At 35.3% G+C, this 127,901-nt stretch overlaps 9 protein-coding genes across 9 annotated transcripts; 6 read left to right on the top strand and 3 right to left on the bottom strand.

Moving 5' to 3' along the window:
* Positions 1-28,126: 28,126 nt before the first annotated feature.
* On the top strand, positions 28,127-32,117 carry LOC132636596 (probable polyol transporter 4). The gene is made up of 3 exons (XM_060353538.1): positions 28,127-28,538; positions 29,967-30,656; positions 31,086-32,117. Exons 1-3 carry the CDS (start codon positions 28,343-28,345, stop codon positions 31,742-31,744), a joined length of 1,545 nt encoding a protein of 514 aa, XP_060209521.1. The 5' UTR covers positions 28,127-28,342; the 3' UTR covers positions 31,745-32,117.
* Positions 32,118-33,459: 1,342 nt separating this feature from the next.
* On the top strand, positions 33,460-34,754 carry LOC132638639 (ethylene-responsive transcription factor ERF053-like). The gene has a single exon (XM_060355451.1). The coding sequence runs from the start codon at positions 33,546-33,548 to the stop codon at positions 34,653-34,655; it is 1,110 nt and encodes a 369-aa protein (XP_060211434.1). The 5' UTR covers positions 33,460-33,545; the 3' UTR covers positions 34,656-34,754.
* Positions 34,755-38,332: 3,578 nt separating this feature from the next.
* On the bottom strand, positions 38,333-40,975 carry LOC132638638 (uncharacterized). The gene is made up of 6 exons (XM_060355450.1): positions 40,717-40,975; positions 40,485-40,617; positions 40,118-40,221; positions 39,795-39,966; positions 39,552-39,683; positions 38,333-39,245 (listed from the first exon to the last, which is right to left on the bottom strand). The coding sequence occupies exons 1-6, from the start codon at positions 40,755-40,757 to the stop codon at positions 38,589-38,591; spliced, it is 1,239 nt and encodes a 412-aa protein (XP_060211433.1). The 5' UTR covers positions 40,758-40,975; the 3' UTR covers positions 38,333-38,588.
* Positions 40,976-52,035: 11,060 nt separating this feature from the next.
* On the top strand, positions 52,036-53,674 carry LOC132638637 (protein EPIDERMAL PATTERNING FACTOR 1-like). The gene is made up of 2 exons (XM_060355449.1): positions 52,036-52,245; positions 53,241-53,674. Exons 1-2 carry the CDS (start codon positions 52,152-52,154, stop codon positions 53,492-53,494), a joined length of 348 nt encoding a protein of 115 aa, XP_060211432.1. The 5' UTR covers positions 52,036-52,151; the 3' UTR covers positions 53,495-53,674.
* A 6,959-nt stretch (positions 53,675-60,633) lies between these two features.
* Positions 60,634-62,356, top strand: LOC132637837 (uncharacterized). The gene is made up of 2 exons (XM_060354867.1): positions 60,634-60,676; positions 62,010-62,356. Exons 1-2 carry the CDS (start codon positions 60,634-60,636, stop codon positions 62,354-62,356), a joined length of 390 nt encoding a protein of 129 aa, XP_060210850.1.
* Positions 62,357-73,599: 11,243 nt separating this feature from the next.
* Positions 73,600-74,001, top strand: LOC132637836 (secreted RxLR effector protein 161-like). Its single transcript, XM_060354866.1, has one exon. It carries the CDS (start codon positions 73,600-73,602, stop codon positions 73,999-74,001), a length of 402 nt encoding a protein of 133 aa, XP_060210849.1.
* Positions 74,002-77,642: 3,641 nt separating this feature from the next.
* On the bottom strand, positions 77,643-84,809 carry LOC132637835 (uncharacterized). Its single transcript, XM_060354865.1, has 2 exons — positions 84,104-84,809; positions 77,643-77,743 (listed from the first exon to the last, which is right to left on the bottom strand). Exons 1-2 carry the CDS (start codon positions 84,807-84,809, stop codon positions 77,643-77,645), a joined length of 807 nt encoding a protein of 268 aa, XP_060210848.1.
* Positions 84,810-95,454: 10,645 nt separating this feature from the next.
* Positions 95,455-99,705, top strand: LOC132638636 ((R,S)-reticuline 7-O-methyltransferase-like). The gene is made up of 3 exons (XM_060355448.1): positions 95,455-95,796; positions 97,730-98,224; positions 99,056-99,705. Exons 1-3 carry the CDS (start codon positions 95,533-95,535, stop codon positions 99,353-99,355), a joined length of 1,059 nt encoding a protein of 352 aa, XP_060211431.1. The 5' UTR covers positions 95,455-95,532; the 3' UTR covers positions 99,356-99,705.
* An 8,739-nt stretch (positions 99,706-108,444) lies between these two features.
* LOC132636595 (uncharacterized) lies at positions 108,445-111,924 on the bottom strand. Its single transcript, XM_060353537.1, has 6 exons — positions 111,104-111,924; positions 110,796-111,016; positions 110,198-110,402; positions 109,524-109,609; positions 109,175-109,266; positions 108,445-109,069 (listed from the first exon to the last, which is right to left on the bottom strand). The coding sequence occupies exons 1-6, from the start codon at positions 111,170-111,172 to the stop codon at positions 108,828-108,830; spliced, it is 915 nt and encodes a 304-aa protein (XP_060209520.1). The 5' UTR covers positions 111,173-111,924; the 3' UTR covers positions 108,445-108,827.
* Between the last annotated feature and the right edge of the window lie 15,977 nt (positions 111,925-127,901).

Raw genomic sequence — 127,901 nt, 5'->3', positions numbered from 1 at the left:
GGTAGGAGGGTGTTCGAAGAGAAAGCCGAGGAGCGATCTCGGATATGCCAAGGCCTAAGAACCGAGCTCTAGGAGGCGGTTATCGCCAACGACGCCCTTAAGGTCGAGCTGGATGCAGCCACTGGTAGGATAAGTGTCCTTGAGGAGGACCGGGCCGATCTGGAAGCGAAACTGGCCAAGGCTGAGGCCGACTTGGAGGAAACATGGAGAAGTGTTGAGGCGGCCGAGGCTCACACTGCTATTGTTGCCGAGTATGAGAAGTGGAAGTCTCGGCAGATCACCCTCGAGCAAGCCGAGCATGGTCTCTCTGAACTTCCGGCCCTGATACTCGAGGCCAAGAGGATGGAGGAAGAAGCTAATCGTGCCCCTGGGTCCGAGTCAGACGACTCCGAGCACACATCCACCTCTAGTCATGCCGGATAGCATAGGGCTTGTGCCTTGCTTTCTGTTTTTTGTTTTTTGCCTTTGTAGGACTTTGTTTTTTCTTTTGATGTAAGAGACATCCGTTGTATAAATGAAAAGTGCATCTTTCTTGCTTCTTCGTTTGAATGTTTGTTTACTGCTTTTGCTATAGTTGTTGGTCCGTTCTAGGACAAGTCGACTCGTAGTCGTTAATTCATCGTGCCCGTAGGTCTTATCCGATATTTTGGGGCCGGTGGCTTATCAAATTTTGGCTTGGATCATTGTGATCTCATTGCCTTTGTCGAATTTCGACCAAGGTACCCGGCGTAGGGTATGCGAATGAGGCAGTATCGAGATACGATGGTTATCAACTGGGTATATTTAACAGAAGGCTGTTATCCCAACTTTTGATAACTTTGTGTTTGCAAAATGTTTGTACATATGAGAATTTTAATTCTTTCTTCCTTAGCCGTAGTAAATGAAAAATGGGACACGATTCATTATGATCGTTTGGTCCTTACATCGGAGGCGGCCTTAGTTTTGCCGTAGCAAATGTTGAATGGGACACGATTCATTATGATCGTTTGGTCCTTACATCGGAGGCTATGGCCAGTGGCCGGGCCTTAGTTTTGCCGTAGCAAATGTTGAATGGGACACGATTCATTATGATCGTTTGGTCCTTACATCGGAGGCTATGGCCGGTGGCCGGTGGCCGGGCCTTAGTTTTGCCGTGGCAAATGTTGAGCTTCTCCGTCTGTTTCAATCGGTGTCATCTTCGGTGTGGCATAGTACTCCCCTAGCACTTATCCGATCTCCGAGGTCGGGTGAGTGCTATTACGTCACCAATCGGAGGATGCGACACCGGATATCTGGGTACTTGCCCTTCATATCCGTTGAGTAACACGCTGTACTCGTTGCCTCATTAAAAACCTTGTCGGAAAACCCATTTTGGGACAAAACCGTACTAAGGAAAAGAGTGCAACACGTGTTTTCAGGTCTAGATTCTAATTTTGTCCCGCTCTTGCCGTCCTGCAAAAGAGAAAAGTTAATAAGAGAATGCGGGGAGACCATACCTTAGCAGCAGTATCTCTTTAGATGGGCCACGTTCCAGTTATTACACAGACGCTGCCCGTCCATGGACTCCAATTGGTACGATCCTTTGCCCGTTATACTGGTTACCTTGTACGGACCTTCCCAGTTCGGACCCAGCTTTCCCTCGTTAGGGTTCTTGGTGTGCAAGGTAACTTTTCGCAGCACTAAATCCCCGACCTAAAAAATGCCGAAAGTTGGCTCTTCGATTGTAGTATCTTTCCATCCTCTGTTTTTGGGCCGCTATGCGGACCGACGCGCTTTCGCGTAGATCATCTGTGAGGTCGAGCTTCACGGCCATGGCCTCCTCGTTTGACTCCTCGGTGGTATACCTGAAACGGAGGGTCGGCTCGCCGACTTCTACGGGGATAAGGGTTTTGGCTCCGTAAACCAATGAGAACGGGGTTTCCCCCGTGCTCGATTTGGACGTGGTCCTGGAAGCCCGTAACACCTCCGGTAATATCTCCCTCTAATGGTGTTTCGATGCTTCATGTCTCTTCCTCAGATTTTGGATTATCGTTTTGTTCGTGGATTCTGCCTGTCCGTTTGCACATGGGTGATACGGGGTTGACACGATTTTCTTGATCTTCAATCCTTCGAGGAAATCGTTGACCTTGCCGCCCACGAACTGAGGACCATTATCACAAGTTATCTCGGAGGGGATGCCGAAGCGGCAGATGATGTGATCCCATATGAAGTCGATGACTTCCTTTTCTCGTATCTTTTCGAAGGCCTGTGCTTCAACCCACTTAGAAAAATAGTCAGTCATAAACAAAATGAAATGGGCCTTACCTGGTGCCCAAGGCAACGGGCCCACAATATCCATTCCCCACTTCATGAAAGGCCAAGGCGAGATCACCGAATGTAGCAACTCCCCAGGCTGATGAATCATCGGAGCATGCTTCTGACACCCGTCACATTTTCGGACTAAACTTTTCGCGTCCTTGTCTATCCGGTTCCAGTAATAACCGGCCCTAATAATTTTTCGAACCAGGGCTTCTGCACCTGAGTGATTGCCACAGGTTCCCTCGTGTACCTCTCTCATTACGTATTCCGTTTCACCGGGGCCCAAGCACTTAGCCAGGGGGCCGAGGAAAGAGCGTCGATACAGTTGGTCGTCCACCAAGCTAAAACGGGCAGCCTTGGTTCGTAGTGATCGTGACTCTTTCGGGTTATTTGGGAGTTTACCGTCGCGCAAGTAGTCTATGTACTTATTGCGCCAATCCCAGGTTAAGCCCATTGTGTATATTTCGGCGTGCCCGGTTTCTATGGCCGTGTTTGATAAGTGCACCGTTGCCCCGAGGTTGATTTTTTCCCCCTCGACCGAGGATCCCAGATTTGCTAATGCGTCAGCTTCGTTGTTCTGCTCCCTCGGTATGTGCTGTATGGTCCATTCCTTAAATTGATGAAGTACCACTTGGGTTTTTTCGAGGTACCTCTGCATCCGCTCGTCCTTTACCTCGAACACGCCGTTCACCTGGTTCGCGACCAAAAGCGAGTCGCACTTTGCCTCGATTATTTCGGCTCCCATGCTTCGAGCCAATTCCAAACCTGCAATTATAGCCTCATACTCGGCTTCATTGTTAGTCAATCTAGCAGTTCTAATGGACTGTCAAATGACATCCCTGGCCGGGGTCCTAAGGACAATCCCTAGTCCGGAACCTCTAAGGTTCGAGGCCCCGTCAGTGTGTAGAGACCAAATACCCGTGGTCTTTCCCGAGGTCAACAAAAGTTCCTTTTCGACCTCGGGGACCATGGTCGGGGTAAAGTCTACCACAAAATCGGCCAAGATTTGGGATTTGATGGCCGTTCGAGGTTTATACTCGATATCGTAACCGCTAATTTCTACAGCCCATTTTGTTAATCTACCTGACAACTCAGATTTATGCATGATGTTTTTCAAAGAGTACGTGGTTACTACACGTATGGGGTGGCATTGAAAATAAGGTTTGAGCTTTCTGGAAGCGCTTACCAGTGCTAATGCCAACTTTTCCAAATGGGGATAACGGGTCTCTGCATCCCCCAAAGTTCTACTTACATAATAGATAGGGAATTGTGTACCTGTTTCTTCTCGGACCAAAACGCCGCTTACCGCCATTTCGGAGACTACTAGGTAGAGGAAAAGTGGCTCACCGATCCTCGGTGTGTGCAGCAACGGGGGGCTAGACAAATACCTCGCACTCCGGTGTCCAAACGAAGTCGTTCTTCTTTCTGAGCAAAGATAAGAACTGGTGACTCTTGTCTGAGGATCTCGATATGAACCGACTCAGCGCCGCTATCCTCCCGGTGAGCTTCTGTACCCCCTTTATGTTGTTCACGACCTCGATATCCTCGATGGCCTTGATCTTGTCCGGGTTGATCTCAATTCCCCGGTTTGACACCATGAAACCCAGAAATTTACTGGACCTTACCCCGAAAGCACATTTTTCCGGGTTGAGCTTCATGTTGTATCTGCGGAGAACATCGAAGGTTTCCTGCAAATGCTTTAAATGGTCCTCTGTTTCCAGGGACTTAACAACCATATCGTCAACATAAACTTCCATAGTTTTCCCTATTTGTTCTTCGAACATTCCATTAAATAGGCATTGGTAGGTTGCTCCGGCATTTTTTTAATCCGAAAGGCATGACGTTATAACAGTAAGTCCCATAGCGGGTGATGAAGGACGTTTTCTCTTGATCCTCCGGGTGCATCCGGATTTGGTTATACCCGGAGTAAGAATTGAGAAAACTTAACATTTCATGTTCGGCCGTCGCATCGATCATCCTGTCGATGTGGGGCAATGGAAATGAATCCTTCGGGCATGCCTTGTTTAAATCCTTATAATTGACACACATTCGAAATTTATTACCTTTTTTGGGCACCACCACCCCGTTAGCAAGCCAATCCGGATATTTCACCTCCCGGATGGAACCTATATTTAAAAGCTTTGTTACCTCATCTTTCACGAAGGCGTGTTTCGGCTCCGCCATGGGCCTTCTTTTTTGCTTTACCGGGGGAAATTTCCCGTCCAAGCTGAGTTTGTGTGACGCTATTTCCGGTGATATACCTGTCATATCTATATGCGACCATGCAAAGCAATCGGCGTTAGCTCGAAGAAACTCAATTAATTTACGCCTGAGCTCCGGGGTGAGCCCCGTGCCCAGGTATACCTTTCTGTCTGGTAAGAATTCGAACAAGATGATCTGCTCCAGCTCCTCTACGGTTGATCTGGTTGCATCCGCGTCATCCGGCATGACAAAGGATCTAGGTATCCCCAAGTTATCTTCTTCACGCACCGGATCTGACCCGGTATACTTTAGTTTCTATTAGGGGACCTCCCCTCCGGTTACACCCTTCTTTTCCTGAGCCGGCTCCTTGGGCTGGGGCGCCGCCTCCTCTACTGCGAACATTTCCTTTGCTGCGGGCTGCTCACCTCGGATGCTCTTCACCCCCTCTGGGTGGGGAATTGCAGCAACTGATGCAGTGTTGAAGGAACTGCCCTCATGCTATGTATCCAAGGTCTGCCCAATAACGCATTATACTTCATGTCGCCTTCGATCACATAGAACACCGTTTGCTGAATGGTTCCATCCGCGTTCACAGGCAACGAGATCTCTCCCTTCGTAGTTTCGCTAGCCATATTGAACCCACTGAGTACCCGAGCCACCGATACGATCCGATCCAGCAGCCCTAGCTGTTCGACCACTCTCCATCGGATGATGTTGGCCGAGCTACCTGGGTCAACCAAAATACGTTTAACCTTAGTTTTAAAGATGAGTATAGAAATTACCAGCGCATCATTGTGCGGTTGAATGATGCCTTCCGCATCTTCGTCATCGAAGGAAATAGAGCCCCGGGTTGAATGGTCTCGGATGCGTTTTTCGCGAACAATAGAGACCTTGGTCCGTTTCATTATCGGCCGCCGGGGGGCGTCGATACCCCCAACTATCATGTTGATTATAAGCTGGTGCTCAACCGGTTCGACCCTTCGATGAGCTTCCCTTTCCTTGTAGTGACTTTTGGCTCGCTCGCTCAATAGATCTCGGAGATGGCCGTTTTTCAACAATCGGGCTACCTCTTCTCTCAACTGGCGGCAATCCTCAGTTTTGTGACCATGGGTTCCGTGATATTCACACACCACGTTCGGATCCCGTTGTCCCGGATCTGACCTTAGTGGTTTCGGCCATCGTACATCCGGGACGCGGCCGATGGCCGAGACAAGGCCCGAGGTATTGACGTTGAAGTTGTACTCCGAAATCTTCGGTGCACCCTTATTGCTTGCGGAACTTCCGGCATCGCTCCTGAACGAGAGTCCCCGGCTGTTTGACGGGCACTCGACCCGCTTGCTGCCTCGGCCTGAGAAATGGCTCGGGCTTTCCCTTGACCTTTCTGACCTGAAATTTGATCTCTCCGAGTGGGCGTATGGCCGAAACCTTTCTTTTGATGATTCGTACTTCGTTTCAAAACCTTTCTTCGATTTCTCGAAACTTCTATTCACTTTTAACTTTACCGAAGAAAGCTCGAACTGATCATCCTCCACCCGAATCTTCGACTCATACCTATTGTGGACATCGGCCCATGTCACGGCCTCGTATTCCAGCAAATTTTCTTTCAATTTGGCTGAGGCAACTGAACTTAGCATGTTGATCCCCTTTATGAAAGCTTGCGCGACCCATTCTTCTGGCATCGGGTGGAGTTCCATCCGTTCCCTCTAGAACCGGGTGACGAACTCTCGTAGTAGCTCATCGTCCCTTTGAGTTATTTGGAAGATATCGGCCTTACGGGCCTGCACCTTTATGGCACCGGCATGTGCCTTTACGAAGGCATCGGCGAGCATTTCGAAAGAAGTGATCGAGTGCTCGGGTAGGTGGTCATACCACGTCAACGCTCCCTTCGACAAAGTTTCCCCAAATTTCTTTAGCAACACCGACTCGATCTCATCTTCCTCCATATCATTGCCCTTTATGGCACAAGTATATGAGGTCACGTGCTCGTGCGGGTCCGTGGTGTTATCATACTTCTGTATATCGGGCATTTTGAACCTCTTCGGGATCAGTTTCGGGGCCGCACTCGGTGGAAAGGGCCTTTGGATGTATCTTTTCGAATTCGGCCCCTTCAGTAAGGTGGAGTCCCCGGTATCTGGTCCACCCGAGAATTGTATGTCTCGACCCTCTTTTCGGTCGAATCTACCCGTTTTGCCAAAGTTTCGAGCATCTTTAGGACCTCAGTGGAGGAGCCGGCTCCGGAGCCGTCGCTCTCAACCACTCGCGCTTCATTTCTTCCAGTTTCGGCAGTACCCTTTGCCTTTCCCGGCCCCGCTTCATCCTTTCCGCTCTGCAGCTGAGCGATTACCATTCCTTGCTCGGCGATTGCCGCTCTCTGTTCCTGCAACATTTCAAAAATTAAACGTAATTTAACACCATCGTTTAGTGCGTCCGGTTCTCTCCGGCTCCGATCCCGGGACAATGTGGCGGAATTGTGAGTATTTAGAGGATCAGTGGCCGGTAGGGTGGCATTCTCTTGATCCACGGTATTCTGCCGGTTGATCCCCTCCCTTGAATCGACGGGGTTCGGGTCAGCGGGATTTGGCAATGCCCGTAGTCCGCTTCCTTCATTTTTCGCCACAAGCTCGGCGTTATTGACATGACCGGATTGTTCGACGTCAGCCATTTGGTCCGTTTCCGCAGAGATGAATATTGTAGAAATCAAGGCCAAAGACCACTATTATCCTAGCCCCACGGTGGGCGCCAAACTGTTTATCCCGGATTCAGATAATCAATTAAATTTGTAAGTGGGTATAGGATATGTGCTTGGATCTTGATGTGTGTTTGATAGAGAAAATATATATTTGAGAGCTCTTTAGTGAAACGGCTATTGATGATAATTTGCTATGAATGTAAACGTTTATGAACAATGTGAAACACTAGATGGAAGAAACACAATAATAATAGCGACAGGCGGCCTTGGCCGAATCAAATATTGAGAGAGAGATTGTATATATGAATTCTTCTACTATAAATGTTCTTGGAAAGTAAAAGGAGCCAACCCCCTCAAAGGAGGAGGATATGCCCTATTTCTAGTGTCACCTCCATGGGTCTCATACAATGGGAAATAATAAAATAATAATAACAAGGACAGCTCTGCACGGATTTGGTGGGATTAGACTGACGGCGCCGTCTGACACACGCATGGTAGGTAGTTGACTATGGCAGGACGCTACTGGCGCGTGGCCCGCATGCAACGGCCACACGGACCAACGACTACTCGGACAAACGACCATGAATGCTCGGGTCATCGGGCTTGGATGCTCGGGTCACCGGGCTTGGATGCTCGGGTCACCGGGCTTGGCCATTTCGACAATGTCGAAGGCAGACCTGTCGGTGCCCTTGCCCAGCACCGGCCCAAGCATTACCCCGGTCAAGGGCGAATAGTATCCCACACATTCTCATTCCTTCATCTGGTTCCCCGTTCCACCGTTTCGTCTCATATCTGATTTCTACCGTATACAATATATATATATATAGACTAGTGAATTAGCTAGCGCTTCGCGCGGTTATGAGAAATAAAGTATTTTTGTTAACTTTTATTTTAACAAATCAATCTTGACTAACCAAACGTCTCTCCGTATTTCTTTCATGAACTATAACAACTGACAAAAGACCTTTTATAACGGGTAAAATATCATTGATGGTGAAAATTTTTACACTTTCATTTTTCAATATATATATGTTAAAATATAATCTTTAAACACCACAATGAAAGGAAAAACTTCAAATATAGGACCTCTATCTTCATTTCAAGAAAACACCCTCCAAACCCATTACTATCAGAAACAAAGGTAACACAGGATATATATTCGCCTTTAACAGAAAACCAATGCAAGTATTTATCCATACAAAGAGAAAAATTGGTGGAGTAATATACGTATTATACTATTTAAGAAATGAAAATACCTATAAAAAGCTACCCATAAAATAAAAATTTAACATATATATATATAGTACATAGGCCCTTATAGAGTCCGCATGGTTCACAATAGAGGACCATCCACAGTGGTGTGCAACCCAAGAATCTGGTGCTCCCCAGAGACTTTCCGAATATCGGAATAATACCAGGTGATAAAGTGGAGGCCTCCGCTCAACTTTAATTATATTTTAACTGGGACCAACTTTTCTTGGCAACTCTTTTGGTAACAAAAAATCTCCTGAACTATAAGATAAAGGGAAAAGTAAGATACCGACTTCTTTCCCAATCACGCAAATTCAATTTGATACTACAGATAATCACAATTGATGCAATTCATTGCGAACCATGTGTTTTATATGATTTCAAGCAGATATCATTCAAATTATGTTAAAGGAAAGAATCTTTTGGCTATATTATCAAAATTCAGGGAAAAATTGCTCAAGAAATCAGTACTACCTTTTGGGTTCTCCAATTAAGGTTTCACAACATGACACATGAAATCCTACATTGCCAATACAAAGCATAAAAGTACAGGCTCTAAAATCAGTTAGGAAAAAGGAACTAAACTACTCGAGTCATATTCAATTTTTTACCGCCAAAAGTCTTTGAACTTCCAAAAGAAGTTGCAAGTACTGATGTCAATGAGGTTGCTCCAGTATATAAAAGCTCTTGTTCCAAACCCTTGTTGCACATAAGGATCAATTTCGGATGTAACACCAAATAAATTAAATGCTGCTAAATGATAGCCCCTGAAGCTGTCAAAAGAGCATGAGAGAACAATCAATCACTATATTAGTTATGTAACCAAAGAAGTTGTTATACAAAAATTATAATCAACCAGGATGGGAAAAAGTCAAAGCATAAAACTACAAGAAGAATCATGATTTATAGATAGAGTTGCTTGGACTATCTTTGCATTTTGTTGGATGAATATTGATCAAATCCATCTGTCACGATCCAATTTGGCTAAGTCGTGTGGCCACTTACCTCTCCCACATTGGTAAGCGAACCCTCAACCCAACGGAAATAAAGGCATAAATAAATAAATAAATCATGCGGAAGAGAATAATTACGTAAGTCTTACAATAATATATAATAGAAATAGTGCGGAATAAGGAAATACCCCAGGGTCTGGTCTAAGCCATACAAGAGCATCTAAGTAAAATTATACAAGTCTAGAATATAATAATACATCAATATGTCTATGTCTCAGAGTAGGAAAGTAAGACATAATGATAAGAGGAGTCTTCAAGGCAGCGAACATCTCGTGCTCACCCTGTAAACTCGAAGCGGTCTTGATAGCGATTATCAGCCACGGGAGATAGAAGAAGACCCAACCTGGAACTCTGCATTCATAAAAGAAGGGAGCAAGTGCAGGTCAGTACAAAACCACAGTACTGGTAAGTATCATCAACCGACTAAGTATAACTAACATAATTCAGACAATAAAGCAAGATAGGCAGATAAATCAACAAGTATAAGTCAAATATAATCGTAACCAAGTACACGTCATCGCCTAAGTAGAGCATCTAAACCCAAATGTACCCAACTCTCAATATGTTCAATCTGAAACCAACATCACAAGTAAAACACCAAACCATCTCAATATAATCCATAATGCAATGCAATGCAATAATGTATGAATGCAAATGCAATGTCATGCAATGCTGTGTACATATGTACTCCGGACAGAATATCTCCATGTCACGGTAGCACAACCCAAGGTGACTCTTGAAGTCAAAATGCCACTCGTCCTGGATCTTTGCCCAACAGACAGACGAGACCCGAATCTTTTCCCACGGGGGTTCTCACAGCCACCACCTTGGGGAACCCGCGGAGTCCATGCACTCACTCAATCCACGATTCCGGGACTAATATCGGATATCGGACTCTCACATCACTCTTATTTAAAAACCAAGCCCAACTCATCATAGTGTTTCATCCAGTACCAACATTGTATCAACAGTATATCATGAAGGATGAGAATGCATGCAATGTGGCTAAAGGGTGTATCAACAGAATCCTTTTCAAGAAAGGATGATGATATGATCCTAAAGGGCATAACTAGCGCTAATGGCTCAAGGGCATGGAAGAGGATGTTGGAGATACTTGTGGATCCACATAAGAGAGCATACGACACTTAGGAGATAGCTTGGCATGTGGATGAGGAGGTTACTACTCATAGTGGCTAGGAGCACAAAGCGGATAGAAGTGCAAATTATGGCTAAAGGGTGCAAAAGTTGGCTAGGAATCCAATTCAAGGTTAAGATTGCATTTTAAGGTCATAAGTGCAAGCATTGGACAATTGGAGCATTGAAGACCCATGCGCAAAGCGGCTAGAAGTGCAAATTATGGCTAAAGGGTGCAAAGCTTGGCTAGGAATCCAATTCAAGGCTAAGATTGCATTTTAAGGTCATAATTGCAAGCATTGGACAATTAGAGTATTGAAGACCCATGTTGGGGTTATTTTCGCAAAGAGCCACTTTAGAGCCTTTGTTGTAATGTCAAGACTATAAATAGGACACTTAGTCTTCATTTGCTCCTAGCTTGCATATTGAAACTCAAATTGAGAGAAATTTAGTATAGTTTGTTTGGTTATTGTTCAAGTGTGATTTCCAAGTTGTGAATTGAATTGCTTATCCATTGAATTCATCTAGATTGCTCATTTGTGGATTCAAATTGAGTCTTCTTCTTTGAAATCAAATACTTAGGTTCTTTGGTTGAAATCTAATTAGGAGGGTTTATGTTTCATATACCTAAGTTTGCCTATAGATTTCATTGCCAACTGGGTCTAGTATCTATCCTTCTATCTTCTCATCCCTAATTTCCCATATCCTTTTTATTTCCTTTTGTTTTTTGTTTAATTATTAGAGTTTCCCTAGGTTGATTGTTATCATTTGGTATCAGAGCATAGGCTAAGAGATTGTTCCTACAATTTCTAATCCTAGGCTCAAAATCTGAAAATCCTAAAAAAAAAAATATATTTCGAAAATTCCAAAAAAATTCAAAAATTGTTTTTGTGGTTTGATGTTGTTGTTTTTGGAGTTATAATTGAGCTCATTGAGATAGAAAACATCTAAATCTGAAGTTTGAAGTTGTTTTGGTGGGTTTTGAAGTTTTCACCATTGAAGCTTCATCAAAGCTTGAAGAACTCAAAGTGGGTTTAGTTGATTTTAGTAAAACTGAGCTTCGATTGATATTGGGCTTTGTTGTCTAGTTGGAAAAGAGCTTAGATCTGAAAATTGGGACAAAAATGAGTTTATTTGGACTACATTGGGTTTTTGGGTGTTCTTCAATGTTCATCCTTGTTCTTAGTGAAGAAGAAGATAAAAGAAGAGTTTAATCCAAGTTAGCCAAGTCAAAGTTGTGAAAAGTTGTTATTCTACCCCAAAAGGGTAAATACAAGGTTGAGTCCTAAGAGGTCAGCAAAATTCAGAAAATCTAGCATAAATCCCAAGGCACACGAGGTACAAGAATTTCACTGAAGCATAACGAGTTCACTGTTTTTGGAAGACATCACTAAATACGGCCCGCATTTCATTATACGGACCGTATAACAGCTCGTGAATTGGATCGTATAAAAGTAGGATTCAAGTTGAGCTTACTGTCTCGAGGAAAAATCCTATAATACGGTCCGTATTCTATAATACGAACCGTATAACGTTGGCCGTATAAATTGAGGTGTAGATCGAGCTTACTGTTGGAGAAATACATCCTTAAATACAGTTCGTATTTCACAACACGGTCCGTATAAGAGGGTTATATAAAGTGGGTTCCAAGTCGAGTGTTCTGCCTCTAGAATTGATCCTTAAATACGATTAAGTATACGAAACGTATCTTGCAATACGGTCCATAATTTTCAAGGGTAACAGTCGTATAACTTGGAAGCCCAGTCGTATTTCACAAATACGGACTGTATATCCAAAAACGGACCGTATTTGGTGAAGTTCCAGTCGTATTTTCTAAGGTGCATATCTTGATTGAAGCTTCGATTCCTTTCACTTTCACCTCATTTCTTTAATTTCTCAAGCCTCAAATCTGTTCTTAATTCATTTCAATTCCAAAAAATTTCTTGGGATTGCTTGTTGGTTTGTATCCCTAATCTTTTGGTAGGGAGCGAAAAAAAAGTATAGAAATTTAAAATTTTTAGTTGTTTCAAATTGATACCTTAGATCAATTGGGGCTTCACGGCCGTGTTTTCAAGTTATCACCTACCTGGGCTCGAAATTTTATTTATTTCCCTATTTTAACATTCCATTTTCTTGTGTCTCTCAACTAGTAGCCATTTAGTAGTTGTTCCTACTTGTGTTTACTAGTTCTTGTGTCCGAATTTCTTTAGTGCTAATTTCTTTCAAGCTTTTCTTCATTTTATTTCATTGAAACTTTATTGGCTCTCGTCCGTTTTTCTTTGAGTCACCCGTCATTCATCTAAACAACCACAAAGGATAAGCAACGTGTGTATTTGATTGGACGAGCGATTTATCAACAACTTCGAAAGAGCACCGAGTGTGGTAAGGTTGAGAATTCAATACGAGTGACGTGAGGCTTTTATTATTAACGTTGTTTGCTAGTTTTGCAGGTCATAATGTCTAATCAAGGAGATCGTACTCATGAGGGGGAAGAGCCATCATACTTGGTGAGTTCGATGAACATGATCATTAGTCAATTGGCGGCATTGACTTCGAATGTGGGAGGATTGACGGAGCGGATAGATAGTTTGGAGGCAAAGGTGGTGCAAGTTGAGTCCTCAAGTAGAGTGGGCACTCCCCATTTTCAAGTTGAAGGGGATTTGGGCAAGAACACGGAAAATACTCCAACTCTTACACCCAGGCAAGTACAAGCCTTGTGCTTCCCACCTACCACTTCCTCACCTAACCCAAAAGCTCCACAACAACAACCACCTATTACCCAAAACACTAATTGACAGGCCTATCCCTAACTATACCGAATATCCCAAAGTGAACCCGCACCCCAAAGAACCTCACAAAATGTTCCACATGTTCCCCAACAACCACCCCAAGACCAATTCCAAACCTAATTCCAAAACCCTCTTTATGATGCGGAAGCAGAGGAAGTTGCCCAAGAAAGGTGGTGGGATGAACCAAGGCAAGGAGGAAGGCATGGGGAGATGAACAACCGAGGTAGAGGAAGGCAAGGAAGTTTTGCAAGGTTCCAAGGTTATGAAAACCGTGGGAGATAGCAAGGAAATAAAGCACGTGGGGACAATGATCAAAACTTGAATACCATCAAGATAACACTTCCTATGTTCAAAGGAAGTAGTGACCCGGAAGAGTTCCTCGAGTGGAAGTTGAAAAGTGAGAGGATATTCCTCACCGACAATGTGTCGGAGGCTTTGAAGGCAAGGTATGCCCTCACCCAATTTGAGGGATATGCATCAATTTGGTGGGAATCCAAGAAGCGAGATAGAGCTCAACGCTAAATTTTCGACATTCCTACTTGGGATGAGTTCATTGAGCTCATGGAAGCGACGTATCTACCTCCTACATACTAGCAAGAGGTGCTCAAAAAGGTATATATGTTGAAGCAAGGCTCCAAGAGTGTTGAGGGGTGCTTTGATGAATTCGAAAACTTAAGGATGAAATACAAGATTGAGGGGGACTTGAATTACACTCTCATAAGATTTGTAGCCAACTTAAATCGGGATATTTCCAAACCCATGAGGCTCCAAACTTATAATAGCTTAGAGGAAGCCTTCCATGATGCTTCCAAGGTTGAAACAGATTTGAAAGATGAAAAGTCTTACAAAGCCAAGAGCACTCCATCTTTAACTTAGAACCAAGGGAAAGAGAAATGGAAGACGTCCACTTGGGAGAAGCCTAAGATCACTACTTCCACTTCTCAAGCTAAGTTTGACTATAAAGCTAGAGGAGATGACCAAGCCAAATGAGGTAACAATGCTAAACCTAACATCCCTTGTCCATCTACTATTCAATGTTTCAAATGCCAAGGTAGAAGACATATTTCAAGTGAATTTCCCAATAGAAGAGCAATATGGTTTTATGAGATGGGTACCAAACCGATGAGGAAGATAAGGGCGAGGTTACTGTTGATAATGAGGGAGAAAAGAGTGAGAATGAGAGTGACGCCAAAAGTGATATTGAGGAAAAGATGGAGGAAATATTGACTTTTGCTATTGTAGTTAGAAGAGCCATGGGGGCACTATCTAGAGAGGAGATTAACCAAAGGGAGAATTTGTTTCGTGCTAGGTGCAAGATAGTGGACAAGGTGTTTTTATTGATCATTGATGGTGGGAGTTGTACCAATGCCGTAAGCCAATTTTTGGTTGAGACCATGAAATTCCCTACAAGAAAAAACCCTAACGCTACAAGCTCCAATGGTTCAATGAATGTGGTGAAATGAGGGTAACCAAGCAAGTCGTTCCGTTATCAAATTTAGCATTGGTAGGTATCAAGATGAACTCTTATGTGATGTGGTGCCAATGCAAGCATGTCACCTCTTGCTTGGTACCTCTTGCTTGGTAGGCCTTGGTAGTTTGAAAGGGATGCTCAACATAGTGGAAGATCCAACAAGTACTCATTTGTGTTGGATGTCAAGAAATTCACCCTTGCTCCTTTGACTCCCTATGAGGTTAGTGAAGGCTATAGAATTATTAAGGAACTCCGTGAAAGGGTTCAAAAAGGGGACACAGAGGTTAGTGAAAAGGAGACCTTGGTTGCTCAAGGAGAACAAGGTTCAACTCAAGAGAAAGGGAAAAGGTGTATGGTTGCCAAACCAAACTTTTGTTTGAAGGGCATGATAGGTGGAAAGGTTATATGTGGTAATGTGAGGGAGTTTTCACCAACTCATACTAGCCCTTCTAACCATTCTATTTCTTCTAGTTGTCTTGTTTCCTTTGTAGGTACTCATGAAGATGGTTATCCCAAGGAAACAATGCCCGAAGATCACCAAGTCCCTTTGGAAAGTGAAGTACTTAAAACCTCCTCCGAAGAGGAAAGTCAATGCAAGGAACTTGACCAAGGTAACAAAGGACATGTGCTTGAACTCCAAGGTAACAAAGCTATTCCTTATACTCTAACGAACGTAGAGGAATATTTTGTGCTTAATTGTCAATTGAGTGAGGATAGAGTTTTGTATTGTTTGAAGAACTTTGAATCTTTACTAATTAATGATGATGTCCTTGTTGAGAGTGCCTTCACACTAGTTGATCCTTATGATGACCCAATTGATTCTTCTTACAAGACCGATTTGCGTCCACCTAGTGTGGGCACTTATGTTGCTATTGATCCTTTGGAGAGTGGGTTTGCTCGCTTTCATTTCCAACGTTTAGTTACAAATTCTCTCTTTAAGGATAATGTTTGGCTTGATAGTCACATGATTGTTTATCATAGAGTGAATGACCATATGACTTACATTGTGGAAATTTTGGTTATTTTTGGAAACCCATTATGGGTTGATGATCCTTTCCTTATTGATAGAATCCTATTCTTGAGGAGATGTAATGCGTTTTTGGGAAAGGGTTGTCTTGAAGGGAAGGGTTACACTTGTCTACAATTTTACCCATGTCTTGTGTGATGCCTATACTTACCATTTCTTTAAATGTGATGCTTTTCCTGTGCTACTACCACTTGCATTGATGCTGAATTTACATAATGGATTTGTGCAAAGTGATTTGAGGCATGTCTATATCTATGACCCCGGTGTTTTATGCTATTTTCACGCTTTGACAATGAGAACACTTTTGGGTAGGATTAGTACAATGAATGGGACTTTAGGTTTGGATAATATTGCCTTAGATCTTGCACTTAGTCCTAAGAAGGGCCATCCTTGTTTCGTGTCTACTAGATTTCTTGTCTCTTATCTTAGGTCCATGGGTATCTTAGTTCTCCCATTGCTTCATGATGTTTGCTTATGATGGTTATTGATGTGTGGTTGTGCTATAATTTTGTCCATCCTTGGAGTGAAAGTATACTTATGGCTTTATGTGCTAACCCTCATGCCATGAGGACTATGTTTTCGTCTATCTTCCCTTGGTTTTTGCAATGTTCAGATTCGAGGATGAATTCTTTTCAAGAAAGGAGGATGATATGATCCTAAAGGGCATAATTAGCGCTAATGGCTCAAGGGCACGGAAGAGGACATTGGAGACACTTGTGGATCCATATAAGAGAGCATATGGCACTTGGGAGATAGCTTGGCACGTGGATGAGGAGGTTACTACTCAAAGTGGCTAGGAGCGCAAAGCAGCTAGAAGTGCAAATTATGGCTAAAGGGTGCAAAGCTTGGCTAGGAATCCAATTCAAGGCTAAGATTTCATTTTTAGGTCATAAGTGCAAGCATTGAACAATTGGAGCATTGAAGACCCATGCACAAAGCGGCTAGAAGTGCAAATTATGGCTAAAGGGTGCAAAGCTTGGCTAAGAATCCAATTCAAGGCTAAGATTGCATTTTAAGGTCATAATTGCAAGCATTGGACAATTGGAGTATTGAAGACCCATGTTGGGGTTATTTTCGCAAAGAGCCACTTTAGGGCCTTTGTTGTAATGTCAAGACTATAAATAGGACACTTAGTCTTCATTTGCTCCTTAGCTTGCATATTGATGATAAACTCAAATTGAGAGAATTTTAGTATAGTTTGTTTGGTTATTGTTCAAGTGTGATTTCCAAGTTGTGAATTGAATTCCTTATCCATTGAATTCATCTAGATTGCTCATTTGTGGATTCAAATTGAGTCTTCTTCTTTGAATTCAAATTACTTAGGTTCTTTGATTGAAATCTAATTAGGAGGGTTTAGGTTTCATATACCTAAGTTTGCTTATAGATTTCATTACCAATTGGGTCTAGTATCTATCCTTCTATCTTCTCATCCCCAATTTCCCGTATCTCTTTTATTTCCTTTTGTTTTTTGTTTAATTCTTAGAGTTTTCCTAGGTTGATTGTTATCAGATCGGGTACCCAACTCCTTATGAAAAGCCCTCCAGAATCGGGAAGTGAAGATAGTACCCCGATCAGATACGATAGAAATAGGAACCCGTGCAATCTCATAATATCTCGAAGATACAACTTGGCTAACTTATCCGCGGTATAGGAAACCTGAACTGGATCAAAGTGAGCGGGCTTAGTTAACCGATCAACTATCACCAAAATAGAATCAAACTTGCCCAGGGTCTTCGGAAGACCCACAACAAAATCCATGGTAATCCTCTCCCACTTCAATTGGGGAATGGGCATCCTCTGAAATACACTGCTCGGTCGCTGGTGCTCATGCTTTACCTGCCGATAATTCCCACACTTAGCCACGAAATCAACTATATCTATCTTCATCCGACGCCACCAATAGTGCAGTCTCAAATCATGGTACATCTTAGTCGCCCCCGGATGAATGGAATAGCGAGAGCTATGAGCCTCAGACAAAATCAACTGAATCAAATCACCAACACGAGGAACGCATATGCCTCCCCTAATTCTCAACATGCCCTCAGAATCAATCACAGCCTCCTTGGCCTCACCCTTCAAAACTCTATCTCGAATCTTGCTCAACTGAGCATCTTTAAACTTATGAGTCCTGATCTGACCCAACAAAAACGACCTCGCCTCTACACAAGCAAAAATTCTACCTGGGGCTGAAATATCAAGGCGAAAGAAACTGTTGGCCAGAGTCTGAACCTCTATGGCCAATGGACGCTCGGAAATAATCAAACAAGCTAAACTCCCCATACCCACTGCCTTGCGACTCAAGGCATCAGCCACCACATTGGATTTTTCGAGATGATAAAGAATAGAGATGTCAAAGTCCTTCAGGAGCTCCATCCATCGGCGCTGCTTGGAATTAAGATCTCTCTGGGTAAACACATGCTGAAGATTAGGGTGATCGGTAAAAACCTAACAATGAACACCGTACAAATAGTGCCTCCAAATCTTCAAAGCACACAGCCAACAACTCCAAATTATGGGTAGGGTAATTATTCTCTTTAATCTTCAACTGACGGGAGACATAAGCTATCACTCTACCCTCCTGCATCAACACAACACCCAAACCCACCCGAGAGAAATCACAATAGACTGCGAAATCCTTACCTTCCACAGGTAATGCTAAGATCGGGGCTGAAGTCAAAAGAAGCTTGAGTTTTTGAAAGCTCTCCTCACAATCATATGACCACTGGAAGGGAATATCCTTTTGAGTCAATATGGTCAAAGATGAAGCAATAGCAGCAAAACCCTTCATAAAGCGATGGTAATAGCTGGACAAACCCACAAAACTACGAATCTCAGTGACCGTAGTGGGCCTCGCCTAACCCCTCACAGCCTCAATCTTCTGTGGGTCAACCATAATCCTATCCGTAGACACAACATGGCCCAAGAATGCCACAGACTCCAACCAAAACTCACACTTAGAAAATTTAGCAAATGAGCTATGATTTTTCAACAACCCAAGAACAGTATGAAGATGGCTCTCATGCTCCTCTCTACTCTTGGAATACACCAAGATATCATTACTAAACACAATCACAAAGGAACCAAGGAATGGCCTAAAGATGCTATTGATCAAAGTCATAAATGATGTCGGGGCATTGGTAAGCCCAAAAGACATTACTAGAAACTCATAGTGTCCATATCTCGTCTGAAAGGGTGTCTTCGGAATATCCTCCGCCCTAATCTTCAACTGGTGGTAGCCTGAACGAAAATCAATCTTCAAAAATACTGAAGTACCCTGAAGCTGGTCAAATAGATCATCAATACGAGGCATAGGACACTTGTTCCGAATGGTAACCTTGTTCAGCTGGCGATAATCAATGCACATCCTCATGCTCCCATATTTCTTCTTCATAAAAAACATAGGAGCACCCCAAGGGGAGACACTCGGTCTAATGAACCCCTTGCTCAATAAATCCTGTAATTGCTCCTTAAGCTCTCTCAACTCAGCAGGTGTCATCCGATATAGAGGAATAGAAATAGGGCGAGTGCTCGGATCCAAGTCAATACAGAAATCAATGTCACGATCGGGTGACATACCCGACAGCTCAGAAGGGAATACGTCCGCGAACTCGCTTATAATAGGAATAGATTCAAGGGGTGAAGATGCAACAGTCGTGACTCGCACATGAGCCAAATAGGCTAAATACCCCTTATTGACTAACTTCTTCGCCTGAAGGAAGGAAATGATCTTCTTCGGCGCGGGACTATGGGTACCCCTCCACTCAAGCCTAGGAAAGCTCGGCATGGCCAAGGTGACTGTCTTAGCGTGACAGTCCAATATCGCGTGATAAGGAGAAAGCCAGGACATCCCCAATATAACATCAAAGTCCACCATATCGAGAATCATCAAATCTACCCAAGTGTCATACCCCATAAAAGTAACCAAACAGGACCGGTAAACTCGATCAACAATCACAAAATCTCCAACCGAAGTAGACACACTAACAGGTATATCTATGCTATCACAAGGAAAGTCCCAACTAATGGCATGATATGCAGACACATACGAATAAGTGGATCCAGGATCAACTAACATAGATGCTGCTCCATGACGGACAGAAATGGTACCTGCAATAACAGCATCTGAGGCCTCTGCCTCGGGCCTACCCAAAAATAAGTAACAATGGGCCCTACCACGTCCAGTCTGAGATCCCCCTCCGCACTCTGGGATCCACCTCTAGCTGCCTGGGATCCACCTCTGGAACCTTGTAAACCACCGCGGCCAGTCTGAGCACCGCCTCTCTGAGAAGCACCACCTCGACCACCAGACGATGTCAGAGTCTTCTGTGGCTGATAATCCCGTCTGGGTCGGGAACACCTCCTAGCAATATGTCCAACCTCTCCACATGAAAAGCAGATCAGAGGGGACGAAAGCTGATAAACTAAAGCCGAGGACCCGGATGAAACAACCTGTCTACTGGTCTAGAAAACGAACTCTCAGGAGCTCTCTGTCTAGGTGGCTCACTGGAGGTAGCCTGTAAAGCTGAGTGCACAGGGCGGCCGGAATATGGCTAATACGGCCTAGAAGACTGACCGGCGCCCCTTAAACTAGAACCATCATAACTCTCAGTCTGACGCGGTCTCTTGTCACCACCACCTCTAAATGCACGGGCGTTAGCGGCCTCAACCAAAGAAGCATGCTTGACGATGGACTGGAAGGAAGCCTCCATGTCCTCCATCTGAAGGCAAGGAATCTGAAGAAGACCGACCAACCCACTAACAAAATGCCTAATCCTGTCAGGCACAGTAGGAATCAAAGGGGTGGAATAACGAGCCAGATACAGATAATGAGTCACACATGTAGCACCCCCTTTGAGAGGATGCCACTTAATAAAGCTAATCAAACTTACTGATGTGCCGTGAATTTCGACACATTTAATGTCTTTTTCACTAGAAGTTTTACTTATTTTTAAGTGTTTTTACATCGGTTCTTATGTTATTTTGATGTTTTGTAGGGTTGGTTGACTAAGGAACAAAAATGATGAGAATTGCTGAAAAATGGATAACTTGGAGTAAAGGACGGTCCGTAACTCGAGTTACGGACTGTAACGTGATCTGTAACCTGAGAGGAAGATTCAGATACATGCTGGCTCAAAAGGACGGTCCGTAACCAATGTTACGGGCCGTAACGTGTACCGTAATTTGAAGGGAAATTCCAGTAAGAGGCGTAAGTATTGTCAAATGTTACGACCAGAAGGACGGTCCGTAACGCAAGTTATGAGGCGTAACGTCATGACGTAACGCATTGTCCACTGAAGACTGAAGCCATGATCCGCTGGAAGATACGGACCACAACCTGTGTTACGGTCCATTGAAAGAAGCCGTAACGGTTGACCTAATAGCAAGCTGACAAAGGACGAAACCAAAGGACGGACCGTAACCCGTGTTATGGTCCGTAACGATGCTGCGAAGGGTGTTTTTGTCCAGAACTTTGGCGCGATTTTTGGTCCTATAAATACTTAAGTTTAGGTTTTTTTAGCAAATATTAAGCAACTTGAGAGCATTAACTCTTAGCCTTTGATATTTGTGAAGTTGTTGGGGCATTTAAGATATCAACTTCACTCTCATTCCACATTGTATTACTATTGTAAGTATATTATTTTATCTTTTAAGCTTTCTCTGTTGAACAAAATGATGAGTAGCTAATTTTAGTTCTAAGGTTGTGGACCCCATGATGGGTATTATGTGAATGAGTTTCTACTATTGATATATGCATAATGGTTGTTGGTATTTATTCAATCTTTGTGTTTTAGTGTTGGGTAATGATTGCAAGCATTAGCCTAAGCCATTATACTAACTTTTCTTGGAAAAGAGAGTTAGCATTGGTAAGCTTGAATAACAATGACTCGGGGCATTAACCCTCGTTTAATAGACTAACTCAGGAATAAGAACAAGTCTAATTGGCATTATTGGTCGCTCTTCGATTTCAACTCTTTCGTATTTGGAAAAATCATAAAGAGGAAATACATCCTAACTGTTGGGAAACATTAGGAAGTCCTTAAGAGATCGAGTGCATACCCTTAAAACAACCATTAGAAGTATATCACATTGAAACCTGAAGCATAATATCTAATCAAAGCTGGGAACACAACCTTAGTCTCTCTCTCTCGCTTTAATTACAATTCAAGTCAAAGTATTCATTTACATTACACAACAAATATTTCAAACTATTCGGAATAGGATTAAAGCCTTTAAAGACTAGTATCGCATACAATTAGTACCCTTTTCTCTCCATATTCCCTGTGGGATTCGACCCCAACCTTGTTTGGGTTACTATATTTGACAACGTCCGCTTTGCGCCACTAATAAGTGTAATTTGAGAGTATCACTTAATAAGTTAAAAATAGTTTCAAATAGATAAAGAGTTCAAGTATACCAAAAAGTTTGTAAGAAACTAATTTAAAACATGGTATTTATAACTCATTAGCGGAAGGCCCATATGAATAAAGTTCAAAATACAACATCTCAACATAGTAGAATCTCATAAAAAACCCCTTACAATGTAGATATTCAATTAGGACAAAAATGGAAAGCACCTATTTTGAGTTAAATCAACACTTTAGAATTCATCAAACACGTTGTAGAGAAATATTTTTTATGCTACAACATCCAAGGCTCATACCAAGCATGAAATTCAATTCTCAATCTCAATTACAAACTAGTTAAGTTTTCCAAGTTCAACATAAGTACTAAATTTAAAATATTACAAGACTTGGGCATGAACACTCCCAAAATAGTCAAGTCATTCAGAAAAAGTCAAGTTACAAAATATTAGCATCATGACCCAAATTTCATTCAAAAGTGCATATCTAAGTGTATCACATGGATCACGTACAAGTCCCCAAAAGTATTCAAAATGAACATGCTCATGCAAATGTGATCTTCATCTAAGCTTCCAAATAGTCTACTTCAAATGGCCATCCTTAAGTCTCCCTCGGAACATCACCTACGATAGTAACAAACTATCGCTAAGCATAAAGTTTAGTGGCATATAAACTTAACTAACATTGCATATCAAAAAATATGCTATGTAAGGGGTACAAAAATAAATTCTCGAAATGAGCATATCAAAATCATCATCAAGTACTTAATGAAGGTACAATTGTTTCAAGAGAATCAAATATCAAATAATAAAATAGTTTAATATATCAATATTCAAAATCCTAAATGTCAAGAAGCTTTCCAAAGCCAATTCAAAAAGGTTCACCGATTAGTTAATTGAATAGTGAGCTATGTATCAAATATGAGTGCAAGAAGTAAATTCAAGACATAAGCTTATCCGATTTATCATCAAGTACTTAATCAATGTACGACATTCAAGAGAACCACCAAACCATAAGATAGTTCAAGATACTAATATTTCAAATACCAAGTGTCAAGAAAGCTTTCGAAGCTAATTCATGAAACATCATTCAATTAGTTAATTTAATAGTGAGCTACGTATCAAAAATGAGTCCAAGAACTAAATTCAAGGAATAGACTTATCAAAGCAAGCTATATACGATATTCAAGAGAATCAAATATCAACCTAAGAAGTAGTTCCAAATAACAATATTCATATCTCTAGTGTCAGGAAAGCTTCCCAAGATAATTCGAGAAAGTCATTCAGTTAGTTAATTTCGCCTAACACATACGTCATGCCATCACATCAAGCATAATCAAATAACAAAAAGGACCGAAGCCCAAATCAAGAAGGGTCGTCACCTAATAACCAAGAGAATCAAGAGCCATGTTGAAAGTGGCTTTCCACTCATACTCGAAAATGGACAAAAGTTCATCATCAAGACGACATGTAAATCCAAAGTCAAGATGGGCAAGATCCGAAATCAAGAAGGATCGTCACCCAATAACCAAGAGAATCAAGAGCCATGTTGAAAGTGGCTTTCCACTCATACTTGAAAATGGACAAAGTCCATCGTCAAGATGAAATGTAAATCCAAAGTCAAGATGGACAAGATCCGAACAATACCATGAGGTACGTCATTATAAGTGACAAGGTCACTATCACAAGAAAGACAATGTCCCGACAAGAATGCAAAAATGCTCAAGCAATCCTTAGGTGTGGGCGAATTAATTCGACTTACAGAAATACTTCACATAACACCAATGTGTTTTTAACATACTTATAACTCAATTACAAAATTTTACCCTCAATGATAGTGTTATCATATTTAAGTGTCTCAAGATATTCTTTCTCAACCAACAAAGCAAGTAAACTATCAAAGTAGCAACAAAATCAATATGACAACAATTTAAAGTAGATATTATTTCAGCAAGATTCAATCTTCTCACAATATCTCAAACAAAATAAATTGAAAGAAAAGTTCAAGTTTAGGTGCAAACCTTGGAGCTTTAGTGCCTCTAAAGCTCAAACAAACATCAAGAAGTTATAAATCCCCAAAACAACGATCAAATAAATATGTCAACTTTCCTAGCCAATTTCTCTTAGCTTGTATAAGAGTATATATATATACCTCAAAAGTGTGGAGCAGCTTGTGGCTCAACCAAAACAACTCTTGTTGGTGATTTAGTGGGAGAATTTGATGAGAGAGAGGAGTTTTGGGATTTCCTTTTTCTCAGGAAATGGAAATAAAAGGAGGTGGAGAAAGATATTTCACATAGGTGATATATATCACCTTGGATAAGTGTGAAACAAAATGGTGGCTGCCCAAACTTTGACTTCTTTGGATAAATATGACAAAGTGGCTGCCCAAAATACTAAATATCTATTCCATTTCTTAATTTACTTTAGATAATAATAGTAGGAGTAGTTTACATAACTATACCATAACACTTTAAACAAGTTTCAAATATCATCAAATTCACGTTTAGGAAGTGCGAAGTAAAATATACCCTTACTATCAAGATATGGTCAATCGAAAACTCAAGTATTAGTTTAAAAATTTTGGGGTGTTACAACATAGGTCTCCACAGTCATACTCCTCTGCTGTAGATGTAGAAAATCCTTCCTACGCGCCTCTCTCAACGACCGGGGCACATACTTCTCAAGGAAGGCCCAGTAGAACTGAGTCCAAGTCGGGGGAGGGGAACCCTTAGGTCTGCAAGCCACAAAACACCTCCACCAAGTCTTCGCGTCGCCGCGAAACTAGTAGGACACATAGTCAACTCCATGGGTCTCCACGATCCGCATCCCATGTAGCAGCTCATGCATATCCAGAATAAACTCATAAGCGTCCTCAGAAGAAGTACCCGAAAACCTCATAGCTACACATTACTGTAGCTACGTAATATAATTAGCAAAAGTATAACTATGCCTGGAAAAAAAAAACCCCAAAGTGTAGTTATTTGTGTAAGTTCCCTTACATTGAATGACTTGAACGCGGTCTTATCACTTGCCGTTGAATCAGGTACCGATAGGCACACAAAAAAAAATCATCTAATTTATCAAGATTTCGTAGAACTAATACTATAATTGTTATCATACAGTCAAACCTCTCTATAATAGCATCGTTGGGTTCGAAATATTTTTGACTATCATAGAGAATGACTGTTATACACCTATAACAGTATTGCCATTTAAATAATATTTAGCTGTTATAGGCAAAAAAGATGCACAAAATTTAATTTTTCATTTTAAATTGCCAAATTCTAAGCTTAATCACACTAGAAATTTTTTTTAATGATGAAAATATATTTATTCATATGATATTATTTGCCATAGATAGTGTATTAAAGGATCAAATATTTGGTCAAATCTCTACACTTATCATTGGTAATCATAAATATTCTATTTTTATAAAGATGTTTAATTATTATATTACAAAAAAAGAAGATAGATATTATATAAGGGGTAATTTAACAAAAAGCGTACTGTTATAAAGTTGGTTGTTGTTGTTGTTGTTATAGGTAAAATGTTGTTATAGAGAAGTAAAATATAACATAAAAAATCGGTTCCGAAAAAACTTGGCTATTATATAAAGATGCTGGTATATGCGGATGCTGTTATAGAGAGGTCTGACCGTATTATTTAACTTTATTTTACTTTATCACTAACTTATTTGCTACATGCTAAACCATTTGTGACTTCACGTATTTCTTATGGACGGGTAAAACCTGATATCTCATGCTAAAGCAACTTCCGTGCATATTTACTTTGTCTTTGCATTGAATTTTTTCTAACAAATATATTATGGAGCTTGATATACATGAATAGATTTATTAGTAATTACTATTATTTAAATCTTAAAAAGTCAATCATCTCTTTATGACGTTTGATAAGTACTAGTACTAGATAATAGATATATGTACTTACCATTTTATACCATTAGGTTCATTTAGCCGGTTATAACAGGTTAATCTTTTATTTTGCAAATTTAAATTTGCTATGAATTATCTGTTCAACTTAATTTGATTGTGTTAAAAATCTGCACACTAACCGTGCACAGAACTTTGACTCTATTTTATTATATATATGTGTGTAACTTGTTGAAACCACTTATTAGCTGGTTAATTGGTTTAATAGTGTGACTAAGATCAACAAAATCTTAAGGCAGTATAAGCTTGGCACATGACCCTATCTCAAGTAAAGTGGCAAGCTTTTAATTTCCTCTTTTATGATGGGTGTAATCAAGTGAAATCCATAATTATAGGATTTTGTTTTTTCTCAAGTTCTCCTAAAAGTGAGGACAGACATGTCCAAGCTCAACAATGATATAAACCATGGTGCGTTCCACTATTTTCCTTTCCAAGTATGAACACAAGTTTTCGAATTTAAATTTCTTGTCCTTAGGAAGACGACAAATTAATCAACTGATTAAGAAGGTGATTTTATAAATAAACTGTCATGTATTTGAATATAAGTATTGAAGATGATAATAAGCCGACAATGTATTTTGATAAAAGAACTGTTGATGAAAAAAAAAATCATTCTATGGAACAGGACCAACATTTGAAACACAATGAAAATGGAGTAAGGGGTTATGTTTTGGTAAAGGGTTTATTTCGTTACGTTAGATATAAAGTGTTTAAAAGCTATTTTGGTTAAAAAAAACTTAAAATAAGCCAATCTAAACAGGGTCATAGTGTCAGAACTAATAGTCTGTTTGGTCAAGCTTCTAAAATTAGCTCATTTTGAAAAGTGCTTATAAAAAAAATACTTTTGGCGAAAAATAGTTTGTGTGTTGGTCAATTAATTTAAAAAAGCACTTTTGAGCAGCAATTTGTGTTTGGCCAAACTTTTAAAAAGTGTTTCTAAGTGTATTTTTTTCAAGAGTGCTTTTGGGCGGAAGCATTTTTTTTTAGCTTCTGAAAAACTGTTTTTGCTACTCTCCATAAGCACTTATTTTCTCCTAAAAGCTTGGCCAAACACTTCACTTTTTTTTTTTTTAATAAAAACACTTATTGAAAAAAATAAGTACTTTTGAAGAAAAATAAGCTTAGCCAAACAAGCAATAATTCGCTTAATTGTGCATATTTACATTTTTTTAAATCCCTTATTAGGATTCCTCTCCTAATATAGACAAAATAATAAATACTCCCTCCGTCCCAATTTACGTAACACTTTTTTCTTTTTTGTCAGTCACCTTTCTATATTTAGTAACAATTCAACTTTAAATTTATTTTTTTACCCTTAATAAAATGATTTCTAGTCATCCAAATTTATATGATTTGTTTTAGATCACAAGTTTAAAAAATATTCTTTTATTTCTTAAATTTTGTGCCCAATCAAAATAAAAATTTTGGTACAACCAAAATGTGCTTATAAGTTGTAAATCATAAGTCATGAGTTTTGATTAGTTTTGACTTACTGTTTAACAAACGCGTAAACAATGCTAAAAGTGATTATAAATTTACCCAACAGCTCTCTAAATAGACACAACTAGACCAGAAGAAGAATGTTAAAATAGGAAAGGAGCACGTGGGGAAATGGGAAAGAAAAAGAAAGGAAAGACCAAATTTTTTAGATTAAAATACATATATAAAAGGAAAAGTACATCTTAAATATTCATTAAACTGTAATTACAAAATTTTATTGCTTTGCTAATAAATGAATAATTAACTGAAATAGTGGTTTTACACCAAACAATGAAAACATTTGACACAACGATATTACCTTAGAAGAAACTCCCATTGATTAAGCGACTAAAATTGATATACAAACATAAAATGTACTGAAAAAAACAACGTTAAGAGTTTTTAGTAGACTGCAAATTTGTCAAGTACATACAGCTGTACCTCTGAAAGCTCCACATTCTTTAATTTAAAAAGTCAGAGTTCAAGGCCGTGTGATGTACTTATATGACTCAAAAAGACTGAATAAAATTGCCCCACTTGTTTAGTTTCCTTATATTTTAATTCTTTCTCATTGTCTTCCAGATCTTGATGTTGTAACTGAAAACCAATACCCAAAAATCCATTCTTGCTGTTAAAGTACTTTGAAAGTTTCAGTTTTTTCAGTTAAAGATTGGATTGTTGGATCAAATTAGGTAGATGGGTATGGCAGGTGTCCAAGAAAATGGACATGGTGAGATGGTTTTGTCTGATTTTCCACTGGGAAGCAAGAACAAGTATAAGAGGATGGATTCTGAATATGCTGAAGATGATGATCCTTCACAGAAGAGTACTAGAAAATATGTTTTTGGTTGTGCTGTTTTTGCTTCTCTCAACAATGTTCTCCTTGGCTATGGTAAATCTTGTATAATTTGACATGTCTGCATTTTATCCATAAATTGAGAATCAAAGTATTAGTATTTCTTATTAAGCAAGTATGTGATTGAAACTTGATGTTAGCTTTTCTAATTCCTAACCGTTGACTTTATTCAAGATTTATGTACATTACTCTACCTTGTGTTTTGAGTTGTGACTTTTGCTGGACTAGTTTGTACTAATTTTGAGGAGGACTGTTACAGTCAAACCTCTCTGTAACAGCGTCGTTTGTTCCTATAGTTTTTTAGCTGCTATAGAGAAATGTTGTCATAGAAAACATATAATATAACATAACAAGAAAGATCAATTCCGCAGAAAACATTGATGTTACAGTGAAATGTTGTTATAGAGAGTCTGGCTGTATTTTTCTAGAGTAGTGGTGATAATTGAAGCAGCAAACTAGCAAGTGTGAATGCTTGTCTCTGGAAAAAATGTATGTGATTCAAGTTTGAAGCCTAAAATCCTTTGGCAGGGAATTGATAATTTTTTTATAACAACATAGTTCCAATCTTGGAGTTCTAGGGATGATATTTTATTGATCTGAAATATCTGATTACATATTTGGAATGGATTATAGCTTGGGCGGAACCAGAAACTTATTTAAAGGAATTCCAAAATTTCTAGAATGTCACAGTTGTAATTTGAACATATGACGTAAAGCAATTTTGAACACCCTTTTACTATACTTGAATTTTTCTCCATGTCAAGGGGATTCAACAGCTCACATATAACCAAAAAAAGATCATTTTTCCTCTATTCGCACAATGTAATTTCCCCATGAAGAGGGTTCAGTTGAACCCCCTTGACACTACTTAGTTCCACCACCTAATTAATATCCTTACACCGAAAACTGTAATAGCAAGGAAGAGACTCCCTCCTTTACCATGCAAAAGAATGATCTTCTAGAAGCAAGAAAAAGAGAATTTCCTCAATAAATAAATGAATCATTAGAAACTCTTAGACTAGGGAATGAAGTCCTATCATGACTAAATAAAATCCACAGCTTTCTAGGCGGATCAACTTCCCTGGATACATGAATATCCTATACACTTTGTGAAGCAACGTTGAGCAGTTCATCAGCAACAACATAATCTTCTCTAGAACAATGCAGCAAGGAGAAGAACATGTGAATGGAGCTTCTATTACATAATAATGTATTCTTTACTTTTTTTGCATTTAATCCAGAAAAATGTTTACCTAATAGTCCAGTTTCTGCAAGTTCGAGTTCGTTATTAGTGGAAAGAGTAACCTACTTTATCTAGTGGGATACAAAATAAAGAGTGAAAATGCTAATCTCCCTAACAAATTGCGCGTAGTACTTAGGGATATGCGTTATAATGCTTTTTGAACATGAACTACCTACTTTAACTTTGGCTTGATTTCAATGCCTTATGTTCTTGATTTGCAGATGTAGGTGTCATGAGTGGAGCAATCTTATTCATTCAAGAAGATCTGAAAATAACAGAAGTTCAACAAGAAGTTCTTGTTGGTGTTTTGAGCATAGTTTCACTTTTAGGTAGCTTAGCTGGTGGAAGAACATCAGATGCAATTGGTAGAAAGTGGACGATGGGGTTAGCTGCTGTTATATTTCAAATAGGTGCCGCTGTAATGACTTTTGCTCCTTCCTTCGAAATATTAATGGTTGGAAGGATTTTAGCTGGAGTTGGCATAGGCTTTGGTGTCATGATTGCACCCGTCTATATAGCTGAGATATCGCCAACAATTTCTAGAGGCTCGCTCACATCATTTCCCGAGATTTTCATAAATCTAGGAATTTTACTCGGTTATGTATCTAATTATGCATTCTCCGGTCTTTCAGCACATATAAGCTGGCGGATAATGCTTGCTGTTGGAATTCTTCCTTCAGTCTTTATTGGAGTTGCTCTCTTCATCATCCCCGAGTCACCAAGGTGGCTGGTCTTGCAGAACCGAGTAGAAGACGCAAGATCGGTTCTAATGAAAACAAATGAAAATGAGTCGGAAGTTGAGGAGAGACTAGCCGAGATACAACTCGCTGCTGGAACATCAAACACAGAGAAACCCGTGTGGCGTGAATTGTTGAGCCCCTCTCCTGCCCTACGCAGGATGCTGATCACAGGTAGGGGGTGTCAAATGGGCGGGTTGGGCTGAATTTGGGCGGGTCAAAATGGCCTGAGTTAATAAAAACTACTTGGGCTGAAATGGGCTAAAAATGCTGGTCATAACCCAACCTGCCCGATTCTTACTAAGTTTTAATTTCTTTATTTGTTCTTTTATGTTTTTGTATTACCTAATAAAACTATTATTTTTTCGTTATTATGGCTATGTATAACATATCAAAAAGAAAATGTCTTTCTGAAAATATGTTGACAAGATTTTTTTTTTTAAAACTATTTTGACAAGATTTCTCATGAGTCAATTTGGGATATATCATCACAAGTTTTTGATGGGTTGAAATGAGTTGAGCTAATAAATGGGCGGGTCAATGACTAGCCCAAACTTGAGCGGGTTATGTTTTCATGGCTAATTCTGTCACCCCTAATCACAGGTATTGGAATTCAATGTTTCCAACAGATCACTGGAATTGATGCCACTGTTTACTACAGTCCAGCAATTTTCAAAGCAGCTGGTATTGAGGATGAATCAAAACTTCTGGCTGCTACGGTTGCTGTGGGAGTCAGCAAAACAGCATTTATACTAATAGCAATCATTCTCATCGACAAAGTCGGGAGAAAGCCGTTGCTCTATGTGAGCACGATCGGTATGACTACATGTTTGTTTGGCATGGGGATCACTCTCATTTTAATGAAAGAAGGATCAATTAGCATTGCGCTAGCCATACTATTTGTTTGTGGGAACGTAGCATTCTTCTCAGTGGGGATCGGTCCAGTCTGTTGGGTTTTAACGTCCGAAATCTTTCCCTTAAGGGTTCGTGCTCAAGCATCAGGACTGGGGGCAGTAGGTAATAGAATGTGCAGTGGGTTGATTGCGATGTCTTTTCTCTCAGTTTCGCGTGCAATTACTGTTGGTGGAACCTTCCTAATCTTCTCAGTAATCTCTGTATTATCAATTGCATTTGTCTATAAATATGTTCCAGAAACAAAAGGCAAATCGTTGGAGCAGATCGAGTTGTTATTTCAGGATGAATATGGATTTCGAGGAGGTGAAGTACAACTTGGAGATGTTGAACATCTAGTGCAGAAGTGAAACAAAAGTCCTTGTTGATGACATGTTAAATACACTGATTGACTCATTATTCATTTAGTGAAGTTTTGGAGAGGCTATTTGATATGGCCATATGCAAATGCCACTACAATTTTCTCCTTTGGGGCATTGGGGAGAAGCGGGGATCGCAGGATACATCTTACTTATAACGAGACAGACATAAAAATTGATGCCTGAGATAGGATATGTAATTCTTATTTATCAAAAGAATCACATGTAGCAGACACATGTTGAACATATTTCAGAGTATCTATTGTTTTATTGATTAAATGAAATGAGGGTTACTTCTTTGGCTGCAAACTTCACAGAACTTTGTATGCAAATGATTTATGTTAACTACAGCATCATTCTGTTCTTTGATTTTCTTGGAGCCAAATATTTGGATTTGCAAAGCTCTATATACACTGGTAGGGAGAAAGTCTGTGTCCATCCTACCCTCCCCGTACCCCACTTGTGGGATTACACCGGGTATGTTGTTGTTGCAAAGCTCTATACACATTCCTCAACCAATGACATAGGAAACAAGAAGATAAACAATAAAATCAGTTCAGAAACTTCGATTAGCTCAATCTATTAATAATCATGATCAATAAGTCATGACCATGCAAGTCGGAAATTCATTTTATGGTTTGAAACAAGCTTCTTGACCAATACTTACAGTCCTACAGGCCTTTTGGTCACATAAAACAAGTTTATTATGTGCATGTGTTTTCTGATAATCAGGTACTAGCACATTGTGAAGAATCCAGTTTTTCACGAGCACACCAAAGTACACATCAATATTACTTGTTAATTTGTCCGAGACAAAGTTGGGGATTGTTTGGTTGACTTGCAACATATGACTTAGTGCTTCTTAACTAGCTGATATTACGACAAAGCTTCTCTCTATTGTGCAACATCATTTCTTAGTTGGCAAGTTGGATATTGCATCCTTCCCATTTGACAAGAGGTGTTGGAGTTAAGATGAAGGCTGAATAGTCAGGACTGGACGATTCATTTGGACGGCTAATGGCAAATTCCACTTTTTTGACCCCTAATTAAGTTTTATCTAGTGTTTCAAACTTAGATTGTTTGACTTAGCTTTTTTTTTTTTTTTTCCCAAATGTGCTTATTTTAAAAAAGTGAGGTGTTTGGCCAAGTTTTTGGGAGAAAATAAGTGCTTCTGAAAAGTTGCAGAAACAGTTTTTCAGAAGCTAAAAAAAAATAGTTTTTGCGCAAAAGCACTTTTTAAAAGCTTAGCTAAATACTAATTGCTGATCAAATGTGTTTTTTTAATTAATTGGCCGAACAGAAACTGTTTTTCGCCAAAAGTATTTTTTTGTAAAACACTTTTTGAAATAAGCTGATTTTATAAGCTTGATCAAATAAATTATTATTCAAAGTTTAACCCCTTTTTAATGCGTAAATAAAATTCCAAAGCCCGCGGGCTGGATTGGGCTGGGCCAAGCTGATCATATTGCCAACTCTAAGTGAAAGCAATGTGAAATGGACTCTAAAAATATCTCACTCCAAGGATTTGGGATGGGTTACTTGAGTATATAATAAGCTTTTCTTTGCTCTGTTTTCTTCAGGTGTGGCTAATGAAACTCAGAATCTAACTTCAGTTTTTTCAACCAAATTATCAGTTGTGTGTCAATTCTTTCTTTTAATTATTCTTTTTAGCTTTTCCATGTCATCTAATCTTACTTCCTTCATCAAATGGTTCAGTAATCCATCTCAAATTCTCCCAACAATTGGCTCATTCACTTAATTTTAATGAGACCTTTTGCAGTTAGAAGTGACCATGGCTGCATCCAAGCATAGTAGCAAATCAAAGAATCCCATAGAAGAAGAAATACACTGGCAAATTGATAAAGACAAGAACTTTGAAAGGCAACAATGGTGGCCAGTTTCTCAAGAAACTTCCATGTCTAACAGGCCTTTCAAGATGATAAAAAGTCCTGAAAGCCAACAACACTCTTTTCAATCCTCTGTTTCATATAGTACTCCCACATACTCTGTTTTTCCATCCTCTGTTTCATATAATACTCCCACATACTCTGTTGTTCCATTTTCTCCTCCATCTTTATCGTCGTCTTCGTCTAGCGTTGTGTTTCCTTTAGCCTTAGATGGAACTCAGCAATCCAAGGAAAGTTTACATCAAATGAGATCAAATAACACGCCTCTGTTTCGCCCCATGCATCAAGAACATCAGCAAATGATCTCATTTTCAGCTCAATATCCACAAAATATTACAGGGCAATTCGGCACTTTCCAGAACCAGCTGTGCCATTTGAATGAAACACTGAATGCAAGTTCAAGTGGGAGTATGATGACGGTGAATAAATCGGGACAGGAAAACAGGGGTGCTCTGTTTCATCCTTATTTGACGACGAAACTCTACAGAGGAGTGAGGCAGAGGCATTGGGGCAAATGGGTAGCAGAAATTCGTCTTCCTCGAAAAAGAACTCGTCTTTGGCTTGGAACTTTTGACACAGCTGAAGATGCAGCCATGGCTTATGATCGCGAGGCGTATAAGTTGAGAGGAGACGATGCTAAGCTCAATTTCCCTGAACTTTTTCTTGATAAACATAAACGGAATACCCCCGAATTGCAAATTTCCCATCAACCACAACCTGAAGGTGAGAATTTAGAAGAGGACTCGGGAATCGGGTCGAGTGAGGTTATAACTGGTGATGGAGTTCAAGGGAATGTGGAGAATTCTGATACGTCGTCGCAATTACTCCTATCTGATTTCGAGGCTTGGTTTAATGCAATTCCAGAAGATTCGGGTCCAGGAAGTCCTTTTTGGGATGATTCGCACTTTGGGAATGTCCATTATAATTCTAGTCCTGCTAAACAACCGGAAAAGACTAGACCATACGAGCACTTCCCTGGGGGTTACCAATTCTAGTACTACTCTCGTCCAACCACGCTTTAACTTTGGAGCTTTAATGGGATCTAGTACGTTAGTGGTATGATCACATTCCCCCGGCCATCCTACCCTCCTAGCCAAGAGCCTGTGACCATTCAATGAATTGTCTTGTGTTACTAAGTTTCAAGACGTTCACTGAATCATCCGTCACAATGTTTTCATACATTCATTCACTAGAGGAACTTGCGTTAGGCTCATATGTCATTTGATGATTTACCCACCATCGTTCTTCCTAGCTTCTCTCTTCTCAACCCCATTTTAATTATCCGTCTTTCGATCAATATTTTGATCATCTTCTTGATTTCTTTCACGGGTTGCATATTTTTGGTCAGGCCTGTGAAATTAGTTCACCATTCCATCTCTGTTTCATCTATTTTCTCACTGGTTACCAGATTTTTCATGGAACAACCTGTGTTTACTCTTTGGAGAGCCTTTTAACTCTTCAATTTATTTCCCCTTAGCCTTTTATTGATTGCCAAATGTTAGATTTTCTATTAATTTTCCTTCTTCCACCAGAATCATCATCTGCAAAATGGCTGCATATTTTATGCCTTTCTTGCAACGTGGTACTTTCATTAATATATCTAGTTGTGTGTTTTATTATGTTTTCAGCTTCTCTAGTTTGGGAGATGTTTTTTTGATATCCTACTATTGATGGAGTACTTCTTACTGTTTTCAGATTTGTGTGTTGTTTTCTGTAAAATATCAGTTCAGAAGTTATCCTGTTTTGATTTATTTTGCATGTTCAAACTTCAAATCCAATTGAATTGTGGTACACCTACTACCATTTCGCGCCATCGCGGTTAACAACCTTTAAGTCACTAACTATGTGGTATCATTAATGTGTTCAAAACAAATGCTTCTTTCATCTTAAATTATTTATCGTGTTTCTCTTTTACAAATCTCTTAAAAGTTGGGAGAGATTTTTTTACTATTTTGTTCTGGTCTTAAGATATAATTCATTTTCATTAATATGCAATCAATTTAGAAATATAAAATTAAAACATCAAAATCTCTCTTCATTTAATATTTTATTCTACAATTGAAGTGTTTGTAGTTTTCAAGAACAGGTACTACTACGCGTAAAATGGAAACACGACAATTGAAGTGCTCGTTTCGTAGTCTTCAACAGAGGCGGATCCAGAATTTAAATCTTGTGGGTTCAATTTTAAGATATTTAGTATTGAACCCTTTATATTTTAAAAGTTATGGGTTCATATCTACTATATCTTACAGTTTTAATAATTACTAAAACGAAATTTTTGCTCCGTGTCGAAAGTTAGGGGTTCAATTGAACCCCCACTTAATAGGCTAGATACGCCTCTGGTCTTCAAGAACAATTACTATTACGCGTAGAACAATTATATTTATTCTACAATTGAAGTGTTAGTTTTTTAGTTTATTATTCGGTGTCCGGTATTCACATGCATTAGAATTCAATTAATTCGGATTCACGCCACGTAAGGTCCAGTTAAGAGGAAAGTGCTACCTAACAGGATTTTTTCCATATGAAAAATTCAAACTCAAAACCTCCGATTAAAGATGAAGAGGTGCTATCCATCCCACTGCGTCCTTTGTTCGTCACATATTACTAAAGTCTACAACATCTTTGATTAACAACAAAAGGTTATCGTCAATTGTATAATTAGCGTGCTTTCCGTGGTTAATATCCTTTCTTCTTTTTTAAATCTAACTAGAACTCAGTCTGATATTGACAAGAAGTTTGGTTTGATAAAAGTGGGGCCATTGGCCGTCCCATGAGATCATCATTATTTTTTTATGGGAAAATGATAAGCTTAAAAATTGTCAATTCCTAATAAAAGATGAAAAAATCTTAATATTGTTGTTAGATAGCTAATGATTAGGTTTAAATGTTTAATGGTCCTACCTTAAACTTAAAGCATGATGAACATTACGTCATGGTGCGGCTGCTGTAATTTGATCTATAGAATAGAAAATTAATTCCCATGTCAATTGTTTAATGGCAATGTCCTTTCTAAATGTCTGCAAGACATTTTCCTAGGATGTGGTATTTTGCCAATGAACAAACTTTTATATTAGAAGTTGAGCAATCATGCATAATCCTAGGGTCTTTACTAGTACATGTTAACGAATATTCTTACATCTGAAGTACTCTATATGATTATATAAATTGATAACAATTTGTAAAAGAGTTAAGGGATCATATGTTGCAGAGAGTATTTTATATGGTGATTAACATTGAAGGGATTTTAAACGGCAACTAAATGCTAATAATGTAATTATTGTAGTGAATAATCTCGTATTAGAAGGAATGAAGAAATGTTATATAGGTATTACATACGTTTAAGGGCATTTTCATCTTTAAATTCGTTGATAGTTACACTGCTAATACATAATTATATACCATATTATATCAAGTAAAAAAAATTATATACAGATTTCTCATAACACGTGTATTATTTAACTCCACCAACAAAATACGACATTATAAGTTATGCGGTAATTACTTTTTCTTAAGAGCAACCAAGCTTTACATTAGTTCTGGGATCATTTTTCTATTCCCTCCATTTATTATATATTATTATACGATGCAAATCCTTCGGTGAGATAAAAGAATGACGCTTGTCTTTTATCTGAAAACATTTTAACTTTAATTTTTTTCATTTTTCCTTAACGACATGTTGTTATAGCCATAGAAATTTCATGTCATGTTTAAAAGCACTAGTTGTGATGGTGTTTTTGATATGTTTCAGAAGTCTTTCATCGACGTTACAATGAGAAGGGAGTCTTCACACAATGACAAACGTTGTCACCATGTGATTAGAGTGGTGAAAATAACCTCTAGCAGAAATGTAAGGAAAATTGCGTTTCAATGCGGTCCAACTCTTCTCGAAATTCTGAGCGTAGCAAGAACAGAGTGCACCGAACTACTCTTTCCATGTTACACTGGTTCGATGTAAGTGCATCAAACCAAATGAAGAATTCATAGTACCGAGCAGAAGAGTTACCGGATGTACTTAGTAGGAAACACCCAAATACATGCCCATTCTGGGCTTCTGGATGCTTTAGCTAGGCCCAGTCCATCAGCATATGCTACCTGCCTGCCCATATATCATAAGTTTTGCTCTCCTAAAGTCCAGTTTGGTTGTGTATTTATTTCATTTTATTTGACACATTCAACTATTTAGAAACTCTTTAATTTTAACTTTGTCATTTTACTCATACTAACGTGATTTTATAGGAATGACAAAGCATGCTACATACCACTAGATTATAGGAATTCTTTTGGTATGTCATATTATGATGGAAGATTTGGGGAAGGAGGAGCAGGCTTAAATTATTCAAACTCTCTTGAAGACAAGCGGAAGAAATGTTTCTTCTTTACCTCAGTACTCAACTGTCCCACATAAAATGGATATAGATACATAGCGTCCAGGTATTTAAAAAGATTATCTAACATGTACCTAGTCTAGTACATGTATCGTACTTTAATTAAGTTTCCCTTTTTTCCTAGTATATAAACTAGCTAATACTCTAATCATGAACTAATCAAATAATGCTCATGTATCACACATTTAAAAAGCCTTTTCTTCCTCTAACACAGATTAAAGTTTTACCCATAAAACTACAAGTTCTATTCAACACCATCATATAAAATGAAATGAAGAGAGTTTAATATGATCTGCTAAATAGTTCCAAAAGGTAAAGAGGCAAAAATCAGTTTGACATGGTCCTGATACTTTCTACATACCTATCAAAGTATTACTTCTTTCACTCAGGGAATCTCTTCAAGGAGAATGTTAATGAGAAATGCATAAATCTAATGAATTCTGTATAACTCCCCACAACAAAAATTAAAAAGGAAAGACACATACAAACACACATTCTATTTGTTATGCTACTGTTATGAATGACTCTAATTCCTTTCTGCTAGCATTTCTTTTGCAGTCTCTCTTTCTTGAGAGCCTTGAACTTAGCTGCAATTTCATCATAATCTGGAAGCTTCGGATGGACATATCTTTTCGGAGATGATTCTTGAACTGGAAATGAACTTGACCGAATAAAGTTGTCATCTTTAGGCCTTTCAGGTGGCATAGTCGTTGTTCTCAAATAAGAGTGCTGATTTTCTTTTCTTGGCCTTAAATCAGTCATTGCTGCTGATGATGAGAAAGTAAAAGAACAACATTCTTGACTTTCCAAATGATCCCTTGCATCCTTTATAGCGATAACTCTCGTCTTTTGCAGGGGGATAATATCCATATTGCTATTAGTACTATCCATCTTTAACAGTAAGGGAAAGAGAGGTTCTTTGAATATGAATAGCCTCTGATCTTGGAAATTCAAATCTTTGCTCAGAATAGACTCAAACTCCTCAATGTCACCCAAGCATATCATCTCCTCAGAATTTGAAACCCTTTCCTGCTCATTATTCTTCAAATAGTGCACTGAATCTAAACAAATGTGCCCAATTGCTGATGAATAATCAGTAGATAAAATATTTTCTTTTGTCGCGATGTTGGAATTATTCAATCCTTTTCTTCCATCCTTCTTGTGATCAGTTTGAGCATCAAGAATGGTTTTATTTGCCTGCAGTTTCATTAGATAAAGAAACAGGATGATGTTTGTGATAATAAAAATAGATCTCTGCAACAATTAGTTGGTCGGATTCACTGTTTACTTTTCCTAGCTAGTATACATAGATTAAATGCGGTTATACACACGTTATACATATTCTATACATATATTATACATCTATCGCCAATTTTAAGTTTAAGCGATTGGGTGGACAGCTATTATACATAGAAGCAAGATGTGTGAATATGCCTTTTATTTTACTTTCTCTGTTCTTTCTCCTTTCATGCACATTTTGATGGACTGCATAACATATTTTACCTGCTCTTGTTGTGATTCATTTCTGTATTCAAGAAGCAAAGGTCCTTGTCGAAAGCAACTCCTTGCTATTTCATCCACCAATCTGTATTTCACTTCATTTGAAACAGACTTTATGCACAGGTTCTCTTTTACCTGTATATTCAAAAATAATAACAAAGTCTATTAAGTTACAACCATAATTAACTCTCTATAGTTTGCACAAAAACAAAAACAAAAAAAAAACTTTGTAAAATATGGACAAACCTGATGATCCACAAGATTCCCAGGAAGCAATTCAAGGGCAGATGTTTCGAATTTCTTCCCATAACGCTCGCCAAAGAGCTTCCTGATCACCGGAAGCTCTGGTAAATCACCAAGTCTTGCTGATGCAAATATGAGGCTCGACACTGCTTCAATGATTTCATTTGGACAGTCCCTAAACCAAATAACAGATGACAAAAGTTAATGCGTTTAACTTTTTATACATATTACCTAAAAGATAACTACAGTACGGTCAATAATAAAAGTATCAATAACCTGCTATAATGCAAATTAATTAGGCATAAAAACTATTACTAATTCCTTACTTGTGTCTGCGGATATATGGAAGGTTAATAAGGATAAATTCACAGAAGTTCTCCAATAAGTCATATACTACCAACATATTTTCATCCATAAATAGCTGCTCAACCTGAAAATATAAGAAAAGACAATAGAACAGTCATCAATTCTGTTATGTGGACAAAAAAATCCAACAAGCTAGTAGGGGATATGTTAATAATTTGAAGTAAAAAAAAAAAATTATAAATCTATGCAAACCATTAGTAACTTCTGTTAAGAATCCATATATCTACCAAAACAAAATGTGAATTTTTGATGGACATTTCAATCAGAATGCCGTAGAAATACGAAATTTTCGATGAAATATCCGCCGGAAACAGTCTTCGTACGTACCCTATCAAAGACAATTTGATAATGTCCATGTCTGAGTAGCTGCCCTAAGTCATCTCTCAACTGCTTAACAATGCAACTTCTCTTGTTCTTCAACAGCTTGAGCCGACACGTAACTCTTTTAATCAAATTCTTACTGCCACAGAAAAACAACAAATGCAGTAATTACATTAGCTTAATTTTACTCAATTCTTTGTGAGGAAATTAATGATGAAGAAAGGGAAATTGAGCTTACCATTTAGTAGCTTTTCTCCACCTAAAAAGTATATCAAACATGTCTGCAGAAGTACCAAATAAAAAAGAAGTTGATGGCTTGATAAGTAATTCTTTAGAATGCAAGAACTGTATGACACAACAGATACCTTACAGGGTAGCGCTAACTTTTTAAATTGATCAACGCGAGTGAACTATGCTTAGAGAATTATGGCAAGTGAAAAGGAAATTGAAAAGGAGTAAAGAGCATAAAGTTGAGAGGCTACTGCTTGTATCTTTACTTTTCAGTGATTATAGCAGCTAAAAGCCTAGAAGAGAAAGTAAAAGAAAGAAAATATTCTTGGCTGAAGAATATATGAACTGAACCACCAGTGATAAAGTTCGTGTTTTTATATAATGTTAGGTGGTTAGTTTAGGATATAGGTGAAATTAACGAAAAATATGAGAAGCAGCTTTTAACTGCTCTAGTCCACTATGCTAATAAGTTACATAAACATTAGCCCATGAATTCCACTCACGTTCGTTAATTTCTTTTACTTTCTTCGCGCCATTTTATTTACCGTATTCTGATCCATTCTTTTCCTATTATCTATCTTTAAAGACTTGCCACCCAATAGGAAAAGACATTTAAGTTTAATTATTATATATATGAGTACTTGTCTAAGTTATCCTCTATTTCCCCTTAATATCATATTCCATTAATTAAAACAATAAGAGTAAATTTTGGATAAAAGGTCGTACTAAGTATTTTTATTTTTTTAAAACGTCAAATGTTTAAATTCAATTTAAGGAACGGACATTTTGAACCAAAAGGAATAATAATTTGATAAAATTTCTACCAAGGTGTTTGACTAAGCTAATAAGCTGGTCAAACTAGCTTATAAAACTTTTTGGTTGGCCATAAATTGACGACCATGATCATTTCACAATTTATAAGCACTTTTGATTTTGATAAAACCTCTTACCTTTTTATCTTCATATCTTTACTAATCTTCGAATTATTCTTCTGTTTAAGCGCAATTGGGTCCTACATGTGAAAGGAGGGTAAATTTAAATTATTTTCAATATGGTGGGGCATTGTTTGTTTCATATAATCTCTAAGGGGTCGTTTGGTAGAAGGTATAAGCTGAGATATCTCAACACTAATTTTTATATCATGTTTGGTAGAAGGTATAAATTTATCCTAGGACCAAACATGGTATAAAAATTAGTGCTGACATATCCCAGCTTATACCTTCTTATCCCACTTATACTGAGATTATTTTATACCATCTTTTAGATGGTATAAAATAATCCTAATAGATGGGATAAATTAGTCCCGAGATTATAATCCCGGGATAATTTCGACTACTTACCAAACGACCCCTAAATATATATTGTATCGGCATGATTATCTCGTTATCATTTGTTCATGTCCGGTTTAAATTTGGAAGGTCTGTTACTGAACTTCCTTGAAACGCACGCTCTGATTTCTTGTCTGGAAATACAACTATTTGGATGGTCCTGTTGGGGTTAAAGGAACAGTTCAACTTTCAAACCCTTTTAGAAAAGAAAAGCCAAATTAAAGTTATAAATAATGAATAGCGTGCCTTTATATTTTCGCTTTAGTGTACTGACATCGTAATTTTTAAAACATACGTCATTCAGAAGGAACTATATATTTAATGATGTAAAGATAATTTATCAAAAGTACTCCCTCCGTCCCAATTTATGTGGCATTTTTCGCTACCCGAGATTCAAACTGCATGAACTTTAACCAACATTTCAATATATATTTTTTCACCAAATTGATATGAGAAAAGTTGCAACATATAGTACTTTTCATGTAGTTTTTAATTATATAAATTTTAATCTTAAAATATTGAGTTTATCTAATCCAAATTAACTCTAAAATTTAGTCAAATTAACTTTCGAAAAGCGAAAAGTGACACATAAATTAAGACGGAGGGAGTATAAGATAAATCCATGTAGTACAATGGATTGGAGGCTAACTGATAACGAACTGAAGTAGAGTGGATATATGCTGGGAAAGCGAGATAAGAAAGTGGGGCTGAAAGCTAGGCATAATGATGGTCACCAGTGGCACCAAAAGGTTAGATTCTCTTCACCTTTGTACTTAATTAAATTTCTTATGCAGATTACTGTGATGGTAATCATAATTATCCCTAAATTATGCTCCAACACGACATCATTTTAGCTTTTGTTTCTTGGGAATGTTATTTTATATACGTTGATCCGTAGGATATTTCTTACAGCAGATTATTTGTCTTATTTTTCAGATAACTAATTTCATATTTTAACTTTGTTATGGATACAGTTATTTGTAATTATCATTTGGATTTAAGTTATACACATTGCGAGTGTATAACTTACTACTTATTGTAGATTAATTATCAATCAATGTGATTTATAATAAGTTACCTACAATTTAAGTTATACAAATTGCGAGTGGATTACTTTTGAGTAATCCACTCGTGTAAATATTTTTGACACCATCAGTATATACAATACTCTTTGTGGTCGTTTGGTTTGAGGTCAAAATAGTCCCGGGATTACAATCCCGGGACTAATTTATACCATCTGTTGGTATTATTTTATACCATCTGAAAGATGGTATAAAATAATACCAGTATAAGTGGGTTAAGAAGGTATAAGTTGAGTTATTCCAGCACTAATTTTTATACCACGTTTGGTACAAGGTATAAAATAATCCCGGGATAAATCTATACCTTATACCAAACGTGGTATAAAAATTAGTACCGGCATAACCCATGTTATACCTTAAACCAAACGACCACTTTAAGTAATATTTAGGTATCCGGATGATGTAAACTTCGTATTAGCAATATTAATAATTGATACCTGAATACTGAATATATTTGTACTTAACAGCAACCTAATGAATGAAGTGAGACAAAGATATTTTGACATTTGATAGGAAGTAATTAAGAAGCTGTTTTAAATCAAAGTTTGAGGAAGATGGAACACAAATTACTTGGAGAACATGCAACTTGCTAACATAGTGACATAACCACTTATTCTTAAGCAGCAATGTTTCTGTGCAAGTTATTTAACTTTTAAATAGAGAAAAGTAAGTCTGTCTAGTCGTAGAAAATTCCATTGAATTTTTTTGAAATAGAACTTTGAGAAAAGAATATGATGGCCTGGTACAGTGGAGTGGCTTGGGACAATAAGAGAAGTTAGTCCAGGAAAAAGAACTCCAATTTTTTTGCTGAACCATTCGAACTTGCGCATTTCCAGTGACCAACACGATACTATGAATACTAAAGCCATAGCACAGAAAGAACCTTATAGGAAACTGAAATTAAATTGGGCGAATGAGAAACCCACACTGACAAAGGGCCAAACATTTCTGTAGAAAGTGCATTGTTAGTCTTGAGTATTGAAAGTGACCTGGGGCGGATCTAGAGTTGATGTACGTAGGGATGTAAATAAGACTGGGCAGGGCGACTCTTGACCTGCTAAGATTTTGACCTGCCCTACATTGTCCCATTTAGGCTATTTACAAATTTTTGCTGCCCCGCCCCACCAAATTCTGCCCTGCCCTGTTGAAATCTCATTTTGCACGTTGTCAACAACACTACCATGTTTGAAACTGAAATGACTTTGAAAACTTTTCAGTTTACTTTTCAATTTACATCTGAAAGCCCTGCCCTGCCATCTACCGGCCTGTTCTATAATTGTTTTGACCTGTTATGCCTTGCCTTGTTTAAGCACACTCCCCTGTTTGGCAGAATCAAGTGATTTCGTCATAAACTCTATATTTGTCTTAATGTTTCTACATACATATATTCAAGTTATGAATTTAAAACTCAGTAACTTAAAAGGAATTAATTCCAAAACTCAAAAACTTCAAATCGTGAATCCACCTTTTTGAAACGAGGAAATTAGGAAATAAAACAAATGGTAAAGAGAGTCAACGAAACAGATCGAATCTTGTCTTGTTAAGATCGTTGACGTATAATATCTCTCTGTTTTTCTTTCTTTGTTGAACTGTCTCCAGAATCAGAATTATGAAAACACATAAATTAGATAGACAATATTCACTGTCCGCCTTAAAATTTTCTTTCATTATTCACAAATAATATCTCTTGACCCCAGTAAATTCTCATTACATATGAAGATTTGCTATTCCAAACCAATAAGACTAATAAGAATTAAAAAAATATATCCAAAAGAAAAATTAATAATAATAATAATAAGAAATCAACAACACCTTATGACTCGAGCAGGAGTAGCTGCACCAATTCCGTCATTAGAATTAGTACAATATTTCACAGTATGAGCCCTCATAAAAGACAAAACAGAAACCATAGCAGATTTCACGTTAAGAACAATTTTCTTCAACCTCTTATTCCTCAAATTTTCCGAAGATTCCAATTTATAACTTTGCAAAAATATATGTCTTTTTCTTGCTCTTTCCCTTCTATAACTAAATGAACTTAACATAATTGGACTACTTCTCTGCCTTCCACTCCTCCGTAATTTCAGAATTGTTCTTCTACCACTATGACTACGATCATCGTCGTTTCGCGTTGGAGTTTTGATGATTCTTGGTTGATCCAACGGCTCGTATCGATCGACCCTTCTGCTAAATCGCAATGGTGTGTTACGTACTAGACTTGTCATAGCTGAATTCCACTTTGGTTTCTCAAGAACATAAATCGAGAGCCTTTGGTTGCAGAGTAAAATTTGAGGTAGGAATATATATATGCATATCAGTTGGTCTTGATGATTGTGTATTTTTGCTTTGATTATTGGTGATATTTAATAAACGTGTTAGATCTATAGGTTCATTTGACTATGCTTGCAATTTGCTGACAATTTTCCGTTCTTGGTAGGCGCTTGGTCTTTGAATAAATTAAGTGATCTAGTACAAGAAAATGACAAAAAGGTTTATTATCTTTGGTAGTAGGTTCAAAATAGTTCATATGTATCACTTGAGCAGTTTTGATTATTTAAATTTATCAAAATGAGCACTTTTGATATCCGTCAGATATTTACTGAGCTTGGATTTATGTAAATAAAAATTATTTAACGAGAACTTACATTTGAAACTACAAATTTTGTAGTTTATTTTAGTTTGGCCTATTTCAAGAGAATGATGCAACTATTTTGAGGTGCAATTTATGTTAGTTTTGTCTCTAGTGTAGTTTTTTATGTTACGTTCATGAAATTTTGACGAAATTTTTTTATGGTTCGGGTTAATATTTTTCCACGGCTCCGTTTGAATATAACGATAAGTGTGTGGTAAGAATTTGACGGAAATCAAAAGTGCTCGCTTTTGAAATTAAAGGACCAAAACTGCTAGTCAAATTCAAGAAGATCGTATTCAGAACATTCATCGTGAGTAGTTAGAATTAGGATATTGTAATGAACGGTCATGATGAAGTGGTCTATTGTTTTCACTGCATATAAGTCAAGATAACGAATGGGCTCTAAGCACCTAAGAAGGGAGAAACTTCTTTTAAGCAGCCAAGATTTGACTTCTAGATGTGGAGGCCTTTTGTAATATTTGGTCATTTAATTTCATTCCACCTTCTGGAAACCAAAGGTTCCTTAGGGAAGTGAGTTTGTTTATATAAAAATAGTAGAATGATTGATGGCAACGTAGTAGAAAAAAAGATTTAATTATTTCATATTATTTTTCTCGAGTTTAATTTATATACATTGTCGGTGTTTGAGAATTTTTATTATCAAATCAATTAATTAATATTTTTATATAATTGCTCATAATAGTGCATGGAACTAGTTACTTAAAAACAAAGCGAATTACTTGCTATAATAGGTTAAATTACATATAGCTAGTGTAAGAATACATTAAATTATAGGCGTGTTTAAGAATTAAAGTCAATTAAAGTCTATCTTAAAATTATTAACCTGAAAAATAAAATAAATAAACCTATACATCAAATAAAATTACACCAACAGCTTCAGAATATATCCATTTAAATTGTCACTGGATTTAATTTCTTAAATCCTACAATATTGAATATATGTTTTCAAATATGACCGTCGGCCAAGACTAGATCCTAACAATTTTTTAATTCTTTTAGACTAACAAACGTTTAAATAATATAGGATATCGAATAAAAACAGTGTAAATTAATTATTCACATTGAATAATTTAGCACGTGTTTAATATTTTATTTATCATCTTGTATTTTTCTGTTGTATATGATCTCCCTAAATTAGATTCACTAGAAAGAATACTATCGGACAATGAACCCTTTCATCGAGTCGTGTTTGTGTTGTTTTCTTTTTGTCTTATGTTGATTGTTGAAGCTTCTGTCAATTCATTTTACAAGAACATATTAAACAAGGTTGTAATTGTTAATATATTTTTTTGGCGACATATCACTTTTTTTTTTTTTTGAGACATACGCTGGCTAGCTCGATTATACTTCTTTAGTCTTGTGGTTCAACCCATCGAATTTATATACTATTGTTATTTAGAGATTAACTGTTAATTTTATTAAAGGTTTTAGGACCATTTGGATTGAATATGGTCATACTTCGCAGGTCAAAGTCAAAGTTTCTAGGTTGACAATTAACCTGCTCTAGCAATATGATAAACAAATTACTCCAGATTCTCCTGCACACTATTAATCATAATATTTAAATTTTCTTCACTATTTGAATAAGCAACTGCATTCATTCTTTAAATTTCGTAAGAGTTTGAAATTTTATTTGTTTCCTTATCTTCTAGAGAAAGCAATTAGATTCGGTAATATGCTATCTTCTCTATTTTATTCCATAAATAGTTTTGGTTGATTACACGTTTTATGACCAGAATTATTCGAGTTCTTGGCATTTTGCACCCTTAACGTGTGCACTTTTTTTTTATTTGCACTCTATCCTATTATTTTTAATGATTCACACCCTAATTTCTTTATTTTCTTGCAAATCAATAAAAAAGAGTTTTTGTTGAATTATTCATAAGGGCAAAATAAGAAAAATACAAATAAGATAAAAATGGTGCAAACAGAAAAAAGACATCTTATTTAGGCTTGCCGTGTTTCATTTGCTGTCTTTCTTTCTGCCTCAGCAATTCCTATTCACCTCTTCAAAGGTTAAAGTTGAATTTCTTCCAACACCATCAATATGCTAATATCATCCCTGCCATCTTTTCTTCGAAGAGGATGATACCTGATAACTGATATGGTATCTTTTCATCTAACAAGAGCAAGGAGGATGTTTCATTGTCCTCCGTCCTTTGGTACACGCCTCAACTTCATAGATAAATATTTAATGGGGCCAACAGTAATAAAATCATTAAATTACAACAGTAACAACGTCATTGAATTAAAACTCATGATATCAAAATTTCAACAGTAATCCTAGCTAAAATTAGACTGCTGTCGAAAATTGCTCAAAGGAAAAACAACGATTTCACATAATATACATATAATTCTCCCTTCTTAAGGCTAAATTGACTTCTATTGTAATTTGTTGTGCAAGAAGATGTAAATACGCCTTCAGAATGATGTTTCTGCTGCTAAACTGCAGTATATCAGTGAAACAATTGAGTTCTGGTACATGTACAAGCTTGGGCGTTCCCATTAAGGGACAATCTTCCCGAAGGGTGGCTTTAATTAAGAGACGGCAAGATTTTCTTTTTTGTTTAATACTTTATTTTTTTCATTTTGCATCATTTTATCTATCTTTCTATTCTGCCCTTATGGATAATTCAACAAAAAAATGATTGTTCTTGTTTTGCAAAAATGTAAAGAGATCGGGGTGAAAATCATTAAAAATAATAGAATAGGGTACAAATCACAAAAGAATGCACATGTTAGGAGTGCAAAATGTCAAGAACTCGAATTATTCTTTGTCAAAAGTTGGTGTGCAAATGCGTTAATATGGAGTTGGCCCATGAGGTCGGCCCAGCTCACCCTGCATGGGTTTGGACTGCCAACTTTAAGGTCCATTTAAATAGAAACTTTTGAACGCAGCACCGATAGGGCAATTCGCACGATTGACCCTATTTAGGGATGGTCCTTAATTTTTGCAAATCAAATTAGAAATCTTTAATTTTTGCTCTTCGCCTTAAAAAAATGATCGAAAATTCCTTGAGCTTCTGGATTCAAATCGCAGCTCAATTAAAAAAAAAAAAAAAAAAAAAAAAAGGAACACAAGGCAAAGGTTTCACTAAAGAGTTATGCCTTAAGGCATAACTTATGCAAAGGTTATGCATAACTTAGTTATATCTTAAGACAAAAGTTATCATAACTTAGAACTACAAAAGTTATGTCTTATAAAACATAATTTGTCTTAAGGCATAACAAAATTCCGCCTAATAAGGCAGAACTTTCGTGAAACCTTGTTTTGCGATTTATTTTTTATTGAGTTTGGGTTCGAACCCAGAACCTCAGGTATTTTCGACCACTTTTTTAGACGCAGGGAAAAAATTAAAGACCAGCAATTTGAGGGGGAAAAATTAAATACCAGCGCCTTTGAAAGATAATCCGCGTAAAAAATGATTGAGAAATTGACATAAATAGTCGGCCACCAAAATAATAGCGAGTCATTCGAACAAATGTCCTTATTCGGGGGTGGTTTTAATTTTTGCCCCTCAAATTGCTGGTCTTTAATTTTTGTCGTTCGGCACTTTAAGTGGCCGAAAATACCCCTGAGATTCTGGGTTCGAACCCCAACAGAGTTTAAAAATAAAAATTCGCAAGGTAGAATTTCGTTCCAAATTAGGCCTATTCGAGGAAAAGTTATGCCTTGTAGTGCCTAACTTGGAAATACAACATAACTAAGTTAGACCTAACTTTCGTAAAACCTAGCCTTGCGAAAATGTTTTTTTTTTCTGAGTCGAGGTTCGAACCCAGAATCTCGGGATATTTTTGACCAGCTTTAAGCGAGGGTAAAAATTAAAGACCAACAATTTGAGGAGAAAAATTAAAGACCAACGCGTTTGAAGGGTAATCCGCGCAAAAAATGGCACCAAGAAGGGATCAGTTTCCCTTTTGTTCCTATTTTGTGTTGGTCTTTAATTTTTGTCCCCCAAGAGCAACTTTTTGTGAGGCACAAGTTTATATTTTTGCATCATAATATCCAGCAAGTTATTCCCCCTACCCTTAAAGAACTTATGCCCCGCAAGGCATAAGGGCATGAGTTCGATTTTGAAGGACAAAAATTAAGGACCAACTCATTTGAAGGGCAAAAATTAAAGACCAACCCATTTGAAGGGAAAACCGTGCAATTTCTTCCCAATAAGGCGCGCATGAGTAGCTGATTTTAGGGCCTCTATTGAAGGTATAACTGCGACGTAGCTTAGCCACTTTAGAATCAACTTTCTATAAATGTAATTAAATTTGCAAAAATTCGCATTCGAAGTGACAAATTATGCTTGAAATTTGGCATATTACCTGTGCAAACAAACTTCAAACTTTTAATCTCAATTTCATTCAAAAAGTCTGAAGTTTGATTGGACAAGCCAAACTTCAGACATTTATGCCTGAAGCTTGGGCTGACAATATCAAAATTTCTTGTCTGAAGTTTGGCTTGACAGTCCCAAACTTCAGACCTCTATGTCTGAGATTTGAACTACCAAACATAACTTCAGATTCAAATGTCTAAATTTTGCATATGTATGATCTAATCATACTACTGTAGAAGCTGGCAATATACAATTCACATAATTGTATATCACCAAGGTATACACCATATAAAATGTACTATGCATTTTTTCTAATGAACAAATTTTGAATAAATTGATACAAACGGGAATTTTTTCTACTCCACTTGAATAATCATGTAAAAGTTTTCTTAAAATAAAGGATGGATTGAATTAAGCCGCTAAATCCTATCGCAAAGTCCAATTCGTTTTGACGACTCTACTGGTGCATTCCTTTACGAAAGGTATGCTGAGTTTTTCTTTTATATCCTGTTGATATCACACGGGGTATGAACGTTTTGTCAATTAATCTTAAAAGACATCAACAATATCGATTACATATCCGGGGTAATTCCACTAGTGAATCTGGAGAGTGTAAGATGTACGCAGACTTTACTCCTATCTTTATTGGATAGGGAGGTTGTTCCCAATAAAATCCCCACTCAAAAGAAGGGTAACCAAAACAAGATAGCTAGACAGAAAAATAACGGCAGCAGAATAGCAAGATAAACAAAGCAAGAAAATTAACTGGTAGTAATAAAATTGAAGAATAGAATATTATATGAATACTAGGTAAGATATATATATATATATATATATATATATATATATATATATATATATATATATATATATATATATATATATATTTTAAAAGGAGCACTAAGGTGCAAGTAATAAATACATCACGTGCACTAGAAATCACATTCTGGAGTTTTTCTTTAATTTTCACCGAGTCCTTGAAGTAAACTGGAAAACATTTATAGTAGTCACATTAGAGCACACTAAGCTCATAACTTTCTGTATTTACTTTCATCTTCGAGATCATGTTACCATAATTTACCAATATATGCTCTCTGCATTTAAAGCTAACCTGCTGGTCCATGAAAATTGACAAACCACTTCCACTCACCATTCATATCTTCACGTTAAAGAAGCTTTCTTTGTCACAGTAACTCTTGTTCCATAATCACCAAAGTTCCAAAATAAATACTACTATAAGTTATACATTTGATAGTACAGTAAAAAAAAAAAAACTGTTAAATGTACTATAATTTAACTTGTAATAGCAGGTTAGTATTCTTTTTGCCTCATTTTATATGACCATGTTTGAATGCTCAATGTATTTAACAAAAAAAATAAAAATTGAATGTATGGTTTAAAACAAGTCATATACATTTGTGGGACTACAAATCATCTCATAAAGGGTAAAATGAGTATTATAAAGTTAAAATATTTTGAAATACAAAAGGCGTCATTCTTTTTTAAATAGACTAAAAGTGAAAATGTGTTGCATCAGGAGCGGATGCATCTATTTGGCTCATCGGAACCCAACATTTTTGACACGGAACAAAAAATTATGCATAAAATATATCCCATAAAAATTGCAATATGTAGTAGATTTGAAGCCACAATTTTAAAATACAATGAATTCAATGCTAAATCTTAAAAATTACTTATAATTATTTTTTCAGTAATCTGATTATGTAAATATTTTTTACACTATGAATGCAGGAAACTGAAGTGTGTCAACTACGAACACACAGATGCAATCACCAGATTTCACAGGGTTCTCAAGCCCTATGAGTGTGAGTCTGCCTCTTTCATGTGACCTTATTGCTAACTCTCACTCTTGCCTGTGACTTGCTTCAATTCTCCCATCTTTTGCTACCCCTTTTAAATATCCATGCATTTCTCTTCTTTTTCCTTCAACAAACCAAATCTTATTTTTATCTCTATCAACTATCAAACAACAAAGGTGATCATCAAAAAGCTAAGAGGAAGAAGAAGAATAACAAACTAAGGATACAATGAGGAGTTCCAAGTACATTGCAACTATTATCATTCTTCTTGTTTTCCTCCCAATTGTCATGAATGCCAGGCATATTCCCAAGCTAAATTCAAGTATGATATTCGACTTAGTCTCTTCCAAGCATTTTATTTCTCTCTATCGATAAAAAACTTTAAGAATATTACCTACTACTTCTTGTTCATTTGTTTACCTTTTGATCCACATTACTTCCTCCGTTTCAATTTATGTGTACTTATTTATTTTAGTCCACTTCTTTATAATTTCTAATTTTAGGAACAAGTTAATTTAAATTTCTCATTTTATCGTCAAAGAGAAGATTTCATAACCACACAAATGCTATATAACATGTTAAGATCACAAAATTCAAAAGTTTTATTGTCAATAAATGATGACATATTTAAGACCACAAATTTAAAAGTACATTTTTCATTATTAAACTTTGTGTCAATTTAAACTACGACAAAAAAAAGTAATGATACAAATGGAGTACAGTATCAGTATGTATTCTTAAGATTCCCTACACACCCGTACGTAGGGAAGACATTTAATGGTCTTAATCAGTATTTGTCGAAAATATGTACTCTTTACCTCTTTCTTAAGCGTGTCACTGAATTAGCACTTCATTAATTTGAGGAGTAAGGATAAATTTGGACACGAAGTAATAAACGATTTTTGTTTTTGTTTGTCCATAGATCTTGTTTCAAAAATTTGAAATAATATTCTGCAGATTATTTTAAAGAAGTGTTTTAGTAAATTGGCCTATTATTTCAACTTCAAATTTGAAATATGAAATTTGAATATTGAAAAACAGGTTTTGGGAGTTTTCACACACGAAAATCTAGCTATTTGTTCATGTCCAAACATAACGCTTTCAAATACCCTTTTTACAACATAACTTCAGCTACTATTTATCATATATCAACCAATAATTCATGTCCAAATGTCTACTTTGAAATAACATTTCCGTGTCGATCAAAACAACTACTAATATTTGGGATCGGGAGAGTAAATTAGTGATACTATATGTTCCATTTTCTTTACCACATAAACATTGTGTTAATGCTCAATTTTTATTTTCTTTGTTTAGACGATCAAAGACATTTGCCACCAACTCTGGTCAGTAAGAAAAAGGCAATATTGCCAAGACCAATGATGCAGAAAAAAGCAGATACTCTGCAAATAGCAGGATCAAGATTGCCAGATTGTTCTCATGCATGTGGATCATGTAAACCTTGTAGATTAGTGATGGTTAGTTTTGTTTGTTCATCATTGGACGAAGCTGAGACTTGTCCTGTGTCTTACAAATGTATGTGCCATAACAAATCATACCCTGTTCCTTAATTGATCAGAAAAAGAAAAAAAAACGATAACTATATACGAGTATGTTATATTGTCAATTTTCCATCAATCATATGTAACATATAGTGCTTCTTATAGTTTTATTTCCTCTTCCCATTGTGTAGGGCCTAATTTTGTAGGATCCTTCTCATGTGTATTCAATGAGAGCTTCTTGTTTCATTACTCTTTTCTCTTTCACTTCTTTTCTTAATCTTCAGAAGCGGATTCAAGATTTGAAGGTTTGGGGTGTTATACTGTGTTAAACGTAAATGTGTTTTCCAATTTATATAGACAAATCGATCGAACAAAAAATATGTATAATAATTATGACAACTTGGCGCAAAACCTAAAACTTCCAACGATATAAGTATACATCATTCATTTGTAATTGTCCTCGACAAATTTGCATATTCTAAAAATGGTCAATGATGGCATCATTACTTATATTTGCAAATGTTTCACCTTTTTTGAATGATATGGAGTACATGCGCAACACACGTATCCAGAGACACATACATAAAGAAGAGGTAGTTTAAAAAAGTCCAGAATTAACTAATCAAAAAAAGAGTCAACTAAGACTAATAAAGAATAGCAAGTCAAGAGGAACTAAGAAGATGAATTGAATTAAAGAAAAAAAAAAACGTGTATTTGCAGCATGGCAAAAGACCAAAATACATATTTCAGGGGCTTGGATTCAAACTCCCATGGTTTGGGAGGAGTTGGTTGCCCTGTTCAGCGGTCGTTCTTTGTCTCATTTATCGTGGTGGAATTAGAATTTTCAGTGAAAACATATAAAAATATACAAAAAATACATAAAAAAATAAAGAGATTCACCTATAGATATATTTTTGTTATATATAAGTGTCCAAGAGGGACTAACACAGCAACGAATGCTTGTACCAAAAGCTACATAAATTGTATACTTTAACCAACTACTTTTTTATCTCACGTGGACAAATGTCAAAGTATTGAATATTTATTCTCTTCTCATGTATACACGTATGCACTTCAATTTTAATTCTCCGACATATATTTATTTCCTCCGTGCACTTTTACTTGTTCACTTTTGACTTTACACGTTCTTTAAGAATTAAAAAAAGTATTCCCTCTGTCTCATATTACTTGGCCACATTACTAAAAATATATGTCCAAATTATTTGTTCATTTATAAAACTAAGATAAAATTAATTAAATCTTTCCCATCTTACCCTATCCGTCCCATATTACTTGGCCACGTTACTAAAAATATATGTCCAAATTACTTGTTCATTTACAAAACCAAGATAAAATTAATTAAATATTTCTCTTCTTACCCTTAGTAATAAATGTTCTTGAAAATAGTCAATTTTGATTAGAATGTGTTGGCTTAATACCTAGATGGACCCTTAAACTTGACATGTTTTGTAAGATAGGCATATAAACTTACAAGGTGACCAGATAGACACTTAAACTTGCTCAAAGTTATTTTTTAAACACATTTGAATTGAACACCTGCGCGTGAGGTCCAAACGACAATTATGTAGCGTGGGGTTAAGTTTTGTCAGGTGATGTTTTTGGTTTTGTGTCTTGCGTATTTCAGAGGTCCAAACAGAGCCCTCTTTTTTGACTTTTTGTGTTTTAGGCTTTTACCTCTCCTTTTCATATCTCTCCTTCTACGTGTCTCATTGTTTTTAATTACTTTCGCAAAGTTAATAATGAAAAATACATCTAAATGGTTATTTTTTTACCCTTAAATAATTTTTTATCCACTAAAAATTATTCGTATTATTTTTGTAAAAAAAAATTATTCGTATTATTTTTGCTGGAAAAACAATTATCCGTATTATTAGCTTAATACCTAAATGGACCATTAAACTTGGCATGTTTTGTAAGATAGGCATATTAACTTACAATGTGATCAGATAGATTTTTATCCTAAGCGCGTGAAGGATTTTAAAATTGCTAAGTCAGAATACAAGCCAATAAAAAAACGAAAAAGACTCTTCGTTATACTTTAGGGTCAATTATACCCTTAAAGTTATACTATGTGGTCAAGTATACCCTTATGTCTAACTGCTGCCACGTGGCATCATCCCAGCCCTTCAAAATTATTTTACCCTCAAATAATTTTTTACCCACTAAAATAACTCAACCCGACTCGATTGCTGGAAAAAGAGTCGGGCAAAAATAATACGAATAATTTTTTTTTACAAAAATAATACGAATAATTTTTAGTGGATAAAAAATTATTTAAGGGTAAAAAAATAACCATTTAGATTTATTTTTCATTATTAACTTTGCGAAAGTAATTAAAAACAATGAGACACGTAGAAGGAGAGATATGAAAAGGAGAGGTAAAAGCCTAAAACACAAAAAGTCAAAAAAGAGGGCTCTGTTTGGACCTCTGAAATACGCAAGACACAAAACCAAAAACATCACCTGACAAAACTTAACCCCACGCTACATAATTGTCGTTTGGACCTCACGCGCAGGTGTTCAATTCAAATGTGTTTAAAAAATAACTTTGAGCAAGTTTAAGTGTCTATCTGGTCACCTTGTAAGTTTATATGCCTATCTTACAAAACATGTCAAGTTTAAGGGTCCATCTAGGTATTAAGCCGAATGTGTTTATTGGAGAGAGATATGGGTAAGATAGTAAAATACATCTTTTATTTATGATTTCTTAAGTGACGTGCAAAAGGGAAAGTGACAAGTAATATGGGACTGAGGGAGTATATATTTTATCATAATATTCATATTTATTGGTGTAAGTCTCAACAGCATTGGAAAATGATTTGAAAATGAGTAATTTGTGAAGGGTAAAATTAATAATAAGAACAAAAATTTCTTTCTCTCGGTATGTTAACATGAACAAATAAAAGTGAACGGAGGGAGTGACTTTTATCCCCGTTTTCCGTCTTTGTCAATACTTTAAACATGAAGAGAGGACGAACAATAGCAATGTAAATTTGTACCAAAAGTTATATACATTGTACACTTTATCCAACTACTTTTTTATCCCACTTGGACGTATGTCATAGTACTGAGTATTTAGTCTCTTCTCATGTATACACATATGCACTTCAATTTTAATTCTCCTACACATATTTATTCCATCCGTGCACTTTTACTTGTCCACTTTGACTTTTCACGTTCTTTAATAATTAATAAATAAAGTATATATTTTATCATAATATTCATAGTTTTTGGTGTATAGTCTCAATAGCCTTAGAAAATGATTTGAAAATGAGTAATTAATGTGAAGGGTAAAATAAGAAGAAGAAAAATTTCTTTATCCTGATATGTCAATGTGGACAAGTAAAAGTGAAGGGAGGGAGTGACTTTTATCTCTGTTTTCCTTCTTTGTCAATACTTTACTTTTTTTACTCTCCTTTGCATTCTCTGATTATTGTTTCTTACATTTATAAAATGTATTATTTTATATTTTCATTTCGAAATTAAAATTTGGTGATTTACGATAGAACTATATCTTTCTAATTTTGATTTCTTTGTAACAATTCTTTTTATCTATATTTGTTAATGTAAAAATTTATAATATATTTTATAAAAATATTTTATTAGTTTTGCTTTTAAAAAATCCAATATATACAACAATGGTTCTTATGTTTGGATATGAACAATTAGTTAATTGAGATGGATATCAACCTGTCGGTATACATATAAGATATTAAAGAATTTAAAAGAAAAAATCTAGAATCAAAATATTAATTTTCCCTCATATTCTTACTAATTTTCTTCTTCACATCGATGAACAACTTTCATTATCATGACAATGAAAAAAAAGTCCGACTCTTTCCATCTCAAAGACTTAATTCCATTATATGTTTTTAATTTTTAAACTCCATTTCTAATTATAACTACAGTGATGGTACATAAAATACATTTTGTATATGTTGCTATATATAATAACAATTAGAATGTTTTTAAAAGTTATTTTCAAAATACAAACCTTAAAGACTGGCTAATTAAAGTGAATAAACATGTTCGGCCCATGCATCGCACGAACATATATTGCTAGTATATATATATATATATATATATATATATATATATATATAAATATATATATATATATAAGTGTTAGTAATTTTCTATTTATGGACTCACATATGAATATATTTTACATAGATATGTCATCATTAAAGAAGCCCATTTTATGATGTAATAAAGAATTATTATATGGGCCTTCCTAGAAAATATCTTTTATTTCTTTTCATTTATTTTTTATGAAATATGAAAAGGTACCTTAAATTTGAAAAGATACTTCAATACCTTTTAAATAGAGACGGTCCCTAAACCTGAAATGCTACTTTTCTTTTCTCTCCATCTCAGAAAAAGAACATTAAAAGGCACACTCTTCAAGGCTTAGAAGATCCTCTCCTTCAATCACTTCTAGCAATGGAACAAGGTTAGTACCCGTACTGTTCCAGAATTGTTATTCACTGTCTATCAATTTACTTGTGATTCCTGGACTCTGTTTTCTATCAAGTGGTATCTGAGCACAGTCTTATTGAATCGTTAGACACGATTATTCAATGTTTCGGGGCATATTTTTGTTTCTCCCCTATTCTTAAAAAATAAGATTAGGGCCTAGGGGTGGCAATGGGGTAGGGCAGTGTGGGTGAGATGCGGGTTTTCTCTTAACCCACACAATTTAAACTCGCCCCGCCCTGCACCCGCATAACATTTCCACCCGCATCTACCCCGCCCGCACCATACCAGCATCGACCCGCCTCGCCCCGCCCCGCTTAAGAGTATTTTTATCCTTCACTTTATTAGTTGTATTTTCATTTAAAATTGTCATAAGAACACAACTTTTTCTGTAATCGTCTGAATTACAATTAACTTTAACAAATGCTAAGTTCATTTTTGCACTATATTTTGATACAAAGCTTTGATATTGTTGACAGAACTCGACATCATGGATATGAACAACATTTACAACAATTAAAGATTATTCACGTAGTATTGCTCATTTGAGTTTTAATTTATGACCATTGAGTACATCTCAACTCTGTTTTATAGCATATCATAATGTTCCATGGTATAATTTACAAGTAAAAAAATAAGAAAAGGGAACGAGGTATTAGAGATTAATTTTGAAGTATGATCTGGCAAGGATCACAGACAAAATGTTAAATGGACCAGTCTCCATCTCCACTGCTACAGTCCAAAAATATAATTTTAAAATGAAATATGAATGAAGAGGAACATAACATGCTAAAAGAAACCGCGAGTCTGGAGCCTAAAGGGTATAAAAATACACGATCTTTATCAAAAGGGAATGTCCAAAAATTAATATACCAAAAGGGGTATATCGTGGGCTGATCCACGATATACCCCAAATTATTTTTTTCCGTGTCAGACTTGTCAACGAAAAAAATAATTAATTGTGTAACGTGGACTGATCCACGTTATACAATTTATATTGTATAACGTGGATCAGTCCACGTTATACAAGTTATAAGGTATGGACTGAAAAGTGGATAATGGGTTTCTGATACAATTTCTAGTAGTGTACTTCTCCCATATCTTCAAGTAGTACTTGATACATAACAAAAGGTGGCATTATACAAAAACACTTACTGATTTCTTTCTTCTCCATTAGCTCCTTGCCGCGCCATAAAACATGTGCGACCTGGTTCCCTTCTCTAAATCAATGGCGGATAAGCGGATTCCCCAATTTCTTTAATTACCCAGTACCTGCATTGAGATGTGAGATTGTTATATAATGGGGAGTTAGTATTGATGGTATTAAACACCTCAGTGGAGTCCGTTTTGATCTCCACAGGACAAGGTTGGTGGTCAGTTGCTAGTTGAAGTCCCTGGACAAGTGCTTTAAGCTCCATTTCCATGGTTAAGAGCATGAGCCCGAGTACAGAAACCCATTATCCACTTTTCATTCCAATCTTGTATAACGTGGACTGATCCACGTTATACAATATAAATTGTATAACGTGGATCAGTCCATGTTATACAATTAAACTTTTTTTTTTTTTTCGTTGACAAGTCTGACACGCAAAAAAAAAAAAAAAAATTGGGGTATATCGTGGATCAGCCCACGATATACCCCTTTTGGTATAGTAATTTTTAGACATTCCTTTTTGGTAAAGACCGTGTATTTTTATACCCTTTAGGCTCCGGACTCAAGAAACCGCACCCGCCCCGCAACCCGCAAAAAATCTCTTTTGTAAAATGAACCTGCCTCGCCCCGTCCCGCCCCACAACCGCACAAGCCCAAACCCGACCCGTCCCGCCAGCCCCGCACCGCCCCGTTGCCATCCCTAATTAGGGGATTAGGGTTGTTCTACAATTTTCTACATGTTCTTGTTGAACGGCATCAGTTTTCATGTATTCTGGGATAAAAATTTGTAACTGAAAACGTTGCATTTAGTTATGAAAATTGAGGAAAATATTCTCCTTTTTTTTTTCTTAGAACAAGGAATATTTTTTAATTCGAACTTTCTGGTTCAAGAATAAAACCCAATTGTTAGCCATGGAATCTTATTTGGTTCAGTGTTTGTTTTTCAATTTAAAAGGGATAAAGAAAACAAATCTAATGCATTTAAGGTCAATTTGCGTTTGCTTTGCCGAAACATCGACAACAAGAATTTATGGTGGCAGTTTTTTTTTTTTTTTTTAATAATATTATGCCGCTTTCTGTTTCCCGAAACGGTGGCAGAAATGGTATAATGCCACCAATATTTTTTCCATCTCTTTGTTAGTAAAGGTTTAAATTTTTAATGCTAACAATATTTTGATCCTCAAGTTTTGTTACGTTCTGTCGTTTTACTCAGCAGTTTGTAACCTTTTTGTTTGTTTAGTTCGTTAATTAAAATTTCAACACCCTAATCATTATATCATTTGGGCTTCTTGTTTCAAAATGAATCTCTATTGGATAAAATTTATTTATTTTGAACATGTCAGCATATTTTATCAATGCGAAATAATTATCTCAAAAGAAGATTATTTTGGCCAGATTATGGATAGTCATGAATATGTAATACATTTAGTAATGACATGCTGATAATGTGTCGGTCCAAAGTAAGGCATATTGTTAGGCCGTTTAAGTAATCAATGTTCAGGAACCATGTATAAGAGTACCACTTACAAATTGTTATTTATGTTCAAAGACTAAATAAATGGCATGTTGTGCTAGGTATCTTGAGATGGGCTCACTTCTAGGTATATATGTTTTTGATAAATGTACAATTTTAAATTTATTTATTATTGTTACTTCAGTTTTATTTAATTGAAGTTATCTTCTGATAACGTCCAAATTCACTCCTCAAAGAGAAAGTGTACACGGCCGTCGCAATATAATTTACCTAACTATGAGTCGGGGTCGATCCCACAGAGAACAATAGATTAGGCGATTTAAACAAGTAAGGAATTATCACCAACTAAGCTAAGCAAAACACTTTTTCAATATTTGATTTTTTGGTTTAACAACTAACAAAGATAAACTAATCTAGAAAGCAAGTAAAATGATCAATGACCACAAGTATGGATACAAAGGAAATTACGCTCAAGTAACGATCCAATGTATTTCACGATTTTATGACTAAGAGTGAGTTTATGCTAATTAGATAATGATCTCTAAACTCTCATCAAAAGTCTCTCGACCAAATCAATAAATTTCATTCTAAGCTTTCGCAAACCTTAGAGTGTGATATTAAGCACAATCAATATAATCTCAAGTAATTTTCCTATCTCTAGCTCAAGTTATCAGATGGGTTTTAAAGCCCCAAATTCTTGTTAATTAATCTTTCCCAACTTCAATCTTCCTCTCTCGAGCTCAAATCGAAGTAAATGGGCGGATCTTAGGGTTAGCTAATCCCTTAAGAAATATTAAAGAACAAGATTAATTAAAATAACATTAACTCACTTCATTAGCAATAAAAATCATTCAATACATAAGCAAAACAAGAGTTTCATCCAAACTTTAATCATAGAATATTTTCATAAACAAGATTCAAGTAATGGAATGGAGTACTACACACTTAGATATTCAATACATAACAAGAAATTAAAGAAATGGATAAAAGAGTAAGAAATTTCTCATCTAAGTCTTCAAATCTTCTCTTCCAAAGTGTGAGTTGATGAACCCTAGTCTCCAAAACTTGTGTTGAAAATGGCCAAAGATGAAAATATTTTGCCCCAAGCTTCACTTTTATAATTTTCAAATTTCCCAACTAAAAAAAATGACAAAAACAGCCCCTAACTTTCAGTTTTTGCAAATCTGACCCGAAATTGCATTTTCAGCCACTTTTTCCGTTTTCTTCAATTTGGCCTCTTTTGACTTGTTTTCACTTGTTATCTCTCCCGGTCACTTGTAAATCACATAAACCTGTAAAATAGATATAAACGACATTAAATGCACTACTTTATGAATCAAACATAGCAAAATTCTAAGATTAAAGGAGAGATCAATTGATAATATACCAACTTATCATCTTCACATATACATTGTTTATTTGAATGATTAATTGTGAGCATTACTTGTTTTATTTTATAGTTTCTTCTATATCTGGCAATATGAACAACATTCCTGTGCTTAACGGCACAAACTTCAAGAAATGGAAAGAGCACATTATGATTGTGCTTGGTTCCATGGATCTTGACTTTGTGTTAAGATTTGATCGCCCTGCGGACTTGAACGAAACAAGTACTAATGCACAAAAGGCCGCATATGAAAAGTGGGAGCGATCAAATTTCATGAGCTTGATAGTGATGCAACACTCAATTCCGGAATCCTTAAGGGGCAGTATAACAGAGGATAAAAATGCCAAGAGTTTCCTAAAGGAAATTGCAAACCGATTCGCTGCTAACGAAAATGTTGAAACAAGTACTATTGACACCTAATTTTTGACCTCCCATAATTTGTTTTGATTACCCAGAGTCCTTGAATATTAAATAGAGTGAAATATGTATTTTCGGAAGTCAAAATGATTTTATAAAATTATTTAGATAATATTTTACCAATTTTGTTTGATAAAGTAGTTTCTTTAATATTATAAATTGTTTGGAAATTAATTTACATATTTTTTAAACTTTATAATACTTTTTCCAAATTTAGCCAAGAGAGAAAATAATTTACCACAATTATTCACTTAATTGACTAAATTGTTAGAATGTCAACTTGCAAAGCATTTTATTTTGTTTAATACAAGGAATCTGTTTAATTAAATAAATTAACCATTTTTACCCCTCAATTCTTGTTTAATCAATTTATTAGAATTTTGTCATAATTAATTAAGTTTTAATTATAATTAATTATGAAAATTGCCCATTAAATGGTTGTAATTGAAATAATCAATTATTAGCCAATTATGGAAATAATTAAAATATCCAAGATCATGGCTTAATTAGATTAAGTTCACTTTTGACAAAAAATCATTTTATTTTTATTGGTCAATTAGTTTAAACGTGGTCATAGTTAAAATGTCCAATTAATGGACATTGTTTAAATTTGGGCTACCTGTCAAATTGTGCATATTTTCCCCGTCCATATACCTATATATACATGAATATACATGTATACTCATGTATATATAACAAATCAGACCCTTTTTCCTTTTAAGAAAAGAGTTGAGTCGAGTCCAGCCCAATAAGGCTTGACTCGGCCCAACACTTCTCATATGCAACAACAACAACAACAAAAACAACAACAACAATGACACAAACAGACCCTAGGGGTCTCATTTTGTGTCAAAAGCGAAAGAGAAGGGGGCAAATCCTAGCCGCCGCCGTCGCCACCCCCCCCCCCCCCCCCCCCTTTTCCTCTCTCTTCGACGTCGCAGGACGGAAATGGAAAAATTGCGGGCTCTCAACACGTGGTGTTGACTCGGCATGGCTGAGAATGGTAAGAGCATTTATTGCTCTGCCATTTCTCAACCAAATTAGCCATATTCCAACCCAAATAAGGTATTAACCTCCTCTTTCTGCCTAACAACGGTCTCAAACATTGAAAATCTTTAATTGCTTTTGTTTGCATACGATTTGAATGTCGAGTTCTCATTGGTTCATGAGGAACTAGATGGATTGACTTGATTCTGGGTCGATTCTGACCCTTGATATTTTTGTGCGAGTAAATCGTGACCTTTGAGTGTTGAAACAAAGGTTTATTCTCAGAGTTTTGTAAAAATCCCACATCGGTTGAGTTAGGGTTTTCTCAATTTTTGGGGTTCTATAAATAGAACCCTCAATTTGCATTTCTAGAGATCAACATTTGAAAATATGACTTGCACATTATAAAAATTCGAAAATACCTAGGGTTTTAGAAATTTTGCTTGAAACCTTTAATTTTTCAATTAGCAAAAGTTTTAAAACTTGGTTTTTCTCTGTGTGTGTGGCTGAGGTGATTTGGGAGCAAAGAGAATCTCTAAGTCCAACCTCGACTTGGCTACACGAGCAAAAGGTAATCTTCCATTCCATTTGGCTTTTATTTTTAGGTTAATCGTGTGTTAGTTGATAATTATATAGTTATTTAGCCTATTTTTTTACTTAGTTTAAAATTGTAGTTAGTTAGTTAGTGTAAGATTAATTAGATTATTATGATATAGGGATATATTTAGACTGTTCTATTTTGGTTTAATGGTATGGATAGTATGAAGATAGATGACTTGTTATACAAGTGTGAAGTGTATTAAACAACCTTTAGGTTAGATAATAGGTGCCAAAACATCCTTGTTAACAATGTTGGTTGATATGACCTCTATATGATAAGAAGAAACGATTCTTGTTGGGATTTGTTGTTTTGCTTTGATTAAGTTAAGAGATTGCCCTTTACACCTATGTGCCATGTATTGGAGACCAATGTTCATTTATGATTTAGTTTCTATGAAGTTCATGGTTAAATTTTTCTTTCTTTCTTTTTTCTTCAGTTAAGTCTTTCACAAGTGTTGTACTAGTCTGCTGTTGTGTAATTTAGTTTTCTTATGTAATTAGCTTAATCTCCGTCATTAGCTTTAAGGAAGGGCTGTTTAACTGTTAATCATACCATTGAAACTATTTTGGTTTAGTTACTCAGGTTTTAAAACTAGACTGTTTGCTTGTATTTGTATCAATCTTGTTTTGCTTAATTAGGATTTAAGAAAAAATATGATATTTCTAACTGACCTTACCTAGATTTTCACTTGTTCAAACTGGTTGTATAACACATTAATCTTAACTGAGTATTTGCCCTGTCTAGAGTCACTAGTCTTTGGTTAACATATGGAGTGAGCTTATTTGCTCATTTGAGGTTGAAGCTAATAATCATCTAGATATTTACCTGTATTCTGAGGTCAGTTAACTCATGTTGGTGGATCATGTCTTTGTTCTCTCTTTTCTTAAAACTATTTGAGGGGCTTATGATCTTTGCTATCACTTGACTAATCCTTTTAAGTTGTTGAGGATATGTTTACCCTTTTTTTGTTGGGAGTTTTAAGGAATCATGTTTGTTTTAGTACTATTTGAATTTGTGTCATCAGATCAAGGTTGCAGTTCTATTTTAAAGGGGTTATATGTGTTTTCTTTCACAAATAGGTTGTAAGTCCACCATTCAGTCAATCAGGGCTTTGCTTGTATTGCTTAAAGTTGTTTGGTACCTTGAATAACCATAAATTTTTTAGGGTTTCCCTATGAAAACCTTTTGAGACTAAAACTGCCTAAAAATGAAGATGATATCTTATGTGCTTAAGTACAAGGAAAGTTAATATCTGTGTGGAATTGATTCCTTTGTTTGAAAACCATTGCTTGACTGCTCTCTTAACTGTGTCATGTTTAGGAATCTGTTATGAGTTAAAAGGTAGGATCTATGATTCAAATAAGATGAAGTTGGAAAATAGTTCAATATGCTGACCAGAGTCCAGTTTGTTGGGAATAACTTAGCGGTGGCTTATTTTTGGTCTTCATGTGTTAGTTTCTCCTTGTGAATCAAAGGTCTGGATCTGTGCTGAAGTGTTAAGTGTTGGGTCTGTGACTTCTTTAAGTAATTGAAAGGTTGTAAATAAGGAGGACGGTACTTAAAAGGTGGACAACTGTGAGTGTGACTTACCTCGGACTTAGGAAAAGGATAGAGGACTTGGAGTTTCTAGCTAACTCAGTCCTCATGTCTATTTTCTGAGTGTCTGGGGTTTTCTCATGGAAGTCCATACTTCATGGGACTCTCCAAGGTTTTAAAAACAATTAAGTATGTATTAATTTGTTCTTTAAAAGGTCTAAACTGCTTGTGTGGTGCTTCAATCTCCTTGGGTGTTTGTTCTGTGATCACATGAGCTTCATTTTATATGATATTAGGACATGCTTCTTTTGCGTGTTTGATTTTTTATGAAGGGGCATTCCAATGAACTCAAAACTACCTTGAAATCTTATATTCCTGTACTGTGTCATTGCTTTAGAATAAATGAGTTCTCTTCATCATGGTATACTGGGATATGCCCATGTATACCTGGTATATCCAAACCCTGTATATGTTGCATATGTAGAAGTCTGGTATATCAGCTATATCATAGGTATATCACCTATGAGAAATACTTTGACTATCAATCTCTGCAAGACGAATTACTCTATGGATGAGTCTAGTCTTTGTGTCTTAATTGGGCTCAATTTGCACTAGAATTTGTTTGGGCCAAATGTGCCCCTCATACTATGTTTTGGTTTATGATTTGGGCTAGTTTACGAACTTTGAATAAACTGTTTGGGCTATGTTTATATATATAGATATTTGTTTTTGGCTTTGGCATTATTTTCTTGTTAGTTGTTTGTTAATATGATTAAATTACTAAAGTAAGGATTGTAAGTATTCTAATTTTAACACCTAGGTCTTAGATATATGCTAATCCTTTTTTTTTCTCTTTTTACTCCACGTGATTCAATCGTGGGCCACTTTTGCCATCTCTTGCATTAAACCTTTGTTGGGTCAGAGGCCCAACCATGTTCCTTGATAAAGTCCGAATAGAGGAAAAGGAAGCTGATATTTGTGGAAGGCCCAGCCAATAGGTGAAAATGGCACCGATGGGCTTCGGTAGGCCCATCAGTTTAACGAATATTTTTACTCTCTCTCTCTTTCCTATTTTGATATATCTGGCATGTACGTATATTGTATACATACTAACTATGCTAAATATTGAAACCCCCATGGATGTAGAACTTAGGATATAGTTAGTAATTGAGGAAAGTTACCAAATTGATTTAACACTCGATTATTTTCAAGCATAAACCAGAGCTTAACTACAAGATTTTGAGTTTTAAAAGAGAAAAAAAAAACTACTACTGCTCTTAACACTGCGTTTGAGTATAAAGAACAAAGAAGAAACAGGATTTGGTTCAATTTGAATTGGTTTAAGGTTTGAATGAGGTAAAACGTTCTCTTCAAACATAAGAAGCAGGTTTGGGCCTTAAGCCCGTGATTCAAATGATCAATCGTTGAAAAAGTATGTTTTCAGATTTGGCTTAAAGAAATGCGTAATGGGTTGTACCAAAAAGTCAAAAATCTGGAACTTGAGCTAATATGGGCAATTTTGAAAAAAGGGGTCTGGACTTGAACAAAAATTGAATGGAGCATAAAAGGCTATTTCGGCCTGGAAGCCCACAGTAGGCACGGACGAAAAACGAGACTGTTTTGGACTGTGTTGGACCAGAATTATTTGGACTGGGTTATGTTGGTGACATGGACTTGGATCTGAAAAATACCATTGAAAAATATCATTGACTTATGGGCTTCAATTTTTATATATATATATATATATATATATATATATATATATATATATATATATATATATATATATATATATATAATTAAGACTTCCAAGAAATCTCTGGAGTTGGGTTTTATCCGTAATAATATCAGGAAATTTAGAAGCAAATTTTATCAAGATTTGGCCAAGGATACTTCTATTTTATATGATAGATTAAAGAAGATTCCAAAACCATGGACTGATGCTCATACACAAGCAGTTCAACAAATCAAGGAAAAAGTTAAAAATCTTCCTTGCCTTACTTTAGCCAATCCTAACTGGCAAAAAATTATAGAAACTGATGCTTCTGATATTGGCTATGGAGGAATACTTAAACAGCTTTCTCCAAATGATAAACAGGAATATTTAGTCCAGTTCTACTCTGGCAAATGGAATGATAGTCAAAAGAACTATGCTACTGTAGCAAAAGAAATTCTTGCTATAGTTAAATGTGTTCTAAAATTTCAAGGTGATTTATATAATCAAAAGTTTTTGATAAAAACCGACTGCCAAGCAGCGAAATTTATGTTTAATAAAGACTGTAAACATGATGTTTCTAAACAAATGTTTGCCAGATGGCAAGCTTTATTAGCCCCATTTGATTTTGAAATCCATTATAAAAAGGGATCAGATAATAGTCTCCCTGATTTCCTCACCTGAGAATATTTGAGTTCATAACTGTCATTTTCTCATTTGCAGGATGAGACCTACATTAACACCTCCCTCTAATAGAGGAAGGGGAAGAGGACAAAAGGGAACAAGCAGAGGTACTGTTCTCGCCCAAATGGGCAACAGAAGGCTAATAGCCGACAATATTGCGGAAACTTCTGGTAATACCCAGAAACAGATCACCTATGCTGAATATCTTGCTTTTATAGAAGCACAGAAAAAAGGGGATAATATGCCTCCATCATATTCCAGTGCTCTCATAATTGATGATAATGGGGACACTGACTCATATGAAGAAAACACTCGACGAGAGTTAATAATTCTCCTTGAGAATGATGACCTCCAATGGAAAGAGGAACCTTGGAAAATAATGCAAAGGTATTTTGATACAGCGTCATACGCTACTCCGACTTATAAATATCGGATGCATTATGAAATGGTCCTTTCTAATACAGGATCAGCAGAATTTCAGCATTTTTATCCAGCTAATACTAAGAAAGTTTATAACTTTTCAAAAATTATAATAAAAAAGATCTTTTCTCCAAATGAATGGGGAATAAGTCCGTTAAAGGATAGGGATTATATCCATCCAGAACAAAAGGTTCCAGTTAAATTTAATTATTGGGACTATGTAGAAAGCTTTAATAAAGCTTTTTTATACGAGAATGATAATAAAAAACATTTTTGGTTTATAAAAATATATGCCAATGTTTATAAACAGGGCATTCCAAATTGGTTTTATCAATGGTGGATCCATTATGGTCCAACTGTGAAAACTTTACCAGAACCCTTCAAGAGTTTATATACTGAATGGGTTGATGTTTCTCCAAAAATAATAGATTTGGAAAATAATATTACTTTCTCTGAAGAAATTTCTAATATGTATTTCTTCATTGAGTTCTCCATCCCATGGATCATGAAATGGTCAGTTGAAGTGGGTTATACCCCGCAAAATATGCCTTGCTTAAACAGGATTTTCTATACAAAATTCTGGAAAAAATTACTTCAAAAATCAAAGGATGGTACTATCCCAGTACAAGATTTAATAAATCAGATCAAGACTACTATTGCACATTATAAGGACTGCATTAACTCCAGGCAAAAGGAAGTGCCTAGTCCTTTCGAGCATATTGCTCGAAAAATCCAAATGAAGAAAGGTGCAATTCCCCCAGAGCAGCTTATAGCCACTTACATGGAGGAATTTAAATCTAATTTGATGCAGCATCTTAATATGGAAGCTATGTCAGATATATCAATGGCGTCTGTTGGTCACACCACTGACAATGAAAATGAAGAGGAAGAAGACTATAATACACAAGTCTTAGCAGGGGAATCCCAAAGTCCAGATAATACAGAAGACTTTGAAAAATTTGCGGCTCAATTTCTTAGCCAAACGGAAGAATCTTCCAGCACCACAAAAGACAAGGGCAAGTCACCAATGACGTGAGTGGTGGAACCCGCCACTAGGCGGCTACTTTTATAAAGTGGGAATCTGCTTTAATAAAGCAACTTTAATTATTAAAGATTGTAATAATTATGTTTTCCACTTTGGCCACTTTCGGCCACTTTTCCTTTACTTTCCGTCTTTCTTTTTATTGGGCCACCATGTTGTCGGCCATTTACTTTTTAATTTTGTTGCTTTGTACTCATGATCCGCTATATAAGGATCATTCTTCTCAGTTGAAGGGTAAGTCTTGGAACCTCCAAGCACAAGCTCTCTCCCACTCTCCCCCTTGTAAAAATCTTTCTTACATAATAAAAGTCTGTTTGTACAAATCTCCTTCTGCTGAGCACAACCTTCAACTTTAAGGTATAATTTTTATTTTCTTAATTTTATTTCTAATACAATTCATGTTTAGCCTTATAGGCTAAATACTCCGTTGAATTACGTCACACTAGACTGCTGAGATCATGGTAATAATGCTTTAATGAATCATGATCAACGCCAAAATATGATGCACAAGGTTAGGAAGAGACTGACCCAGGCGGACTGTTCATAACCAGGCGGTGGTCCTGTTGTTAGCCCGTTTAGCCGAGGATGGCGTTTTAGGGCGTTTTTTGGACTTGTTCGGGGCGGAACAATCCCATCGCCAGGGTCGGAAACCTAGTAAAACAGATACCTAGATGGCATCATATGACGGCGCGAAAACGGAGATATACTCCATATTTTCATACGTATAAAAACCCGTAGGTACTAAACCCATTTTGTTAGGACTAGAATAATAGTGACTCTACTCGGGAGAAATCCTGAGTGCGTCCTAGTCCGGCAACAAAGTGAATTGAACACTTACGTGGATTTTCTAAACCAAACCCCCTTTTTATAAGGGGACATTTTTTCTTGAAATTATGATATGAATGAAAGAATGACATTTTTGCGGAAAACTAAACACTTTTTAATAAATAAGTACATTAATCACACATTGAAGCTCGTAGGTCAACCGTATTCTACGGATCTTAAATACTAGGGTGTGTAAAACCTTCCATAGGGGATCACCAGAACTCTTACCTCGAACTGTAGTACGAATGATTTTTTTTTTATTTGGAAAAATCTTTAAACTCGATTTTCCTAATTTTCCATAAATAAATTAGGTGGCGACTCTAAAAATACTAAAATCCAATTAGAGCACCAACAACCTCTTAGTAACTTTTATGCCTTAAATAGCATAAAAGCGAACCATAACAAATACCATATTTAATAAGCTTGTTTCAATGTGATATAAGGATAAAGGAAACATAAGGGAGTACATTATGGAAATGTCTAATCTTGTGACAAAACTCAGGGCCTTTAAGCTTGAATTTCTGATGACATACTTGTGCACCTAGTTTTGATCTCTCTTCCTGCACAATTTAGTCAATTCAAAGTTTCATATAATACCCAAAAGGAAAAATGGACTTTGAATAAGTTGATAGCTCAATGTGTGCAAGAAGAAGATAGACTCAAACAAGAGAAGACTGAAAGTGCTTATTTGGCATCTACTTCTGGAACTAAAACTGCTTCACATAAGCGAAAAAAGAATAAGAATAAAGAAGCAGCAGACAAAGGAACATCACAACCTAAGGATCAAAACAAACAGGACCCCTTCTAGTTTTGTAAGAAGGTTGGTCACATAAAGAAAGATTGTTCCAAGTACGCTGCCTGGCTTAAGGGTAAACTTCTTAACTTTGTTTGTTCAGAAGTTAATTTGGCTATGGTACCTACTGATACTTGATGGATAGATACGGGTGCAACTACTCATATAAGTGTCACTATGCAGGACTGTATAAGGAGTCGAGTGTCAATTGATGCTGAAAGATACATCTACGTGGGCGATGGAAATAAGGCAGTTGTGGAGGCTATTGGTGTCCTTAGAATTTTATTAGATACTAGTGTTTATTTGAAATTAGAGGAAACTTTTGTTGTACTGTCATTAGACGGAACTTAATTTCTATTTCTTGTTTGGACAAATCCGGATATACTTGTTCTTTTGGAAATGGAATTTGTAGTATTTATCAAAATTCTAATGTTATTTGAACCGATAATCTGATTGATCAATTATATAAATTAGACAGTCAAGCCTACTGCAACAATGAAAATCTGCATTCAAGTAATTTTGTGCTAAGCGTAGATTAACAAATGAGAATTCATCGATGTTATGGCATAGGTGATTAGGTCATATTTCAAAACAAAGAATACAAAGGCTTGTGTTAGAAGGAATTCTTGATTCCCTTTATTTATGAGACTTTAAAATCTGTATAGAATGCCTAAAGGGAAAACAAAAAAATATAAGAAAAAATGATGCTTATAGGAGTAAAGAACCTTTAGAGTTGATACATACAGATATTTGCAGTCCATTTCCTATAGCTTCCTGGAATGGCCAATAATATTTTATCAACTTTGTAGATGATTACTCTCGTTATGGCTACCTATATTTAATTCATGAGAAGTCACAATCTTTGGGCGTTTCAAAATTTTCAAAGCTGAAATTGAAAATCAATCAGGCAAGAAAATTAAAGTTGTCAAATCTAACCGTGGAGGAGAATATTACGGCAGATACGATGGATTATGTGAACAACGTCCAGGCCTTTTTGAAAAATATTTGATAGAGTGTGGAATTGTTCCTCAATACACTATGCCGGGAACTCTGAGTCAAAATGGTGTAGCTGAGAGATGAAACCGAACTCTTAAGGATACGGCCAAAAGTATGATTAGTCATTCTTCTTTACCTGATTCACTTTAGGGAGAGGCATTAAAGACTCTAGTTTATATATTAAATCGAGTTCCTAGCAAATCAGTAGTTAATACCCCATACGAGTTATGGACAGGTAGGAAGCCTAGTATTAGACACTTACATGTTTGGGGGTGTCCAACTGAGGCTAGACGTTACAAGCCTAATGAAAAGAAACAGGATTCAAGAACAACTAGCTGCTACTTTGTAGGTTACTCAAAAAGATCTAGAGGTTTCAAATTTTATGACCCCTCAAATAGATCCTTTTCGAAACCGGAACGCCAAATTTATTGAGGATGTTGATTATAGTGGGAGTGATCAAAATAGACAAGTTTTGTTTGAAGAAGAATTTGTTAATATTCCTTCTACAATTACAGTTCAGAGTGACCAGGTAGCTTTACCTGACACCTTTCAGTCAGTAAATCAAGACTTTGACGAAAACTCAATTATACTTATGACACGTCCAAATTCAATTGAGGAAACGTCATCTGTTCAAGTTGATGTATCCTAACAACCTCAAGTTGAAGTGTCTAAAAGAAGGTCTAGCAGAGAACGGAGAAATGCAATTTCGGATGACAATGTTGATTATCTACAAGAGCATGATTTTGACATGGGATCAGAAGATGATCCTATCATTGTTAGTCAAGCAAAATCATGTCAAAACTCTGCTAAATGGATCGAAGCCATGAAAGATGAGATGAAGTCTATGAAAGACAAGGGCATTTGGGATCTTGTCGAGTTACCGCAAAGATAGAAATCAATTAGTTGTAAATGGGTTTTTAAAACCAAACGTGATTCGAAAGGTAACATCGAAAGACATAAAGCACGCCTGGTTGCCAAGGGATTCACTCAGATGGAAGGCATATATTTTAAAGAGACATTTTCTCCAGTTTCATCGAAAGACTCATTTAGGATCATTATGGCACTTGTATCTTATTATGACTCAGAGCTACATCAAATGGACGTAAAGACTGCATTTCTCAATGGAAACATTGAAGAAACGATATACATGGTGCAACCAAAGAACTTTGAGTCTAATGATTCAAAAAACCTTGTATGTAAACTTAAGAAGTCCATTTACAATTTAAAGCAGGTATCCCGTCAATGGTACCGGAAGTTTGATAAGGTGATAACCTCTTTTGATTTTAAAGAAAACACCATTGATCAGTGTATATATCTCAAGTTCTGTGGGAGAAAATTTATTATCCTCGTGCTATATGTTGATGACATTCTACTGGCAAGCAATGATCTAAGTTTATTGCATGAAACCAAGAAGTTCCTATCCTATAAATTTGAAATGAAAGATCTTGGTGAGGCGTCCTTTGTTCTCGGTATGCAGATTCATAGAGATCGTACCAGAGGCATTCATGGACTATCACAAAAGACTTAAATTGATAAGGTGCTCAGTAGATTTGGAATGCAAAATTGTACACCACGAGATACACCTGTGGCAAAGGGTGATAAATTTAGTTCATGCCAATGTCCAAAGTTGTACATATAGAAGAAAGAGATGGACAAAATCCCATATGCATCAGCAGTGGGAAGTCTCATGTATGCACAAGTTTGTACGCCTCCAGATATAGCGTGCATAGTGGGAATGTTGGGCAGATGTTTAAATAATCCCAGAATGGATCATTGGAAAGTAGTGAAACGGGTTATGAGGTATCTTCAAAGAACTAAAGATTACATGCTCACTTATCGGAAGTCAGATCACTTGGAGATGGTAGCGTATTCCGGTTCAGATTTTGTTGGATGTCTTGATAGTAGGAGATCTACATCAGGTTATGTTTTCATGTTGGTTGGAGGAGCTATTTCTTGGAAGAGTGTCAAACAAGCACTAATAGCTTCTTCTACTATGGAAGCTGAATTTATAGCATGCTATAAAGCATCAAATCAAGGAATATGGCTATAGAATTTTGTCACCGGACTGCAAATAGTCAGTGGAATAGAAAAACCATTAAAAATCTATTGTGATAATAAATCTGTTGAGTTATATTCGAAGAACAACCGAAGTTCGTCAAAGTCAAAGCACATAGACATTATATTTCTGGTTGTGAAGGAAAGAGTTCAGAGTCATCTTATGTCAATTGAACATATTAGTACAAACTCGATGATTGGGGATCCGCTCACAAAGGGTTTACCACCTAAAGTATTTCATGAGAATGTTGCTTGTATGGGTGTTGTTAGACTCTCTGATGAGACAGTTTAGTGGGAGTTCGTTATTTTATTTATGTTTTTGACATGTTGAAGTTTATTTTCTGTACAGATTAAAGTTTTGTGAAATTTATGAATTTCATATGTTACTTGATAACTCTGAAAAATAAAGATATTAACTTTCTACTGTGGTTTTGCATGAGGTATAAGAAAGTGATATTGGACTATTCAAGTCATAAAGTAGGACCAACTGGAAATAGACATGATTTAGATCATTTTACATGTAATTTCCGTGTTTGATCTATGTCATTGATTTTGCTAATATATGTGACCATTGATGGGTTTAGTTACGAATATATGTTACGAAAACCGCTTTGATCCTGTATTGGTATTATCGATGGACCAAATTGTTTTGAGATATTTCAATTAAGATAGCAAAAGTTTGTGCACATTAAAGTTTTATCTATGTATGATTGTTCAGAAATATATGTGGTCCAAGTGGGAGATTGTTAGTAATTTTCTATTTATGGACTCACATATTAATAAATTTTACATAGATATGCTATCATGAAAGAAACCCATTTTATGATCTAATAAAGAATTATTATATGGGCCTTCCTAGAAAATATCTTTTATTTCTTTTCATTTATTTTTGGTGGAAATATATGACAAGGTTTGTGTACACTCTACCCTCCCCAGACCTCACTTTATGGGATTTCACTGGATATGTTGTTGTTGTTGGAAATATATGAAAAGGTACTTAAATCTGAAAAGGCACTTCAGTGCCTTTTAAATAGAGATGGTCCCTAAACCAAAAGAGATGCTACTTTTCTTAACTCTCCATCTCAGAAAAAGAACAATAAAAGGTGCACTCTTCAAGGCTTAGAAGATCCTCTCTTTCAATCAATTCTAGTAATGGAACAAGGTTAGTACCAATACTGTTCCAGAATTGTTATTCATTGTCTATCAATTTGCTTGTGATTCCTGGACTGTGTTTTCTATCAAGTGTTTTCTATCAACAAGGTCATTCACTAATTACTTAAAAATTACAGGCTCAACTCATTCAAGTTGACGTATTAATTGGACAAGAACATTGGTAGATTGATTCCGTCCCTCTCTAGTCAAGATGCTACCAACTTTCTGAGAGATGTTAATGCAAAATTTAGTCACTGTTTCAGGGAAGCCAATAAAGTGGCTGATTTTTTTGGTTAAAAAAACTTCAACTGCTGGCAATACTTCCATATACACTAACTACCGAGATCTACCCAGAGATGTTAAGGGCATGATACAACTAGATAAACTTCATATGCCAACTTTTAGGAGAAGGTTTGAGAAATGTAATTTCTTTGTTAGTTAATATCTTATTTTAGATTAAGGATGGAATTTTTTATAGGCTAATATCTTATTTTTGATTAAGATACATTAACCCTTAATAAAAATTGCATAGCAACTAAGTTTTATAAGTATACTATAATTTGGAAGTTATTGTCATTATTTTGTGCTGTATTTAACTTATACATGAATAATGGTGAAAATTGATAAAGATATTTTTCTTGATTCTAAAATATATCATGATAAGTATATAGAAGAAATGATAGAGAAGAAGAAATAAAACAAGAATTTACACTAATCTCATAACTACGTACATCATTCATGCCTTCACATACATTCTATTATTAAACTATTGTTAATTAATGCACATTCTTACCTTAATTAATCAGTTAATCATAATAAACTAATATAATCTATCTATAATAATAATAATATATTAAAAGCACGAAGGACCTTAGAAATGTTGATTGAACTTTTTGCCCTATATTAAAAGAATGCACGGTAGACAAAATAGTCATTCAACAATTATAAACAGATTTTACACAAGACATAATCATTTAATTATTTTCCTTAAATTTAGGATTTTGGAATCAACTAAAATTTTGTATACTAAATACTTCCTTATTTGAATTAGGTTTACACGTTTAAATACTTTTGGTACACAACCAAACGCAATTTGAGTCGGCTACCTAATGACGGCTCTATTGAAAAGAATCAATATATAGACCACTGGCTCAAGATTTCAAAAGCTTAAGTGAAACAGATGTCCTAATGGAAGATGCTGATTAAGGTGATAATTTTCTTTAACCAATTTATTTTCTCTTCTTCCTTTGATCAGCTTGTCATGTTGTAAAATAGTTTTAAATTTTATTTAACAATTCAATCTGAATGTCAATCAACTTGAAACTATTTTATTGCAATGAATTTTCAAGTATTGGGGAGTTTTAGATTTATACGAGCAATGAGAAACAGGAAAACGCGCATGCTTTCTGTAGGAAATTTAGATCTATCCATAAGCAGTACTGTTTAGGACCATTAGGGTAATTAAAGTTCGTGTACAATTAAAATATACCCTCTGTAGTATTTTCCTAGGTTCTCTACATTATAATAAACAAGTAGTGTTTAGATTGTGCTTTAGGTGTTGCTCCAATACACCATAACAATCACCGTTGGTCAGTAATTTCAACCACAGTTCGTTTCAGACTTCCGCTTCTACTACCTAAGAACAAGTAAGTTTTCCGTTTTACGATATACGCAGCTATCTAATTTGTTTTGATTAACACTTTCCTTCACATTCCGACTACAAATTGGATTAATTAGAATTGGAGTTGAATTTACCGTTAAGGTATCTAGATTGTAGGATTTGAATGATTAGACAGTGTTAAATTGATAAGAAAAAGAATTAAAATTTTGAAATGAAGCAATATACACATATTTTGTGATTGACATGATGCACACATGAAACGCATGTACGGTTAAACTAGACTCTACAATAGAAAAAATTGTCATTTACTATTTCCTCAAATTATTATTTAATTATCTTTATAATATTTCACTTATTTTATTTTTTGAAAAGTAAAAAAACCCATCTTTATTTTTGGAGTCTCTTGTAACTTTGACAAATATTTTTTGAAAAAGTAAAAAAAAAAAAAACACCATTATTTTTTGGAAAAGTACAAAAGAATAATAATAGTCGGATGCTTCCTTCCCATTGACATTACTATGATTTGTGAATGCTCATCAATTTGGTAAAGGAAAAAAAAAAAAAACTTTGTTCCGTTAGAAGAGGAAGAAGGAAAGTACAAACATACTAAGTAATGAATCTTTTAACTATTTTTGTAATATTTAAGAGTTTGATATCAATTAAAATTCTGAAAAGGGCCAAATATACCCCTGTACTATTGAAAAAGGGCTAAATATACCCTTCGTTATACTTTGGGTCCAAATATGCCCTTGCCGTTATACTATTGGTTCAAATATACTCCTTCTCCGTTAAGTTGTCCAAAGTGGACATTCAGTCCTACATGGCAATGACATTTGATGAGGTGGCATGCCACCTCAACGCTCCTAACGCATTTTGTCCCTCGCCTCTCTAATTGTTCTTCCACCACTAAAATTTTCTTTACTTCCACCACCATTGCCACCATTAACAAATTTAAATGGGAAGACTTCAGAAGTCATTGAAGACCTAGAATTAAAATCCAAAATTATTCTCGTTTGATTTGTGGGAGGTGCCTTTTTCAACCTTTCCGTGTTCTTGATTTTCCTGGGAGGGCAATATCTTGGGAGTTGGTGGGATGGTAGGTTCGATTCATTGAGCTCTTACAACTCATAAAAATTTCCTTGAGGGTGTAATTGGTGCTAAGGACTTGTGAGAGAATTGATACTATAACAGTAATGGAGTTGTGCTTGGAGTGGTGCCCTAAAGTTTCTATGAAACATTTTGCCTGTCAGGTTTATTTTGGAATGATCGATGCACTGCTGGCTAATGAGATTCTTCCAGAGGAGTACTAGAATCGTTGCATTCTTAATTAACTTTTAAGTTTCACATTTTCTTTTCTGTTCTTGGACTTGCATTGGATATTTGGGACCACAACAGTCGGAAATGTTTGTTGTCAATGGTGGCGGAAGTAAAGAAAATTATAGTGGTGGAAGAACAATTAGAGAGGTGAGAAACAAAATGGGTTAGGGGCGCTGAGGTGGCATGTCACATGGCATCCACCTCATCAAATGTCATTGCCACGTAGGACTGGGTGTCCACTTTGGACAAACTTAACGGAGGAGAGGTATATTTGAACCAATAATATAATGACAGGGGTATATTTGGATCCAAAGTATAACGAAGGGTATATTTGGCTCTTTTCTAATAGTACAGGGGTATATTTGGCCCTTTTCCTATTAAAATTTTGGTTATTAAATATTCCTTTAGTTAAATTGTGTAAGAGTCCTAATAGACTTTAGTTAAAGTTTTACCTTATATAAATTAAACAACTCATCTATATTATTTAGGCCAAATACATAAACAGCCCCCTAAACTTGACACAAATTTCCATTTTGACATTTCAACTCATGCTTGCTCCTATTAGACACCTAAAATATATTAAAATTGTATCTATTGAACACCTCATTGTCAATAACTAAAAACAATATTGTGCGTTTACTTCACACGCTGATGATGTGGCATACCAATGAATGAAATTAAAACATGTGGCATTTTATGTCCAAATATAATTAAGAAATGGGTTTTCGTCCCCTTCTCTTTATTTTTCCTTCTTTCGTTCATTACTGGTAAAAATTATTCAAGGCCATTTTTGTTAAAGCTGCTCACATTGCTAACAACAACATCATGAATAAATACAGAGTAAATAAGTCAATGAACATAGAAAATCGATCCCCTGTAAGAGAATATTTTCCCTGATCATTCTCATTCCTTGAATAGGTTAATATACAGCATTTACAACATAAATGTAGGCTACAAATTAGGAACTAATTTGACTAATATATGCTAACCTAAAATTGAAGATTACAAAATATATTTGACTAAATATTTACATAATCTAACATACTCCCGCAGTCGAAGCGGGAGGTTTACGAACGGTTAGACTGTCCCGAAAATCATCAAATAGTACGCGCGGAAGACCTTTGGTGAAGATGTCGGCAATCTGATAACGGGACGGAACATGTAGGACACGAACCTCTCCACGTCTAACCTTTTCACGAACAAAGTGAATGTCCATTTCAATATACTTGGTACGTTGATGTTGTACCGGATTTCCAGACAAATAAATGGCACTCACATTGTCACAATAGACCAAAGTTGCTTTACGAATAGGACAATTGAGTTCAAGCAACAGATTACAAATCCAACAAGCTTCAGAGACAACATTAGCAACCCCTCTGTACTCAGCTTCAGCACTAGACTTAGATAGAGTAGGTTGTCGCTTGGAAGACCAAGAAATCAAGTTATCCCCAAAATATACACAATAACCCGATGTGGAGCATCGAGTGTCTGGATATCCTCCCCAATCAACATTTGTATATGATAGTAGTGACTGTAGAGAGGTTTTGTATAAGTGTGTACCAAAGTCAATCGTACCTCGAATGTATCGCAAAATGCGTTTTAATGCTTCCATATGCTCGACTTTGGGATCATGCATAAACAAGCAAACCTGTTGGACCGCATATGATATGTCTGGCCGAGTAAATGTCAAGTATTGCAAAGCACCTGCCAGACGACAATACTTTGTAGGATCTTCATACGGGGCGCTCGAAGTGGCACTGAGTTTGCCTTTGGTATCAACTGGAGTGGGCAAGGCTTACATTGTGAAATGCCTGCCCTGTCAAGAATATCCTCTGCATAAGAACTCTGAGACATGAATAGGCTATTTTTGTCCCGGGAGACGACAATCCCAAAAAATAGCTCAACGGACCCAAGTCTTTCATTGCAAATTCCGTAGCTAACTTGGACATAATACCTAGTCTCAGAGAGTCTGAAGATGTAGTTAGAATAATATCATCCACATATAACAAAATGTAAGCAGTATCCTTTCCACAATAATAAGTGAAGAGAGAGTTGTCAGATGTACTATGCGAGAAACCAATGGTTGCCACATATTCAACAAAACGCTGATACCATGCCCGCGGTGCTTGTTTCAAGCCATAAAGAGACTTACGCAAGAGACAAACATGATCAGGACGAGCCGGATCCCGGAATCCCAGAGGCTGATACATATAGACGGTCTCATTCAAATTTCCATGTAAGAAAGCATTCTTTACATCAAGTTGATGAATGGGCCAAGAGTGAGATAGAGCAATAGTAAGAACCACACGGATAGTTGTCGGCTTGACCACCGGACTGAAAGTCTCGTCACAATCAACACCTTCCCGTTGAGACCTGCCATCACCTACAAGACGGGCTTTATGCCTCTCAAAAGAACCACCAGATTTCCTTTTATGCCGAAAAATCCATAAAGACCGAATAATATTAGCATTTGAAAGACGAGGGACCAACTCTCAAGTCTTACTATCAATAAGAGCATTATATTCATCTTGCATAGTATTTTTCCGATTCGGGTCATTAAGCGCACCAACTAGATTCTGGGGAATAGGGGAGAAGGAATTGTTGGTGACACTTAAGGCTTGATTATGGTATTTCAAGTTCGGCTTAAATATCCCATGTTGACTACGTGTAGTCATGCGAGGAGCGGGTGGGGGGGGGGGGGGGGGGCTGACAGGGATGGGGCTGCTGCCGTGGTGGGGGGCTGGCAGCAAGGGTGACAGAGGGGCTGGAAGTAGCGGGACTGCTGGCTGGACCGCGGAAGGATTGGGAAGAAGCTGGCGTGCAGCTGGGGTGCCGGGCAGTGGCGGAACAGGCGACGAGGGAGGAAAGGAGATGGGTGAGCTTGGGTGTTGGGTTGCAGGAGGCGGAGCAGCGGCCTGGTCATACAACAAATGTATTCTCAATGAGGAATTATCATCACCCAAAAACTCATATGAGGTAGAAGATGGACTACTTATTTGTGAAAATGGAAAGGAGTTTTCATCAAACCACACATGCCGAGCTATGATTATTTTTTGGCTCGATAAATCATAGCATTTGTACCCCCGATGATTAGAAGGATACCCTAGGAAAACACACGGAGTGGACCTAGATTATAGCTTATGAATTTGTGTGGACGGAAAGAGAGGAAAGCATAGACAACCAAAGACTCGGAGATGAGAGTAGGATGGATTCTTTTGATAAAGAATATGAGTGGGCGTCTTATATGCTAAGATTTTAGAAGGGAGAATATTGTGTAGGTACGTTTCCATGGCCAAGGCGTGATGCCAATAGGAGGGGGGCATAAATGCATGGGCAAGGAGTGTACGAACAATATTATTGATGGATTTAATTATCCGTTCCGCCTTACCATTTTGGGGTGAGCTGTGCGGGCAAGAAAATCGGAAAAGCATCCTGTTTTGTTCACAAAATTTATGAAAAGGACCATTATCAAATTCACGCCCGTTGTCACATTGAAAAGTTTTGATTTCTTTTTCAAATGGAGTGCGAATGAAAATCCAGAAAGATAAGAAACAATCATAAACTTGGGACTTTGGTTTAATGGGTGATAACGTCCAAATCCACCCTATTAATTAGAATGGGCACGGTCGTATGCAAATATAATTTACCCAACTATGAGTCGGGGTCGAATCCCACAGAGAACAATATGTAGGTGATTTAAGCAGATTAGGAATTATCACTAACAATAGCTATGCCCGAACGCATCAATGGTGGTTTTTGATAAGGTTTTTATAAAATATGGAAATATAAATTCTAATCTAGAAAGCAAGTAAATTGATCAATGGCAACAAGAATAGAAGGAGGGAAACTACTTCTCAAGTAACGATCCAATCTATTTCACGAATTGTAAATACTAGCAAGTTTATGTTATTTAGCCTCGGATAATGACTCTAAATTAACTTCTTCCGAAGATTAACTAGACTACCCAATTGAAGATCCCTCAAGCAATTAGGAGCATTAAGAACACCCGAATATGGCTACAATTGGTATTGCCTATTCCTAGGTCAATTTCCATTAGATGAGGGTTAACGCCCCAAATTCATGTTAATTATCCTATCCCAACTCCGTTTTTCCTCTTCCGAGTTTCAAACAAAGTAAATGGGCGAGTTCAAAGGTTAGCTAATCCCTTGAAAACATTCAAGAACAAGAATAATTAAAATAGCAAAAACTTACTTGATTAAGAACAATGCAAATGAATAAATAAGCACAACAAGAGTGTCAATCTTAATTGTCACCAAGAGATTTCCATCAACAAGGATTAAAAAGAAGAAAGAATAATTTTGTAGGAACCCTAGCCTCCAACTTGTGGGAGCTGCCAAAGATATCTGATGTTTTGCCCTAATTTTCTATTTATATGAACTGGAATGGAAGAAATCGTCAAATCCCAGGTTCTGGTCGAAAATTGCCGAAAATCCTTCAACGCGATCGCGCCATGTGTCTGCGCGATCGCGTGGATGACGTCATCTCCACTCGCTACCTTCAACGCGATCGCGTGAACATTCAACGCGATCGCGTGGACTTAATATCGCACGTGTGCGCGATCGCGTGGGCTTGTAGCGCGAACGCGTATAGTTAATATTGCGCGTATACCTGCGCGAACGCGCAGAGTATTTTTCCACGAATATTTCCAGAACCTCCAGTTATTTCCAGTGATCAACGTTTTGTGCTCTGTTTTGCTTGTTTTCCACACTTAGGCTCTAGGGACCTCGTACTACCTGAAACATGATAAAAACCACGTAAAATGACATAGACTTGCTTAAAAACAAGTAAAACTTATAGTTAAAAAGCATCGATTGTGGCGTAAAATCACGCCACATCAATGGGAAAAGTCCAAAGAAAATTAGTATAATTGTCAAGAAATAAAACATAATATCTGTGACCAGAAGAGCTAAGAACAGGTGAAGTCCATAAATCACTGTGAACAATGTCAAAGGGCATAGTAGTAGTTGAAAGAGAGTCATAAAAAGGCATTTTAATTAATTTCCCCAAAGGCCAAGAATGACAAACATTGTTTCGAGCCTTATTACATTCAATCAAATTACTACTACGTAAAGAACTAAGAATTACATTCCCGGGATGACTTAAACGGGAGTGTCAAATATGAGGAGAGATGACGGTAAAAGCAGATGGTGCGGAAGGCGAGATGGCTCGATAATTTTTGAAGAATGGATAAAGATCACCCGAACTCTCACATCTCATGAGTCCCCGTCCGTAAATCCTTCACAGAAAAGCCAAAAGGATCAAATTCAACAGAAACCATATTATCGATAGTAAATTTACGAACGGAAATAAGGTTTTTGATGAGTTTAGGTGCATGTAAAACATTTTTCAGGTTTAAGGAGGGATTTACTTGAAGGGATGTATGACCATAACCACGAATCGGAATCATGTTACCATTACCAACAACAATGCCATTATTTTTGCTCAATTGATAGTAAGACGAGAGAGTTCCTTGGGAGTTGGGCATGTGAGATGTGGCTCCGGTGTCCATGTACCAATTGTTGTCATCGGGCGGATTCAAAGACATTGTGTGCATAGCTTGATCAATGTCTGTCGGCGCATACCCACTATGTGATGATGAAGCTGCCGAGTAGAATGATTGTGGAGGACGAGCACCGAGAACTCCCTGCTGCGACGGGGCTGGGCTTGGCTGCTGCCAGCCGCGGGGCTGCTGCCACCCTGCGGTGGGGTACGGGCACGATGGGGTGGCCCACGGCTGTGGCCCCCAAGCAACCCACGGTGGAAAATACCACGACGGGGCAGTGGCCCGCTGGTGCTGCAATCGCGGCGGGCTGGTTAGGCTGGGCATTTTTCCGGCTGCCCCCGCCGCTGCTTTGCCCATTTCCGGGGCCACCGCGATTGTTGTTGCGGTTGCCGCCGCTGCGACCGCGGTTGTTCTTCTTTCCATGATTGTGAGAATTTCCTCTATTGTTGAAGGTATTTTCAAAATTGTTAGGCTGTCCATTACCAGAGAAATTATGAGGATTAATATTGTGGGAAACGAGAGCAGCATTCGACCCGGAGTCGTGAATGGTGTCCTCGCCATGGCTGTCTTCCTCAAGTTCGATCATCGACCGGACAACGTCAAAAGATGGGAGAGGAGTACGGTGTTGCACCGTCGTTCGAAAGGTTTTATATTCTTCCGATAACCCTCGCAGAAGACGAAGCAAAAGTCTTTCGTCGGAAACTTTGTGTCCGACGTTGGCGAGATTGTCTGCAAGAACTTTCAGCTTGGTGCAGTATGCCTTCACATTCGGAAAATCCACCAATTTGGTGTTGGTGAATTTTGCATCAAGAGCAAGAGCCCTAGCCGATTTGTTGTCCTGAAAGAGATGAACAAGGCGATTCCAAGCCTCGGCTGCGGTGTCCTCTTGATGAATTATCGTGTTGAGAAGCTCATTCGATATCGTACCATATATCCATTGCCGAACAATGTCATCTAGCCGTTCCCATAGAGCCTTTGTAGCAAGTTTCTCGGCTGCGGTTGTCGGGGGTGGCACGGTGGGGGAGGCTGGAGGTAGTATGTGGTCGATCACCAAGTTTGCTCGGCAATGGAGCTTGAAGAGGGTAGCCCAGTTATTGTATTGGATTCCTTCATTGTCAAGAACAATAGGAATGCATGATTTGATATTAGTGACTGTAGTCGCAGGATGCAACTTGGACACGTTAGCCATGGAGAAGAGGAGGAGGAAGGGCTGAAGAGGAGGAAACCGAAAGGGGGGGGGGGGGGGGGGGGGTCGGCGGCTAGGGTTAGGATGCTAAGGTTTTTAAGAGAGACCTAGTCTGATACCATGTAAGAGAATATTTTCCCTGATCATTCTCATTCCTTAAATAGGTTAATATACAGCATTTACAACATAAATGTAGGCTACAAATTAGGAACTAATTTGACTAATATATGCTAACCTAAAATAGAAGATTACAAAATATATTTGACTAAATATTTACATAATCTAACATCCCCAATTTGCTCTCTGATCCAAAATATGGAAGCCTATCAAATTTCACCTTTTATTATTTTCAATTATGTAAAGACCATATTAGACCCATAAACCTTCTTTGGTTTTCTCCAAAATAATAATGGTAAATACAGTATATGAGGTGAGATCAATCAACTTTTTTTTATGGTATTGATATGATAAAGACCGTTTCTAGCAAGAATCTGTAAGTAAAATTTCAGCTATGTCTGCAAAATACAAGTTGTTCACGCTCAAAAATAAAAGCGAGAATCACTCTTGTGCCAAATCAGCATATTGTGTTTAATAGGAACAATTTAGTGAGGGTTGAAGTGCCTAATAGGAACGAGCATGAGTTAAAGTGTCAAAATGGAAGTCAAGTTTAGGGGAGTATTTATGTCAGTGGCAGAACTAGGATTTGTACCAAGGGGTGTCAAAATATAAAAAAGTAAATATACGACGAAATTAAGGAGGTTCAACACATATTATATATACATAAAAAAAAAAAATTACGTATTTACGCAATGTAATTTTTCGGCGAAGGGGTGTTGGTTGACACCCTTGGATGTATGTCGCTCCGCCACTGATTTATGTATTTGGCCTATTATTTATAGGCTTAGAAGTCTTATTGAACATCATCATATCAATGAAAAAGTATGGCGGCAAAATTTCAAGAAGAAAGAAAAATTGGTATCAATAAATTTCAAGAAGAAAGTAAGCAGCTTCAGGTAATGTTTGATTTCACATTCAGCAAGATCGCTATTGAAGGTTGGTTGGATTTGTTCGTGATCTGCTTTGTTTTACATTTTTTTTTCAGGATGTATGTAAATATAAGTTTATGTGAAACTGCTAACTAATCTATGTGGGTTGCATTGGATTATTTTAAAATTTTGTATATATGCTTTTTATGTATGTTAATATAAGGTTACTGATTTTTTTATTTTGTTTAATCGCAACTGACTATATGGTGCTTTGTGTATTTTACATGCAGAACAACAAAATTATGGAGGCGGTAACTATATGCTGAGAACATACGCACAATATTTTTACTTTACTTTACTTTACTACTATTTAGAAGAGGGAGTTTGGGGCACTTTGGTCATCCTTCTTTCGTCGTCCCTTTCTTAATAAAAAAAAAATATTGTGGGCCAAACCACACAAATTAACCAATATTAAAAAAAAAAAAAAAAAAAAAGGTAAAAAAAATGGAACGCACCATCTCCAAATTCACGGAGAAAAAAAAATGGACCCCATATTAACAAAATCAAGCAATATAAAAAAAAGTGAATCCCATATTAAAAAAAAAACAATGTCAAAAAAAAAAAAACGTGCAGACTTTGTATTCGTAGCAAACACTAATATAATAAAGTTTTAGATACGGAGCACAAATACAATGTTATATTAATCGTGTTTTGAACATTAAAAAAAAAGTAAAAAAGTGGAACCCACTATCTCTAAACTCACGGGAAAAAAAAAGTGGACCCCATATTAACAAAATCAAGCAATATAAAAAAAAGTGAATCTCATATTAAAAAAACAAACAATGTAAAAAAAAAACGTGCAAACTAATAATGTCCAAAAGGGTGGGCCCCATATTAAACAACACCAAGCAATATAAAAAATGGACCCCAGATTAACAAAATCAAGCAATATCAAAAAAAAAAAAAAAAGTGAACCCCATATTAAAAAAAAATAATGTAAAAAAAAAAACAGAATTTGTATTCGTAGTAAACACTAATTTCCAAAGTATCTCATTAAGTCAATAATGATGGATTCATTGCCACGTGCGTATCAATCCATTAGTGGGAGCAAATGAAACTGTTTTTCTTCGAAAAGTTAAGTAGTCAAACCATACATTTTTTTTTTTTATATTAGCTTGAGATCTAATCTAGATATTAAACTGTTGTATTTGCTATTCCGCCATGTCATTTATTTATTATGTTCACTAAAATAAATATACTTAAATATTTATATTTTAAAATAAGATAGAATAATGTGAAAAGAGATTAATGTCGTAAAAAAAATATATCAAATAGAGATCAAATAATGAATAAGGTAAATTGGTCAAATTATAATTCTAATCGACGTTTTCTTAAAAAACCATGCAAAAGACAACATGACAAGTAAAATGAGCTAAACCGAGAATATTTACCAAAAATTAAAAAATAGTATTTCATCATTTAAATAGAAAATCAATTTCTACTTTGTTTCGTTTTAAACATGTAAAATTAATTTAATAATTTGAATTAGAATTATCCAAATAAAAATTTGATAAAAAAATAATAAGTATTTTACACCTTTAAATTAATTGAATTAAAATTGAAAGTATCAACTGATGCTTAAATATTGCTATTGTTTTATCTCAAAGAGAGGAAAATAGTTTCCTTTTAAACAAGTCTTCTCTTTTAAAAAATATTAATAAATTTGCCGATTTTGTATTCGTAGCAAACATTAATATAATAAAATTTTAGATACGGAGCACAAACTATAATGTTATATTAATCGTGTTTTGAACATAATATATAGTCTATATATATATATATATATATATATATATATATTCACTATTCAAAGATAACTACATACACATAGATGCACTATAATCTAAAGTGTTGGGCCCGTGCGCAGCACGGGCCTAGGCCGTCTAGTCTATTATATATAAGTGGCTAAGGAGGACTAACACCGCATCAAATGCTTGTACCAAAAGCTTTACAAATTGTACACGCAATGAATGCTTGTACCAAAAGCTATATAACTTGTATACTTTACTCAACTACTTTTTATCCCACGTGAACATATGTCATATTACTTACACCCTCCATTCCAAAATAAGTGTCTCTTTTAGCTCATGCACACCCCTTAAGAAATTGCTCACTCCTAGAAAATTAGAAGTGTTTTTACCAACTTACCCCTAATTAATGCTTAGGAAAAAAAAAGTTATTTAATGATTCTTGATAATAAATAAGGGTAAGTTTTGAATAATAGAATTAATTTCTTCTTGAAATCCTAAAGTGACACTTATTTTGGAACAAAATAAAAAGCCTAAAAAGACACTCATGTATAGACATATGCAGTTCAATTTTAATTCTCCTACACAAATTTATTTTCTCCGTACACTTTTACTTGTTCACTTGTTACTTTTCACGTTCTTTAAGAATTAATAAATCTCAAGTGGATATATGTCATAGTACTGAATATTTATTCTCTTCTCATGTATACACGTGTGCACTTCAATTTTAATTCTCCGACATATATTTATTTCCTCCATGCACTTTTACTTGTTCACTTTTGACTTTTCACATTCTTGCTGAGTATTTATTCTCTTCTCATGTATACATGTATGCACTTCAATTTTAATTCTCCGACACATATTTATTTCCTCCGTGCACTTTTGACTTTTCACGTTCTTTAAGAATTAATAAATGAAGTACTCCCTCCGTTCCATATTACTTGACTTTTTTACGTTCTTTAAGAATTAATAAATGAAGTACTTTCTCCGTCCCATATTACTTGGCCACATTAAACACCCAAGGTGGATGAACACAGCAACAATAAGTTGTATGAAAAGCAATTGAAATTGTACGCTCAATAGGGACTAACATGTGTACATTTCAGAAGTTTAAAATTAATACTATCTCTTGAGTGTTTACTTTTTAAGTCTCCACGTGTCCACAATGTCTCAATTGTCCTTTCATTTCCTTCATTTGACATATACTCCCTCGGTCTCAATTTAAGTGTCTACGTTTGACCAGACACGGAGTTTAAGAAATAAAGATAGACTTTTGAATCTTGTGGTTCTAAATTAAAAATGTGTCTAATATAATAAAATATTCTTTGAATCTTGTGATTATAAACTTGACATGTATGATATTTGAATTGTCAACTTACCAAATATAAAAAGAGGCAAACATAACCAAAATAAGATAAATTTTAACAACAATTGAGAAATTAAAGGGAAAAATAAGAGGAAATGAAAAAAAAATATGGAGACTCACTAAGGAGAATCGCAGTATACTTTGCAAAATATACAAACCATAAAGACTGACTAAATTGAGTAATCAAATTAATCATGTTGGGCCCCGTACATCGCACAAGCATAATTTGCTAGTACGAATTAATATGAGAAAAGCGTTACTTTTTTACCAAGACGATGTAAGTAAACTTCTATATGCAAGTTACTGAACCTGATCAACTTCCCCTTGTGGAACAAGGCTGCTATATGCAAGCTGTTATGGGCAGTAGCAAAGAAGAAGGAAAGGCTATGGGTTATGTGGATCCATTCCTACTACATAAAAGGAAGGGATTTAAATCAAGTTCCTACACCAAAGCAAGCTAGTCGGGTAGTGCGAAAGATTTTTGATGCTAGACACTGGGGGGACGCGGGTGTGGACTGGAGAATCAGACTAGAACATGCTGCTGCCCAGGGGAAATTTAGTATCCAGAAGCTGTATAAATCCCCTTTCCTCAATATCCGAAGATGCAATGGAAGAGCCTGATTCTTGTGCTAGATCTAATGCCACGACACCACTTCATCTTGTGGTTGACTCTGCATAATAGACTCTCAACAGTGGACAGGCTACGGAAGTAGGGCATACAAGTGGACCCAAACGGTGTCTTATGCTCCTCTACTCAAGAGGAAACACACTCACACCTATTCTTTGAGTGCCCCTACTCTAGATTTATATGGCAAACTCTACTGTCATGGCTTGGCCTGACCAGGCAAGTGGGTACATGGGCTGAAGAAGTATGCTAGTTATCAGCTATCATCACGTACAAAAGCCCAAAGACATTGATATTGGGTGTCTTGTTCTCTGCAACTGTATACCAGATTTGGGCTGAAAGGAACTCAAGACGATTCCAACAAGGGCAGAAAGACAAGAAGAAACGAGTCAAAGAGATAGTCCTGCAGTTGCACATTGTAGGACAGCATAAACCAAAATGGAGCAGAATTTTACATGAGTTGAACATTTTTCCATGTTAACCGATACCCAGCAGCTACTATTAAAGGATTTACCTAAGGAATTCACTTAATGTAAACCTTATAGATAGTGCAAGCAGCTAGGACCTGTAGGGTATTCTTCAATTTCCTGATCTGAGAGCTAGCTCTAGAGTCCAAATGAGTTGGTTGTACACACTTGCTATACTTGGTTGAATAAAATATTTCAGTTTAACCAAAAAAAAAAAAAAGACAATGTAAGTATTATATTATTTTTTTCATTTCAAGATAATCTTCACTAAATTTAGTTGATTAGCTGGTAGCGGCACAAAGATTTAATGAATTTTGATAATAAAATAATAGCTGTTTTTCTTGTTTGTTTATAATGTTTTTGAGTTTTCTGAGTAATATTCAATTCCACAATCAGGAATACTTCTATTAGCAGCATCAGATTTGTGTAATGCCTCTAATCTAACTTTCATAAACTTAGCTTACTCCAAAGCTATGGAAACATCGTTATGCATTTTGGTTCTGAGATCTTTTATAGTTTTAGCATTGTGCAGAGTTTTGCTCTGTTCATGTCAATTGTGGAGTTGAGAGTGGAGGTTTTCGAGTTCTTTAAAAACCTTAGAAGTTGATTAGTATTAGAAGTGCATGCAAAATTTATAACAATACAAAGACGCTCCAAATGAAATGGTATGAAATTAGATCCTTAGCAAACTATCATTTATCTTTTTTACCCTTTAAAAATAATGTTCAGACTGTACAAAATAATCATGTAATTATTTTTCTAAAATTTAGCACATTGTAACTAATTAAAATTTTAGTCATTAAAGTCTTTCCTTATTTGAACGGTGTAGAAACTCTTAAAATTTAGGAATTTAAATCGAATAGGTTTCTACCTATATAAATTCCTCTCTTTTATGATGTATTATTTCAATATGAAAGAATTTAGGTAATAATTAATTAATTAAAAGGTAAGTTTCAGTACTTAAAATTTATCTTCCAAAGTTTTGCATCAGTAAGTTACCATATTATCATTATATTTGGAAGGTTTGTTTGTTTGTGCTCATTTGAAAAAAGTATTTTTTTTTTATACGTATTGACAAAAGGTCAAAAATTTGTTCAACAAAAAGCTGAAAACTTAGAAGGTGATTAGTACAATTAGAAGTGCATGCAAAAATCATAAAAGACAATGAAATATACACTCCAAATAAAATGCTAACACGGATACCCCAAATTGATACAAAAACTTGGAAATAAGCAATAACTCTTAAGCATGTAAGATTTACCTTTTTTATTTATCATTATTTTCAGAAATTGCTTTTTGGTAGAAGTGTTTTTTGAAAATATTTTGGATAGTACTCCCTCCAGATCAAAAAAAGAGTCAACTTAGTCATTTGCACATTCCTTAAGAAACTACTCACTCCAAGAAAAAGATATATAAATTGACTAAACTACCCCTAATTAAAATTTTCATGAGTATTAACTTGAAACATTAGGACTTCACTCAATACTTAACATTAACTAGTATAAACATATTGCAATGATTAAAAGAACACTCCATTATTTCTTCTGAAACTTGTTTAATGGAGTAGTTAAAAGTGCTCCAACTTACCGCATTTACCGAAGCAGTAAGAAGGAATGAACCTTTAAATTTCTCTTCTCGAAATGGTCATCTAACATGGTTTAATATCCAAAATAAAATTTCAAATGTTCACTAAAATTTCAAAACATCAAATGGAGCCCAAATTTTCAATATTTACCTCCAAAATTTGTCCTATAAATATGATAACGTCCAAATTCACTCCTCAAAGAGAAAGTGTACACAGTCGTATGCAATATAATTCACCCAACTATGAGTCGGGGTCGATCCCACAGGAAACGATATACTAAGCGATTTAAACAAGTAAGTAATTATCACCAACTACGCTATGTCAAACACTTTTCAATATTTGATTTGTGTTTTAACAACTAACAAAGATAAAACTAGCTAGAAAGTGGGTAAAATGATCAATGGCCACAAGTATGGATACAAAGTAAATTACGATCAAGTAACGATCTAATGTATTTCACGATTTTATAACTATGAGTGAGTTTATGCTAATTAAATAATGATCTCTAAAATCTCATCAAAAGTCTCTCGACCAAATCAATGAATTTCACTTTAAGCTTTCTCAAACGTTAGAGTGTGATATTAAGCGCAATCAATTTAATCTCAAGTAATTTCCCTATCTCTAGCTTAAGTTATTAGATGGAATTTAATGATCAAATTCTTGTTAATTAATCTTTCCCAAACTCAATCTTCTCTCTCGAGTTCAAATCGAAGTGAATGGGCGGGTCTTAGGGTTAGCTAATCCCTTAAGAAACACTAAATAACAATATTAATTAAAACATCTATGACCCACTTCAATAGAAATAAAAGTCATTCAACACACAAGCATAACAAGAGATTTCATCCAACTTTGCAAATGAATATTTTCATAAACAAGGTTAAAGTGAAAAAAAAAAAAATACTTCACACTTAGATATTCATTACAAAGCAAGGAATCAAAGAAATGAAGTAAAGTTTTAAGAAAGTACTCAACCAAATCTTCAAATCTTCAACCCCAAAGTGTGGTGTAAGAACCCTAGTCTCCAAAACTTGTGTTGAATGGCCAAAGATGAAAATATTTTCCCCCAAGCTTCACTTTTATAATTCCCAAATTTACCAACTAAAAAAACAAAAACAGCCCCCAAAGTTTCAGATTTTCAAAATTGCAAATCTGGCCGTTTTTGCAAATTTAGCCACTTTTCTTGTTTTCTTCAATTTAGCCTCCTTTTGACTTGTTTTCAATTGATTTCTTCTGAGTCACTTCTAAATCACATAAAACCTACAAAATGGAAATACATGACATTAAATGCACTATTTTTCTCAATCAAGCATAGTTTGACTTCTGCATAATAAAAGAAAGTTTGACTTCTGCATAAAAATGAAATTTATAAGACTCTTGATCATCACATGCCTTGAATAAATTTTAAATGCCTAGACCAAACCATAAGTGAGCCAAACTTGGAATATGTGAAAAAACCTGTAACGGAAAAAAAAAATATAATCAATCTTGGAATAAACAAACGTTGAACCTATTTAATGGTATCATAGAAAATTGGAGTAATAAAAGACTTTTAGGATTATGTAAATAAGGGCAATTTTGGAAGGATAAGGTGAATTGTTTCTTGATTTGATAAGTGTACACTTTTTTTTATTTAAAAAAAAAAAAAGGCTAAGTGGATGCTTTTTTTTATCCGGAGGGAGTAGCAATTTGTATTTGACATATTTGAAATACGATATAATATTTATTTAAATTATTTAAATAGATATAACATTTATGTAACATCAATTGCTACTTTTTAATAATTTTAATTTTTTTATATATTGTTTTTTGATTGACGTCAGACACACGTGCACAACACGTATGCTAAACTAGTTTATTTGCCAAAAGTTACTCTGCCTTGGTTTATAATCTTCACCTTAAATGTCATTTCTCCAACTACTACAATGAAAGCAATGGTTGGTGAGAAGAAATCTGTGTACTAATCAAAACTCAAAATGGTTAACATGATTGTATTTCCAGTCACTGTTTTGACTATTAAAATGGTTCGTTTGCTTATAAAATGGTGTTAACAATTCATGTACAATTACATATGCGAAAGGAAGTATTGTAAAAATTTAACTGGTAAAATTTTACCTAAAGATCAATAATGTCTCAAGAGAGATCAATAAGTGAATCAATTATATGTATCCTATCAAATAAAAAAGAATTATAAAAACCAAGTTGATTATAAAAAAAATTGTCACTAATAATTTTGCATTTAATTTTTTTTTTTTTAAACAAATATGAAATAAAAAAGACCTCTCAATGTTTTTAGGCCACCAACTTTATTTGAGCGGCCCTCCCAAAGACAAAGATACTCCTCCGGACTAAAACAAGAGTCCACTTAATTAGTTTTTTTTCTTTTTCTTTTTGGATCAAAAAAAAAAATCACTTATCAAATCAAGAAACAATTCACCTTATCCTTCCAAAATTGTCCTTATTTACATATTCCTAAAGGTCTTTTATTACTCCAATTTTCTATGATATCATTAAATGGGTTCAACATTTGGTTATTCCAAGTTTGACAACTATTTAAATTTTTTTCATTCCAAGTTTGGCTCACTTATGGTTTGGTCTAGGCATTTAAAATTTATGCAAGGCATGTGATGATCAAGAGTCTTATAAATTTCATTTTTTTTTTTTTTGCAAAAATCAAACTTTCTTTTATTTATAGGACAAATTTTGGAGGTAAATATTGAAAATTTGGGCTCCATTTGATGTTTTGAAATTTTAGTGAACATTTGAAATTTTATTTTGGATATTAAACCATGTTAGATGACCATTTCGAGAAGAGAAATTTAAAGGTTTATTCCTGCTTACTGCTTCAATAAGCAGAAATGATGGAGTGTTCTTTTAATCATTACAACATATTCATACTAGTTAATGTTAAGTATTGAGTGATCAAGTCTCAATGTTTCAAGTTAATACTCATAAAAAATTTAATTAGGGGTAATTTATTTATTTTTTTTCTTGGAGTGAATAGTTTGTTAAGGAATATGCAAATATTAAATGCACTCTTTTTTTTTATCTCGAGGGAGTAACATTTTTGGGTGAGATATTCGATTGACTAACTTCACCTTCCAACTTAATTACTCACATTGTGAGCCCCATTACTGAGTCATTTTTTCCAATAAAGTATCATCAGAAAACACCACATGACGCTAACTCTCCGCTCTTAGGCATGGTCAGAAGCGGATCTAAAATTTAAATTTTATGAGTTTAATCTTTTAAAATTCTTAATTTGAATCTGTTGTATTTTAAACGTTATGAGTTCATGTCTTCTATTTACTACAATTTTAATAATTTTTTCACTTAAAATTTATACTCCGCGTCGAAAGTTAGGAATTCAATTAACCCCGACCGTCATGTTACATCCGCCACTGCCGCACAGTTGCATATTTAACTATGTCGTATGCAAGTTGCAATACGAAAGTTTTTTATTTGTGCGTTAACCTGAGTGTACATAACTAAGTACTTCTGACAATGCCTAGAAAGATAAAATATTTTTTCAGACATGAAATTTAAGAAAAAAAAATAAAGATTTTTAAAATTTATGATCAACAACATGCCATAAATATTTATGTGATTATAAATAGTGTCATTATGGATAGAACGAAGTTTAGAGATAAAATTATTTAAAGTTATCATTCTTTTTAATACAAACTAAAGAAAAAGGGTCACGTAAAATTAAACTGACGGAATATCTTTTGATGTGAGAGGACTATTAATTGATTAATTAAGTTCATCTTCCAACTAATTTATTATTTACAACACATTGTGAGCCTCATTGGTGAATCATTTTTCCCAATAAATAGCTTTCTTCCTCCTTGGTATCATCCTTACAACAAACTTAGTGAGTAAAGAAGCAAAAATGTTTGAAATTGATTCAATGAATGAAGCAGAAATGCTACAAGGCCAAGCAGAAGTATCTAAATATATGTTTGCTTTTGCAGACTCCATGGCCATAAAATGTGCAGTGGAACTTCGTATTGCTGATATTATTCATTCTCATGGCCACCCTATTACTTTATCACAAATAGCCACTAATGTTGACTCTTCATCTCCAGATATCAGTTATCTTTCACGTATCATGAGGTTTCTTGTCCGTCGAAAAATCTTCACTGCTAACTCTCAGGTAAACTTCATTCCTACCACGTATTCTCTATTATTTCCTATGTTCCTTTTTACTTGTCACGTTAATCTTTCATAGAAATACATTAATTATAACAGCTACTTGAATACTAATTTGCGCTTATTTGTTCTTTGAAAAAAGGTCGAAATGTATTAATGTTTTGTGAGTCTTATATTTACGTTCATTAACCTATAGGCACATGAATGTCCCTAACGTTAACTTTTATCTCAAATATACACCTGGACAATTAAAAAGGTTCAAATATGCCACTCACACTCAGTGGCGAAGCCAGAATTTTCGCCAAGGGGGTTCAAAATATAAAAAAGTAAACATACGAAGAAGCCTAAGGGGGTTCAACATCTACTATATATACATAAAAAATAATTTTAACCTTGTAAAAATAGTATTTTTTTTCCGCCGAGGGGGTCGGATGAACACCCTCGGCATATTGTGGCTCCGCCACTGCTCACACTAACGATGGAAGCAGGGACGGCTTAACAGTATTTGTGGCCTAAAGCCAACATTCGATGAGTGGCCTTAAACTATATAGTCGGATTCATATTTTCAAGTTAACATATTTAAATTCTAATAAAATATTAAGAAGATAATCTATGCTATGGAGTAAAACTAACAGAAACAACAAATATTAGATAAAAATAACACTTGAAAATTTAGACTAAGAGAATCTGATTAAAAAAAAATCAATGATTTGATTCCAAAATATCTATTGGCTGCTCCATAACTCCTCTTTGAAACAAAAGGGAAAAAAAAACTATAAAAGAGTGCATTATATTTTGTCAAAAGTAGTCTTAACCTTTGATTTTTTGGAGAATAATAATATATATTAGATTGGAATTCAAAAAAGCAAGAAAGAGTGTATAAATGTGATATAAGAGATCGATATTTTGGACAAGTCAAGAAAGAGCATAGTATAAAAATGTATTCCATCCGTTCACTTTTACTTGTTCACTATAGATTTTGCACAAAGAAATAATAAATGAAGTGTGTATTTTACCAAGATACTCATATTAATTGGTATATAGTCTTAAAGGACTTGAAAAATGATTTGAAATGAGTAATTAATGATAAAGGTATAATAGGAAAATAAATTATTTTTATCTAGATAAGCGAAAGTGGACAAGTAAAAGTAAAAATCTATTTTTGATATTCATTTTAAAAATTATGCTTTTCTACTTAAAAGTACTCATTATTTTCCAAAAGAAAAAAAAATTAATTGATTAACCTATTGTTGGCCAAAAAGATTCCCCCCCCCCCCCCCCCCCCCCCCCCGAAAAAAAAAAATTGGGGGGCCTAAAGCTCAAGCTTTAATTGCTTGACCCTAAGGCCGGCTCTGGGTGGAAGCTTCATAGAGGCATATTTAGACCTTTTTAATTGTTCGAGGATATATTTAAACTTTTCAATCTTTCAACTGCATACTTCAAATTATTGTATTTGCTATTAAGTACGAATGACTTATCTTTCCAATAAAACTACGTTGGGTATGGAAAGTATGAGTATGTGAATTAAAAATGTGCAAGTGAGTTCATGGTGGGAATTTGGGTTTTTACAATGCTTGGGACGTGGTGGTGACCTGAGAAAAGGCTCAAATATATCTTAACAATACAGAATGGCTAACATATGCTGCTCGTAAAAAGGGGTGAGAGGGGAAGAGGACTTATATAAGTAACGAAAGGTTTAGATAATATCACATGACAAAATCTGGTACTAATTAGATAAAGTGGGGTTCCCTTAGTAGATAGGAGTATATAATGGCACGAATTGTCCAAAATGGTAATGGTTGGGCCATATTCAGGACCAACTATCAAGGAGTGGCACATGTTGCCAGGTACATGTGAGTCATTTCCTCAAGTTCAGTGGCTTATTTGAGCAATTTTCAGTAAATAAATGCTTCTGAGTTGAGCTTGATCTTTTACAGGGCGGAGACACCCTCTATGGACTAACCCCAATCTCAAGATGGCTATTACATGACACTGAGCTAAGTGTAGCACCAATGTTCCTTATGCAAAACAACCCAATTCTCATGGCTCCATGGCACTATTTCAGTAATTGTGTAAAAGAAGGTGGAATTGCATTCAAGAAAGCTCATGGTTATGAAATATTTGAGATGGCTTCTAAAGATGATGAATTGAACGAGAATTTCAACAATGGAATGAATTCAGTGACCAAAATTATAGTGCAAGCAATAATTAAAGAGTATAAAAATGGGTTTGATTCAATTACATCACTTGTTGATGTAGGTGGAGGGACAGGCGCTGCCATGTTTGAAATTGTCAAGGCATATCCTCATATCAAGGGGATTAACTATGATTTGCCTCATGTTGTGTCAACTGCTAAAAAATATGATGGTGTTGATCATGTTGGGGGTGACATGTTTCAGGATATCCCATCTGCTGATGCCGTCTTTCTCAAGGTAAAAAATGTACCATGGAGAATTTTACTACTTCTCTTATCTCATTTTATGTGACAGTGTTTGATATGGTATGAAAATTAAAAAAGAATGAATGATTTTTTAAATTTGTGATCTAAAATTAGTCATGGACATTTATGTGGTGTAATTTATTCCAAGGATAAAATGAGAAGTTTAAAATTAATTAAATTATTTGTAAATTCAAAAACGTGACTTTTTTTGGCCGGATAAACTGAAAAAGAAAGTATCTCATAAAATGGGATTTGGGAAGTATGTTCTTTGTTCAATATATGTGCATTTTATTATCTTCTTTGTTCATCGATAACAATGTCGTTTTCATAATCTAGAGTCAGTGAGATCTACTCTTCAATCTTCATAAATGTACTAGTAATTCTTTTTTACACATATTATCTAAGTTACGTTAGATAACTGAATTCCATCGTATCTGTCTTTCTATGAAACAGCTGCTAGCCAATTTTATATTTAGGTTATGTAAACTTTCTATACATTACATAAAAGTTCAAATTGGCGTCAATTGATGCTCAAACATGTCACACTCAATATGAATATAGGTCCGCCCCTTTATCATACTCGTTGCGACTAGTCTAAATCTATTTCTATCAAATTTGTGTTTTAAACACAAACTAACATCTATGATCTAACTAAAAGTCTTTTCAAGATATATATATTTTTACGAAAACCGTGCCATGATATAACAAAAGTATAGTGGCGACACTAATTATTTTCAGTCATGGAATAAAAATGACCAGTCTGTATTTTCAACCTTAACTCTTTCACCAATTTTCTTGACTATTATTGCCTTAATGTACGCAGTGGGTAATGCATGATTGGGGAGACGAAGATTGTGTGAAGATATTGAAGAACTGTAGAAAGGTGATACCGGAGAAAACCGGAAAAGTGATCATAGTTGATGCAGTGTTGAAAACGGATGGTGAAGGCTTATTTGACAATATGGGATTCATACTTGATTTGCTTATGATAGCACATACCAGTGGTGGCAAAGAAAGGAGTGAAGCTGAATGGAACAAATTATTGAAGGAAGCTGGATTTCCACGTTACAATATCATTCAAATTCCTGCTTGGCCCTCTATTATTGAGGCATATCCACAATGATGAATTTGGCATTTCTAAACGAATGTGTACCCGTAAAACGGTTCAGTGGAATTTGTACACGCGGTCAGAGACACGTAGATCAGAGTAATCAATAAGATTAAGATGTTTGTATCTAAATATTGTAAATAGACGCAAATAAGATAAAGAGAGAGAGAGAGAGACTGGATTATAGATGCTTATCCGAGGTTAGACTGCTCTTGTTATTGATGAGCCGTGACTCCCGAGCTTAGTAAAGTAATAGCAAGAATATAAAATGTATAGAAATGTGAAAGTAAGAACTGTGTGTATTAGCTTGATATCGTGTCCTTACAATGAGAATTATCATCTCTATCCTAAGAGCTAGGGGAACATATTCCATTTGTTACGCCCCTGCTCATAATAAGTCTTAAAGGCATGATAATAATGTACAATAAAGAGGGTCATAAAATCGCAATAATTGTGAATTTGTAACGCCCTAGCTGTGTAATAACGGATGACCGTTAGGCCACTCAGGTCCGGAGAAGCTACGCGTTACACCAGACCTGTAGCTTCTTCCGGTACCATAGATCTTCCCTCGGTGGCAGTGATGCTGACTCATCCATAGTCTCTCCTTTGTGCCACATGTCTCGACCACATTGGTACAGCTAGATCATTTATATTTTACCCAATACAGAATGTTGTCACACCAGAACTTCTACTTAGAAAATTTCATTTTTACATAATATTCAACAGACTACATAGTTAATGGAAATGATCAACTTTGAGATTTGCTGCCTAGACATGTAGATTCTCTTATTTTCCTTTTGAGGTAATGGTAAAAAACAAATTTAAACTATAACTTTTTCGTGGGTTTTATCTCAACTATTTATTATTTTCTTTACCTACCTAAACTATCACTCTCTTCGTATTAAACACACCTCGATGCTAGTTTAGGTAGGTAAAAGAAACAATGGATAGTTGGTTACCTCGGCATCAAAGTGTGTTTTAATACAAAGAGAGTAATAGTTTAGGTAGGTAAAATGAACAATGCATAGTTGAGGTATGAAACTCGCGAAAAAATGATAGTTTAGGTGTGTGTTTTCACCATTAACTCTTTCTTTTTCCGAGCTTTTAACATATTTGGCCGCTCGGTAAAAAATAATTACATTCGCTAGCCAATATAAAAAAAAAATATACAGTAATTATGTATATAATTATTAATTACAAAAAACATACATATGGTAGCTATTATTTTGGTGTACAATGTAAAATTGCCGCCCTCTCCTTTTTTGCGCTAAAAAAATAAAATAAAATTGGAACGCACCTTTTACTTTGTATTAGTTAAAATAACAAAAATGGTCCTTATATTTTGAAAATTATACTAAACTATACTCCCTCCGTCTCAAAATATTTTTCATATTTTTTATTTACACGCCCATTAAGAAAACATTTATAAGGATAGTATTTTGATTATTTTAACCTCTTAACATATTTCATCATGTTCTCGCTCCTCAATAAATATTTACTCCATTAATGATTTAACTTCTTAAATGTTGGTATGTGAACTCACAAAATCAGCCCATTGATGTAATTAACACAAGAGAAAAATGAAAAAAGCTATAGTGCTTAATTTTAAGACGAGGGAGTATATACCTTGGTGCATATCTCCCATAAATAGCCCTGTTCAGTTGACAAACAGTCTAACACTAGGGGCTTCTTTTATCTCCCTCCCTAAAGAGTAGTCCAGGTCTAACCGATGTTTACAGTTTCCAAATTTTTGTTGTAACGTTGCAATGGATTTACAAGATTTGACAAAATATAACTAGAGCCAATCTAAGTTAGAATAGGCATGTTCTTGGTTTGAGTCCTTAACCATATTCCTCAATGGACCAATTTCTTTGTCCATCCACTTGGCCACTAGGCCAGTGGACATACATATTTTCAAAGGGTAAAAACGGGTTTATATTCAGTTTTCACATCAAATTAAACATTTTAATTTTAATAATTATAAATCAAAGTGCGAATATATTAATTATAGTAATTTATAATGATTGAATCATAAATAGTATGAATGATGGATGCCTTGTATATCTAGTGTAAGTCAAATTCTTGTGGTATAGAGATGTTAAGGGGGGAGAAATAGCAAGAGAGAGAAGCCTATCACATGATTAACTTCTAAACAATGATAGGGTAAAATAATTTTTATATCATTAGGTCACCTAAAAGATAATTACAGAAAATTATCTTAATTATTGGAATTAAACGGAGAAGAATAAGACAAAACAACTCATTATAACATGTTAAACTACATTGATAAAAAAAAAAAAAAAAAAAAAAAAATTGCGTAGTCACTACTCACTACATATAATTGATTGTCCATTCGGGAGCATCCGATTTAAGGGGAAAAAAAAGACTACCTATAATTAAGTTACATCCACAGACCATACAGGAGGATGTGTGTCATTGCAATCGAAATATATATAGAGGCATGAGTAATTTAAAAAATGTCATTAGAGGCATGATCAGTGATATCAAAATGTTATGACCTAAGGGTGTTTGGACAAAAAGAGGTATGTTAAATAAGTGCGTAAACTTTTGTTTGGTTCTGCATTTAAGAAAAGTTGTTAAAAATTAGAACAAAGTAATCCAAAAGGACTACTTTCAGAAAGCTGAATGAAGATCAACAATTATACTTCCAAACACGAATTTTCCTAATTTTTTCAAATGAAATTCTAAAAATCTTCTTTAAGGAACTTTTTTCTATAAGGAACTCACTTAAACGTTACCCTAGTTTGGGAATTATTTAGGGATTTTTGGACTACCTCAACAGCTCAACAAAGTCCACAACAAAATACCTAATCTTTATTCTTTACAAATTTAGCCAGTGTAATCACAATATAATCAATGTGTTTAAATTGCACTTATTACACAATTGTTATAGGTTTTCTATACACTGTGTATACATCGATAAAAATTTCATACAATTATGGCTAGGACGAGAAAAAAATGAATGTTAAGATCCGAATAGTTAAGGCTGAATTTGGGTCCAATATAGAAATGAAATGGTACAAGAAATTTGGGCTTGTGGTTGTGCATTTGAAATCCACAACTCCAGATCCTCCCCTCCAAATCGGCCCTTATAAAATCTTGAGTTGATAAGATCAGAATTAGGATAAAAGTGAAAGGGTTATTCATATTTATATAAGGGTAATATAACTCTAACGAGCAATTGATACATATAACTGTTTATAACTTTGTCACTTTCTTTCTTCACATTTTTTTACAACCCAACATCCCAACCCAGACTCTTCTCCTACAATAATAGTAACTTCAAGTTTTTACTTTCATATATATGTTCTTGCCTTGACATGGTATCAAACTAGGCATGTAAACTAACAAATTTTACCCAACGGTTCAATGCATACGTAGCACATCCAAATGTCATCTTTTTGTGGTTATGTTATGCAATTAATGGTACCAAACTTTGTTGAAGTAACAAACTCGAGATCACAAGCCCAAGTGACAAGTACTACTCTATTTTTACACTTGTCCAATCATTATAGTCTGTTTGACCAAGCTTCTAAAAATATCTTATTTTAAAAAGTATTTTTTTTAAAATACTTTTCAAAAAAGTATTTTTGGCTAAAAGCAGTTTGTATTTAGCAATTAATTTAAAAAGTAATTTTGAGTAGCAATTAGTGTTTGGCCAAGCTTTTAAAAAGTGCTTCTATGTGTATTTTTTTCAAAAGTACTTTTGGGCAAAAGCTTTTTTTTTTTAGCTTTTGAAAAACTATTTCTGCTACTCCCGAAAAGCACTTATTTTCTCCAAAAGCTTGGCTAAACACCTCACTTTTATTAAAATAAACATTGTTGAAAAATAAGTACTTTTGGGGGAAAAATAAGCTTAGCCAAACAGGCTATTAATCACTTAAATCATAGAACCACTAACCCCCGACCCCCCCCCCCCCCCCGGCAACCCTACTTCAATAAAAATGATCATCATCAGTCATGACTCATGACCACAGAGAAAAATGACCATCAATCTCATACCAAAAAAGGTAAACTATCTCTTTTAATTTTAGCCCCTACGTGTAAGTTACTAGATGAGCTAAGAATGGAATTGGAGCAAGTGGAATACGACAAATCGGTAGGGTATACAAAGTAAACCGACAAATCGCACCAAATTGAAGATCGAGTCAAATCGAGAAAAAAACTTGATTAGTAGTTTGGTTTGACATAATTTGGTGTTGGAAAAAAAAACCCGATCATAATTGGATTGGTTTGATTTTAGCTAAAATAAGTCAAACCGAACCAAACCAACCCCAAATTACATTTATTCAATTTTTAAAATATTTTATACATAAATATATTTACTTGTAATATAATTTATAAATATTTCTGAAATTTTTTCGTAGTTTTTTTGTCTATTATTATATTATTTCGAACTTGAACTTAGAATTTTGAATGTCAATAAGTTTTATATCCCATAAATGTTAGTAACTCAAAGAAAGTCCAAACCAAAACCAATTCAACACTAATGCTAGCAAAAGAAATTCAATTCTACAACTAGGAATGACAATAATGTTGGATATTTATTATTTAGTTTTGCAAAATTGGTCTAGAGAGTGAAAATACATAATTTAATTTTTTTTCTTTGTCATGTAATTAATACATATTAGTAACTTATTTTTTTCTTTTTCATGTAATTAATACTTATTAGCCGTACTTATTTTAGCATGACTTAGTATTTTTAGATTATGGTCATTTTCTTTATGGCTTATTAATTAGCAATATTTATTTAATCGATTTTATTATCTTTTTTATTGAATATTTTAATACAATGTTATCACTCATCTCACATTTTGTGTTACTTTCTTAAGAAAGACCTTAATTATATAGTTGTATCTTACTAGGACTAAAGAAATATTTGAAGTAAAAGTTATATCTTTTGTACGAAGACTTTTCCAGGGAAAAATCCGAGGAAATCCTGAGTTTGAAAAACCCGAATTTTATTGATTTGATTTGGTGTATAAATTTAAAAACCCGATACAATTAATTTAATTTAATATTTAAAAAATTTAAACCAACCTGATCCATGTACACCCATAAATGTGGTCATGCCCCTGGCCGTTTACACGAGCATAGGAAAATTATGCGAGCAATACACTGGGCCCAGAAAAGTGAGGAATCACTGTGGATCATTTTTTTGGGCCCGAGCCGATTAGCATACCTTTTTAGTGTGTATTTTTCGAACAACGAAGACGATTATAGGATCGAATTCGCTCTTTACGAAACTGTTTGTATCGTAACTTCTGCCTGTCTCTATCCCCTCTTGAATCTTTGAATATCAAAAGTCAAACTGCCCCACGCGTATATAGGTGTTGTTTGTCGGTGTGGTCGCTATCGAATGTTCATTATGGTTAGTGGTTGATTCATTATGGTTTGCCTCAATAATTTAGTGTAATCGTATCATCTTTTCTCTATATGTGGACTAACCTCGTGATATTTTTTAATAGATCTACATACACCTGGTTGACACTAGAAATATATTTTCTGTGGTCGATTAGTTGGACACAAGGCACTAGTAGCACGTAAAAAGTAAACAACGAAATTGAAATGATAAACTCAGTTTCATTTTCCATTTCTGCTATGTTATTAATTATCACTTCATTCAAAAACAAACAAATAAAATCCCTGGCGTTTCAATTAGGAAAAAAAAACCATCAATCAACCAAGTCAACCTCATCCACTACCATACACAAGTGATCATCATCAGCAAGAGGTACTCTTTCTTGCCATTACCAGCATATTAGCGCTTTAGGTAAGAATTGAAGTAGAGCAAGTGGAATACAACAAATGTGAGCATGCATGCTTCATTGTCATTGACTTATTTACTAGCAAAGAACCAAAATGCCCCATGTGAAGCTAAGAGTTGTTTGTCGGCGGTTGCTCTCAAAGGTTCACTATGGTTAGTGGTTGTACTTTAGATATCAATGTGATGTTCTTTGTCTCCATAATTTAGTAAATTCATATCTTTTTACCCCTTCTTTTCACTCTGTTTGGACCATTCCTAAGTGGATATTGTAATGGTTGCACTATATGTCAACAAGAGATCTTTATGCTTTAATGTAAGTCGGCTAAATAGTATTATATTCACTCCCCTAATTGCGATAGTTTGTGGCCGTCATCAGTAGACATTCAGTGTATAACAAGTATATACTTAGTGTAAACACTGATTTTTATAATGATTATGCATTAATTATACACTACTTACCGACTAAAATTTGTAAGAATTAAAAATTTTTGAGTTATTTTTTATTATGGACTTTATTGGGCGGCATATTTATAGTGTAAAATCATAACAACAACAATACCTCGGTCAGGCTACTTCGATTGGAATAGTAGAAAAGACAACGACTTACTTTCTATCGAATATTAGCAATTTTTCGATAATGTACTTCAATCCTAAATAAATTAGAGTAAATTATACGGATTCTCATAGATCATATTTCTTCATTTAAGTATTTCTCAAGTTAACATTATACCAAATAAAAATACTAAGAAAAGAGTCAAATTCGGCTAAGCTGAGAATCCCCTCCATTGGGGGGAAAAAAAGAGAGAATCCCGTCCATAATGTTTGTTGAGCTGAATAATGAACCACTTGCTGAACCATGAACACCCCTTACATAGTTTTATAACCTCTTAACACATCGTAATATCTTCTTTTTTTTTTTTCTTTTTCTTTTTTGGTTCTTGTGGGAGTAATACTTTTTCACACTGCCAATTAACCGTTAGACAGTCATCATTAAGAAGATGAATTGATTCATTTCGAAGAATACCCCAAACTGCCGGTTGTGACGGAGTGACAATTACTCCTTCATCTTTAACTAGAGGTCCCGGGTGCGGTCTCACTATTAGAAAAAAAAACGTTTTTCCCATTGATATTTAGTGTGAAATTTGTGCTATAAAACATGATTTTTCCACCTTATTCCCACCGAACCAGCTCACTGGAAAAACGCACGGTGGGAAACAGGTTACCACTGAAATAGTGGGAAACTTCCTACTTTTTCCATGTAAAAACACTACTATTTAAGTTTTTTCTACCGGCATTCAGTGGGAAATAACCACTGAATATTTTTCAATGAAAAATCAGTGGGAAAATAGAGAATTTTAGTAGTGTCTCCCTAGCTACAGAGTTGCCTTTGATAGGAAACATTTTACCCCATAAGAATTTTGTGAGATCCAATATAAATATCGAACATCGGATGAAAAAAAAAAAAAAACCCAAACTCTCACACCCACTCTCTCTATATGAAAACGCTTGTCAATGGTACTTGTATGGCAATGATATGATGTGATACTGTGTGAACTTCCAATTGCATAAGATTCATTGGCCGTTTGTTCAATAAATGGACCCATATCTGCTCAGATTTTTGACTAAAATGTGAAAATGCAAAATCAACATCATCCACTACCATTAGTCCACATTACTCAAGTCATTATCAAAGCATGTACATTTTTTTTTCAAGATAACGTGGAGTTGGTTAACTTGCGCGCGCTTTGACTATTACAAGCCAACTTGCACATATATTTTTCACATCAGCACAAGCATTGATTAACTCTATGGGGTCATTTGGTAGGTAGTCAAAATTATCTCAAAATTATAATTTTGGGATTAATTTATTTCATCTCTTGGATTATTTTATACCATCTTTTAGATGGTATAAAATAATCCCAGGATAAATGGGATAAGAGGAATATCTCATCTTTTAAGTTGGATATATTTTATATCATATTTGGTACAAGGTATAAATTTATCCCAGCTTATATCAGGATAAATTTATATCTTCTATCAAATATGGTATAAAAATTAGTGTTTATACCATGCACCAAACGACCCATATTTATCATGACTTAGATTAGCAGCGGAGGAAGCTTGTGGCAAGGGGTTTTAGTTGAATCCCGTTTGTCAAAAAATTATAGAGATAATTAGGATAAAGGCTAATTTTTATTGGTTATATAATCAAACCTCTCTATAACAGCATCGTTGGGTACGAAATTTTTTTACTGTTATAGAGAATTTCTGTTATACACCTATAACAACATTTTTCATTTAAATAATAGTTGACTGTTATAGAAAAAAAAATGCATAAAATCTAATTTTTTATTTTTCAATGTTATAAAGAATTAACAAAATTAAATTTGTTAAATCTCAAAGATGCGCATACTCCACTACTTAGACATTAAAGAAAGATAATATAATTTCAATAAATTTATAATTGAATGTATATAGTTTTAAGCTCTAAGTCACACATTGTAAATCTACTTGAAAATTAAATTCTTTCAAGAATGATGGAAGAAATTTATAATTGTATCTGGTTTCATAGGTTTTGTTTTAAAAGGATTAGGAATCAAAGATTTGCCTCTTTGCTTGCTCTAAAGAATAGGCTTCATACTCCTCATTCGAATAGGCTTCATACTCCTTATTCACATTGTTTTCCTTTTTGAAAATAATTTATTGATTAAAGTAGAAAACAATGAATTTTTAGATTACAAAGATGTATTCATACGTAATATTCTATCATAAATAAAGTATACTAAAGTGTATCAAATTTAATATTTGGTCAAAGTCTCTACACTTATTATTGGTAATCATATATATTCTATTTTTATAAAGATGGTTAATTATTATATTACCAAAAAAAAAAAATAGTTGTTATATGGGGGAATAATTTTACAAAGAGTGTACTGTTATAAAGTTGGTCGTTACTCTTATAGGTAAAACGTTATTATAGAGAAGTAAAATATAACATAAAAAATCGATTCCTAAAAAACTTAGCCGCTATAGAGAGATGCTCTTATATGCAGATGCTATTATAGAGAAATTTGACTGTATATAAATTATTGAATCCCTTGGCATATGAAAAGATTCTGGTTTATTAACAAAGGGGGTTTACAAATCACTTTAGACTAGGTTCAATTCTAGACGTGTCATTTTAATGTTGTTTAGACGGACAAGAATAATCAAACATAGTAGTATTATTTCCATTAACAGCATATTTGCCGTTTCTGCACTTCAAATGGAATATGATGTCTAAAAGACATTTACATGAAAATGTACAAAGGAAGCATAAAAAAAGAACACTGAATGAAAGCTGTTCAGAATCATACAATATAGAGAAAAGAACACTGAATGAAAGCTGTTCAGAATCATACAATATAGAGAGCATTTTGCAGAAGCTTGCAAAAATAGCTCACAATAGGAATATCTTAATCACTGTCATGTCATGATCATTAGTCCACAATTATAAGAGCCGTCCACACTAATCTATCGCTTCACCTCAAAATGTATCCCTTCAAAACTAAGCTACTCCTATACATAAAGAGTCACATAACTCAGAAGTTCAAGACACTGCATTACTAAAATCCTCATTTTGGTAAGGTGAGGGGATCACAAAAAAGCCTCATGCCTTTACAAAGAAGTATGTCAAAGAGAGTATCATCATTTGAGTTTTTAGCCACGACGAATGCCCAAGAAGTAGTTAAAATCATGGTGTTGGACCCCTAATTGCTTTAGCCAAGAGTCTGCCACGCTTAATAGTGACACCATCCTCTCTTGGTCCCTCCCACTCCTGTCCGAAATCCACACATTACCCTGCATCTTGTAAGTTGCCAAACCGAAAGGTGGAAGTGGGATTGCTTCCCCTTCGTTTCGTTTCCTAATACCTTTCTCCATACCATCTTCAAGGTTCATATCTGAACAAATTCGAAAGTATAGTTCATAAGAATCTTCTGTATATTATCGATTAAGTAACATAGGCGACCGAATTTCAGTTGTTCACAGGATAAAAGGAAGAATACCTTGAAAAGAAGAAGAAAGGGTGTGGAATGTGAGAAAGCATGTAGACAAGTCCTTAATGGTTCTTCCCATGGGAATGTGATATATCGGGTACCTGGTTTTTTTTTTTCTCATATCAGTAAAGTTAGTGATACAATCAACATAAAGAATAAGATCAAATAACTCGCCACGGGGAAAACAAGATCCCCTTGAACACCAATGAAGGCGAAAGTATAATAACGTCACTAAATACAGGTTCTTCGACTGGGAAAGTTTTTGTACATTTAAAGCACCAGCATTTGGTAAAATCTACCAATATAACCATCACTTCCATGATCACAAATGAGAGAGAGAGAGAGAGAGTAATTTTACCAAGCAACTGACATCCAACTAGCTGGTGAAAGATCTACACTTCTCAATGACATTAATCCAGGGTGTTTTTCAGCTAAGCTACTAATCTGAAAGCAAAATGAATAGTTAGATTCACATAAAATACAAAATAATGCATCATATTCTTAAGAAATTCAAACCACAGTTTCCCTCGAATAGTATAATGCATTCTAGTATTAGTATAGAAACATTAGATAACTCTAATGCAGAAAGAAAGAACAAATGTTCCTAATTTACACCAAAGTTGCATAAAATAAAGTGGAGCAAGTATGTAGTAACTGCTATAATACAGGGATTCTAAGAGAATCGAATCAAGACGATACGCTATCTATGGCATCAAACAGTAATAGATAAGAAATGCATGAAAAAGGAGTGATCGTTTGCAGAATTCTGTCATTAACCATTACCATTTTAAGTTCTATCAGTAATTGTGTTATGCTTAATACAAAGGGGCTCAAAGAAGAAACAGTGGAAACTGGAATAGAACACAAATAAATGTACAACTTATATGCTTCTTCTACCACAAACGAATTACTCGCTAATAGCAAAATTATGTGTTAATAAGATTTTGAAACAGAGGAATAGGAATGGAAACAACACCATATTCGACAATAGTAGTGCAAAAGAATGACATGATTCGAGCAAAAAAAAGATACCTTATCCCTAAGAGGGACTCTTCCATATGGAGAAGATCTCTCAAAGTATTGATAATAAAGGTAACCCAATCTATCATTCATTTGCAAGTGATTATCTTCCTCTGAGGAACACCCATCCGATCGCGAAAGCTTTTCACTTTCACTCTCATCACTGAATGAATCACTGCAAGAATCCCTCGTCTCCCACACAGACTCAGCCTCCTCCCTAAACCAAATTTATAAACATTTCACCATTTTAACTTCAAGAAAATACTTTATACAGTCAGACCTCTCTATTACAATCATCCTCTATAACAACATTTCACTATAACTAGTTTTCTTTGGAACCGAATTTTCATGTTATATGTTCTCTGTAACAGCATTTCGCTGTAGCAGCCAAAAAGGTTCAGACAAACGACGTTGTTATAAAGAGGTTTGACTGTACCACCATCAGAAACTTTGACTAATCCAAAGTTGTTGCACAAGAATATGCTTTTCAGTTACAAATATTAGCATTTCTTTAGTAAAGTAAAGGACCTAATTAGTTAGAGACTCAAGTTAAACAATGTGTTATGATCAATTTGAGATACAAAGAATGTTGTAACATACAAAATGGTACCTTAAAATGCTTACAGATGAACTGCTGGTGAAAATTTGAATAGCTGAAAGATAAGGCACATAATATTGGACTAAAGTTTCACCACTATCCAATTTAATAGGAACTCCAGCACCATAAGCACTCCATTCATCATAACAATTCCAAAGATCAGCCAATGTGAAGTATTCAATCTCTTCACTTTCACTTGGATGCCAAAGCTTATTAAGTTTTCTAATATCACTCTGCAAATAATGAAATAAACAATCATATCATACAAAATTACATTCATTAAAAAAAAAGGAAAAAGGAAAAAATGTAAGAAAACAAACCTTGGCAAGAAAATGAGATGCTACTAATGGTGTTGTGCAATCCAAAAAAGACTCAAGATTTGATTGCATTGTTGAGAAAGAGAGAAATGAAACTGTTTTCTCTCTTCTAACTCTTTTCAAAAAAAAAAAAAATACCCCACAAAGGAAACAAAGACAAAACAGAGGATAAAAAACAACAATATCAGGATTCTGTTACCTTTTATATGTCACTAAGGAAAAAATACAAATAACTTTTGGACTTTCTTACAAAAAAAAAAACAAGAAAACTAAAAACGAAGAAAATGACGTACCCCATAGCTCTATTTTTATAAAAGCCCCACAATCCCAAAACTCAAAGAAAACCAAATACTTATTCTTGAATTCAATGAAAGCAAAGAATTTTTCAACACAAATGTATTAATTTTAGGAAAATGACGTACCCCATAGCCAAAAAATTCCAAGAAAACTACCCCCGTGTTTCCCGGGGGTTGGGGGTGGGGGGCGGGGGGTGGCAAGAAAGAAGAAGAATGAAGAAAACGATAAGAAAAAGTTTGGACTTTGTTTGGGGAAGAAGTTATTAGTGTCACGTCAAGAAAACCAAGTATCTAGCTTTGTTTTGTAAGAAAGAGACAAAAGATAGATAAAATTGAAGATCATAAATTCTTTTTTCTAAATCAAATTCAATGGTTTTGGATGAAAAGGGATCAAATTTTGTTCACACTATAGAATAAACAGAGTATGATGGATCACTAGATTTTTTGTGAGCTATTGATAAGCTGAGATGTTGATTGGTGAGGAGAGACAAAGATGATAGAGGGAGTGGCGGGGCTATAATTAAGGCATGAGGATGGAAGATACTAATACTTTGCATTTGGTCTTTTTCTTTATTGAAATTGAAATGTTTGTTTTTGTTTGTTTATCTCAACTTTATTTTGTAAAAAAAAAAAAAAAAAAAAAAATTGTCTGGTTTCCTATTCGTGTACATTATTTCTTTTCCTTAATTCAGATTTACATCATTAAAGAGGAAAATGCTTCTTTAAAAAAAAAAAAAAAAAGGATCAAAAATGCCGGGAAAATGGTTAACATTATCCTCCATTACAAATTTAGTTCAAAAATATCCTTTCCGTTATTAAAGTTTTCAAATATACCCCTGGTTTAAAGAAATTTCCCAACATAACGCGATCTTATTTTTAAACTCGCTTATTTAAATCTGACCCGACTACATAAAAAACTCATATGCGACCAATTTGTTCCCGAGTACTACATGTGGAGCCACTAGGCACACGAGCGGGTAACCCATATGGGTTTTTTATTTAGTTGGGTCGGATTTAAATGGAGTGGGTTTTAAAATGAAATCGGGTTATATTGGGGATTTCCGTTAAGATAGATGTATATTTGAAAACTTTAATGACGAGTGGGATATTTTTTACCCAAATTTGTAATGGATGATATTTTTAGCCATTTTTCCAAAGTAAAAAGGATATTTTTTACTCTTTTCCCTTAAAAAAATCGATTCCTAGAATTTGAATCGAGATCGATGGTTGAGAATGAAGAGATCCTATTCATCTATAATAAATAGAGTTTAAATTATATACCTTGTCAATGTAAAAATAATTTTACATCATCAAGTCACCTTTATATATTACAACAGATAATATGTCTTATTATTATTTTCAAATTTTAAAAAGTTTTACTTAGATATTTTTCGATTCTAGAACTTGTTTTTAAACTAACGAATATATAACTTAACCTCAAAATAATATTGTGAAAATATACTAATCGATTACTCCGTACTTACTATTAGGAGTATATAACTTTTGCAACTTTTAAGGACAAAAGATGTAGGAGTTGAGGTGGAACTACTACCGAATCTCCGCGTTGCAGGATGTGATACCATGTGATAGGTTTGCAGTCAAGAAGCATGAACATTTTGCTCTGTCCCTACACCAATTATTTTTTCAAATGAGAAATAAAGTTGGTGGTTGGGTTGGGTTTAGATTACTAAAAGCTTATACCAAGAAATCTTACTTGGACTATTCATAGGACAATGAAGTAATTATCTTCATGGATGCTGATAGCACCTTTTTCCGCGGACTCATGAAAGTATCACCAAGGCATGTACTTCGTGAACGAATAAGATTTCTTTATCTTTAATTAAGGTTTCGGATTTAAATTTTGGAATGAAATTTTTTTGATAAGATGTGTTTTCTCTTTTAATAAACTTTACGGGGTGTAAATTAGAATTAATGGAAACTCCAAACCGAATACGACATACAATAATAAACATGTACCCGGTACATTCCCACAAGTGGAGTATGAGGAGCATGGGTGTACGCATACCTTACCCCTTATCGTTGTTCGGTAGAGAGGTTGTTTCCGATAGACCCAGCTTAAGAAAACGAAACCAGATATGAGATGAAAAAAAATAGGACCAATGAAAGTAACTTTGACTTGACTTGATACTTGATAAGTAGACTAGTAAAAACTACAACAAGAGGCTTGGCTTGTAATTCATTATTCTGCCAAGGAAGTTTGGCTTGTAGTGACTTTTTTGTCACGATCTATTTCGACTAAGCCGTAATCGCATTTACCTTTTCCATTTCGGTAAGCGAACCCTCGAATCTACGATAAATAAAGACATGAATAATTAAATTAAGCAAGCGGAAAGAATAAATATGTAAGTCTCACAATAATATATATATATATATATATAGTAGCATAGTGCGGAATAAGGAAAATACCCCCAGGGTCTAGTCTAAGTCATACAAGAGCATCTAATGAAAAATATACAAGTCTGGAATAATATTACATAAATCTGTATATGTCTTAGAATAGCAAAAGTAAGACATAAAATGGGAAGAGTCTTCAAGGCAGCGAACGTCCATGCTCACCCTGGAAACTCGTAACAATGCTGAAGACGACTTTTAGCCACGAGAGATGGAAGCAGACCCAACCTGATACTCTGCATTCATAAAGGAATACAGCAAGTGCAGGTCAGTACAAAACAACAGTACTGGTAGGTATCATCGGCCGACTAAGCATAGCTAACATAATTCAGACAATAAAGCAAGATAGGTAGACAAACCAATAAGTATAAGTCCAATAAAATCGGAGCCCAAGTACACGTCATCGCCTAAGTGAAGTATCTAATCCCAATTGCACCAAGTCTCAGTATAACAAACCGAATCCCACATCACAAGTACAACACCAAATCATCTCAATGTAAGTCGTGAATGCAATGCAATGCAATAATGTATGGATGCCATGCAAATGTTGTGTACACATGTACTCCGGACGAAAATATCAACATCTCGGTAGCACAACCTAAGGTGACTCGCGAAGTCTAAGTGCCACCCGTCCCAGATCTTTGCCCAATAGACAGACGGGACCCCAGATCTTTGCCCGCTGGGGGTTCTCAGCGGCACCACCCTGGGGGACCCGCGGAGTCCATGCTCACTCAATCCACGATTCCGAGGCTAACATCGGATATCAGACTCTCATTTAAAAACCAAGCCAAGCTCATCACAATGTTTCATCAAGTATCATCAGTGTCTCAACAGTACATCATGAAGAATGAGAGTGCGTGCAATGCATGTATCAACATCAATAATCATGCTCAATATCATAAGTACCAACAATGGGTACGCCAACAATATATCAAGTCACAAGTACCAACAGTGGGTACGCCAACAATATATCAAGCCACAAGTGCCAATAGTGGGTACGCCAACACAATATCATAATCAAGATGGAACAACAGATTCCAATATCTACTAACAACACGTGGCATCAAGCCAACACGATAGAACAATCAAATAACAACACAACGGGGTGGCTAGCCCCAAACACACAACAGGGCCCAACCTAAGGCAATATCCAACCCGACTTCATACCCAAAGGTTCACATGCTATCTTCGACAATATCATCTAAATATATGTTTCGCTACACGAAGTCTCACCAAGGGTAAGCCATAACCTACCTGGATGGCCGAACCGCAAACACCAACCACTCACTCATTTGCCTTGCCTTTCTGCCGAGCCTCAGAACCAAATTAGTCTAGGCAGAATTGAAATCTAGATTAGAAATCATGAAGAACGATACTAATATTGCTACCATTCAATTTAGGTCAAATCTAACCCTATAAATTGGGGAAACATGGCCCACAAGGTCAAAACGGGAAGTTTGGGAGCAAAATATAAAATTAAGCACTAGGTGATCATAACCCAACAACTAATTGCTGATTCAACTCATGGATTCACTTAATTTCTGATTTCAAGTAAAACCCCCAATTTTGGGTATAAACCCTAACTCTTTGATCCAAGAATTCAACTCTAATACTGGAAGATATATGATTAACAAACTTAGATTAATCAAAATCTAGCATAAATCCCATCAATTTCATCATTAATAAGCCTAGACAGAACATTCATCAAAACCCATTTTCATCATCCATTACTAAGGAATTTCTAAGGAAGAAGGAATCTATGATGATTAGAAACAGGGAAATTAGTAAAGGGATTAACAAAACTTACCACTAAGAACCTTCTCCAATAATCTTCTAAAACAGTCCGCAAGAGCTCAAATTTCAAAATGGCATTAAATGATAGACTCAGGGCTTATTTAATGCACACTTAATGAAATAATCGGCCTGTTACCGCCACGGCGATAACGGGTTCGCAACAGGGACGTCGCAACAGCGCCCACCAGACCGTCCCAGCAGTCTGGGCCAAGACATACTTGGCCGCCCCAGAGGCCAACACGCCGCAACAGCGGTGCCGCCAATGCAGGCACCAGGTACCAGAATCCCACCAGGTTTTCTAAGTCTCAAACGAAATCCCGAACCACTCCCGAGGCCATCTACTCATAAACCACATACACAGACCCACACAAAAATACGCTTCGAACGCGCTCGTGGCCTCGAAATTTCCAACGGAGATCTCGTTGACCGACTCAACTCCCGATACCTCATTTCCAAATTTCCAACTCAAGGCCCAAAATGCATCCGAGTGCATTGGGAACCGAACCAGATATACACACAAGTTCTAAAAGATCATCCGGACCTCTCGGAATCGACGGATTTCCGAAAAAGGTCTGTTTACCCAAAAGTCAACTTTGGGTCAACTCTTTTTCACTTTAAGCCCAATTTCACAAAAAGTTGCCCGAATCCTATCTAGACACCTCGGGAAGCGTGCCAACTATTCTCTCGGGTAAAATGTGAGCTAACCAAGCTCGAAAAATGGCGAAAATGCCGGAAAGTCTATAACGATCAAACGGTTCGTTACATTTTTCATCATTAATATTCTTTTACTACTACTATACTCGGTGAATGGAAATGTGTTTTCTAGCCTATATTGTGTGCACATAATGCTTTGGTTACAAAATTGAATTAGTTATAGTGAAATATGTTTTTTTAGCTCATATTTGAGTCATTGTGTGCATAAATGTTTTGTGGGGACAAATTTTATAAGGATTTTGATCTTTTCAAAACATGTGTGGGGTTTACCTTTTACAGTTCCTTTTGAGTCTATCTGGTTGAAGTACGTGGAAAAAATGGATTTTTTATTTAAAGCTAGAAAATATTAGAAATTACTACTATTAACAAGAGTGAGTTGAGCTCACTTTCTAGTCGTCCGTCTGGGCCTCATTTAGACAACAACTAATATTAAAAAAAAAATTGCGGGCCCCCCGTTTAGACAACAACTAATATTTTTTTTAAAAATGTGGGCCCTATAATTCTAATATATATATATATCCGTTCCAATTTAATAAAAAAAATTGTGAGTCCCATATATATTAAACAACCACTAATATTAAAAAAAATGGTGCAAATTAATAATGTCAAAAAAAAAGTGCCCCCCATATTAAAAAATCAAACAATATTCATGTAATTTTCAAAATATCTCATTAAGTCAATAATGATGGATTCATTGCCACGTACGTATTCGTAGCAAACACTAATATAATTAAGTTTTAAATACGGAGCACAAACTACAATGTTATATTAATCGTGTTTTGAACATAGTATCCCATATTGACAAAATCAAGCAATATATATATAAAAAAAAAAAAAAAAAGTGAATCACATATTAAAAAAATAAATAATGTCAAAAAAAAAGTGCAAAAAACAATTGTGGGCCCCATAATTCTAGTGTATATATATATATATATATATATATATATATATATATATATATATATATGCATAAAAATAGTGCAAATTAATAATGTCCAAAAAAAAAGTGCACCCCGTATTAAAAAATAAAACAATATTCATGTAATTTCCAAAGTATTTCATTAAGTCAATAATGATGGATTCATTGTCACGTGTGTATTCGTAGCAAACACTAATATAATAAAATTTTAAATACGGAGCACAAATTATAATATTATATTAATCGTGTTTTGAGCATAGTATTCCTTATTGACAAAATCAAGCAATATATATATAAAAAAAAAAAAAAAAAAAAAAAAGTGAATCCCATATTAAACAAATAAAAAATGTCAAAAAAAAAGTACAGACTTTGTATTCGTAGCAACACTAATATAATAAAGTTTTAGATACGGAGCACAAATTACAATGTTATATCAATCGTGTTTTGAACATAGTATATATATTATATGCATAAAAATAGTGCAAACTAATAATGTCCAAAAGGGTGGCCCCATATTAAACAACACCAAGCAATATAAAAAATAAAAACAAAAAAAAAAACTATATAAAGCATATTAATATTAAAAAAATAGTGCAAATTAATAATGTCCAAGCAATATATATAAAAAAAAAAAGTGAATCCCATACTAAAAAAATAAAAAATATGGGATACATAGTATCCCATATTGACAAAATCAAGCAATATATAAAAAAAAAAAAAAAAACAGTGAATCCCATATTAAAAAAACAAACAATATCAAAAAAAAAAAGTGCAAAAAAAAATTGTGGGCCCCATAATTCTAATATATATATGCATAAAAATAGTGCAAATTAATAATGTCAAAAAAAAAAGTGCACCCCGTATTAAAAAATCAAACAATATTCATGTAATTTCCAAAGTATCTCATTAAGTCAATAATGATGGATTCATTGCCACGTGCGTATTTGTAGCAAACACTAATATAATAAAGTTTTAAATACGGAGCACAAACTACAATATTATATTAATCGTGTTTTGAACATAGTATCCCATATTGACAAAATCAAGTAATATATAAAATAAAATAAAATAAAAAGTGAATCCCATATTAAAAAAATAAACAATGTCAAAACAAAAAGTGCAGACTTTGTATTCGTAGCAATCACTAATATAATAAAGTTTTAGATACGAAGCACAAATTACAATGTTATATCAATCGTGTTTTGAACAAAGTATATATATATATATGCATAAAAATAGTGCAAACTAATAATGTCCAAAAGGGTGGGCCCCATACTAAACAACACCAAGCAATATAAAAAATAAAAACAAAAAAAGGAAGAAACTATATAAAGCATGGGTTTAGACCCATGCTTCCATTGTCCCTTAAAAAAAAGGGTGGGTTCCATACTAAATAACACCGAGCAATAAAAAAAAAAGGAAAAAAAAAAAGTGGAACTCACCATCTCCAAACTCATGGGAAAAAAAAAGTGGACCATATATTATCAAAATCAAGCAATATCAAAAAAAAAAAAAAAAGTGAACCCCATATTAAAAAAAATATAATGTTAAAAAAAAAGTGTTGGCTTTGTATTCGTAGCAAACACTAATATAATAAAGTTTTAGATACGGAGCACAAACTACAATGTTATATTAATCGTGTTTTGAACATAGTATATGTATATATATTATATGCATAAAAATAGTACAAACTAATAATGTCCAAAAAAAAAAAAGTGCACCCCATAAAGGGTGGACGTCATACTAAACAACATCAAGCAATATATATAAAAAAAAATAAAAAAAATAAAAAAAGAAAAGTTGAACCCACCATCTCCAAACTCACTATAAAAAAAGAGTGGACCCTGTTACACCTCGGAAAATCTTCCGTTGATGCACAAGTGAATGAACTAGTGAGGAGTACGAGTATACGATATTTCCGTAAGTAAGAAATGACATTCGATGACCCTAGATAAGATTTCAAAGATGTTTGAGATAGGGGAAGAAAGTTGGCCAAGATAAGCCAAGGCATACGATAGGTATCGGAAAGGAATTGCGAGTAACGAGTTAACGAGGACTTAATGATGTCGTGGAGAAGATTTATAACGTCCCTTAGATTGGTAGTGAAGTGTTGAACAAGTGCTAAGAAGGTCCCATAAGGATTGGAGATCAATCGAGTCGACGAAACGAACTTCGGAACCACTGGGGATTATACGGCCAAACATACTGGCCGTATAAATTATGCGGTCCGTATGTTTGGGACCGTATAATCATCCCAGAGTGGCCTAACTTTCTGGACCAAATGTACGGCCAAACATACGACCCGTACAAATTATACGGACCGTATGTTGGTCTGTATATACGGTCGGGACAGCATGGTTCATTAAATAAGGGGGGTCAAGGTTTATTTCATTTCATTTCCATATCACACCCCTTCTCTCTAAAACATCTCTCTACATTTATTCCACAAGAATTCAAGAGTTATTAGTGATCAACAACATAAACCAAGTGAATCAAGTGTAAGAAAACCCATTAAAGATCATTCAAGTCAAAAAATCTCATTGGAGATGAACTAGGGTTTTTGCTCAAGTGGAGTATTATCAACCAAGACTTGTTCCTACAACATCTAAGGTAAGATTCATGGTATTTCTATGTTGTTTAAGGTATTTAAGAGTTGAAATACTTGGATTGTAGAAGGACATAGAAAAATGGGTCATGAATGTGGAATAGTGCCATTTTGAGTAATAGCTTGAATTGAGTCATGATTCTTGATGTATTGTGATATAAATATGTTATAAATGACGTTGAGAACATGGGATAGGCAATGTATGTGAATGAACGTAGTCGTGTGTTATGGCCATGGATATGGGTGATTGAAAGTGAATTGAGAAATGTGGATAATGTGGATGGATAATGACTATTGTTATAGTATTGTGAATGTATTATTGACGTTTGGGAGTTGATATACGCTATGGAGGAATGTCGTATAAATAAAGGAGATGCTGTCCGATTTTCTCTAGTTTTAGTCATGTATGCTAACTATCGATTTCTAATGATGGTATGACTTTAATGAAGGTAGCAACGCGAGCGTTGAAGAGAATGTGCAAGTGGTAAATAGTTGAACGGAAAGGTATGTAAGGCTAACCCTTCTTTCATAAGGCATGGTTCTTTGGCCAAACATCTAAATCTTCCCTAAGTCTATGATGTCTTTCAAACGATTCGATTTTCCGAGCTAGTAAGCTCACGATTCTTGATATGCTACGATTGTGCTAAGTTCCTCTTATGACGAGTAAGCCTATAAAGATAGACGCAATGAATGATGATAATAGTGATAATGATGTTGATGATGACTATAATGGTAATAGCTATCACGATAACGATGACGATGATAATAACAAAGATGCTTATGAGCTATTATGTATATGTATCTATGTATGACGATTATGGAACCCCGAGCTTATAAGGCCGGGTAGAGTAAGTATGTATATGATTATGTAATGCACGCACACCTCTGCAGATGGTACGGATAACCCTGACGCCTTGGTAGGGCTAGGTAGATGTAACCCTGATGTCTTGGTAGGGCCAGGTATGTGTAACCTTGAGCCTTGGTTGGCCAAGTATGTATGAAACACCGATCCTTCATGGTCGGGTATGCTATGTAAATGCTATGTAGATGATGTGATTATGTATATGATATAGATACGAGTATGAACACGAATATAATACGATATGAATGTGAATAAGGGTATGTATACGAATACGAGTACAAATATGGAACGGATACGATTATGGATGTATGTACACAAATACGCATTAGAAATGGAAAGTTCCTACGAAAGACAAGTAAGTGCCATGACGACGATAGTAATATCTCCCATCCTATGTTACTTCTTATGTTGTCCATTATGCTTCTATGTTGATGTTGATCATGCTTTACATACTCAGTACATTCTTCGTACTGACGTCCTTTTGTTTGTGGACGCTGCGTCATGCCCGCAGGTGCACAGGGAGACAGGCTTGATCCATAGCTACATTCTCAGAGACTACATAGCAGAGCTCCATTTCATTCGGAGTCATAGCTTTTGGGTACTTATTCTTTTGTGTACATAATTATGGGCATAGCGGGGTCCTGTCCCGCCTATATGATATGTTGTACTCTCCTTAGAGGCTCGTAGACATGTGTATATGGTTAGATATATCTGGCCTTGTCGGCCTATATTTTGTATATCATTTTGTTAGCCTTGTCGGCTCATGTACATTGGTATGGCGTGGATGCCTATGATGATATAAAGATGTTGTTGTCCAATGGGACTAGTATGATTGATGAGTAGAAATGTATATTTAACTATGTGGTTCACCTAGATGTAAGAGTAAGTGTATGATAAGGGGTGCCCGGGTGGGTTAGCACCGGGTGCCCGTCGCAGCCCTAGTCGGGTCGTGACAGACCCCATATTAACAAAATCAAGCAATATAAAAAAAAAAAAAAAAAAAAAAAAAAAATGAACCCCATATTATAAAAAAAAATAATGTCAAAAAAAAAGTGCAGACAACAACTAATATTAAAAAAAAAATATGGGCCCCATAATTCTAATATATATATATATATATCCATTCCAATTTAATAAAAAAAATTGTGGGCCCCATATATATTAAACAACAACTAATATTAAAAAAATAGTGCAAATTAATGATGTCAAAAAAAAAGTGCCCCCATATTAAAAAATCAAACAATATTCGTGTAATTTCCAAAATATCTCATTAAGTCAATAATGATGGATTCATTGCCACGTGCGTATTCGTAGCAAACACTAATATAATAAAGTTTTAAATACGGAGCACAAACTACAATGTTATATTAATTGTGTTTTGAACGTAGTATCCCATATTGACAAAATCAATCAATATATATAAAAAAAGTGAATCCCATATTAAAAAAATAAATAATGTCAAAAAAAAGTGCAAAAACAATTGTGGGCCCCATAATTCTAATATATATATATATATATATATATATATGCATAAAAATAGTGCAAATTAATAATGTCCAAAAAAAAAGTGCACCCCATATTAAATATATATATATAAGTGCACCCCATATTAAATATATATATATATATACACATATGCATAAAAAATAGTGCAAATTAATAATGTCAAAAAAAAAGTGCACCCCGTATTAAAGTATCAAACAATATTCATGTAATTTCCAAAGTATCTCATTAAGTCAATAACGATGGATTCATTGCCACGTGCGTATTCGTCGCAAACACTAATTTAATAAAGTTTTAAATACGGAGCACAAACTACAATATTATATTAATCGTGTTTTGAGTATATGTATATATATATATATATATATATATATATATATATATATATATATATATATATATATATATATATATATATATATATATATATATATTATCACTATTCAAAGACAACTATATACACATAGATGCACTATAATCTAAAGTGTTGGGCCCGTGCACAGCACGGGCATAGGCCGTCTAGTATAATAATACCAACTGGTGCAAGTAACACATATTATATTATCAAGGATAATACCAACATATAAGTTCAACGCAAGTTCACACGACCTTAATGTGAATTGAACTTGAGATTTCTAGGTAATAGTAATACTTAGGTAGAATTTGAGTAACTTTGCAAATGTTTTGAAGAAATCATCATCATAAAATCCTCATATATATTATGGAACCATTTAAATAAGAGATTTTTTTTTTTTTTTGTATCACTTGGCCAAGCTTATAACCAAGAGATTCTTCTAAAAACGTCTCTATCTTTTTACTCCAGATAAAAAAGTTTCCAATTTTTGGAGAGCATTTCTGCAAAACTTTATAAAACCAAACATGGCAATATTTGTTATGTTTGGACCCTTTTGAGGACATCTCACAAAATTAAACTCCTGTTAATTAATATACTTTCACGAACGCATTACACTTTTATCTTTCAGGTCCATCATGACATGTGGTTCAAAAAATAATTCTATGTTGCAATTTGACACTAAAATGATTTTGAATAATCATAATTTAAATCTATTTAAAAATCAAGAATGAGAACAAATTACGTGCGACCAAACTTCTTGGCTTTTGCAGCCCACAATTATTCGATAAAAAACTTTCACCATATCCATATCCGGTAATTAGCATTTCATTGGGTGCTCAATTTTAATTAAAGGATAACTCCAAGGTTTAGCCTAATTCGGATCTTTTTATGGAAATCAGTTATATCGATAAAAATGATAATTAACTTGTTATCGCATAAACCACACCGATATAAAACAACAATTTGTAACTTAAATCCGTTTTCGAATACATTGATACAAAATCGCAATCTACAAATCTCCATATCAAAAGTTATCATCATATCTTACCATAAAAAGGGGGTAACATATAGGGCAACTTACACAAATAACAACATTTTAGGAGCTCTTAACGAATAGTAGCTATCTTTTACATACTTATGGTTCGTAGCTACATTTAGGCAATTCGCGTGTATTTGAATACACTGATCAGTTGTATCCAACCTTATCTGATGTCAAGTGTATTTGACTGTATTTGAATACATGGAACCTTAATTTCTTTGAATACATCTATATTCAAATGATTGTATTCCAGTGCATTTAAATACACGACGGAGCTGTGTATTTTAGTGTATTTATATATTGATGTATCCTTTTGTTTTTGTTGTATTTGAATGTATTCAAGCTCTGATCAGCAAGGTCTCCACCGGCGTCGCAAAGTTGAATGTACTTACACTCATAAATCCTTTTAATTAATGAAAAATAATCATTTTGAATGTATTCGACTGTATTTAAATGTATTTACACTTAAATAAATGAAGTAAATTTCCCTAAGATATAATGGGTGCGTCGGCCCAAACTAATATAATGGGCCGAAACTGCATGCAATGTTGAGAAAATGTCACGAAGTGAGGCCCGGCCCAACAAAGCTTTTCCTCTTCTATACTTAGCTACACCAAGAAATTAATGTCTCTCTTAAATCAGCCACTGCAGCAGCTATGTTGAAGAAATTTCACAGTTTTCCCTTCAAATGGGCTGGTCTTTGATTTTTGGCATTCAAATGGGCTGGCCTTTAATTTTGGCCTTCAAAATCGAACTTATGTCCAACGGAATGATTAGGAGATTCTTTAGAGGAAATACGGGGTTTTGCTTCTGGCGGCAACATGCTTGGTCCCGCTTATGGGGTGGGGCATAAGTTCTTTAAGGGCACGGAATATGATTTATGGATATTATGATGTGAAAATATAAACTTATGTCACGCAAAAAAGTTGTTTATCTTGACGAGAAAAATAAAAGATCAACACAAAATAGGGAGAAAAGTGCAAATGATCCGCTATGTTTGGATCAGTTTTGTCTATGTTAGAAGTGTTGATCTCACTTTATTAAGCACTTTTTATATCAAGGAGTGCGGTGAGATGGTTGAATTGCTTCACTTTTTATCAAATGTTTCGGGATTCTAACTCTCGAAAAAAAAAATCTTGAAAGGAATCACTTTACCTGTTTAGTAAACTTACCAGAGTTGAATCCGAAATAGTCAAGCTAGTGGAATTCGAATACGAAATACCTAAAGGAAAAAGAAAAAGAAGAATGTGAATGAGGCTAGTGTAATTTCGGCCATTACGGAAGGCATTTCGTGTTCAGAGTCCCTTCGCATTGGAGTGGATAATGAACCCATTTCTGTTGATAAACGTCCATAAGTTAATGAAGAATTAACCTAAATAATTGTTCACCCAACCGTTCAGATTAAAAATAGCATGCAGCAATGTAATATACATATATCGCATGTATAATATGGGTATAACTAGATAGTTAGTGTATAATCTATATATATACCAGCTAGAAAAAATATATACTAAATTCAGCGGCTATTTGTGTATAGATCCCGTAGTTAATTCCATACAGTTGTCCGTTGGGTCTTCTATATTGGGTTTGCCTGCTTCCATTATGTATTGGGTGGGCTGAATGCTTGTAGTACCTGAAAGGCTATTCTCTTCAAACTAGAGGTGGGCGTTCGGTTTTTCGGTTCGGTTTTTTTAAAGTTCGGTTTGGTTTTTCGGTTTCGATTTTTTGAAAGTGGACACCGAACACCGCACCGAATTAGTTCGGTTCGGTTCGGTTTTTTGAAGTTCGGTTCGGTTTCGATTTTTCTAATTCGGTTTTTTTTAGCAATTACACATCTCTCCATTTATTTCCATTTTTCCTTCTTGAATGCTTCGAGTTACAGACTTTTACGCTAGACTAAATGTTTGAAGGTTTGATGAGTTTAGAATCCAACCATAGTGATCATCCACACATACAAGATAATATCTTCTATATACAAAATATAATGTATTATACAATGTATAATAAAATCATACGAGGTATATAAAATTTTATATAGTATATAATCAAATTATGTGAGTTATATCTAATTTATTATAATAGGTGAAATAAATTATATGAATATTATTCTATGTATAACATTTTTATTATACTATATATAATAAAAATCAACACTCAAATTATTATTATACTTGTGTTCAATATCCTGTAGTGTTAAATGAAAACTGAGATTTTATTTTTTATGGAACAACGAAAGAAGTTGAGAATAAGGAGGAAGTAGAAAAGGTAAGAAAAAAACGCTGGAAAAAAAATCTTGTAGAATAAGGAGGAAGTATGAAATTGTATAAAAGCAGTTATAATATGAACAACAAATAGGTATTGGAGTTATTCACGTCTGAAGGGTTTCCTTATATATATAGCAATTTGATTTACTATAAAATACTTAACCTGCCATGTAATGTTTAATAACATTTAGTTGTTAAGAGTATGTAAATATTATAATATTATTGCCTACTTATGTTTTTTTCCCCAAAAAAATTATATTCGTGTAGTAAACTTTCAAAAAAAAAAAATGGTTAAATCGAAAAACCGAAAATCCAGAACCGAACACCGAATTTGCTATTTAAAAAAACCGGAACCGAACCGAAACACCGAAAACCGAAAAACCGAATTCATTCGGTTCGTTTCGGTTCGGTTTTTCGGTTTTCGGTATTTATGCCCACCCCTACTTGAAACTCATTGGTTATCATCCCGACAACAAATGGGAAGCAAAATATTTGGATAATTTTGTTTTTCCTCATATTATGTTGGACTTGATATGTATGTGCAAAGTTAAAATTTTGAACCTCGCTATTAACCACATTAAGCTACATAAAATTGACAACTCGACTATATATCATACTATTTGGAACTCTTAAAGGGTGTGTTCGATACGGAGGAAAATGTTTTCCAAGAAAACTGTTTTTGAAAAATGTGTTCTTGGAAAATAGGTAAATTTCTACAAATTTTCTCATGTTCGTTTGAGTAGGGGAAAATAAGCGAATTTCTTACTTATTTTTTCATGTTCGTTTGGTTGGTAGAAAATATTTTCAGGAAAATACCCGCACAAATCCCACAACTCCACCCCAACCCCACACCCCATACCACTCCAACCCCCCACCCCACCCCACCCCAACTTTTTTTTTTTTGGATTTCCTAAACCAGCACATCTCCCCACCACCCCCTCCAAAAATTTTAATTTTTAACCTCGCAAAATTTCAATTTTTATAATTATTTAATAAAGGTAAAATTAAATAGGAAGTAGAAAATTCGGGAGGGGGTAGGGGGCGCGTGCCAGGGGTGGGTGTAGGTAATCAAAAAAGAAACCTTTTCAAAAAAAATTTAAAGAAAAAAATTGAGGGTGGGGGTAGGGGTGCATGGATTGCAGGAGTGGTTGAGATTTGGTGGTTGGGGGGTTGGTTGCGTGGGAGGTGGGGGTGGAGGTGTGGGGATGTGATGGTGTAGAAACCCAAAAGAAAAAAATTTCATTTTTTTTGGGGGGGGGGGGGGGGGGGGGGGGGGTGGAAGGGGGTGCGGGGAGTGGTGCATGAGTTGTGGGAGTGGTTGAGGTTTGGTGGTTGGGGAGTGGGTGGTGCAAAAAATAAAAAATAAAATCAAAACTTTTTTTTGGGGGGAAGGGGTGTGGGGTTGGGTCGCCGGGGAGGGGGTGCATGGGGTGGGAGTGGTTGGGGGTGGGTTGGGTGGTGGTAGGGTGGTTGGAGCAATGCACTTGTGGACTTGTTTTTCCTACTTTTATTAAGGAAGTCATTTTCCCCATTTTTGAGAAACTTGTTTTCCTAAAGAAAATATTTTTCAAATTTTTTAACCAAATGAACATGAATAAATTATTTTCCGGAAAATATTTTCCTCCATACCGAACACACCCAAAGTCTTAAGATATCTAATGAAAATATTTTGATGCTTGAGGATTATGTGTATTAGACAACTAGTTTGAGTTTGACTACTCCGCAGTAATGCATGCATAAAAAAGATAAGCTTACCTTCTAACAGACGCTATTCCTTAAGTTTTATAATAATATAATTGATGGTTTGTGATTAGATGTATCAATTTTAATAAATAAAGACATTTAACACATATCCAAAGTTTCATTAGAATTTAAAATGTTTAAAATTAAAGAATTTTGTATTACAAAAATGTATCATTATTTTTCTAACAAACTAAAAGAATGTCATATGAAATAAAACAAAAAAGAAAGAGTAGTAAAGAAAGATATATTATTACGTCTTTTAAGCATTGTTATCAAATTATAGCCTGTTTTTGAC

This window comes from Lycium barbarum, chromosome 4 (genome assembly GCF_019175385.1).
Source record: "Lycium barbarum isolate Lr01 chromosome 4, ASM1917538v2, whole genome shotgun sequence".
Taxonomy (NCBI): Eukaryota; Viridiplantae; Streptophyta; class Magnoliopsida; order Solanales; family Solanaceae; genus Lycium; species Lycium barbarum.
The sequence above is the reverse complement of the archived record's forward strand: the minus strand, read 5'-3'. Positions and strand labels throughout refer to the sequence as shown.

What these genes read in the sequence shown, in the direction of transcription:
- LOC132636596 (XM_060353538.1), top strand. Translation starts at nt 28,343, where the DNA reads ATGGGTATGGCAGGTGTCCAAGAAAATGGACATGGTGAGATGGTTTTG. An exon ending in CAATGTTCTCCTTGGCTATG is followed by an intron (nt 28,539 to 29,966) that starts GTAAATCTTGTA and finishes CTTGATTTGCAG; the next exon opens with ATGTAGGTGTCATGAGTGGA. An exon ending in ACGCAGGATGCTGATCACAG is followed by an intron (nt 30,657 to 31,085) that starts GTAGGGGGTGTC and finishes CCCTAATCACAG; the next exon opens with GTATTGGAATTCAATGTTTC.
- LOC132638639 (XM_060355451.1), top strand. Translation starts at nt 33,546, where the DNA reads ATGGCTGCATCCAAGCATAGTAGCAAATCAAAGAATCCCATAGAAGAA.
- LOC132638638 (XM_060355450.1), bottom strand. Translation starts at nt 40,757, where the DNA reads ATGTTTGATATACTTTTTAGGTGGAGAAAAGCTACTAAATG. An exon ending in TGGAGAAAAGCTACTAAATG is followed by an intron (nt 40,618 to 40,716) that starts GTAAGCTCAATT and finishes TTTCTGTGGCAG; the next exon opens with TAAGAATTTGATTAAAAGAG. An exon ending in CCATATATCCGCAGACACAA is followed by an intron (nt 39,967 to 40,117) that starts GTAAGGAATTAG and finishes TATTTGGTTTAG; the next exon opens with GGACTGTCCAAATGAAATCA.
- LOC132638637 (XM_060355449.1), top strand. Translation starts at nt 52,152, where the DNA reads ATGAGGAGTTCCAAGTACATTGCAACTATTATCATTCTTCTTGTTTTC. An exon ending in TATTCCCAAGCTAAATTCAA is followed by an intron (nt 52,246 to 53,240) that starts GTATGATATTCG and finishes TTCTTTGTTTAG; the next exon opens with ACGATCAAAGACATTTGCCA.
- LOC132637837 (XM_060354867.1), top strand. Translation starts at nt 60,634, where the DNA reads ATGGCATGTTGTGCTAGGTATCTTGAGATGGGCTCACTTCTAG. An exon ending in TGAGATGGGCTCACTTCTAG is followed by an intron (nt 60,677 to 62,009) that starts GTATATATGTTT and finishes TTTATTTTATAG; the next exon opens with TTTCTTCTATATCTGGCAAT.
- LOC132637836 (XM_060354866.1), top strand. Translation starts at nt 73,600, where the DNA reads ATGGACAAAATCCCATATGCATCAGCAGTGGGAAGTCTCATGTATGCA.
- LOC132637835 (XM_060354865.1), bottom strand. Translation starts at nt 84,809, where the DNA reads ATGGCTAACGTGTCCAAGTTGCATCCTGCGACTACAGTCACTAATATC. An exon ending in TAATCCTCATAATTTCTCTG is followed by an intron (nt 77,744 to 84,103) that starts GTAATGGACAGC and finishes TGACTTCTGAAG; the next exon opens with TCTTCCCATTTAAATTTGTT.
- LOC132638636 (XM_060355448.1), top strand. Translation starts at nt 95,533, where the DNA reads ATGTTTGAAATTGATTCAATGAATGAAGCAGAAATGCTACAAGGCCAA. An exon ending in TCTTCACTGCTAACTCTCAG is followed by an intron (nt 95,797 to 97,729) that starts GTAAACTTCATT and finishes GATCTTTTACAG; the next exon opens with GGCGGAGACACCCTCTATGG. An exon ending in CTGATGCCGTCTTTCTCAAG is followed by an intron (nt 98,225 to 99,055) that starts GTAAAAAATGTA and finishes TAATGTACGCAG; the next exon opens with TGGGTAATGCATGATTGGGG.
- LOC132636595 (XM_060353537.1), bottom strand. Translation starts at nt 111,172, where the DNA reads ATGCAATCAAATCTTGAGTCTTTTTTGGATTGCACAACACCATTAGTA. An exon ending in TCATCTGTAAGCATTTTAAG is followed by an intron (nt 110,403 to 110,795) that starts GTACCATTTTGT and finishes AATTTGGTTTAG; the next exon opens with GGAGGAGGCTGAGTCTGTGT. An exon ending in CCTTTCTTCTTCTTTTCAAG is followed by an intron (nt 109,070 to 109,174) that starts GTATTCTTCCTT and finishes GAATTTGTTCAG; the next exon opens with ATATGAACCTTGAAGATGGT.